This window comes from Poecilia mexicana, unplaced genomic scaffold (assembly GCF_051168715.1).
Source record: "Poecilia mexicana isolate PSO_F unplaced genomic scaffold, ASM5116871v1 scaffold_7, whole genome shotgun sequence".
Lineage (NCBI taxonomy): Eukaryota > Metazoa > Chordata > Actinopteri > Cyprinodontiformes > Poeciliidae > Poecilia > Poecilia mexicana.
Window position 1 is genome coordinate 9551513 of NW_028263376.1, and position 144179 is coordinate 9695691.

Consider the following 144179-nt stretch of genomic DNA (forward strand, 5'->3'; position numbering starts at 1 on the left):
ACTACAGTATATTTATCTTGTTCTGGATTCAGAAAAATTGCAGTGAAAGTTTTTCTTTTATGCATTTGATTCTAATCACTATCCACGATTTTAGACTTTAGTCAAACTCTGAGATTCAAGTTAATGTTTCAACTGAAAAATGTAAAAAAAAAAAAAAGATAAAAGCTTTAGGTACAGATCTCAGACTGTTGATAAAACAGGACATTAGACATCGCCCACAAAGTTTCTGACTAACGCATCTTTTCTAGTTTTTTTGTTTTGTTTTGTTGTTGTTTTTAAATACTAGAAATAATTTGAGCTGTGATCTCTTGTTTTGAACCCAAATGTTTTGGCAGTGGAAGCAAAAAAGAGGAATAGGAAATGTACATGTAAGTACAAAGTACTTTGATGTCCTTAGCTGGAATTATGTGTAATTTTGTGGCTTCTTCCACGTTTTCAAAGTAATTGGATGCTTTTCCTGATTATTGCTGATCTGATGTCACATGTTGCTGCTGGGTTTTCCATTTGCCACCGGAAATCTCTATTAAACTGCATAACCCGTGTGGGAAACTCTGCCCTCTTTAAGGAGGAATGAATAGTCAGTGATGATAAAAAAGGTCACAGACAATTCACACTGACCATCTCAGATGGAAAGAATACATCATATAGATTATATTTATCCAATACCCTCAGATGATCCGCTCTTATATGACGTTTCCTTGGCAACAGATTAGCAAAGAGGGAAGAGATACGGATATCAAAAAGTGATGTGTTCAGATTGAAACTGGCGTCAATGGGAGCAGATAAGAGAGAACAGGAGGTTTGAAGTAAGAAAAATGTTTGGAGATCTAAATAAAAAAAAATCTCTCATCAGGACACACTTTTTAATTTTTAATTTAATCGTCTCATCCTGATTTATTTAGTCTAATTCACACCTTTTCGTTATAAGACTTCAGCTACCCAGATCTGTCAGCAGATTCTGTTGGGCTCCAGCCAGCGAGTCCCTTTCCTGTGGCATTTGAAAGCCCCCAGAAGCCAGAGTCACGCTGAGTGAACCATCAATTCTTGGCTTTGGATTTTATGCACTGCATGTTATTGATGAAGAATTGATGCCATGAGGAGTGTAACTTTATAACAAGGAGGTGCTGCTGGGTTCGGGCTGCCAAAACCGTGTAGCGTGAGGGGATAAAACTGTTTGCACAGTGGTTTTGTACTAATCACAGAATGAGAATTAATAATCAGGCAAACACCCATTAATCTGCAACACAATAACTGGGCTGTATGTTGAAGGCATGCCATCAACCTTAGCTTGAGATTAGTTCTGTATTTTCAGGTCTTAAGCCGCTTCAGTTCTTGTTTTTATCGATTACCAAATGTCCGGTTTTCTGATTCTGTACCGAAGAAATAAGATATTAAAATAAACCGTAAAGAAAAACAAGTAACAATTTTGTCCTTGCTGTCCAGCATTGGCCCAAACCAAACCTTACATTCTGGATTATCTGCTATAATATCCCTAATCATTTCATATAAAGTGGTAAGCAAAATTTAAATCAGATCAAAAACTGAAGTCAGCCACAAATCTTTAAGTTTTAAATAGTAATTAAAACTTATTTTCACTCTAAAGAATGCCAAGGGCTTGGCTGAAGACAGACATTGCAATAACATGATGGTGCCACCACCGTGCTTTACTGTGGACTGCTGTCTATGCGACGACGGCTACTGGGGTTGTAGAACATGTAGTGTAGCATAACTTATTTTATCACTCAGTTTTGAACAGTTATAATAGTCTAGGCTAGCTATGCTGACAACATGCTAACCAACATCAAAACAACAAGTTAATGGTGGGTAACTATGGCAACCAGTGAGTGTTTAAAAGCCCGCTGACTCTTTCTGTTGTCAGGTTCCGCCGAGTTAATAAAGAATCCATCAGACAAGCCCGATCTGAATATCAAACGAAACTGTGACATCACAATGTGACATCACAATATAACTTCAAAGGCAGAATTCTGACATCACCAGCGATTATATAATCTTGTCACATCCAGCTACCTTCATCACAACCTCTTAGCAGCCGTTGTTGATTCGTTTCTCGTGAGAATTTACTTAGCAGTTCATAGTAAGATTTTCGACTTCGTTTGGTGCAAGTTTCTGTAGGAGATTTTCGTCAAACTTAAAGTAAAATCTTTCCTGAGTTTCTGGACAAGTTATTTATCTTTGAACCTGAAACAAACAAAGGTTACTATGCAGTCCAATATACCTAGCGCTGAAGAAGTCGCATTCGACAAAGTTGTCGAAAGGGAGGTACAGCCACCCAAACCACCCAAACGCAAGAAGAAGAAGATGTCGTTTTCCGTCTGGTGGGAGCTCCATGCATCTGAGGAGCTGAAGAAATCTGCTGAGAATATCGAACAGCAGCAATCTCCACTGGTGACTGATAATGAATTGATCGCCACAGCACCCGAGACGGTGGATCACAAAGGGGACAAACAGCCACCTGAAAATAAATCCAACGAGAAGAACCAGGTACCGTTTAATACCTGGTCGGAGGAACATGTCCCTGTTGACCAAGAGGTTTCTGCGGTAACTTTTGAAAAGCAGAACGAATCACTGGTCAAAGAAGAAAAGTCCATCGTTGGAGTGCAGGAGACAATTCAGAAGGAACAACCCTCTAAGTCTGAGGAGCAGCCACCAACCACCAGGCGCATCAAGAAGAAAAAAATACCGTTTCACATCTGGTTGGCGAAACACGCCCCCGCTGATGTAAGAACTTCAGCTGAAACCACTGAAACGGAAGACGTTTCACCAGTAGCCACACAGGAATCGGTCTCCTCACTGCAGGAGACAATCGATCTGGCAGAGAAGGAAGAGTCCTTTAAGTCTTGTGCTGAAAATCTTAATAAGCAGGACACTTCTCTGCCAGAAGGCGAAGTTGATCAGGCAGATTCCTTGAAAAAGGACTCTTGTATAGAAGAACCTGTGATTTTTAAGACAGCGCTGGTCACCAAAAAGAAATCACAGAAGAAAGTGAATCAGAAAGGGGAAAAACAGACATCAATGACGAAGCGTATCAAGAAGACGCCTCTGTTATGGAAGTCTTTCCCTGAACCAGACGCTCGCTTAGATCTAACATTTTTGACAGAAAATAGTGACATCAATAACAGTCCTCTGCCGGAAAAAACAAGTTATCAGTCAGCTTTGCCCACTGGAGTGAAGAAGACATTTTGGAAGGTGTTACCTGAACCAGAACCTCGCATTGACCTAAATTTCTTCGCTGAACATATCGAAGAACACAATGTTTCAGGTCTGGCAAAAGACAGTGAGAAGGTAGCATCCTTGGAAAAGCAGTGTTATTCCAAGGACACTGTGATTTCCACCACAAGTCAACCAAAGTGTACGTGTCAGGTCAAATCGAAGGAATCGCACGACACTTCTCTGCCTGAAGACGAAGGTGATCAGGCACTTTCCTTGAAAAAGGAGATTTGCGTTGAAGAAACACCACTGATCACCGAACAGGATTTCAGTGTCTCCAAAACACAGGAGACACTGGATCAGCAAGAGAAGGTGCAGCCACCAACCACCAGGCGCATCAAGAAGAAAAAAATACCGTTTCACATCTGGTTGGCGAAACACGCCCCCGCTGATTTAAGAACTTCAGCTGAAACCACTGAAACGGAAGACGTTTCACCAGTAGCCACACAGGAATCGGTCTCCTCACTGCAGGAGACAGTCGATCAGGCAGGGAAGGAAGAGTCCTTTAAGTCTTGCACTGAAAATCTTAAGCAGGACACTTCTCTGCCTGAAGACGAAGTTGATCAGGCAGATTCCTTGAAAAAGGAAATTTGCGGAAAGGAAACACCACTGGTCACCGAACAGGATTTCAGCGTCTCCAAAACACAGGAGACACTGGATCAGCGAGAGAAGGTGCAGCCACCAACCACCAGGCGCATCAAGAAGAAAAAAATACCGTTTCACATCTGGTTGGCGAAACACGCCCCCGCTGATGTAAGAACTTCAGCTGAAACCACTGAAACGGAAGATGTTTCACCAGTAGCCACACAAGAATCGGTCTCCTCACTGCAGGAGACAATTGATCTGGCAGAGAAGGAAGAGTCATTTAAGTCTTGCACTGAAAATCTTAATAAGCAGGACACTTCTCTGCCAGAAGAAAAAGCTCATCAGGGAGATTCCTTGGAAAAGGACTCTTGTACAGAAGAACCTGTGATTTTTAAGACAGAGCTGGTCACCAAAAAGAAATCACAGAAGAAAGTGAATCAGAAAGGGGAAAAACAGACATCAATGACGAAGCGTATCAAGAAGACGCCTCTGTTATGGAAGTCTTTCCCTGAACCAGACGCTCGCTTAGATCTAACATTTCTGACAGAAAATAGTGACATCAATAACAGTCCTCTGCCGGAAAAAACAAGTTATCAGTCAGCTTTGCCCACGAGAGTGAAGAAGACATTTTGGAAGGTGTTACCTGAACCAGAACCTCGCATTGACCTAAATTTTTTCGCTGAACATATCGAAGAACACAATGTTTCAGGTCTGGCAAAAGATGGTGAGAAGGTAGCATCCTTGGAAAAGCAGTGTTATTCCAAGGACACTGTGATTTCCACCACAAGTCAACCAAAGTGTACGTGTCAGGCCAAATCGAAAGAACCTGAATTGGGAAGTATCGAACTACAGAAATACCTAATGAGACAGCTTGATGAGATGTTCGACATAAATCGCAAACTCAATGCTAAACTCAAATACCAGCAAGATTTGTTGAGGAAAGTCCTCTCAGGGCAAAGACCAAACAGGAAGTCAACGGGGTGGGGCCATGAGTGGGAGGAGTGATTGGCAGGAATTAGAAAGCGAGCCACTGTAGTTGTTGATTGGACATTTTAAATTATATTAAAAAGCCAGGACATCAGAACTCATGTTCATCCATTATACAATTCGTATTTCTAATTCTAAACAGAAAAAAGGCAACCACATTTATCAAATAAAGGGAGATTTAGAAAAATAAAATTTTACCAACATGGAACAAAAAGAGCATTTTAGAAGTCTAAACCTATACAAATTGGGCAAGATATATCGATATCTATTTATATCTACATATCGATATATAAATTTATCTATATATACAATTTATATAGATATAGATACATAGATATATATATCTATCTTTACTTCTATCTATCTTTCTGTACATATATAAATCTATATGTAGATATCTATATATATATATATCTACATATTGATATCTATCTATCTATCTATCTATCTATACATATATAAATCTATATGTAGATATCTCTATATCTACATATCGATATCTATCTATCTATCTATCTATCTATCTATCTATCTATCTATCTATCTATCTATCTATCTATCTATCTATACATATATAAATCTATATGTAGATATCTATATATATATCTACATATCTATCTATCTATCTATCTATCTATCTATCTATCTATCTATCTATCTATCTATCTATCTATCTATCTATCTATCTATCTATCTATCTATCTATCTATCTATCTATCTGTCTGTCTGTCTGTCTGTCTGTCTGTCTGTCTGTCTGTCTGTCTGTCTGTCTATCCATATATAAATCTATATGCAGATATATATATACTGCTCAAAAAAATAAATGGAACATTTCACTCATTCATATATATATATATATATATATCAACCTCTATCTATACATATATAAATCTATATGTAGATATCTATATATATCTACATATCGATATCAATCTCTCTCTCTATTTAAATAAAGATAGATATTGATATATAGATATAGATATGTGGACATGTGCAGTAGAGACCAAAAGTTTGGACACACCTACTGTTATGTGTAGGCACATTATGATTTTTGTCTATTTCTTTTCTTTGTTTTCTTATAGACTTTAGTTGAATGACCTTTTGTTAATATATTTTGGAGTTTGGATAATTTCTTTTTGGTCATTTAATTACGTAAATTTGTGGCGCTGTTGGTCCGCCTATAAATAGTCTGGCTTTCGGCATGTAGAGAGCCTCCCCTCCATCCCCGCCTGGGCTCCGCCTTTCCACTCGCTTCCGCTCGCTCCACCACCACCAGGCGCGGTGTGCGCTAGTCCAGCCGCTGTGGGCCGCAGCTGAGGTTTCCAGCCTGCCATCTGTTAGCCTTTGTTTGTTTGTTTTTTTGTTGTGCTTTTGGCCTGGTGGGACCAGTTGTCCTGTTTTCAATCTTTCTTTTGCATTAGGTTCTTTTTGCTTTAGTCTAGTACTAGTAGGGGCTTCGATGGCCCTGTATAGAGTTGGCCCCCTGCTGTACCGTTTTGTTATGTTTGATCGGCTCACCAGGTCCAACTTTCCGTTATTACTTTTGGGGTTTTGTTTTTCTTTATTTTTTGGGACACGGGATCTGAGGGCCTGAACTCTATTTTCTTCACAGAAAATCAGAAGAAGCTGAACTAAGAAAATCAAAGTGAGAAGCATTTATGAATAAAATATTTTGTTGAACCCTCATCTTTTGTCTCGTGTCCTCAAATATGTTGTGCCCTTGGTGGATGTAACACCTACTCATTCAATGAGTTATTTTCTTGACTATTTGTTCAACCTCAGTGCTGGATTTCATAGCTCTGTAGCCATGTATGAAGGCCACTGTAACCCCTGAATTCAATTATTTGGATGGGAAGCTAATACTTTTGCCAAAGTTGTGTCTTTCAAAATACACCAAACAATTACAGGTTAAAATTTTCTGATGATACAGTTCAACTTTCATGAGTTTGTACTTTTGTGTTTTTATGACGTAAAGCACCATGAACTGCCTTGTTGCTGAAATGTGTTATAGAAATAAACCTGAACATGAAAGTTGAACTGTATCATCAGAAAGTTTGAACCTGTAGTTGTTTGGTGTATTACAGTGTATTAAGCTGCACTTCTACACTATTGTTAAAGTCAGATGTTTTCAGTAATGTCTTGTGCTTAAAAACAAATCATGTTTCGCATGATTCATTTTTTAGTTCATAGAAGTATTATAGTAGTAAATGCCCAGAAAGCCATGTCTGGTTTCCTTAGATACGTTCATTTTGGTTCAAATACTATAAACAGTGTTTATATTTATCTTTTAAAAAAATAATAAAAAACAATGTGTTTCTAATAGTGTTAACTCATAAAACTCATAATGGGCTTTTTATTAATAAAACTGAACATTGATTAGTCTGAAAAACATTGCTGACATACTTTGCAGCACTTTTAGCCTGTGACATATTTACAACATATTCACTGATCATGAGCAAAACTGATGGCAAAGAAAAAATAAATTACTATTGTGCTTAAGTGAAGCCAATTCACCTGTGCACTGAAGCACTGCATTGTCTTCAGTGCATAAGTGATGTTTCTTCTTAATGAGTTCACATTCTAATGTTTTTACAGCTTTGCACTTTGAGCAACCCGTAGGATTGTTTACCAGCTGAAGAATTAATTCCAGGCTACTATCTGAAGCCAGGACAGTGGTAATTTGAACTCAATCATCTTGAAATTCCTCAAACGCAAGAAGAATTACATCATCTGTAACAGAAACATTGACGTGACGAGAGCTATTTGCCCCAACTATTTCAGTATGCCTGTCCAGAGATCCTGCAGTGTCTGCTAGTTTAATGGTTATATGTCCTTAAAATGTTGCAAGAATATTTCAGTGTTGCTGAAATAAGGGTCTCTCTGATTCCGCTCATGGTTAACTAAAACCTCCTGATTGAGATTACCACTGTGTTGCATCTATTGTAGGAGTTTGCAGGGAGTCTGCAGAGCTATCAGATCCAGCTGATGCATGAGAAGCAACAAGCTGCTGATCAACTTGTGCAGCAGTAGTTTAACGTTTCACCGCTGTCCCTCATAACTGCTTAAAAATAAGCAACAACAGAGTGAAAACTATAGATCAAAGAGAATAAGTCACGCCACCATTTTGGCAATATCTCAGATATTTAAAAAAAGAGACTAAACAATAACCATCAATGTCGACTGATATGAAATCATAATGTGGTTTTCAGTCCTATTCACACCATTTATACATTAATGAAAATGGCAGAAATCTAAAACCTGGACAGTCTAATCTACAGGTGCATTCGGTGGACTTGGTTTCCACAACTAAATGTCTAATATTACAACCTATAGGTAGCAAAATTAGTCGACACTAAACCCCATGCTGAGTTGCCCAGCATAGATGCCACCAGTGTCACCTGGTTGTGTGAGTGCAGAACTCTATTGAATTTACATGCAACATGTTTGAAAATGTCTCAATTGGTTTCTCTGATCCAAAGAGGACATGTGCACACCAAAAAATGAATATTCTTACATTTGTTTGGTAGTTGCTTGGAAAACGGGAACCATCTTGAAATTCCAATTATAGAAATCTGACAGGAGTTGATTCAAAGAATTAGCTTCTCATTAATCTCATTAGTAAGAACCTGTTTTTTCTTAAAACATGTTCAACAGACAATAAAAATAATAACTAAACAATAAGTAGTCAGGCGTGGCATTCATCTTGAAAAGATGAATGCCATCTGGATTTTTGTGTGGCCAGTGGTATTTATGAAAAGAGGGGATTTTGAAAGGTACATATACCAAACGTTATGCTTACATTTGAACAATTCTTATGAAATAATATAATAGTCCGTTGCCATAGAGGACATAGTTAGTTAGTTGATGTCATCCTGTAATCTTCTGCCTTTTTATGAGGTACTTTATTGTAAACAGCTCCCTCTGCTGGTCAAAGACTGTTTTTACAAGTATGAATGCTTTCAGAAATTAAGATTGTTCTTGAACAGCAGCAGAATGACTGACAATTTATGAAGATAAGTTAATCTCAAGAAATGATTTCATGCAATGTTCATATGTTCATTCATAAAAATGAAAATTATATTCAATTAAATTATTTTCGAAATGAAAGCAGTAAATTTGTTCCTAAAACACAAAGAGCTTTATTTACAAAATGTTATTGTATCAGTCAGTGAAACTTTGTATATAAAGCAACTGTCATACACTGAAGTTTAACTCAAAATTACAGAGGTTACAAACAGAAGGACAGGCATTTAACCATTAGACACACAATGAAATGAGCTATATAATCAAATCAAGAAAAACAAATAAAACAAGTAATTATTTACATTAAAACTATAAGGATTAAGAAAAAGAGTTTTAGAAGATGAGGAAATGAAGAAGCAGGTGTTGTTTATTGAGGATACTCTGGAGAAATATTTCAGTAAATACAAAACGTAGTAAACATGCAAAAGGAAAAATAACAACAATAACATCTAGTAAAGATGAATTATCTTCAAAAACATAACAATACTTATAATTATTAACAACTTAAAGATGAATAAATTAAGAATATAGATCATTTAAAAGTTACAAAAAACTGAAATACTAGAGAAGCTAAATAAATACAAATGAATAAACTGGCATCATCCTACTGGAAATGTATGCAAACAAGAAAGTGATCAGCTCAGACACCCCAGGATGTTGACGTCCCAATCCTGAGGGTTCAGCTTGTTGGTGTTAATATGGTGCTGAGACGATCCCCTCACTCACTTAGGTGAAATGGATCTTGGAGGGGAGGAGGAGGACGCGGTGGAGGAGATGAACTGGTCATTAAGATCCAAACATAAGTCCAACTTGACCTGATGAATGGGATGATTGCTAACAGGCAAAATGGAAAACAAAAACATGGTCTGTATCAATATGGACAAACTGTGGCTAAAGTACCCCATATCTTACCACTTGGTGGAAATTACTTATAACAATTTATTTTCACCAGAATTTGTCCCAATATTTTATTAAATATTTCAAAGGAAAGTACTACAAACTGGATATATCCCGAGTGCTTTTTAGATCATTGTTATGCGGGTCAAGAGAGTGAATAGCGCACAGTCCACTAACACAGCTCAGAAAGAGACGTACACATTGTTGACAAAGTGTTCACTTGTCACACACACATACCTGAGCAACATCCTAATCTCAATCATATGATGTGAGCAAACCGGTAAAATTCTTCTACCCCAAAACTTACTCATCAGCGTCGCTCCTTCACCCTGACGTTCCTTCCTTCCCTGGGGGGGCGGGGGGGAGGGGGGGGGCGATTTATGTTTTCGCATCCACCTGAACAATGTGTAGTTGCGCCAATGAGACTACTATCATAGTTTATTTCATGATAGACTATTTCAGCTATCGTCTGAAATAGTCCAAAGCTGAAATAGATCATGTGCCAGAGGTGTTTTTGTATTTTTTTTTTCTTTTCTTTCCTGAGACAACCGGAACGTTAGAGTTGATCGAGGGTGGCGAGGGACCAGCTAATAATTTAATGGCAGTGATATTAACCGGAGGATCTTCTTCCTGGCAGCTAGCATACATAAAGACAGGGGGAAAGTCTTTGCTGCACCTTTTTTGTTACTTTTGAGGCAGGATTTGAAACTCCAAACAACACGTCCACACTGGTCTAGAGTCCAGTAGATGAAATATACTGATTGGAAGTAGTGTACAGATGGTATCCTATCATGGTACCATGCTCACATTCACAGTTTCTTCTGAGAGTGACCTATTTGTTCAGCCTCAGTGCTGGATTTCATAGCCCTGTAGCCATGTATGAACCCCTGAATTCAATGATTTGGATTGGGAAGCTAATACTTTTGCCAAAGTTGTGTCTTTCAAAATGAAAAGATGGTTTTATAATTTAACGTACCCCATGCCATCGGCCAGGTTTTTCAGCTCATTCCTGCACAGATGACTGATGACACCCATACCAAAGCAGTCACCCAGTACATTCACCATGGTGGCGAAATGGTCTCTGAAGAGCACAGAAGAACATAAGAAACATGCTGTCAGATTCAACTATGTTATTCTTGAAGGTTTTATTTCCCTCACTGTACAACAGCCAGGTGTACCAGCTCTTCTCCAGCTTATCCCATCCCTGTTAACCACATCCATCTCAAAGGGTAATTTTATCAATCGTTGCTATACATGCTCTTTACACAAGTAAGGGCTCCTCAAACTCTTGTTTTGCGAGTTAAAATCTTGTCTTGGTCAAAGATATCCGTAAGCTTTCTCATAGCAAACCATCAAGAATGACTGAACAGTTTGATTAAGGTACAAGAGTAGGGGACAGTAAACATCAAGTCGAACTTACATAAACCACTCAAAGGCCATCAGAATGGAGACATCCCTTGCAGGCAGTCCCACAGCGGTCAGAATCAGGACGGTGCTTGCAGGTCCCAACATTGGGACACCTGCAGCTCCAAAGCTGGCGACAGCACTAGTCAAACTGCAAACCAAGGACAGCTTCCATGAGCATTTCTATCTCAACTACAGCACACAACTGTATCAAAGCCTTTCCTTTTAACAATCCCAAGATTCACATTTTCTCAATTCCAGACACATGTAGGAAGCACCTTACCCAATCGAGAATATATGGCCGATATCCAGGTTGATGTGAGATAGCTCGGCAATAAAGACAGCAGCGATCACTTCATAGATCGCCATCCCATTCATGTTGATGGTGGAGACGATGGGCAACGTGAGACGGCAGAATCTCACATCAACCTTCATCTTCTCTTCACAGCACTGAAGAGTGATAGGCAGAGTGGCAGAGCTTTGGCAAAAAGCACATCCTTTATTGGTTCATATGTACATGAGAAAAGTGTCAATCTTTGACAACAAACAACCTAAACATCTCACCTGGATGCCATGATAACTGCATTTAGCAAAGCCCTGTAACTATGCCTGAAGACCATAAAAGGGTTCTGTTTGGTGAACACAACGTAAACCAAGGGAAGAACAATGAGGGAGTGAATTCCAAACCTGAAAGAGACAACAAAGTCATGCTCAGTGTTAAAGACATCCAAAGCAAAACTATTCACTAACCTTCATCTTTGACATTTCTATATATTTTGTCATGGTAAAACCGGACAGTTCAGTGTGTTTGGAGCAAAGCTAGTGTGTTTCCACTAGCTTTGCTAGTGGAAACACACTAGCTCATAGAACCAGTATTTGTGACATTCTTCTTTGCAAAATAGCATAAGCTTCACAGTTTGCCACAAATTATCAAATGAATATAGGTCTGTTCTTTGATTAGGCAATTCTAGCACATGAATAAGCTGCAATGTAAAGCTTTCAATCCTTTCACTGCAGGTTTAGAGTCGTTCTACTGATAGAATATGGATCTTGACACAGTCTAAAGTCTTTGCTGCCTCTAACGTATTTTCTTTCAGGATTGAGCTGATTGCCCTCTTTCCATGAACTCTGTCTAGCGTTCCTGTCCCTGATGCAAAGAAACATGTCATAGCATAATGCTGCCACAGCTGTCTGACCAAGGGTAATGGTGATATTACGGGAATTTGAAGTTTTAGTTTTCAATCACATTTTCTGTCGCAACAACATCTACTTTAGTCTGATCTGAAAGCTTGGGATATTGTTTTAAAAAATAACCCTGCTTTGTAAAAACTTTTTTGGTCTTCGTGATGCTTTTTGTTCAATAATGTTCTCTGACAAACCTAACATTGTAATGTTAGTTAAGCCCCTTTTCCACTAAACCGGGTCTAACCGGTATGGTCCCGGTCTGTCCTGCCCAGATTAATTTTCATTAGCAAATTTGGTGCAGGTCTGCCTGGCCGCTCTCAGATTATTGTACCTACTTTAGGGTAGTACCATCCATAACTTGCCAGGTACGGCACTAAAGTGATTTGATTGACAGCTGACTACACTACATTCTTTAATTGGTTCATGATTACCTCATGGCAAACTCCAAATAACTATTACAGTTTATATGGACCACTAACATACTGTCTGCTATCAGACAGCTAAGTACAGAGGAACAATTATAAGTTTAATCACAAGCAGGGCCAGGAACACATGTATTAAGCTTTGAAGCACACTACCTAAGGTAAAACTGAACCGCTCATGAACTGATTGGTGCACGACTTGCCAGCGGAAAAGTGCTTTTAGAGCACTAACCTAACTATGACGGGGAACATAACTTTGTATCAGTCACGTCTCGGTGCCATTCTACGCCTAGAAAGAAAAAAGGCCGACTAACAGAGTTTGGTTTGTTAGGCCTAACAGAACATCTGAAGGGAACTGCTTTAACTGGACTTGTTGGTTGGGGGCATCTGAGTAAAGAGATTGTCAATGTTTGTATTCATAAGCACTGATCTTCTCCCTGAAATTAATGATGCTGTTCTGCAAATACATTCAATGCAGCAAAGCTGAAACAGACACAGTGGACATACCCTAGAAAAAGCACCAGTAGGAGCTTTCCAAGTTTAATGACAGCGTTCCAGTCTTCAATCTCCAACACGTGGCATGTCATCAGGAAAAAAATTCCAACTGGCATGTACCTGAAGCAAAAAATAAACAAGATTAAATAAAACAGATGTTTCAAATATATTTTAACTAACTGTTCGTTAAGAAAGGAAACTGCTGTCCTATGTACAAAAACTGAAACCACATCTCAATCATACAGTACTGGTGATTTACTCTCGTGCTTGGCCTGAACTAATTAAGGAAATGTCTTTACATTAAAAAAAAAAAATCTAATTGTATAAAAGAGTGAACTTATGTACTGTTTGATCTTACCACAGGATATACTTGAATATGATTTTTATTGCATCGTTCATTTCTCTAGCGGCCTTCACAGTGATTTTTGCCCGGACTCCCACCCTGTTTAACAGGATGCCAATGACGAAAGACCAGGTGATCAGTCCTAGCATGTTGGCTCCAGCAACATAACGGCCCATCAGTTGCTTCGCCGTGTCATTGAACCCCTAGAAACACAAATAGGCTGGCTTTAATGCTAGGAGCAGTTTTATAGGAGTACTGCACCTTGTTGGACAATCCATATCACTTTTCTGCAATAAGTCACACTAAAGGCTTAAACTTTGATGTATTTTACTTGGATTTGTTTTGTGAATGACCAATCCAAAATATTGCATAGTTGTGAAGTGAACAGAAAGAAATTCGAAGGTTAAAAAAAACTTTACATATAAGAAGAATAAAATGAGACATCAATGAGTACTCAGTCCACACTTAGGACTGTGACTCCCCAGTGCTTCAACACAAATATATTGGACAAAGTCTATCAGACCTGTACGTCCTCATAAATAAATATGTCTAAAATAAAAAATTTAACAAAAATGGTGCTACTTTGATCATTCTTGAAATCCACGAGCAGAATAGTCCATGGGCCAGACCATTTTTTTTTTGTGAATTTCAAGGTGGCAAAGTCTGTCAATATTTTTGAAATGATACATGTTTTTTCCATTACCCACTCTGTTCCTCACTATGTGGGAGGGCCTTTAGCGCAGCAACTGGTCAATTCTCCGCTGAGGTTTGCAGTGACACTGAATGGAGAACCTCAAGGTTATGGTTCAGATGGACTCAAAGATATTTCATTTTATTTTATAGAAATTCATTGCTGGCCCAAACATAATGATAGAGGCTCCGATCAACTGATTAATTTGCTCTATATGAAATCGCTTTGGTGCCTACCCTGATCGGTCCGGCTAGCACTACCCTTGAAGTAGGTATGGAAATCTGAGAACAGCCAGCCAGAGCCGCGCTGGATCTGCTAAAGGAAAATGAATCTGGCTGAGACAGACTGAGGCCAAAGCAGTTAGAGGCAGGCTGGTGGAAAAGCACCTTTAGGAACATGACAGACAATGAGCCCACAGAAAGTGTGAGACAGAAGCCTGTCTCACACTTTCTGATAAATAGGCCAATACAGCATCCTAAAGTCTATGTAAGTGTACATTTCTACTATTACTGATTAACTATTTTATAACTAACAAACTAGACACGAGTGACACGCTAAACTAAACCCCCACTAACCCTTTTAACACACACACCAAAGAACCAGTTAAGGTTATAGCCCAAGTCTGTAACTTCGAATTACAGCTCATAATCGCCTCCCATAGACAGACAGTGTAGGCATATCATACATTTTCTGACTCCTTAGAGTCTGTTGAGTATTTTAGTTGTTAACTCTTGTGTCCCCGATGTCCCTGGATACCATTGGGATAAAAGAAATGTATCTAGTTTGGTCAAAAGGTGTGGAAAAATGTGTATTATTTTTGGTTTAATGACCTCTAGTGATCTCTGTGTTGTTCAGATAGACTCAAAACCTGATTTAAATGAAAGCCAAGAGTGTCTCCTTTAAGATGATACCAAACATTATATTATAGACCCTTGACAAATGCTCATACCATGAGCCTAAACCACACATACACCAGTCTCAAAAAACAGAATTTTTTCCAAAGGGATTATTAACTTCATGAGCTGATAACTATGACACAGCTACCATTTAGGAAGGGCTATCATACCAAAATACTAACTAGAGATATGTATATTTTCAAAAAATATTGATAGACTTTGCCACCCTGAAATGGACAAAAAATGTCAAATTTTGGCCTCTGGCCCATGGACTAGAATACTTTATTCAACAGATTTATTGTTTTTTCCAATCCGTACATTCAACAGTCAAAGTGTATTTACAAGAAATAAAAATGAAAAATTTTATTGAAGCAAAATTGTAAAAAATGTTTGTGTTACAAACGTAATAGCTACAAACTACTTACAGTTAGAGTATTTTTGACTGCAAAAATGGAAAATTTAGCTTCTTCACAAAGAGACCAAGCTTTTGCATGTTCTCAAAATTGTTCAAGAACAGCAGTCGATTTAATTGGTGATTTTGGTACCGCCAGCTAAGGGGTTAAAGTGAAAGAAAATATGTTCAAGTTTGTGGTTGTAATGTGACGTGTGAAAAATCTCAGGGGTTATGAAGACCTTCGGGAAGTGCTCCAGCATAAAAACAAAGATCAGAAGAAAATACTCACTTTTAATGGGTTAATGATGATGGTATTGTCTTTTGGATTGATCTCAGTAACCACTGTCTGGTACTGGGAGAAAATAGAAACTGTTTGGAAACTTTCCAAACTCAACATGGAACGTTACACAGTGAGTTGTGGTGCGGAATAAAAACATACATGCTCGAAGAAAGCCTGAATGAAGCTCTCTGGAATCATGTTCCTATGGGAGTCAAAGGAGAGTCAGAAAAAAAAGAACTTGTAAACGTTAAAGACAAAAAAAAAAAAAAAAAAAACATGAGCATATTATTTTCACCACTATGAGTTTCACCTTAGGAGTTTGAAATTATGAATTTTCTATAATTTCACATAAACCAAGCTAGTTTTGTTAGTTGTTAGAGACAATAAAAATCTCAATTCTTACTTATCTATGTTGAAAACTATATAAGCAGGACTTTTGTCTAAACACTTATTCTCTCACCTGAAAATATCCATGAAAACCAGATGCATAGAGTATTCTGGGACATGTGATTCAGCGTATCGAGCTGCTGATTCCGCACCAGGCTCAAACGTGAGCACTAGAAACAGTCCTGCAACAAAAGCAATTACTCAATACACGCTGGCGGTCTTAATGTACCTATTTTAAAAACTGATACTTTACCAAGAACTACAGCCAGAGTGGTAGTGCCACAAACGTATAATAATATGTAGACGGCTGTTTTCCCAGACAATCTGGTGTTTAATGCAGTTACGCCTGAGAAAAGAGATGAGAATCACAAGTTCACTTGGTGCCTGAGCAAAGAGCAAGACAACACACCAGTTTATGACTGTCCAAGTGAAAGTCCAAATGTCCTAAGTGATCTTCATCTTTGAACACGTTTTAGTCACAAGAAATAAGCAGTGAGAGTTTGAGCAACATTTACACAGAGTATCCAGGAGAGGTGAGTATCTAGATTCATATTTAACTTGCCTGCAATCACGCTCGTCACAATGAGGGGCACAGCGAACATCTGAAGCAGGTTTAGAAGCACATCTCCTGCCATTTCAATCAACAGTTTTGTTTCTTTAGATATATGAAAACGAAATCTCAGCAAAGACCCAGTGCCTAACCCTGTGGGGGAAAAACATGACAAATATAATTGATATGTAAAAAACACCCATCAACCTTATCAATGGTATACTTTATAACAGCCATAAGAAACAATTGGGAGTGTTTTAATGTAAATGATAAATTATATATTTTGTAGACATGTTTTTAAAAGTTTTTTTATTTTTTTTTTCAGTTTGTTGTACTGATCAATATTAGCCGATACTTTGGGGTTGAAAACGTGTGAAAATGCCTTCACAAAACAAACTTAATATGACATTTTAAAAAAACAAGCACTTGAGTTTTTGAGGCTCTCTCCATATAAAACAAGACATGTGGTCCAACAGCGTTATGTCTGGATGCTTTGGGTCCAAAGCCCAACAAGGTGCCACAGATTATTTTGACTGCAGCATGTTCCACAAATTGTGAGTGCAAAAGATGCCTGAGTGCTTAGCGTAGCCGGACTGCTGAAAAAATTTATTTGATAAAAACAAAAACAAAAATCACCACGTTTAAACTTTAATACTGTACCATGTTAATGAAGAAACAAAAGTGAAATTCAACATCCACCAGAGACCAGAAAACCGGCATGTTGCCAAATATGTTGAATATTGATATTGAATATAAAACAAATACAAACTCACATTTCCTTTGTGGGTTCATATAAAACTTATTAATTTTTTACAATAACAATTCAGCACTCATCATATTCTTGGGCTCAGAGCCAGTCCTAGCCTGGTAGGCACCCTAATCAGTCTTGTTAATGAATGTGTTTATGTATTTGGAATGTAGTTTGTTTGTTTATTCACTGATAACTTAAAGGTAAATTAATATTGTTTGGAAATTTATTTTGCCCACTATAATCTGCAAGTAATTTTGGTTCATTTGTTTGTAGGTTTTCAACCTGCTTGGTGCGTCTACTCTGACCACTCAAACAAATCATGGTGGTCTTGTATTGAAAAGTGAAGTGATTTAAAGACAAAAGAAAAGAGAAATAAAAAGATGACACTGAGATGAGTTGTTCCTGCGTCTCTTTGATGGGAGCACGCCTCTTTCAAGTTTGGGCAGAAGCCGAGGTGTTTGAAGAGGCCAGAAACTTGACAATGCATAATGCATTTCTGCCAGGAAACGCTCTCCAGCTCTCAGATAAGACATTACAGCTAAGTAAAACTATTATGTTTAGTCCCTACAATGGACTGGTGACCGCCTCTTGCCTGTTCACTGCCAGAGATAGGCACCTGCACCCTTGGCGACCCTATAAGGGATAACCGTGTTGAATAATGGATGGTTGGAACTTTAATCAATTATAAATTAAACAGTAATATGCTGCTAGATATTAACTGACTAAAAAACATCTGTGTTTAACTTCCCCTTGTTGGAGACAGCTAGCAGGAGGTTGAAAACAATGTAGAGGAGTCTTTAAATTCATAGAGGTCTTGTTGCTGTGCCATAAAGTAATCGGCCTACAAATCTGGCCTTCGAAGGACGCAGCCCATCAATTCGGACACAGCTTCAGAACCTCTGGTTGAGAAAGGGAGAAACAATTAAAGGCTCGGGGAGGAGGGTAAGTAAATACAAGAACATTTGTGGACAATAAGTCCATAAAAAAAATTAAAAATAAAATATTCATTGTATCCCTGTGTCCTGGAATGCAACAAAGAGAAGTTTTGGGAAAATCCTGTGCCACGTAATTAATTTTAAATTATATTATTTTACATTATTTTTCAAACTTTAGTTTTTAAAATACCAGAATTTTCATGACGGTCTACTTTTAGTCTGATGACATAATTCCCGAATGATAAATCGTACTTAAGCCGTCTCTTTCTAATGTTTACTTTTTAATCTTGAGTATCTTGGATGGATACGTTTTACTTTTACTTTAGTAAAAACATGTTGAAGTAGCGTTACTTTTACTAGTGTACAATTTCTGGGTACCTTATGTGTCCAACTGACCTGGCAGATTCACTGATGTCTTTCCAATTGCTATATCCATGTTATAACATCAATAAGCTAGTTTTGATAAAGCAAAAAAAAAAAAAAAAGCAATATGCTGCATATCTATGGACAGAGAAACGTGCTCAATATAAACTGAGTATTTCCACACTGCCATTCCCCTGTCCTTTCATGACCAACAAATCAGTTCATATTCAAACTTCAGCTACAGTTCAGTAGTGTCAGAAGAAAATACAAGAACATTGTAAACATTTCGTTAGCTGTAACGATTTCACATTTAAAATATGCTTTAACTGAGTTAAACATGCCATGGTAACCTGACTTGTTTATATGTAAGTTTAACATCTAACCTCCAGCTCATGCAGCAGCAAACCTGCCCGAAAAATAAAACGATAAGAAATCACAGGATAATCAGCAGTAGAAAAAACATGTTTGTACTTACCCAAGGCAATCATAGACAGAATGGACCCCTGAAATATGCCGTCTGTTCTTTTCATTGTTTCACAGAGGTCCAGAGAGCCGAGACAGATGGGCCAGTCTCTCACACCTGTTAAAGACGATCAGTTACCGTTTTGTGTCCAATGCTGACATTTGTTCCCCTTTATAAAAAATGCCCTGAAAAACATGTTTGGTCTCCATGGATACCTTGGTGAAATGTATGACATAACTTAAATACTTTAGAATTATTTAAAAATATATAATTTTCAGTGATTTGATGTGCTTTAAAAATCAATCATGTTTCGACTGAGTCAATTTGATTAATTTGTTAAATATGATTAACTTATTTAAGAAGTTTCTGGCTTAAGATGATCTTATTGTTCTTATTGTTCATTTTGGTCCTAGATTCAATTTCTTGGAAAATGCAAAGAAAAGGAGACCATGCCTGGTCTCCTTGGATACCTTGATTTTTGTTCAAATACAATAAAAAATACTATTTTAAGAACAATAATAAAAAGGCAGTGTGTTTCTAATAATATGTCTAAGTCACTGAATTGTTTAGTTTATGGGGTGTTTTATTAAATTTGACCAGTCTGAACAGCATTGCTTACTGTGTATTTAGGCTCTAACATACTTAAAATTGGACTGAATTTTGCAGAAGTGTCATTAATATTAATTGTAAAATGCAATCAGTTTCGTTTTGAGATGCTATGATCTTTTTGTTAGTCTATGGCAGTGGTTCCCAAACTTTTTCTTCTGCGCCCGCCCCCAGTGGTTTCCAAACATTTTCTGCGCCCCCCCCCCCCCCCACCCCTCCCTATGGATTACAAATGGCTGTCTGATTGAAAAGACGCATGGGGGGGGGGGCATCGACTTTTTTGGGGGCAAAATGAATGTACGTAGCTGAAAATAGACACCAACATCGGTGGCCTACAAGGTGCTTGTTAAGCTTAAGGTTCTGTATTGATATTAGCTAGTCATCTTTTAGCTAACATTACCTGCATCCAGCAGCTTTACTCAACTCAGTCTGTTAGTTTGGAGGGAAAAACTGTGAAAAGTTCTTTGTGTTTTGCTGGTTTGCTGCCGTGATTCTAACACAAACCTACGTAGCTCCCCCCAGCAGCAGCAGGTCTCCTTCACAGGTGTAAACCCAGCGCGAGCGTCGTAGCGCTCATGTTGCGTTTAAAGGCGGCTCGGAAAAATAGGTTACAACATGTTAACAACGGATTAAACAGTTTTAACTGCTGATAAAAGTGACAGAGGACACAAATATGGGAAGTGTGGAAGCCTCTACTGTATCAAATTGACATAGGAATAACAGAGAGTTGGCCATTCTAAGGTAAAAACCCAGAGCATACAGTGTTCATGGTTTGTTTGTTTTTTTCATCCAGACGGCTTCCCGCGCCCCCCCCTGCAATGACACGGCGCCCCCCTAGGAGGCGCGCCCCACAGTTTGGGAACCTCTGGTCTATGGAAACATCTGGTGGACTGGTGCGATTCAAGCAATCTAATCCTGAATGTCAACAAAACAAAATAAATTGTTGCTGATTTCAGGAAAAATCTGCCAAGTCACACACCCCTCCTCATCAAGGGTGCCACAGTGGAACAGGTCAGCAGCATTAAACTCCTGGAGATACAGATCACCAATAGTTTGACCTGGTCCCTCCAAACCTCTGGTCTGGTGAGGAGAGACCTGCAATGTCTGCACTTTTTATGTCGGATGAGAAACCAAAATATTAATCTTTTATTGTATATATTTATATTGATACTTTTCTATTATTACGTATTTATTTTATTATTGGAACCTCGCAATGGATTTTTGCTTAATATGTATATTTTAAATGTGCCAATGAATGAAAATAAAGTCTGTCTATATCGATGTCTAAATTCCTGGAGAAATGTCAGGATTGTTAACTGTGGTGCAGGAACCAGGATAGCATTTCTTTTGTTTTGAGAGAATCTATTTCATTCAAAATTCAAATTCAATTAAAAAATACTTTGTTGACCCAAAAGGGAAATTAAATATTGTTGTAAGTCATTAATTCAAAGTCTTCAAGAGTTATAGCCGATGGTGACGGCTGTTGGCAGGAAATATCTCTTGTAGCCGTCTGTATTACAGCGAATCTGAAGAAGCCTCTGACTGAAGACCCTCTGCCATTCCAAGACAGCCTGATGAAGAGGATGGTCAGGGTTTGTCCACAATTTTGTTGATCCTATGAAGAGTCCTTCTTTGCGTCATCATCTCCAGAGGTTCCACAGTCATCGTCAGAACAGAACCAGCCTTTTTTATCAGGCTGTTGAGCCTTTGCAGTTCTCTGGCTCTGATGCTGCTGCCCCAACAGATGATGGCAGAAGAGACGACGCTCTCAACAACAGACTTATAGAAGATCTGCAGCATCTTGCTGCAAACCTTGAAGGATCTTAGCTTCCTCAAGAAGTCCAGTCTGCTCTGTCCCTTTTTACAAATGGCTTGACTGTTTCATCTCCAGTCTTTTTCATTACACTTTCATATTCAATTAATTAGAATAGAATAAGGAATAAGAGATAGTTTCTGTCCTCGTAGTCTTTTGCTCATTTATAAAACTCAAAGTCTGCTTCTCAGCCAACTCTAGACGCTTTTATAAATTAGTAATACAAAAAAAGACTGTCCTACAACAACAGCAGAATGACTCGCAATTTATTAAAATCAATTCTTCTCAAGAAATGATTTTATGCAATGTTCATGCATTCATACATAAAAATTAGATGCATATTCAATTCAATTGTTTTCAGTCTGAAAGCAGTGAACATGTCCATGCAACATAAAGGATTATATTCACAAAGTATTGTTATCAGTATATTGTATATTGAGCACTGGTCATACACTCAAGTGAAATGCAAAGTTACAGAGGTTCCAAACAGAAAGATGAGCATTTAACTACAACAGACACACAATGAAATTATCTGTACAACCAAATAAAGTAAAAGGTCAAAACCAGTTATTGGTAATAAAACGGTGAGGATTCAGAAGTGGGAGAAAACCAATTACAGAAGATGAGGAACTGCGGCAGCTAATACGGTGCTGAGACAATCCCCTCACTTAGGTGACATGGGTCCTGAGGAGGCGGCAGAGCGAGAGGAGCCCAGCTGTTGTTCAGGCTCCAAACAGGTTAAGTCCAACTCGAGCTCACTGGTGGGACGAACCCTATCAATGCTAACATGTAAAATGGAAAACATGGTCAATGACACTGGTCAACAGCCAAAACAATTTGTCTGGGGTTTTTCAATCGTTTTAGGGTCATTTTGATGTGTTGAATCCAAAAATCACATTGTTTGTTCTCAATCAGGTCGACCTTCTGAACTATGGATGCACAATGAGTATCAAAATGCATGACTTGTTCTCACATATTTATTGGTTTCCTGAGAATCTGATCAATGATTGATGAGCAGGAGGAGAGAGACTCCATCAGGACAGAAAAAAGATGGAGAATTTTGCACAATGAAGACATAATGTTCAATTCACACGTACTTACCTTTATCAGTGTTTATTATTCAATTTACAGAAATTCAAGTTTGTAACATTTGATTTATACACTCTGTTAGAAAACAATTGTTCTGTCTCCTACAGTTTTTTTTTTTTGGATGAGAAATATTAACGGAAATGAACTGACAATGTCACAAGAATGTAATCAAATTAGTCAGAGGATCAGATTTCTCTAAATCAAATTAGAATAAAAACCTAATTATTCTCATTGTGAAAAATGGATGTAATTTTTGGGTCCAGCGGTGCAAAATACTCTTAATTCAGTTGAAAAAAAAAAACACAGACAACTTCCCTAACCCTAACCCTAATGATTTGTAAAAACTGTGACTAAAGTACCCTATGTCAGTGAAAACGACTTATGACAATCATTGTTCAAGATTTATTTTCACTAAAATTTGGTCCAATATTTTATTAAACCTTTCAAAGAAAGATACGACAAACAGGAGACACCCTGAGGCATTCAGATTATTGTGATGTGGGTCTATGAGTGAATAGTACCACTGACACAGCTCAGAAAGAGATGTACACAATGTTGACAAAGGTATTCACTCGTCTACCTTCCCACACACATTTGTCTTTTTCTCAGTGCAAAGGGTTAAATTCTTCTACACCTCATACTCATCCATGTTACGGACACTGCTTTGCTTTATTCACTGGTGCAGAATTCAACCTGCTCCTACAGGGGTGGGAGCTTGAAATAATAAAGAAATGCATCGGTGTGCTGAAGCATAAGGAGCTGGAACACCTGAAGTCAGTCATTTGGATCGGGAGGTGAATGCTTTTGGCAACGTTATGTCTTTGCAGATAAGCACATCATTTTATTGATTTCATTTACCTTTGTGGTTTGTCCAGATCTTCCAGCTCATCGTGGCACAGGAAATTGATGAGAACAACACCATAACAGTCTCCCAGCACATTGACCCCGGTCCTGAAATGGTCTCTGAAGGGCACAGAAGAAGAAAACAAATATGCTGTTAGATTCAACTATGTTTTTCTCAAATATTTTCTTTATCTCACTCTACCAAAGCCAAAAAAATAAAAAAAAAATATCTACAGGCAACACAGGTAGCCAGGGGAGAACAAAAACTCAAATCCAGGTATTAATGAGGTATTAAGAGGAGAAGAGGTATATAAATACTTGGAGAGGAACAATTGAATGAGGCTGATGGCTAACGGGTTGCAGGCTGAGGAGAGAGAGAATCGTAGCAAGGGGTGAGGGAGAGTAAATATGATAACTAGGAGAATGAATCTAAGAGCAACAAAGAATTACTAGACTCAAGGAATGAATAAACATAAACTGGAATTACTAAGAAGAAAGTAAAACAAAAACAAGGCTGATCTAATCAAGAATGAGACAAAACTAGAGTAAAATCACCAAAACCCTAAAACAACTGAAAACAATCTGCGTACCTGACGACATGCAAGTTAAAAATCATGTCCCGGTCAAAATCACTTGCAAGTTTTATGATTACAGATCAGTGTAACTCAATCTAGATTGACTACATGGTTTCATGATGAAAGTACTCTTTAAGCAGGAGTGGCTGACTCTGAGTTTCAAGTTGAACTTACAGAAGCCATTCCACCACGACCAGCATGGCAGCATCCTTTGCAGGCAGTCCCACAGCTGTCAGAATCAGGATGGTGGTCACAGCTCCTGTTGCTGGGATCCCTGCAGCTCCAAATGTGACAATGGAACTAGTCAAGCTGCAAACCAAGCACAGCCTCTATCAGCATTTCTGTCTAAAGCGCAACACAACCATAATAAAGCCTTTCCGTGGAATTCAAATTCGTGGAAATTGAATTCCACAAAGTGCTGCTTCCTCGGCACTTCAAGAAAGCGGCTTACCCAACAGCAATTATCTGGCCAGCATCCAGCGTGATGTCATTCATCTGGGCAATAAAGACAGAAGCAATCACTTCGTAGACCGCAGTCCCATTCATATTAATACTGGTGAGAATGGGCAACATGAGGCGGCAGAGTTTCCCGTTGACCATCAGGTTCTCTTCACAGCATTGAAGGATGACAGGAAGACTGGCAGTGCTTTGGTAGAAAACACATCCTTTATTGGTGCACCGTTCATACGAGGACACTGGAAAAGTGTCACACTTTTGACAACAAACAGAACATCTCACCTGGACGCAATGATAATTGCAGTCATCCAAGCCTTAGAGGTACCCTTTAGGATGACATAGGGATTCTTTCTGACAAGCGTGAAGTAAACCATGGGAAGAACAAAAAAGGTCTGGATTATAAGCCTGAAAGAGACAATAGTCACACTCAGTGTTAAAGAGTATTCACTGGCATTCAACTGTGACACTTTTATGTATCTTGTAATAATAATGATAAATAATAATTCATTTTACTTGGAATACATTTTATATCTTGAGATCTCAAAGGGCACACAGCAAAACCACATAGTTCAATGTATTTGGGGAGATCATACATGATATTGAGAAGAGAAAATGTTCTCTTTTTCTCTCTCTCCTTTTATTCATATCAACACATTAGCACTCTTTTATTTAGAAAAACAATATTTTGAAAAGAAGAAGTGTGATGCCTGATCCAGTCATCTTAACAGTGACTTGGAATTAATTATCCATTACACTTTGGGAAAGTAAGGCTGTGGAAAAAATAATGCTGAAATTGGTTACTCTTTTTTCTTTTTTTTTTTTTTTAAATAAAAGAGCGCAAGTGTGTTGATGTGAGTAAAAGGAGAGAGAGAAAAAGAACGCTTTCTCTTCTGGTTTACAATATGCTAACACAATAGTGCATTGTTGCAGAGTGGAAAGAAAAGAATGCCTGGTCGCACAACAACATCTATCAAGACGTTTGTGCATTTGTTTAGTTGTAGGCTTAGAGTCGTCATGCTGAAAGAAGACGGACCTCGCCGGAGTCTAAAGTGGTTTGCAGCCTCTAGCAAATATTCTCCGAGGATTGATCTGCATGAAGCTCAAACTCTGAGATGAGTTGAGTTTAGGTTTTTCCTTATTGAATGTAGTGTAATAAAAGAATAAATAAAGTTGTATTTAAACAAAAATAAATTTAAAAGAAAAGCAAACAGAACAAAAGACGAACAGCAGTACAGCATCATCCAATAAGTTACTATTCCTGTTAACTTGGTTTTAACAGTCTTTCTTAGTATTTTCTAGTATTTTCTATATCCATATCTATAACTCTAACCCTCTTTCTCATCTGAAAGCTTGGGTACATTTTAGTAACTAACCCTTCTTTAACCAAACTTTATCCCTGATCTGTCTGTTGAGTTTCTTGGTGTTCATGATGCTGTTTGTTCACTAATGTTCTCTAAAAAAAAATACTCTGAGGCCAAACAGAACTTCTGAAGGGAACTGCTTGACCTGAATTGGGTGTTTGAAGATATCAGAATAAAGAGGCTGGAAATGACTGTTATCATAAGAACCGATCTTTGCAGTGTCTTCATCCTCTAACTACCTTAGCAGCGGCGGTATCAGTTTGGTAACAAAGTTGGTAACACTTTATTTGAAGGGTTGTGCATAAGACTGACATAACACTGTCATAAACATGACATGACAACGGTCATGAACATGGGCAGTGTCATGTCAGTCTTATGCACAACCCTTCAAATGAAATGTTACCAAAAAGTTTAAACAGAAAAGGTGGACATACCCCAGAGAAATTACAGCTGAAAGTTTTGCGAGTTTAATGACAGCGCCCCAGTCCTCAACATCCAACACGTTTTCTACGATCAGGAACAAAACTCCAATTGGCAAGTACCTGAAACAAACAAACAAACAAAAATTACTGAACTAAATTAAGGAATGTTTTGTACATTATTAATTAATCTAATTTTGTAAAAGAGTGGAATGATATACTGTCTTATTTTACCACAGAATCCAGTTAAATATGATTTTTATTGCATCATTGAGGCTTTGAATGGCCTTCACAGTGCTTGTTGCCTCCTGTCCCACCCTGTTTATCAAGATGCCGAAGGTGAAAGACCAGATGATCAATCCTATCATGTTGGGTCCGTCAACATAACTGCCCACCAGTTTTGTCTCAGTGGCATTCTGCACCTGGAAACACAGAAATGCTGGCTCTAACTCTCTAAGAGCAATATTGTAGGAATACATCACCTTGTTGAACTTTTTCACAATAAGTCACATTAAAACCATAAACTTTGACGTACTTAATTTGCTTTTTTGTTGTTGTTGTGGAAAGGATCAATCCTCAGCATTGCATAATTGTGAAATATAAAAAAAACAAATTAAACTGTTAAAAAAAACATTTACAGTACATAGAATCCAAATAATTCTTTGTGTATTTAGCTAAACTTTATGCTGTACATCCATTATCCACCTCTATGTTAATTTGCTTTTCTTCTGCAGCCCCGGCTCCAATGGACCTTAGCTGGAGGGCATTCGTTTACTTTGGGAGGGCAGAGTAAGCGAGCCTGTACTTTAATGTAAATACATAAATAAACATTTATGTTACCTTTCCAATAAAATAACCATGTTTATTAATAGAAAATTTAACAATAAGGACGTAAAAGCATAATCGGTCAGGGATGCAGAAGACTTGAGACTAGGAAAAATCTTCCCCTTGCAGCAGAACAGCCACTCCTAGGTGAAAGCATAACCATCTGCTGGATCCCTCCAGTAAAATCCAGGCCTAAATACAATTGAAAATCAGCGGAAAAGATGTGAGCAATGGCATCCCACCCACTGCCCAAAAACATTACTGCAGGGTTAACTGTTCTTGTTGACATCCATAGGTACAACGAGTGTTTTGCATGGTTGCTTATGCTGTGTCTCAGTGTTCTCCTGTGATGTATTCCACCTCCCACCCAAAGACTACTACAGGAAGGCACAACTGCCCCTAAGGTGGACTGAAAGGAAACACAGCCTCTCCTTTCTGTCTTTAATTTAGAAGAAATGTAAAGCCCTCCATCCTTTTTCTTCCACTTCAGAATCAAGTACTCTTTTGTGTTCGCCGACTACTTTAAACCAAACAGAATACTTTGAAGTTTGTGGTTGTACATGTGACATGTGAAAAACTGAAAGGCTATGAAGACTTTTGGAAAGAGCTCCAGAGTAAGAACAAGAAGTAAGAATAGTAAGAAGAAAATACTCACTATTCCTGGCTGAAGGGGAAGGCCAGAATCTACTCTTCCAATCTCAATAATTTCAGTCTTATACTGGGAGAAAAACAGAAACTGTTTGGAAACGGTCCAAACCTGGAAAGTTACACACTGAGCTGTGGTTCTGAATAAAAACATACCTGCTCATAGAAAGCCTGAATGAAGCTCTCTGGAACCATGTTCCTATGGGAGTGAAAGGAGAGTTACAAAAAAAACACATACACAAAAAAAAACTGAGCCAAATGTTAAAGACAAAACACATGTGAATATTATTTTCTTATCATCATTTCACACAAGTCAAGATAATTTTAATTATCTCACATAATAAAAGTCAATAATCCTGTATGTTAGAAACTATAAGATGAACATACTCACCTTCCTAAAAATAATGGCCTATCATATTTTGCCCAACGTAATTTTTCTCTTTGCCTAAACCATCTGTTGGCAATAGAGAGGTTGTGTTTTTTGTTTGTTTGTTTTGCCAGAATAACTTTTGGCAAAAATAAATAAATAAATATATATATATATATATATATATATATATATATATATATATATATATATATATATATATATATATATATATATATATATATATATATATATTTAGACCTCATGTTGCAGGTTATTTTAGGAAGCTGACAATATGCACAATATGCACAACTTGCAGAAAAGCAGGAATTGTGTCTAAATATCTGTCCTCTTGCCTTAAAAGATCCATGAGGATCACATGAACGGAGAAGGGTGGCATTTCCTTAACCCTGTCCTGTGATAGGTGTTCTCCCACACCAGGCTTGATTGTGAGCACCAGAAGCAGTCCTGCAACACAAAATCTCAGGCAGGATATCAAAAGCAATAACACAATGCAAACTATGACAGTCTTCATATATCTTCATTAATAACTGCTAACCATAATAATGTTACCAAGAATTATGGCCAAAAGAGTAGTGCCACAGATGTAGGTTCCTGTGAAAAAGGCTGTTTTTCTGGACATTTTGGTGTTTAATCCAGTTACTCCTGAGAAAAGAGAGCAGAACTAGAAGTTCATGTGGTGCCTGAGGAATGAGCAAAACAACATACCAGCGCATATGTGCCCTGACAATAGTCTAAATGTCTGGACTAATCTTCATCTTTTAAAATGTTTTAAAAGCACAATAACTAAATGGTGTAAATATGAAATTAGCTTATTGTCTAGATATAATATAATCAAGGGTTTTGAGCAATTTTTATACAGAATATCCACAAAAAGATGAGTGAGCATCCTTTCAGTCTATCTCTGTAACAACAATACGTTAATACTTTAAGTATATAGATTCATATTTAGCTTGCCTGCAAGCACACTTGTGACAATGAGGGGTACAGCAAACATCTGAAGTACGTTGAGAAGCATATCCCCTGGTATTCGGATCCATTTTACTTGATCGTCCCTTAAAAAAATCATAAACCTCAGCAGAAACCCAGTGCCTAACCCTGTGGGGGGTGGGGTGAAATCACAAACATAATAGATATGAAAAAAAAACTAAAAAGAAACAAACAAAAACAAAACAAAACAGAAAAACATCAAGATGAACAAAAAACCTTAACTATGGTATACTTTATAACAGTCATGAGAAATAAATGGGAGTGCTTTAACATAAATAGAAAATATTGTAGATATTGTTTTTTATTTATTATTTTTTTCAGTTTATTGTCAATAGGTAACATTGTACCCTGATTTTAGGAAAACCCTATTCCGGTACCCTTGTTCACCATGTCTGTCTTTATTTAGAGGGACTCGGCATATCTCATTCAGAGCTGGTGATCTTACCGTGAACAAAATCGCTAGAAATTAATATTCGACATTTTTCTTTCGTCATTTATCGACTCACCTGCATTTAATGCTTATGGGTCGTTAATGTGCGTCTCACCTCACTGTCAATTTAGTAGCATAATTTATTTTATCACGCGATAAACAGATGAAATCCACAGACTGACAACATGCTAGCTAATGTTAAAACAGCAAGATTAATACGGGTAACCATGACAACTAGTGAGGGTTTAAAGGTCGGCCCGACTCTTTCTGCAGTCAAGCTGCGCGCGCATCTGCTGTGTTTGCAAACAAATAATCCCTCTATTTAGAATATGTTATATTAAGACTTGTTTATTTTCAAAAGTACCTTTCAAAAATAACCTTTAAACAAGCTTTACACCAATTTCTATTATTATTATTATTATTATTATTATTATTATTATTATTATTATTATTATTATTATTATTATTATTATTATTATTATTATTATTATTTAAAAACTTGTTTTCATTAGTTTGATGTACAAATGTTAATCATTTTGTTTTCTTTAGTCAGAAAATTATCAAAGAAATTAACTTTTCAATAATTTCTTCGTTTATTGAACTTGACTTGAATGCATCCAACATCTTAGATAAATTTAAAAGCTGAACAATTTGGATGTGTATCAACCTAATCAGACAGTAGCAAAATGCTATGTTAGCATGGTGATAACACAGTGGTTCATGATGTACCGACTGCAGAACAACTTCCTCAATCATTATCGTTTTCAGAATTACTTTTATTGTCATTATGCAAGAAAGCACAGTGGAATTGAAAAGATAGCAACTCTCAAAAGCAGTGCAAATAAACAAATAAGTATATTTCAATAAGTATAGAGATTATAGTAGAAAACTGGCGCAGTATAAATGGTAATGATGGGATTAAAATCAACTTTCACAGTACTGAAAAATGTTCAATAGATCAAATGTTGAAAGGATTGCTGGCAAGAAAAAAAATCCTCTTATCTCCTTTATCAAGCTAAGGAGCATAAAATTAGTTTAGAAAATAACTTAATAACAATGCTAGTAATTTTAAAGAAAGATTTTTGAAAGTTATTTGGAAAAGTTAAATATGATTATTTATATTGACCAAAGACAAGTTGGTTAAGTTAGAAAATTTTGAAGTCAATAAAATCATTACTATAAAAACAGGGAACATTTATTAACTGGCAGGTAGTATCTTACAAAGTAACAGTTTTTTTTTTTTTTTTTTTTCTTTTTACAATTGTTGTCAGCTGTGACAACAACAATATTCAACCTTCAGATAAGATTATACTAACTTCAATATCCCAAAGGAAATATACCTCGGGTACAAATTCTGACTGCCGCATCATCCAAAACCATGAGTTTTATATTTACGCATAAAACCATTTCTATAATAAATCAATTAAAACAGATATAAAAACATAAAAGAAGCATGTTAAAATCTTAATCACCATAACCTACAGTCACAATTTACTGTAGCTAAATTGGGCAACTGGGCAATTAGCTTACCTACAGTAAATTGTAGGCAATTTACCTACAGTAAACATTTTGTTTGCTACATTTTGTTTACTGTAGGTAATCATTTAGTTTCATGGCCGTGATTTCAGAGTATGCCTCTGAAGTGAGGCGCACTGCTTGACCTCCATTAGCTTCAGAGCTCTTTGCATGAGACAAATGAGTTTGGCCTTCATTTGGACAGAGAAGTTACCAAATCTGAACCTAATGAAGGCCTGGTCTCTGGACAGCATGTTGAAAGAGCAGCATCACTTTCTGACTGACACAACAGGCCCTCAACCTGCACAGAAGGTGTAGTCGCTGCTGCAGACTGAGTTTATTGTCAATGTGTTTTCCAAGATATTTGTAAGAATTCACCTGGGCAATTAATTGATTATGGATGACCACTGGTGAGTGATCTCCTGTTGCCTTCAGGTCAAAAATAAGTTCCTGCGATCTTTAGTTAATAAGAATTAGAAATTGTTACCAGCACCACTGAAAACAGTTTTTAATCTGCTGTCGGTGATTAAATGTGATGTGTCGGAAGTGAGGCAGAGGATAGCTGTGTTTTCAGAAAATTCGAACATGTAGTTGTTTGGTGTATAACAAAAACAGCTTCTTCCCTTCAGTTGTCAGACTGCTGAACTCAAGCCGCACTTAATTCAACTTAATTTCACCTTTAAAGTTTTATACGCACACACTAAACATTTCATTAGCATATTAGATTTCATATTTAAATTATGTTTTGACTCATTTCAGTTAAAACCCCAGGTTCAGCACACGTGTTTAACCGCTAACCACCGTCTCATTAAGCAGTAAAAACTGGCTTAATGAAATTTGTACTCACCTAAGGCAACCGACAAGAGGCAAATGACCTGAAACATACCCTCCTGCATTGTTTTGTTTCACTGACTCACGGAGCCAGAAAAGATGGGCCAGTCTATGGCAGCCGTTTAAGATAATCAGTTGCTGTTTGGTGTCCAATGCTGGGTAACTAGATGACCTGAAAAGAATATATAGTCTCTATGGATACCTTGGCAACATAAATAACACACATAACTTATGACTGGTTTCAGGAATTTGATGTGCTTAAAGAGCCAATCATGCTACCATCGAGTCAATTTGATTAATCAGTTTTCTAGTGCACGGAAATATTTTTGTTTAAAAACAGTGTTTAAGCGATTTAAAAAGGTTTTAGGAGATCTTGTTCATTTTGTCATCCAGTCCTTGGATTCCAAGTTTTGGAAAATGCCTGGAAAAGAATTCCTGGTCTCCTTGGATACCTTGATTTTGGTTCAAATGCTAAAAAAGGTTAATATTTATTTCAAATAAAACTAAAAAGACAGCGTGTCTCTAATAATATCACCAACTCACAAAACTCTTTATTTTATGGACTTTTTATTCATGAAACTGGATACTTTGGCCTGTCTGAAAAATATTGCTTATGTACCAATAGTATTTCTTTTGCTACTCCACCATCTCAGCCTCCCCTTAGGTCAGGAGTCTGGCTAGTCATTCTTGACAGCACACTGTCCTTCAAATCTCACATTAATAACATCACCAGGTCTGCCTACGTAATATGAACACCCATCGAAGGAAACATGCCTCAAATGTTTCTAATGAAATGCCCACACCTCTTAAAGTGAATCGTTTTTTCAATATAAAACATCTGCAGGTGCAGAAATAATATCTTGTCGAAGCAGAGAAGGGAAATGACATTCATACAAGTAGAAGAAAAACAGGCTTTACCAATGTCAGTTACAGTAAACAAGGACTTATATTCTTCAACATTATTTCTAAAGGGTTCACATATTACTACAGCATTAAAAACAATATCATACTCTTTATGAGTTACAGTTAAGTTATATCTGAGGTTGAACTCATTGTACTTATGTAAAAACCTCAATTTTTATTAAACAGCTCACCCACCAGAAGGATTTATCAATAATTTGTCTTTTTTAAGTCTTAGATATAAGAGCAATAATCCCTTGATTTAGACTAATGGACACAGAGCAAAGATAGTTTGCAATAATTTTTGGATTACAGGATACTTGCCCTGTTTTACTCTTCAAGTGTGTTGTGTTTACAGTGATGCTTTTCTTATTGAAAATAGATAAATAAGAAGCTTATTTTGTAAAGTAGCTAAGCTTACTTTGACAAGCCTAAGGGACTCTGTTTTTGGAGACGATCATAAATTCACTAATGATTTTTGTTTTCTTCAGCTGTTTTGAACTTTTTTTTTTATTGTAGCCATATTGTCTCTGAGTCGTTCAATCTCAGTTGTAAACAGTTCAGTTGTTTTCTGTGATAACTTTGTCAAAAAAAGAGATTGAGAGGTTTTTTAGTTAAAGTAAACAATTGTTTAGGATCCAATCCCTTTCCTATTGTGTGATTAGCTATCAGACAAATCAAATTAATTTAAATATTGCTTTATGATGTGTTAGCGAAGTTGGAAGAATGTCGACAATAATGTTTCTGAGCCCAATGGGATGTTTTCTCTCCACGCATATTTTAAATTGTGTCTCTGCATGAATGGTTTAAGGAAAGTGTTTGAATTTTGAGGTAATATCATATTAAAATCCCCTCCTACAGTGATAATTGCATTAGGAAATTTATTTAGACCATTAGTTACATTATTTTCTGTTAGAGAAAGAAGTTGTGAGTTTTCGCGTTTTGAGTTATAATCGTAAGTGTTAATGGTAATGTCAAGAAAACTGGCATGGACTTGTGAGATCTCTCTAGGTACACGCAGAAAGCAGGGTAAAAGGCCTGAGGAGTAACGATGATCTTGTATTGATTTAAGATGATTAAAGAAATGAAATACAAAATACATAGTTGTGTAATAGTTGAAATGATTGATTTATTGTAATCACCATGTCTGTAATGTATGACTGAAATATATAATCTGTATTCATGATCTGCTGTAACAGTAACAACTTAGTTGGTATATATGATTTCAGATAATGGTAAAAAACAAATTGATTATGTTTTGAGTTAACTGTGTTTCAGGGTACATTATAAGAAGATTGCAGAGTTGAGCACAGGAAAATAAAAGAGTCACAAGCACTGAGCTGGCTGGGCGGGGGCCTCAGAACAAATTGCCAAAAAAGGTAATAACTACCAGATGGCCAACAGAAAAGAGAGAAGTGTTGCAAAGGAGTTGCAGCAGTCAAACGCAAAAGAGGGAGGTTTGTGTATTACCAAATTCAGGGTGGAACGAGGTTGGGGCAGGTCGGTAATTCCCGATGAGATATTCGGGAAGGATGAGTCATAAGACCTCTCCCATACACAACTGTGGGCCAAGAGGGTTTAAAAGCCAGTGAGCTGGGGAGAAAACTGTTCTTAGTCCGCGGCGCTGAAGGAGAATCAACCAGAGGACGCAGGCGAAAGATCAGCGGAGGACCACACCCTGGGACCAGGGGAAAAGTTTGAGACTTCTCGCCGCAAAGAAGGACAAGATCCGTCAGCCCCAGCCCTGGCCCCTGAATCCGACCGTCTCCTCTGCCTCCACCCTACGATCCCTATTCAACAGCAGCAGACTTGGGGAAAAGACAAAGGTCACCTAGTGATGAAGATTCTGTTCGTCTAAAAGAGGTTGGACAGATTGACTTTGCTGCTTTTCCGAAGGAGGACTTTGCCCGGCCAGGACAGAGACTCTAACCAAGGACGTCTAAAGATTTAGGCTGCCAAGATCGACTAACATCGGGTGTGAGTTGCCCTGCCCCTAAAGCCTCGCTCAGTGAGACTAGTGACACAGGTTAGGGATAGAAATAAGATAGGATATGGTTGATTTGGTTGATTTTATAATTTGAGATTAATACTTGTTGCAAGTTTACAATTACTTTTACTAAGTCTGCTTGTCATTTACCCCTGCTAAAGCTTGCTTAATAAAATATAATAAAAATAAGAATAGAGGTTGTGGACATTGAATTCAATTGAGTCACTGTTTGTTAAGGGTTCTTCTGGTATAAGTAAAATCTAAATGCATGATTCTAGAAATTGGTGGCTTCGTACTTTCCTTTGGCGAGCAATAAATAATGGCCCTGGGACTTATATCTAAGTCACTAAATCCAATCTAGCCGATAACAAGTGCACGTTATTTTAAGGAGGAAAGCTACCGTTAACAGGAGTGGTTGTTGGAACTACGCGGCAGCTAGCGCTACTCTGTCGACTGTTTCTCAACTGAAAAGGGCCGTAACTTCTGGATCTGAAGGTAGTTAGAGCTAGACGAGTTTTCTCCGCCGCCAGTTTAAACAGAAATTCTCTAGTAAACCTATGATAGGGTAAGACCCAGGTTTCAGGGATTCTCCGGACCTGTTAGACAGAGAACTGGTCAATAGTCAGTCAGTGGTGAGGTTAGGGTGTGGCTGGCTATTGCAGAATAACGAACAGTAATCAAGCTTTAATTTCAATATGATGGTATAACAAATACAAAGTGTTCCTGAATAGCACACTTCTTCAAAAGGATGTCGCCTTCAAATACGTTTTTCAGAGTAAACGTGCCAGCTGAATGCTGACGGCATTATACATTTTCATGGATGCATATATTATTGTCACTTCCTTCCTTCCTTCCTTCCTTCCTTCCTTCCTTCCTTCCTTCCTTCCTTCCTTCCTTCCTTCCTTCCTTCCTTCCTTCCTTCCTTCCTTCCTTCCTTCCTTCCTTCCTTCCTTCCTTCCTTCCATGGATGGATGGATGGATGGATGGATGGATGGGTCCATCCATCCATCCATCCATCCATCCATCCATCCATCCATGTTCTCCAGTTTACCCAGGTGTCGGTCTGTTTTGAAATGGTTTGTTTTTCACATATTTCAGGCATGAATGTTCATGTTCATTTCATGTTATGTCTTCCTTTGAATTTAGTTAAAAGTTTTGAAGTGTGTGAACCTACACTTCAATTTAAATGAGGCAGCAAACATGCTGGCTTGTTTAAATTATGTTTTTACTGTTTGCGTTCTTTTCTGGTCTGCATGTTAAGGATGATGCTACTGAAGTCAGAAGAGAACCATTTCTGACAGCCTCTGAATGCAGATCCAGAGGAGCTGGTGAAGGAACACCTGGTCCGTTAATCTACAAATGTGTTCACTAAAGAGATGATCAGAGTTGCTGTGGATCGGGGTTCCTGTGTATTCCTATCAGATTAAAATTTATTTTAAGAAGTCATTAAATCTCTTCCTGCGACAGACTGGCGACCTGTCCAGGGTGTACCCCGCCTCTCGCCCGGAACGTGAGCTGGAGATAGGCACCAGCACCCCTCCCGACCCCACTGAGGGACAAGGGTGAAGGAAAATGGATGGATGGATGGATTAAATCTCTTCTTCTTTCACTTGGTTACATTTCAAATTTCCAATTTATTTAAAAGGTGCATTTAAAAACAACAAATAGTTGATCATGGATTTAAAAGCATGCATCATACTGCGGCACAATCCCAAACCGACACTAGACATTTAAAATCCAAATTGAGTCACTTTCTGTTGCTGAGGGTCACATAAAGAAGGGGGTCAGGTGTAAACACTAACTTGTGGGATATTTTCAGCTGTTGCCAAAGAAAAAAGGGAATAATTAGTAGGGTGGATTTATAATTTTTTTTTTTGCCTGTGGGTTTTTTGATAACACGTGCATTGCTATGAATATGGATTAGAGCAGGGATAGATGTTTTACAGTAATACAACAAAGATTTTGTGCTGTAAATATGGATGCAAGGCACATCTTTGACTTATTTTATTTTCTTTTTTGTCAAAGGATGAGGGAGTTCAAATGATCATGGCAGACACTGTTTGGAATTATCATTCGAGCAGAAGGTGCAGAGCTTGGAGATAACCATGTGGTGATTGTCCTTGAAATGACGAACAACTTAAGCAATATAGTAAAGACGGGGCTACATTTGCCAGTATCAGAGTTCGACAGATCTGTGCACTGCTTTTCAAGGTCCACTTCATGGAAACTTAATGACAGCGGTAGGCTAAATTATGTTTATATTTCTAACTTTTAAGTTGACTGGCAATTTATTAAAATCATCTCATCTCATCTCAAGAAAAGATTGTATGCAATGTTCATGTGTTCGTTCATAAAAATGATGTTCAGATTTAATTAAATTTTGAGTTTGAAAGGAGTAAATCTGTTCATGCAACATAAAGAAATGTATTTATTTACAGCCAAATTTTGTATATAGAGCATTTGCCTTTCAGTCAAGTCTGATACAAAGCTACAGAGCTTAAAAACAGAAAGAAAGACGTTTAACCACTAGAGACACAATGAAATGATCCAAATAATACTAATAATAATATAAAAAAAACAGCTAACGCAAGTAATTACAGGTAGTAAAACCGTGAGGCTTTGGAAGTGGGAGAAAATCAAGTAAAGAAGATGAAGAACTGTGGCAGCTCTGATTGATAGTGAGGAAACACTGGAGAAATATTTCTATTGTCAAAGATTCATTTTATAAAAACAGTAACGTCCACATAGTAAACACGCCAAATGCATACAACAAAAACTCTAGAATAGTATTAATGAATTAGTGATTATAAATAAATATTTTCAAAGTTGCAAAAACAGAAATAAAATAGAAACCAAATACAGATGAACAAACTGCTATGGCACCGTCCTGCTAGCAACGACTAGAGTCAAACAAGGAAATGATCCAGCTCAGACATCCCAGGATGCTGACATTCCTGTCCTGAGGTTTAATACATTGGTGTTAATATGGTGCTGAGATGATCCCCTTATTTAGATGAAATGGATCATAAGGAAGAGGAAGGGATGGTCTCTTCATAGGGCTCCAAACAAAATAAGTCCAGCTTGAGGTCCTTGTGTGAACGTATCCTTTCCAAGCTAACAGGCGAAATGGAAAACATGGTTAGTAGTGATCTGGACAAACTGTGTCCAAAATATCTCACGTCTTTCTACTCAGTGGAAATGACTTATAATAGTTTACATTCTAGATATATACTATATTACATTACAGGAATTTGAGCCTATATTTTACTCAACATTTCATAGAAAAATACTACTAACTGAAGAGGCTCTGAACCATTTAGAGCCTTTTTATGTGGCTTTCTGGGTGAATAATACAGAGAACACTGACATAGTTCAGAATTGGATGTGCACGATGTTGACAAAAGTATACACTCATCTCCCTTCACACACACACACACACACACGCACACACACACACACACACACACACACACACGCACACACACATGCATACACACAAAGCTGAGCAACATCCTAATCCAGTGTTTCTCAACCCTGGTCCTCACTGCCCTCCTGTCCTGCATGTTTTAGGTATTTCCCTTCTGCCACACATCTGAGTTGTATCTCTGGGCGAATAACAGGCTTCTTCAGTTTTTGATGGTCATGCAATCATTTGAATCAGCTGCTGTGGAATAGAGGCACATCTAAAACATGCAGAGCAGGGGGGTGGTGAGGACTAGGGTTGAGAAACACTGATCTAATCTCAATCCAGGTGGTTACATATGATGTGAGCAAACCGGTAAAGTTCTTCTACCCCAAAACTTACTCATCTATGTTATGGAACCTGCTTTGTGCACTGGGGCACAGTCATGTGAGAACAGGAACATTTTCAAACTGTTCCCACAAGGATGGGAGCTTGAAATAGTAAAAAAAAATGCCTTGGTGTGATGAAGCATTAGGAGTTAAACAAATGGGCTGAGTCTGGCTTCTGGTGAACGCTCCCAAATAATGAATCCCACCCCGCCTTCATGTACAACTCAAACACTGCTGACAGATAAGAGCTGTTGTCCTGACTTCTAACAAACCCCGTTGTTGGGACATCAACATTTTCACATCAGTGAGAACGCGATGCAGCTTCCGCAGAGTAAAACATAAAAAGCAGGACTAAATCACAAAACAGCATTTAATACAGAAAACGAATTCAACAATCCAACAAGAAATTAAATTAAATTCTGAGTGCATAAGTAGACAATCTCCTGTTACAATTAGAGGATAGTAATTTGAAACAGTTATTCTGTTCACCAACAACCTGTTTGTTTGACCCTTTATTGTCCTCCATCTTCTTCCTAAAGACAGAAGATGAAATAGACTATATGCCAAGTGTGCTGGGTTGTTTGATTTTTACTTTTCTTTCCTCAGACAAAAGAAATATAGAGTTCATTGGAGTTGGAGAGGGAGCAGTTAATTTATTGGCAGTGGTAATAGCTCTTTGGAGGACCTGTTTCTTTGGGCGTTGGCAGCTAGAATATGTGAAGACACTCTCAAAGCAGATGCAAAGGACCAGAAGAAGCTCTTGGGAGAGATGGTTTGTCTTCCAGAGTTCAGGGAGGAAAGCTTTACTGCATTTTTTAAAAATACTTTTGAGGCAGGATTTGGAACCCTAGACAACATGTCCACACTGGTCTAGAGTCCAGCAGACAACACGTAATGTCTGGAAGTAGTGTACAGGTGGTATCCTATCATGGTACCACGTTCAAATTCACTTCATGCACAAGTTCCTTCTGAGAGCACCCTATTTGTTCAGCCTCAGTGCTGGATTTCATCAACCTGTAGCAATGAGAATCACTGGAGAGCCTGAATTGGTCGATTTGGACAAGGAAGTGAATACTTTCAGCAACATTATGTCTTTGCAAATGAACACCTCATTTTAATGATTTCATTTACCTTGACAGTTTGTCCAGGGTCAGGAGCTCATCCAGGCACAGATGATTGATGAGAGCCAAACCATAACAGTCTCCTAGCACATTGACCACGGTAGTGAAATGGTCTCTGAAGAGCACATAAGAGGAGAATAAATATGCGGCCAGACTCAACTTTGTTTTTCTCGAAGGTTTTCTGTCCCTCACTCTACAACAACCAGATGCACCAGGTCTCCAGAATCAATCATTGCTACACAGGTTCTCCCCACAAGTAGAAAACTCAAGCCTCGTTTTCCATGCAAACAAAAACGAGTCTTTTCGTTTGCAGAAAAAAACCGAATAGAGTTGTTTGTGCATCTCTATTCAGTCTCAATGAGTCCTTTTGCTGCTGTTCTAGCTGCAGCTTGTTGGGCTATGCCCTGGACGAAAATAACTGCAAGCTTTCTGATAGCAGACAAGTGTAACTCCATCCAAAATGACTACATGAGTTGATGGTTAACCACATACGCTGTGTGCACAATTACTAAGCAAGTTGTAGTTTTGAGGATTAATTTCATTATTGAACAGCTACAGAACTCTCGGTCAATCCAACCCGTTTGAGAAGGGCCCACAAGCTCTTTATGCAGTCTAGGTCTGGTGAGGAAGGGGGCCACTTCATTATTTTTTCATCTTTAAGATCTTTACCGGCTAGTCACATAGTGGAGTACTTTGATGCATGTGACGGAGCATTGTCCTGCATAAAAATCACGGTCTTCTTGAAAGATGCAGACTTTTTCCTGAATCTCTGCTTGAAGAAAGAATCTTCTAAAAACTGGCAGTAGGTTTGGGAATTGATTTTGAATCCATCTTCAACCCGAAAAGGTCCAACTGGCTCATCTTTAATAATAGCAACCCATACCAGTACCCTGCTTTTACCTTCCTGGCGTCTGATGTGAAGTCTGTTTTCAGATATGTCTTGGTCCAGTCTTGATGTTTCAACTTATGTGTCCCGTTCAGTGGTGGTCGGGTTTCAGCCGTCCTTACCTTGGCCATGTCTCTGAGCTCTGATCATCTTGTACCTCCAGGCCCTCCAGGCAGGTTGCAGTTCTGGAACATGACAGCACTGGAAGATAACGGGATCCCAGTAGCTTCACGTTTGATTCTTCTCAAATCTTTCTTAATTAATTTACTCCTTTTTTTTCTCAACATGTTTCTCGCGTCCTTTTGACTATTTGCAGCAAAATATTGGATGGCTCCGTGATCACGGCCCAATATCTTAGCAGTTTCAAGAGTGCTGCATCCTTATGAAAGACTTTTTACAATTTTGAACTTTTCAGAGTCGCTTAAATCTCTTTTTTGGCTCTTTTTGCTTGAGGAAAAGAAGCTGCCCAATAATTATACACACCTTGATAAAGGGTGTTGATCTCCTTAGGCCCACACTCGCTCATTAAACAAATGCACACCAGCTGATATGTTTATATTCCAAAAGCATTCAAGATTGTACAGCTTGGAATTGGAAAATATCCATAAAAATGATGATATGGTCAAAACTAAAACTTGCCTAATAATTGTGCACACAGCGTAGTAGGTGATGAGTATCAAGTTAAACTTACAGAAACCACTCGAAGACCAGAAGAAGGGTGGCATCATGTGCAGGCAGTCCCACAGCCGTCAAAATTAGGATAGTGGTTGCAGATCCCGTTGCTGGAACACCTACGGCTCCAAAGCTTGAAATGCAACTGGTCAAGCTGCAAACCAAGCACAATCTCCATGAGCATTTCTGTCTCAACTTCAACATACAACTGTATCCCTCTTAAGAATGCCAGCATGCAACTTTTCTCAGTTCCAGGTACTTCTAGGAAGAAGCTTACCCAATGGTGATGATCTGGCTGACGTCCAAAATGATGTCACTTGTCTGGGCAATAAAGATGACAGCGACCACTTCATACAGCGCCATGCCGTTCATGTTGATGCTGTTGACTATTGGCAACACTAGCCGGCAGAGTCTCGTATTGACCTTCACATTCTGTTCACAGCAGTCAATGGTGACAGGCATAGTGGCGGCACTTTGGCAGAAAGCACATCCTTTATTGGTAAACCGTTTGTATGGGGAAACTACAAAAGTGTCGCACTCTGACAACAAACAAACAGAACATTTCACCTGGACGCCATGATCACTGAGGTAAACAAAGCCCTGGAAACCTGGATGAAGATGAGAAAGGGGTTCCGTTTGGTGAACACGAAGTAAATCAATGGAAGAACAAGAAAGGAGTGGATTGCAAGTCTGAAAGAGACAACAAAGTCATGCTCACTGTTAAAGTCATTCAACGAAAAAAATATTCACTCGCCTTCAACTTTGACACTTTTTGGCAGTTCAATGTGTTTGGGGAGATTTTATATGATATACTAACACACAGTAGTGTGAAGTGTAAGGAAAATGATGCATGGTTGCACAGCAACATCTATGAAGATGTTTGTGCATCTCTATTCAGTCTCAATGAGTCCTTTTGCTGCAGTTCCAGCTGCAGCCTGTTGGGTTGTGTCTCCACCAGCTTTACGCTTTCATAGAAACAACACTTGCACAAACAAATAGCGCCAGCTCAGTCAGACTGGATGTTGCATGTGAACACAAAGCTTTCTACAGATTGGATATAGGTTTGAACTTTTACTATGCCATGAATACGTTTTTATCTAGATCCTTGAAAGTTGTCTTTAGAGTCGTGCTGAAGGAAGATGAGTTTCTTTGTCTCTGTGCAGGTTCCTCCAGCTTTCCCCCAGTGTTAATATTCATTCAAATGTTTTCACACAATGTATTTACAATTCCACGTCTTCTGTGGTATTGCATTAGGATGTTTTCTATTATGAGTGCACACATTTAGTCAACCCCTTACGTATATTTGTATTACTAATTATTTTTTGTTTTGCTGAGTTTTAAAGGACTCGTGGGGGAGAGGACTGGGTTGGAAAGAAGCCAGGAAGTGGATCAGTCCATCAGGCTGCTGGAAGCAGAGAGGCAGATGCTGAAGAATCTACCTCTCTCTCTACTAATAGCACAATTGCTAAAACATATTTGGTGTTAGGTTGTTTTATTTTTTTACATTTGTATTGTAGTCAAAATGTGTTGGTTTGAATTAGCTGTTTATGTTTATGCATTTTGTTTATATTTATGTCTGTGTCTCCTTCCCCAACTCCTCCTCGTTTGTGTAGGCTAGTCTTTGTGTATAAATTTCCCTGTGTGTTCATTGGTTTGTTATCCTGAGTTAGGCTTGCATTATTTGATATTTTCTTTTGGGTTCATTTTTCTAAATTTTTGAGATTTGCTTTTTAAGGGCTTTTGTTTTAGAAAACTAAATAAAGAATTGGTTGGACTGTAACGATCTTCATGATGCCGTTTGTTCACCAGCAAACATGACAAACCTCTTAGGACCAGAACTTCTGGAGCAAGCTGCTTTAAACTGGACTGAAAATGATCATAAGAACTGATCTTTGCTGTGTATTCATCCTCTGAGCATAAAGAAGGAGTAGGAGTGGTACTGCACTGTTCTGTAAATACATTCAAAGCAATTTCTCTCCTTTTTATGTAGAGTTCAGTGGTGTCACCTCAGGAGCAGTGGAAACAAAGCTGAAATAGACAAGGTGGACATACCCCAGAAAAATTACCCCTGTAAGTCTGACAAGTTTAATGATAGCTCTCCAGTCTTTAACAGCCAACACGTGCTCCACGACCAGGAACAAAAGGCCGATTGGCAAGTACCTGAAACAAAGAACAGTCAAAAAATTAAAAAAAGGTTAAAGAAAATGGGTGTTCCAAAATTATTTCAACTCCCTGTTTGTTAATAATTAAAAAAACAAAAACAAAAACAAAAAAAACAGCTTCCTTATGCAAACTGGAATCACATCTCAGAGGTATGGTCCCAGTGATTTGCCCTTGTGTCTGACCTGAACTAATTAAGATCATTTTTTTGAATATTAAAAATGAACCTAATTTGGTAAAAGAGAGAAATGATGCAGTGCTTGATCTTACCACAGGATCCAGTTGAATATGATTTTTATTGCAGTGTTGACGCTTTTAATGAACGTCACGGTGACTTTGGCCTGGCCTCCCACATTGCTTAACAAGATGCCAATGGCAAAAGACCAGATGATCAGTCCTAGCATGTTGGTACCAGCGACATAGCCGCCCTTCAGTCGCGTCTCAATGCCATTGTGCACCTAGAAACACAAATGTGCTGTACCTAACTCTCTAAGAGCAGTTTTATAGGAGTACAGCGCATTGTTGGACAGTACATATCACTTTTTCACAATACGTCACACTAAAGCCATAAACTTTGATGCATTTTATTTGCATTTACTTTGTAAAATACCAATCCAAAGCACTGCATAATTGTGAGATGTAAAATTTACATGTAAAAATCTAAAAAGCATTTGTGTATTTAGCTAAACTTTATGCTGTAACTCCTTCATTAGCCAATGCATATCCAGTTATCCTCAGGTGTGTTTATTTGCCTTTCTTCTGCGGGGACAGGGAAGCTGACGGATGGAGCTATGTCCAGGAAAATTCAGGTTTAGGTTCAGATTTATTCATGTCTTTAATGGGTAATTGATGTTACAGTAAGTATAACAACTAAAAGACAAAGTATCAAAGTTAAAAAATAAAAAACAAAAAACTTATCAAAAAAGACATCAAATATAAATCAATACGTAATAAGAAGAGTACAGCAGTGTCGACCGACAGTTCATACAAACACTAACAATCAGATGCAAGTCCCCCTACCTTGTCTTGCACTAAAAAGAGAAATTGCAGTAGGGACAAAGGAGTGCTTGTACCTGTTACTGTTCATACTAAGAAGTCTGAGCCAGAGGCCAAAAGGCAGAAACTGGAACTCCGCATGTAAAGGGAGAGATTTGTCAGCAAGAATGGCATTAGTTTTCCTTACGATCTGTTTATAGGACAAATTTAGGGTGAAAATGAGGACATTCGCCTTGCAGCAGAACAGCCACATTCAGTCCATATCTACAATGGAATGGTTTAGGTGAAAGCATGACCAGATTATGGCTCCCTGTAGTCAAATCCAGGCTTAAATACAACAGAAAATCTGTGGCAAAATGTGAAAAGTGATGTTCCTCGCTCTTCCCAAAAAAACGTATTGTTGGGTCAGCTGGTTTTGTCTTAACCCACAGGTGTTTTTTCATGGTTGTTTGTCTGTCTGTTCCCCGGTGATGTATACCTCCTCACACCCAATGACCATACAGAAAGGCACGTCTGTCCCTCAGGTGGGGTGAGAACAAGCACCACCTCTCTCTTCACGTTTTAATTTGAAAGAAATTTAAAGCCGTCCACCGTTTTTCTTCCTCTTCACAATAAGGTACCCTTTTGTGTTGGTCTACTGTTTTAAATCTAAACAAAATACAGTGACGTTTGTGGTTGTAATGTGACAACATGTGAAAAAGCTCAAGGGATATAAAGACTTCGGGAAGGTGCTCTAGAAAAAGAGCAAAGATCAGAAGAAAATACTCACTGCTGTTAGATCAAGGGAGAGGTTAGAAGTTTGGATTTTAACCTGAACAATCTGTGTCTTGTACTGCAAGAAAACAAAAAGAAACTTTTTTAAAACTTTCCAAATCAAACATAGAAAGTTGCACAGTGAGTTGTGGAGCTGAATAAAAACATACCTGTTCGTAGAAAGCCTGAACGAAGCTCTCTGGAACCATGTTCCTATGCGAGTCAATGGAGAGTCAGACAAAAAATAAAATAAACTTGCGACCTGTCCAGGGTGGACCCGCTTCTCACCCAGCACCCCTCGCAACCCCACTAGGGATGGGCGTGTTAGATAATGGATGGATGGAACATGAGGATGTTTTTTTTTTCATAATATCAGAATTTCACATAAACCAAGAAAGTTTTAATTTATGATGGTCAGAGATAACAAAAATTTCTATTTTAACTTCTTCAGATCACAGCCTGAATATGCAAACCAGCAATTGTGTATAAACACTTGTCTTCTCACCTAATAAGATCCATGAAAATCACATGCATAGAGGAGGACGGCATATCTGTGTTAATGGTTGTGCCAGTTGTGTGATCCATACCAGGCTCGGTCAGGAGCACAAGGCTCATTCCTGCAACACAAAGTCACAGGCAGTAGGTCAAAACAATTACACAATACAATTACACTATGACTGTTTTGATAAATCTGTTAAAATGTGCTGCCCATTATAAAGTCACCAAGAATTACGGCCAGAATGGTACAGCCACAGATGTACATTGTTGTGTAGACGGCTGTTCTTCCAGGTAATCTGCTGTTTATTCCAATTACTCCTGAGAAAAGAGATCAGAACCAGAAGTTCACCTGGTGCCTGAGCAATGAGCAAGATAACACACAAATGTCTGAACTGATCTTCATCTTTCAACACTTTTTAGCCACAACAAATAAATGGTAAAAATGTCAGATAAGTCTTATATATACAGTCAAGCGTTTTGAGCAACATTGATACAGAATATCCACAAAAGAAGTGAGCATCTTTTACATCTATTTCTCTAACATTTTACAAGTTAACACATAAAGTGTCTGTATTTTTAGCTTGCCTGTAATCACACTTGTCACAATGAGAGGGACAGCAAATAGCTGAAGCACGTTGAAAAGCAAATCTCCTGGGAGTCTGATCCACTCCATTTGAGCTTTCGTTACAGGAACCATAATCCTCACCAAAAACCCAATGCCTAACCCTACGAAGGAAAAATCACAAATATAATAGATATAAGATAAAACATAACATCAAGATGTAAAAACAACCTTACTTTAGATAGACTTCATAACAGTCATGAAAAATAAATGGGGGTGCTTTAACATAAATGGTAAATGATATATTTAGTAGATATGTTTTCTAACATATTAAAGCTTTAATTGGGAGCAATATTGGCCAGAGAGCGCAGAAGACACAAAAAAAACATGTGAAGCTAACCAGAACAACTTCAGTTTAGACGCAATTTTTTTTTTTACCCTTTGTGTGGTGCAACAGGGTGGCACTGATCCAATGTGAGCTTTACAAGATTCATTTACTTTTTTGGTGGTTTCGGGAACTGATGGTCTGACTGAACAACCCTCTGCTTTCCTGCAGCTTGTCTGTGTCATTTGTTCCAGTCCTCGTGAGCGGCACACTAAGACGCCAAAAGGGTTAAATGAAATGGCTTCAACATAAGCAAAACTTAGTGACGGCGTAAGGAGCCATTGGGAGGCCCCCTAAGTGGAAATGTTTTTTTTTTTTTTTTTTTTAGTATTACATTAACAAAAACACATTATATATTATTATAAAGTTGTGATTTTTTTTAATAACATTTGACCATGTAGAAATCATTTTTCATACTGGCAAAAAGAAAAAAATAAACTGCTCTTGGGAGCCCCCTTGTGGCCACCCGAGGCCTCGCTTCACTATGAGCTGCAGTGCAGCATGTTCTTTCTCTCTATGGAACCATTTCATCTTCTTTTATTCTTTTATTTTCAGCAGTTTTTCCACCTATTGCTCTTTCAGTGGCCTTCTTCCCCTGTTACCTGCCAAGTTCTCTTCTTTCTTCTCTTGCCTCATTTTTTTCTTTTTTGCCACCAAACAAGATTTTGTCTCTACTTTTACATCCTCTGTCGTATGCAATTTGCAAGCATTATGAACTTTAAAAACTGCCAATCTAAGAAGGATATAATAAATTGAAATGAGAAATAATGTAGAAAATTCACATAATCAGTGATACGAAGAAGTCTTATTCTCATTGTAACTTTTTTGTTTTGGGATGTCACAAACAGGTATAATTGGGCCAGAAAAAATGATAAGATATCAGAAGATTTGGATTTTCAGTACATTGGTAGGAATAAGTTAAGATGTAATATTGAACAGCTTAAACAGTTTTATTTTGAAGGTTATAAGCGTAAGTGGGCAGTTGATATCTTTCATAAGCCAAAATTACCTTCTTATATTTTATTAATTGATGCCTTTAGTCTTGAGCCATGTGCATCATGGAACAAAGATCTATGTGCGCCCAGTTTAGATCTGGCACTTTGCTTTGGAGACCGGACGTTTCCGTTCAGTCTCAGAGGACGACCGAAGACGTTCTCTGTGTGATTTGGGGGAAACTGAGAGTGAAGCACACCTTTTGTTTTACTGTCCTTTGTACTTGAGTTTGAGAAATGATTTATTTACTAAAACACTTGATGTTTATCCAGATTTCTTTCTTGTATTTAACTGATGGAGACAAAAATGCGTCACTTATGTAAATATTTTGTGTTTCAGTTAGCACAGTTTATTTTGAAGGCCCAGCACCTTAAAAATAGGACACTTTTTATTTCAAGACTATTTATGTGTGTCCACTCGTATATGTATTATTGTGTCCTGTAAGCCCATGTGGGCTGGGCACCTGTGAGAGGGTGCACGACACATATGAAAATAAAGTCTATGAAATAGACTTCATGAAATAAACAATAAGAAATCACAGGATGATCAGAAGTAGAAAAAAAGTTAGTACTTGCCTAAGGCAATCATCAACAGGGTAAAACCCTGAAACAGGCTCTCCTTCAGTATAATCATTTCACGGTGGTCCAGTGAGCTGAGACAGATGGGCCAGTCTATCACAGCCGGTAAAGAGAATCAGTTACCGTTTTGTGGCCAACGCTGTGTAACTGCATGACATTTGTCCCCCTTTTTAAAAAATGCTCTGAAAAAAATGTATTTGGTCTCCATGGGTACCTTGGTAGAATAAATAACATAATACTTTAGAAATATTTTTTTTTAAAAATACATTAGATTCTCAGTAATTTGCCGTGCTTGAAAACGAATCACGTTTCCATTGAATCGGTTTGATTGATTCATTTTTGCTCAAACAGTGTTCAAGTGATTTATGACGTTTCTGGTTTAGGAAGATCTTATTGTTCATGTTGGCATCTGAGTTCTGGGATTCCATTTTTTTTTGGAAAATGCAGACAAAGACTTGCATGGTCTCCTTGGATACCTTGATTTTGGTTCAAATATTCTAAGCAATGTTTATAATATATATATTTTTTTTAATGAAAAAGATAATGCATGTACAATGAGCAGATCAGACCCAGAGGATCTGAGTGGTTTGGACGGTTGATACAACAGCAACGGGTCTTTACTGTATTTTGGTGCAAAGCCCTTAAGAGATTTATAAACCAAGAAAAGTATTTTAAGGTTTAGTCTCTGAGCTGAAGATTTTCCCTGTGCTCTCATAATTCTTCTGACCCTGCCACAACAGCTCTAGCTCATGTCTCCTCCACGGCTGGCAACCACACAGCTTCAATCAAATCCTCCTCTTTCAAACACCAATTTACATCTTGGTACTTTACCCCCATCAGAGTCTTGACGTCCCGTCACGAAACAGGTCTTACCGTCCCCCTTTCAAAACCAAAGGAGACACAGCCTTTCTTTTTGTTCGTGTGGCTCCAGGACTTTGGAACTTCCTTCCTCTTAGATGGATCTCCACCTTTGCGTATTTATAACCTGTGTAAATAAACTTTTGCTGATCCATTTTCTTGAGTTTCGTGCATGTGGGTCAGAAACCTTAAAACCACGATGCCTGTCTCATCACTTCATGTGTCAAAGAACAAAGAGGAAATATTGCCAGGAGAAATATGAGGGCAAAGACCAACCAGTTCACCACTAGAATGAATCCTCTGTCACACTGAGCCAGAGGTGTCAGAGAGGACTTAAACTCCATCATGTGCATTTGTTGACTTTATCAGGGAAACAAACTGGAAAAAAACAAACCTTCCTTGACTCTGTCCAACAGCCATTTTATTTTGTCTTTCCATACATACTTTAAATAAGTAGTTTTTTTTTTTTTATCTAGATCACTAAATTTGTTAATAATTGCATGGCCAAAGTTAAACCTACAACATTTTGACGCTCCAATGCAAGAACCTCAGCCCCAGCCAGAGCTTGAATCACAGGAGGAGGTAGATTTAGAGGGAAGGCATGAAGTCAGCGGTAGAAAAACTAGAGCAAGCAGAGTCCAGTTTTCCAAAAACGACTGCACAGGCCCCAGGTATCCAATCTCGACAGCTTTCTACTACAGATGAGAGAACAAGAGTTCGAGTTTTCCTTAAGACGTTCCGTCTGCGGCCGCTCCGGTGGGTCACCCAGAAGACCAGCAGGGGCCGGCTAGATGATCCTTAAAGCAGGAGTAAGCAGACAGCCATGGTGGCTCACACGACCTTCCATTTTGACCCTGTGGCTCCCTCTACTGGTAGGAAAAAACACCTTGGTGACTCATGAGGAGTCTTTCTTTCCTCAAAAGGTTAGTTCAAAATCCTCCAATTGTTATTGAATATGACCATAATGAACTGGCAGACGGTTTACTTTCCTACTCACAAACTTAAATCCTCCACAAGAGGATTCAACCCAGATAACTAAAACACAAAAGTTGTTGATTTTTTTTTTTTTTTTTTTGCATGCTGTGTGCTCAATTTGTTGTTTCCCTTTTCTTGTGAGAAACTGAAGCTCATTTGGAAAACAAATAAGTTGGGCCCTTCAACGTACATCGGACTCTTTGTGTGTGCATCACAACCAGCTCTCACCGCATCATCGGGGGGGCTTCTTGATAATGTAGAAATTGCATTAATTATTATTCAAGAGAACCTCATTATTCTCTTGAATAATGAGGTTCTCATTATTCAAGAGAACCTCAGTCTGATCCAATGCAGAACAGAGAGGAAGCAAAAAGGCAGAGACCACATCAAAATCCATGACACGTTTATTTGTGAATTCTATGACAAACAGGAGGCAGTTTCATCTTATTTTACAAGCTACCACGGTCGGAAAAACAAAAATACCTTCAAAAATCCATTTGGACGTCTTTTTCTCACATCTTTCAATGTTTGCTATTGTTTTATTTCATTTCATTGTTCTTCCCCCCCGTCAGTCATCTTCAAAATGCAACTATATACATGAAAATGCTCAAGTGCCGTCTAAAAGGGGAGAGAGCTACATATTTCACAGCGACCTGCGTCAGATCAGCTGTTGACATTCAGCTATTCTCAAAGAAACAGAAGGGCAGGGAACAAACCGTTTCACTTTCCTGTTGCTTTACAATGTAGGTGGGAATTCTTCACCAAGTACTCGTTTACGTTTTTCTCCTTTTATTAATCAAGCACTGTTAAAAAGAGATTATAGTATGTTAATAAAGCTAATATACAGACTGTCCTTAATACCTCAGCTAAGAATAATTTACATAATCCCAGCATGTAATATTCTAATTAGTGGTATGGAAACATTACAAAAGGATGGAAATATTCATGTTGCTTTACTAGGCTTACCTAAAAATGGGTACAGGTGATGCTTGATACCCCAGAGCCTTTAAAAAAGTCATTGGCTGGTGATGTTTTTCTGCAAAATGTTTTAGTTAATGGGTGAAATACAATTTAGGGATTAGGGAGAGACGGATATCCGCCTCTACCAAGCCACATTGTATGTTGTAATGCAATTTAAAAATGATCAGAATCATTATGCGCGTATCATTCTGCCTCAAATCAAACAAGTATGTGTCCAGCATGTTTGCATACTTCTGCAGAACACAGCAAAAATGAAATAACAATAATAATGATTAAATAACGTTTCTCATCATGTGTTTGATTCTTCATATTATGATGCTATCTTAAATTTAGACCTATTCTCACGAAAAAAGAAAGAAAAACAGTGTAGGCTACAGACATTTATTGAAAAAAATGTTCTATTCTTCTTCATTTTGACACGTTTGGAAATCTGATAAATCAAAAATATTAATATCTAAGGGTTCACTTTAGCTCTCGTCTCATAAATCCCTTATCAATTGTGCAAAATACTACAGCTTTTAGATTTAATTCAACATGTATCTAAGCTGAATATCTGAACTAAGATGTGGTGCTTTTTTAAAAATAATGGAATCTATGCAGATAAAGGAAAAGGTTCTAGTAAAAACAAGACACTTTTGTAGAGGAAAGGCACTAAAGTGACCCTCTTGTTGACAGAATGACGTTGAAAATAAACCCCCAAGTATGTAGAGATTACATGAGTTTCCACTGAAAACATTTTCTGGCAGATTTACATGAATTTAGTTTTTATGTTTATTTTAGTCTATAGTCTAAGAGGTAGAACAAAATTCTGTAAACTGTCCACTTTTACGTTTGTGCAGACAATCAGAAATATAGTTTAAAATTACAATATAGGAATCATGTTATAAAGTCGCTTCTTATCTGGAACAGCACAACGGATATCCCATAAATCCCTGCCACAGTGAGCTGTTTGTTGGTTCGCAGTGTATAAAGCCAATCATGTTAATGTTCTGAGCACAACCCTGTTTTGTTGGTAGCACACAGTTTTAATAGCTTTGAGTTCCAGATATAAATGCAAAGGAAAGATTGAAAAAGACAGGTTATTATTTGAACGTGTTTGGAAATCTTCTGCACGCTAATCAGTTTGGGTTTTTGCAGTCTGGAGAATGAAACAATCTTTTTAGGATGGTACATATCCTATGAGCTGTGGCTGTCTTGTTAGCGTGCTAACTGTTTGTATGCGTTTGAAAGAAAGTTTAATATTAGTCCTCAAATTATTGGTTTATTGAAGCGTAGTGTCATTGACTTATGTAAAATTAACTTGTGCCTCCAATAGTTCAATTATGGTCTGATAAAAAGACCATAATGCCACACTGACAAGTAATTTAACTTTTTCTATGAGTATCTAGTGATAAGCTAAAGTTAACAGTTATCAAAGTCAAAAACGGTCATTTCTGGATAACTCTTCAACAGTGTGACAAACAGCTGCAATAATTTGAATCATATTGTTATGAAAAATTTCCATTCCAAGAAAAAAATTCAAATCACAGAAAGCCCTTTGAGTTTATTTTGGGTTCTAGAAAAATACTAAATATCTTAATGTAAATCAGCACTGAAGGAACAGTCTATCATTTAAATTTTTTGGTCAGATTTGTATAGTAGAATATTTTAATATATTTTAACAGGGATTTGCTTTAAATAATCAGGAAGAAATGTGGTCAGAATGACGGCTTTGCTAGATGAACATCTCAGCTAAATGTGCTAGCTTGTTGAAAGTTAAGCTTGGAGTTTTTGCAACAAAACCAAGGCGTTTTTCCTAAAACGGTTCAATAGCTCGATTGAAAATGAAAACATAAAATATCCAAGTCATATTTATTGTGTTTTCTTGTTGAGTTTAAATCGAGATTAAATTATAGCTTGTGCAGGAAAACGCAAATGCTTTTAAAAAAGTGAAATAAGAAAAAAAGGAACAGTAAATGAGATTTTTGGAAACCGTTGAAACATTGCTTAGCTGGTAAACCAGTCAGACATCAAGTACAGCCATTAAATCGAGGCCAAAACGGTCTAGGTGAACTCATGTCAGCGGCTGGAGAGGCAGCAGCTGGTTTTATGCAGTTGGTTTTGTACCCAAAATGAGGGCTAAAATCGAGACAGACAGTAGCACAGAGACTGTGGGTTTTCCTCAGCATGTTATTTAAGTATATGTACTTTCTGTAATGCCCTACTTTTAAACTGCTGAGTCATTAAACTGTGTGCATACACAAGATGGGTAGGTTCTCCGTTGAAGCCCACAGAAGGCTGCACACCAAGTAGCACCATCGTAACAAAACAGAGACTCGACAACAGATCAGCAGAACATCAATTAAAAAGTGAAATAGTAGATATTCCAGAAAAATGACTTTGTATTTTAAAAATGCCAGATGTGCAATCTATGCCACATCCAGCTACAGTTGTTAGCCTCTTGTCGCTTTAGCAGGATACAGTACATTAATGAAGAAAACAAACTTCACGAATAAAAGAAGTTTGTGTGTTTTAGAGAGTCTGGTTTTAGTGTGACAAAATATAAGACACATAATCCAACAGACCATTTGAATAGCAAATCCAATATATAAAAAAGGACATGGCAAGGTAATGGACTCAAGATTCGTGTATAAAATTATTCAGAGTATATTTTTATGTCTTGTCCAACATCATATTTCTGCTATTAGCAACCAATCTTTGTGACTTTGCAACAGTTCTGTTTGTGTTGATTTATGCTGCCCATTATGTCCAGCTGTTGCAGGAAAACGAACTCTGTGGTCCATCTTATAGTTAACTTAGTATTTCATCTTCATTTATTTATATAGAAAATCAATTTATGGATCTGTTTCAAATAAGTTAAAACTTCAGATATTTAAATATTAAAAGTCATATTTTGCAGATTAAAAAAAAAGGTTTAAATAACTTTTTAAAAATCCTGAAAGAGATTCCAAGTTTGTTGTAATGCTATGAACCAATTCAATGAGCTTTATTAGTAAGAAAGATAGGTGTTGGTGTATGTTTGTGACAATAAGGATACTCTGATATCTCGACTTTGACAGCAGCCAGTTAGTGTGTCTGTTCCAAGTATCTAAACTATGGAGTTCACTGCCTTGCAAAAGTATTCATACCAATCGCCCTTTTTTTTTCTTTTTTATACCAACCTATAACTTTTACTAAAGCTAGTAAAAGTTCATGATGGAGAAAATTTCAGGAAAATCCCGAAGGTGCAAAAGACTTGAGACTGTGGTTGAGGTTTACCCTCCAGCAGAACAACAATCATGAACATGCAACCAGAGCTACAATGGATTAGATGAATGTAAATATATGGTCAAGGAGTATGAATACTTTTGCAACGCGGTAGTTTATTTTTCCCAACCGTGTGATTATGATCCCAAAAGACGTTTTGATTTATTAGTAAAACTGGAATGCCTTTAATTTCTTGCTCCCACCATTGACTTGGGCAATCTGAAAAAAAAAAAAAACAAAACAAAAAAACCCCCAAAAAACAACAACATAATAAATAAACATTAAAAAAAATTACATTTCTATCCAATGTGCCATAAGCTTAACAAAAAGGATCCTGGTTTAACTTAACAAGGAGGAATGATTCCCAAAGTGTGTCAGAACAGAAGCCATTTCAAGATGGCGCACAGCAGATATGTACATGTGTTTACCAGGTTGTTGCTCTAATGTTAAAGGATGCCAATACAAGTCTATCTCTGGCCGTCTGCTTCAAAATAAAGACATAATTTCTATCATCAAAGGTCAAAGTCATGGCTTTCATTTCACCCACGTTGTCTGTATTTCTGCCATTGTTCATTAAGAAAGACGGCACCAGAAAACCAAGCCATAAGATACATTTGCTCTCCAGGAACACTGGTTAAACATTGGTCTCTATAATCATTTCTATGGTTTCATTTTTTTGAGCCGTTAGATACCAACATTCTTCATTTTAGTTCAAATCTGGTCTTCATGAAACGCACGGCCCAGTGGTTTTCAACGTCTTCCTGTGCTAATAAGACACGGCGTATGCCACTCTGCTATGTGTCATTAAGCTGTGGCATTTTTTTTTTATCTGTGAAGTCAATTGTGCAAAGCAATCCGACACTGCGTGGCGTGTTAAGTGTGGGTCCAACACTGTGAAATCATCGAAACATTTAATTGTGTCTCGGTTTGCAGACAATAAAAATAATAAAAAACTGCTTTTGTTTCATACCCCCCAAAGTAACACATGATATCTAAAATAACTGCTCATTAAACAGCATGATGGTGGTAACATTATAGCATATCGTTGTGAATGTGTAGTATTAGCAGACTGATTGTAGTACCTGTTACTCTGATAGTTGGAGGTTGTGTTTTGAGTCCTGACATCATCATCATCATTATTTAACCTGTTGATTGGTATCTGTAGTGTTAGATGGCAGTTCTGGTTTCAGTCCTGCTGGTAGGTTTGGGATGCTGGCGCAGTCCTTGGCATCGGTCGCACGTCTAGAAACCGGAGTGGCGTCTCCGGGGTTCTGATTGAGAGAAGGTGGCAGTAGCTTTGTGTGGGGGTCCGGGGCAGGGGGCAGTTTGCGCTGTGTGCTGAGGCGGTGTGTTAATGTTTGGCAGTGGGCCTGTGTGCGTGGCAGGTTCTAGGTGTTTGTGTGCATTTGGTGCTCTGGGAGGTGCGGGGAAGCGTTTCCAAGGCAGTCGTGTTTGTGAAGAAGTGAATTTCCTCCGTGAGCGTCTTCGCTGGGAGGCTCGTCACTCGTTGCAGGCGTCTCCTTTCTCCTCGGCTCCAGCTGGAGAGTCCTGCGGACGGTGCTTGCAGTGGCGAGCAGCTGCTCTGGACGATCGGACGAAGCAGGAGGACGGAGTAGCACAATCGCAAGGTGCCTCCTGGGAGACAGAACAAAGTCACTTCATGCCCACATCATCGTGCCATGGTGTACAGAGCCTTGGAAACGTGTTCATACCCATTTAACCTTTGCACATTTTGTCATGTTATAACCACAGACTGTCATGTACCGTCATATTCAGTAAATCAGAATATATACGTCTCAGTGAGTCTCATTTGTCAGATTAAACGTATCTTTTGAAAATAATAACCTTTAAGCAGCAAACATGCTTTTCATTAAGCACACGTTCTTTGTTTTTAAAAAAAAAAGTTTTATATTGCTCTGATGTGATGATCTGATTTTAAGTGCCATGTTTTCATTAACTATAAGTGGGAAATGACTGTAGTTAGCAGAAATAAAAGCTCCCAAACACCCGTATGTGTAATTAATCTGTATGAAATGAGATGCTCCTGAAATAAATGGGCCGTTCAGTAATACTCTAATTTTTTGAATGACTCTGCATTTTACTGGTTAGACCAACAGAACAAACTAAATAGTTGTGCTTTAGAATGAAAATGATACATGGATGTTTAAAAATTACAGCTGAAACTCTTGGGTTATGTCTGCACCTGCTTTTCATGTTGAGAAACTCAAACTTTTGCCTTAACAAATCACCCCGGGCTGATTCAGACTGGATATACATCATTTCAAGAGGAGTTTTCTAGTCTTTGCAAAGTTGACTTAATGCATTGATCTAAACTCTTTTGTTGTAGCCTTGGATGTAATCAATGCTCTCCTCCTCCTGGCAGTTCAGGCCATCATACTGCTACCATTTTCAGTAAACACATTAAGAGCACTTTTAAAGCTTTCTTTCTGATCAGTCTACTGTATTTCTTGGTCTTTGTGATGCTGTTAGTTCACTGATGTCCTCAAACACACCTCTGAAAACTTCACAGAACAGCTGAATTCATACTGAGATTACACTACACACAAGTGGACAACAAGTACTTATTCCATGACCTTCGAAGGCAATTGGTCAAAGTGGACTTTATTAAAGGAGATTTACCACATTTAGATTTTAAGTCCCTCTATAATAGGCTGAAGTTTATGGTTGTAATATGATAAAATTTAACATGTAGTAAAAAACTACAAACTGCCATTTCATTTAAAAGCACAAACCTCGGTTCCAGGTCCTGCAGCCACGCTGTTGCTCGTTGCTTCCTTCCCTCCTCCCATGATGCTGATCATCTCCTCCCCGGCCGTCTGCCTCATAAACCGCTTATTAACAATCCTGGTCACGCTGTCGTTGCCTCCGCTCAGTCCAGCCAGCGCAGCAGCCCCTCCGAGTGTGGGTTCGTCCACGCTGCTCAAGCCACCCAAGACTCCCACACCTCCGAGGACAGCGAGGGAGTCTCTCTGCACTTTCTCCACAGACAGGGGGGCTCCACCCGGGCCGCGGCTGTTGCACACATTCCTGAAGAACTCCTGCACCAGCCCTCCATACCGCTGAGGGTTGGAATCGGAGCCGCAAGCAGCAGCGCCGGAGGGTTTTCCGGCAGCGTGAGGCTGCCGAGCCGGGCTGGCCGTCTGGCTTGACCCTATAGCAGCGCAGGGATCACAGGTTTGGATTATCACCAACAGGATTAACTGAAGTTACTGTGGGTTTAAGCCAGAACAAAACGACAAGACGTTTGGGCTTTTTTCTGTTCCATCAAATTACGATGTTTCTCAGTTTGTTCTTATGTAAGTGTTACTGCAGGGATTGACCCTTTGCTCGTGATGTCAACGTCTTCACGTACCACTCCACCACTACGGACGTCAAAACATCCGATGTGCAAGTAAACTCTTGTAAAGCTTGTCAAAAAACAGACAGTCGAGAGCCTAATATCTCTTTTATTTAGATGATTTCACTTTAAAAATGGTTCTGCACAGACAGACAGACAGACAGACAGACAGACAGACAGACAGACAGACAGACAGACATGGATGCAACCAAACTTGTCATTTTATTGTAAACCTTTGACAAGATATTGCAGTGTGGCGTAGTTACCCATCTATTCATTAGTAACCATGGAGAAAATGCTTCGCCTTGTAACTTTTGCATGCTTTTAAGTCTGCTTCGGTGTTACGGGAAAACGCCTTTTATAACATAGTGGTATAAATCATGGGGCGTGAAACTGGCTGATTAAACAAACAAATATGTCAGGAGAGGGAACTTATGGGTCGCTTTATAATCTGGCTTTATCAAACATTTGTAAGTGCTGCCATGTATGAGCCCCAAATAAATCTGTGTTACTTCGGCAAGACAAATTAGCTCGACTTGAACAAGTGAAAGCCGTGGCTATACAGGCAAAAACAACTTGGAAAAACAATCCCTCACTTCCAACGTCGGTCATGGCGCCTCAATGTGATTGGGTGGCGTATTTTGCAATACTTGAAAGACGACAGATTTACAGACCTAGATTATGCATCTCACCTATTTCACTCCTCCAAAGCGACTCTGTGCTTCCGGAGTGCTCCACTACGCTGAAGAGGCTGGAGAGGCCGTCGGTGAGGCCGTTCAGGACGGGGCTGTCCCTCGTCGTAGTGGAGCGAGCCCAAGCAGAGCCGCCACTCCCACCGATGGGCCTCTGATGTAGGCTCCACATGCTGCGGTCCCTGCTGGAGGAAGCGCCGTCCAGTCTGGAAGTGGAACCTGAAAATAGCGATTTGCTCGATCATTCGTCTAAAAACGCTCCAAAGCACCAAACGAACTGGGCTCAGAGGGAAGTGAGGAGAAGTTTTACCAGAAGACACTCTCCGCTGTAGCTTAGGCGACCCATACTTGGGCGAACAGCATGGCCTCTCAATGCGGCTGTGCACTTTATCCAGAGATGTAGAAATCTGCCGAGTTCGGGCGGATACCAGCGAGGAAGTGGTTGCTGGTGTTGGCCGAGGTGACCAGGATTTGGAGTGCAACCCCGTTGCCCTGCTGGTCTCTGTCTGCAGTCCGATGCTGACACCCTGAGCTGCAGTCTGGGTGGACTTGTTGGACACTCCAACGGGCTGAAGGAAGTTTAAAATGTTTCGGATTAACCTTTTTACCTGGACTTTTTTCCAGTAGAGCTAAGTTCGCAATTAGAACACGGAGATCTTTCTGTCTAAATCAAACATTTATAACATGTTTTAATATTACATTTTATTTACAAAGCACTTTTCAATACAAAGACAGGCAAGCTCATTGAGTTTGGCTTCCCTGCTATGAAGTAATAAGGACTAAATTCAACAAAAATAGCAGGAAAATATTACACATTCAAAACATTTACTGGAACGAGAATGAAAATGAAGGAGAGACGATACCTGACTCCCAGGCTCCTTGCTGGATTTCCTCTCCAGAGAAGAAGAGCGAATAGCTTGCCGGACACAGTTAGTCATCTCCTTCATGTCGTCACTTAAGTTGGCAGAGATGTCTCCGATCTCCAGATCGTGGAAGGGAGAACTGGATGTCATCCCGTCCACCACCCTGTTAGCCGCGCCGCCGCTGACACTGCTGCTGAAAACGCTCGGCATCGACGTGGAAATGCTGCTGCCTCTGCTCTCCAGCAGCTCCCGGTGCTGCTTGGACAGCGAGCTGAGCCACTGCTCATAAGAAGAGGTGAACGATGAGGCGGGTTGTTGGCGCTGAGCATCGAGAGCGTCCAGTGAGGCCACGCCACCGTCCGTGTCATTCTGCTTCAGAGATGAACCCCCGACGCTGTATTCATCAGAATCCAGAGGCTCCTGGTATCTTCTCCGGTGCTCCATACGCCTCACAGCAGGAGGGCTGTAGTAAATACGGATGCCGGTCCGGTCCGGAGCAGTGCAGCTCCTCTGCACAAAGTCCAAGTCCATCTGAGAGGCTGCGGAGCTGCTACAAGAACCACTTGGACCATCCCAGGTTTTACAAGTGTCAGCCATCTCTGGGGTCTAGACCAGCAGACAACAGCGTAGGTTTAGTAAATGTTCTGACTCAGTGTGTTTGTGTCACTACAAAAACCTCAATAAAGTTTACAAATTTTAGACCAGCGGCCGTATAAAAACCGTAGTTTCAAACCTCGTTGGTTATGCTGGTCCAGTTCTTCACGGTTACATCCCCAAACTCGGCTCCAGTAAAAAGCGGCATTGAACCAAAATGTGCTTTGTCCTTCGCACAGGAAGATCTGCTACCCTCCGAGTCCTCCAGTGTAGATTTGATCCTAGTCAAAGATGCAGTAACAGAAAAGTTATGTTCAGATGTCACAGTGACAAATTCAGTGTGATCTGCAAAAGTATTCATTCTTCCACATTTGCGACATTCCAAACCGCCCACTTCAGTGTTTGTTAACTTGGATTTTATGTAACAGATCAGCACAAAATGTTTATAATTTGTGAACACACACTGATCGCGCCTTTTTTTTTGCAAGTGTTAGGACTGTGGAAAACACTAACGCTGACCTCTTCTGGGTTTATGTTAATGGTTTTCTTTTTGCCTATTTTCCGTGAAAGCTAAATTTGTGGACAACACACTTTTCCTTTTATTTCTTTTCAAGTTTTTTCATAGGTCCATCTGAGCTGTGGACCTATGCCGCGCCTCCATTCTTTGCCTTGGATTTTATTTCGGGGCATCAGTGTAAAGAGGTCTGACTAATAAATGCACCCAATGCTTATAAAAAAAATACAGTACAAAGAAATCTGACAAAAAGTGAAAAGGATAAAAAAATATATAAATATCTTTGTGAAGCACCTCTCTTACTTTATCCACCTGCTTATTTGCACGTGTGTAGATATTGTATATTTTTCTTTTTCATACTTTACTTATTTTTTACTTTTTAGGTTTATTTGCACCGTGAAATCATTGAAAAGTCCCAGTGAACTTGTTCAAACAGATTCTGACACTGATTTTGACTTTAACTTAAAGCACCGATGATGAAACGGCCATAAAAAGTGACGGTGATGACAACAACTAATGACTTGTTCAAGTACGTGGTAAAGTAAGCATGACTGTTTTTCACTGTCACCTCGGCGATGCTGATCCGTTAACAACACCCGCCGTGTCCACAGTGGATTCGTCACCTGGAGGCTTCGACTGTGAGGGGAAAAGAGAAGAGTCACGTTGAAAAGACTTGATCTAGTTTTTGCAGTCAACATTTAAACGACCGTCATGACACGTCTGAGCATCACGGCTCCTATAGCATTTCATTGTGAGCATGAAGTTGCCAGCCGCCTCCTTTGGAGTTTCTAGAAGTGAACTCTATAATCAGTCTGTGGCAGATCGAGGTTAAACACGGATAGCTATGCTGAGTCGGTGGTTTTTGCACTGGAGGTGAGATCTGAAGCTAAGAAGCAATTTCCCCTGTGAGCGGAGGAGGAGAAGTGGAAGAAAAGGACATCTGCAAATGCTGTGCCTATAGCTGCACTGACAACCTTTTTTTACTCTCACCGGCAGCACTGTGCAGCCCGAACTATCCGAATAAACAGAAATCTAAATGCACAGCAGGTGCCTTTAATCGGCAAAATTAGATACTTATGTGTAAAAATCAAAAACTGAAGTATAGTAACTGGCCGTCTTTGTTCTGCTTAAGTGTAATAAAGCAAGGATTACACTAAGTTGCCTGTTGGTGGCACTACAACTGCATCCCAAAAGCTTGAAAAGGTCCAAACAAATGACACATTCATAAGACTTGAGGAAGGCAGAGCGTGATAAACGCCGCTATCAGAGTGGCTGAGACAAAAAGCTAAATGACAAGCTGAACCTCCTCCCAGTTCTCCTGCACAGGCCTGGAGCGAGACAGGATGACAGCAGAGAGGGGGAAGGAAGACGACGGAGACAGACGCGGAAGTGGAAAAAGCGAATGAGTGGACAGGAAACGGGGCGGGAGAGGAGGGGAGCTCTCTGCAGGCTGAGAACTTCAAAGATGACAGAAAGACCTTAAATGCACCTCTGGGGTTTGAGTCAGGCACGGAGAAAATCCCTTTAACCTTAGAATCCCCAGAAGGTCGCAGCCTGCCTCAGCCCTCACTGACATGTTGCAGCAGATATGAGTGACCATGTCTTTCTGCTGAGCTGAACTTTTACAGAAGGATCCAGAGTTGGATGGTAGCCAGATACATTTACTCTGTCACATTTGCTTGAGGAGCATTTTGGGAAATGAATACTTTTAGGATTATTTTTACTTACTCTGGACTTTTTACTTTTACTTGAGTCGTTTTATTAAGAATTGTCACTACTCTTACTGTAGGAACATCTCTGGATACTTTATACACTGCGAGTAACTTCACTGGACGGAGAACAAGCTTGTTTAAAAAACAATCATCAGACACCAGCAGTTTCATCAGTTTTACGTTTGGAAAATTTTTTCCTTTGCCTGACTTTGTTAATTTGTAATTATACTATTTATATAAATTATTTATCTTTAAAAAAAACAAAAAAACAAAACTAAATTTAAACTTATTTTTATATTTTGGTCCATCTGATGCAGTATTTTTAAAGTATTGATTCATGTTTTGATCAGTTTACCAAAGACTTTTTCTACCTAAGTATTTTCTTGGACAGCTATATATATATATATATATTTTTTTTTTACTCTTACTTGAGTTAAAATGTTGTCAACTAGGACTACTCTTACTCAAGTACAACTTTTGGGTACTCAGCCAGCCTCTGCTCATATCATGGCATTAACATCTGTGCAGTTACTGTTTCCGTCCACAAAAAGATGAAACCCAGAGCAGCAACCTGAACCAGCAGCATCGTGGACCCAAGACGTCCAGAGTGTTTCTCACTCTCACGCTCACATGGACCAACAAAGACCCACCCTTTGCACCTTCTCCTGTTGTGTGGCAGCGTCTCTCAGCCTCTGCTCCCACTGAGTTCTCTCCTGGCTGAACCTCTCCAGCAGCTCCAGCTTCTCTCTGCTCCAGTTCCTCTCTCCGATCTGAAGCTGAGCCGATCAACGGTCGGACGAGCCAAAGGAGGGAGATTCAAAAACAGCAGGATCAGTTGAAATCAGATGGTGGTGACGTACATCCATATCCACGTCCCTCGAAAGTTTTTTTTGTCTGCAGCATCAGCGCCAAAGAAGTCGTAGGTTTTCATGCTTAGACATCAGCTCACCTGCTTGGTTAAGTCCATCACGGCGGCGTACGACTCGGCGAGGAGGTGCTGGTGCTCCTCACGCTCCTTTTTAAGAGCCACCTTCAGGTCAAGAGGGTCCAGTGTTTCAGTGGAGGAAAGTGCTGCTGTGGTTTTCCCGAGTTTGGTCTCAAACTGGAAGGTGAAAACCAGTAAATTGAGTCAGAGTTCTTTCGAAAAGGAAATGGGATTTTCTTTTTACTAAGCAAACATGAGATCTCCCATTTCAGTGTCATCCACTAAAGTTATAAGACTCTAATTCGGTTCCCTGTTTATTTAATTTGTCGGAGATATTAATGTTTGACCAAACATGGAAAAAACTTGACTGACATTCTTTTTGCTGCGACACTTCACGAGATGCTGAAATGAAAACGTGTAAATGGAAGATTATAAGATTAGAAGTCAATTTAAATTAACAAATAAAAGGCAATGTATGAATTTATTGTTAAGTATGAAAAAGTGACATTGAGAAAAAAATAATTTTGACCTAAAGAAATAATTATAAATACCCTCTAATTCTTCTGCTCATCCGCGTTAGCAGCAAAGCTGCAGGTTCGGCCCCATTAGTTCAACATAGTTATGATTTTTCTTCTAATGTGGACTATTATTTTTGCCATTATAATCATGGTAATTGGAAATGTGTCATAATTGGACTGAAATGGAATATGCTTAAAAATAACTTTAATTTGCTTAGTGATTAAAATAATTTATACTGGCTTGTGTTGCCTAATTGCACTTTAAAATCATCCGGTCGGCTTTATAGAGTGAAATATTGGAGATGGGAAAATTGAATAGAAAATGGGAGAATCAACAGTGTTATAGGTTTTGATAATTTAAATTACAAATAACTCATAAGAGGAAGTCTCAGGATAGCAACATGTCTCATCCTGTATTGGGGTATTTGTGGACTTCCCTATCATCGCCTCTCTTCCTCTTTAGCCCCGTTTCACTCTGTCCTGTCCCTGCAGACTTCTCACTCTCTATTTTGAGCCGCATCGCCCCTTTTTTCACCCTCTCTTCTGTTCCGCTGTTGCAGATTCTGTAGGTGGAATCCCCTTAAATATTTATGAGCCGTTTTACATTTTCTTCTCAGCGTCTGCGTCTCGCGTCTGTGCTTCTGACAGTGCCGGCACATCGGCCTGACAAACGTGAAAACTCAAATGCCCACACGCCCACACCCAGACCTCCCAGACCCATCAATCGTCTCGTTGTGCCTCGGCCTGGCTGCCCGACTCGGCGGCATCTATGTGTGGTACTAATGAAACTGTCAGGCAGCCAGTCACAGTGAAGCACACTCTGACCGAGCCCAACTCCCGTCTCTTACGGCCGCGCAGTATTTCTTATTAATGACGAACACAGCTTAATGAGCCCCACAACTCAACGTGGTTTACTGCAGAGGTGCTGAGAGGGAGGCTATTTCACTGGATGCCAAGTGTTTACAGACGTGTTTGGGTCAAAACCCGATACTTACTGTTTAGCAACTTTAACTGTGTTTATGGAGGTAAAATCTAAAACAGTAAAGTGCTTCTGGAAAGGAAGGAAGGCAGCGTCTGGATCTTTACCAATAAGTAGGACGTACTTGTCACGTTTATGAGTATTTCATTTTTTAATATAAGAAAACTTGCTAAATTTGGTAACATGTAGGCCTAAGAAGCTGTTAAGTATTTTTTACAACATCCCCAGACACGTCTGTGATTCATCATGGCTGCAGAAGAATGAGAGAAAGTAAGACTTTGGAAGACGACAGGAAAGCCAGACGTTTTATCCATCATAGCTCGTAACCTCTGTCTGCTACGGAGCATGCTGGATCTGGAAATATTGACTGTTGGCAGAAATAGCTCTCCGTTCTCTAGGAATATACACGGGGACAGATGTTTCTCCTTTGCTTTATAATATTAGTAGTGCTGTTTTGCTGTGACTGCTCATAATATGAATTAGTAAAACCCTTTTTTTAAAAATCTATTTAACAACTTGCAGTGATAATGTTCTCTTTGCAGAGGTACTATGTAGGGAACAACAGTATTACTGTAATTAATGGTCTAATAAAAGCACAATCCTGTGAGGCTGATAGCACGTCTGACCTTTACATTACATAATAATTAGCAAAGCTGGTTAGTTAATCAAAAAAAAAAAATCAAGTCAAGCAGAAAGGGCTGAGGATAGAGTTACTTCTGAACCATAATAAATGGAAGATTGATGCATATTGATGATTTTGATGATGTCACTCATAAAAATGTAATGTTTACTTGTTTCTAAATTGTTGGTGTTTTTTGATTACTTTGTATTTTTGTGCTTTTATGATGTGAATCACTTTGAACTACCTTGTTTCTGAAATACAATATAAAGCATATAAACTTGACCGATTGAGCTTTTCCCATGTTGATGTTAGAACAACATGGATACATACGCCAATATACATACATATATTGGCGTATGTATCCATACGCCAATATAGTATAAAAAAGATGTAAACGGTTCTCCGGTTAACCTTCACAATAATCGAATAATTAATGGTTTACTAAATAATCATAAGTCCTAATGAGACACACTAGTGATAAAGACATGGAACTAAAACAAATATGTATTTTCAGAGCCACAAGGAGACATTGGTAGGCATGTTTCTAGTTAAGCTGCCTGTGTTTTATCACACATTAAACAAACAGAGCAGAATGTTGCGACCGCATTTGATTTTCAAATTAATATAGCAGATGTCCGCCTCCCTTCATGAGTGAAGTTAATGCCACAGATGTGATGAATGAGCAACAAGAGCTTCCAGCTGCTCAGCTTGTCATCACAGAGATGTTTGTAACAATCCCACAGTCAGCAAGGATGACTGGGTAACCTGCATTAAACAATATGAGGCAGCATCAGAAGGGAGGCCTCAGGCCTTCACAGGTTGGAAGAAAGCTGCGTTTGTCCTGCAAGCGCTCAGGGATCCTGAGATCATCTGTACGCTCTCTGACCGGGTTTGTTTGTCAGGTCGAACAGTGAAGATAATTTCCTGTCAGGCTGTTTGACAGGGAGGACAGTGTTTGAAATTGAGTTGACTTGTTCAGTGAAGCAACAGCTGGAGGACCTGCTGCGAGTTGCCAGGAAGTCTTGGTACTGATGTGGTCGGCTGTTTGTCGTATGGCTACACACACACACACACACACGCACACACACACACACACAAACACGCACACACACGAAAAACAAACACATGCACACACTGCACACTTTACAGTTTGCATCGTTGGCAGAGAAAAGATTACTTCCAAATGTGGCATCTAGACGAGAGCAACACCCACTCACAGACACGTCCAAGTGAGTTCACATGGCACGGAAAAGCCAGAGGTGTTCAGGTCTGCACAGACAAAGCAATCGATCGCTTCTTTACAGATTACAACGATTTGAATTTTTAAAGAGGTCTCGATCGGTCTCCGGTTTTTCCATCAGTGTTTTTTCTGTCTCGTACATACGGTTTAAAGATACGACAGGTGGTTTAAAACCTTTACACAATAATGCAACTATTTTTGTTTCAGTCTCCAAAATTTACTGTAAAACCTCCGAACATTACAACTTACATCTAATAATTAACACTAAAGAGGTCGCCGTCAGGGAAGGGAAAAGCGTCTCGTCTCTCTGAACTCAGGCTCTCGTCTACGACTGGCGATCAGGAGACAAATGATCTGGCTTCCTAGAATGAGGCCTGAGTCGTCGAGATTGGACCAATGATTAACGACGGCTGTCGGTGTCGGCGTGCGTCTCTGTGAGCGTTATTAGATTGGTGTGCTGAGAGAACCCCAATATCGCGGAGAAAATCCTCCACTGTGGATTATGTTTAACTTACAATGTGGTGACACGTGGCTTTTTATAAAGATGTTTATTTTATTATTTTTATTTTTTTTAATCACAGAAGGCCGATGCATATGCATTTTTTACAGGTAAATGACGTCGTAGGGACTTTCGAAGCAATTTCTTCCTACAGGCAGGTTAAAAGGCAAAATAAAACTCTCGTTGGGGTTGGAATATTTCTAAGTGACCCTTTTCACTCAAAATATTATTTGCGTTTAACGTCTTCACTATCCAACAGTGAAAACTGCACAAAGAAGAGAGAGCCACACCCCCGAAAAAAACAATAACACGAAATACATGCGGGGCAGAAAATGCACATAATCAATTCCTAAAGAAAACCGTAGACATATCTGACCTGCAACTTCATATCGATTATGTCCAGGACAGAATATGCATTAACATATATACAAAAGGAAAGAAGGATGATATCATACAATTAGCTCTGTTTTAATAGACCTCCCTGTCGGCAATAATTTATCTCTCATTCCTCCCCTGCCCCATTACACACAGGCTGTGTTTTATCCTAGAGGCTGTTAATTAAAACTATTACAGCTTCAGCTGCTGCTATGAGACAGAAAGCGAGACAAAGACAATCAAGAGGGGGAGGAGCCAGTAAAATCCTTGTCCCAAAGCCTATAGAGGAGCTGGAAAAGGTTTTACAGACAAATAAACTACCTGACCCCAAGGTCCGCAAAAATGTCACTATGTTTGTGTTTTGGAGATATGGTAAAGCTGGTTTAGTACTAATCATAAAAAACATTTCTTATTTTATGCTTCTACACCCCATCTTATCACCTCGCTCAAAAATACAGTTTTACTTCCTGGAAGAAAAACAAAAGTCTGCTCTGAATGTTCAGCCCTGCAGTCAAAATTGTCGAGCTGGACTGATTCACAGGGGGCCATACACACTCGTGCAAATTCTAAAATTGTAATTTTTTATGCAACCAAATTAAAACATGACTTGTAAACCCCCCTTGAACTTCAACAATCCAAGATAGCTAGTTACCTTCCATCTTTCTTGCATTTGATTCTCTCCAGCTCTTTTCTGTTCACACAAGCTTTGCTCATCAAGATATCAGTAAAAAACTAAAAATTGTCTTTGTCAAACTTAGTGAATTTTTTTTTTTGACTTTTCTACAGCAGCTCTGTTCTGTTACCTGCATGATGAGGCTCTTTAGTTCGGTTCTCTCCACCTCCCATGATGCTTTGGCCTTTGCGAACTGCTGAGTAAGTTCCTGGGAGCCTTGTCTCTCTTGTCTCAACTCTGCACTCAGGTCCTGCAGAGCAACCTTTAGGTCTGCCAAAGTGCTGCTCACAGCACTAGACTGTAACAGCACACAGACAGATCTAGTAAGGTTTTAGTCATGCACACATGTCACTGTGAGAGCAACATGTAAGAAGCTGTTCAAAACGTAAGTCAATGCATGCCCTATGCATTTTTGTGTGTGTGCTGGTCTGCTTGCCTTTATGGTTGGGCTGAGAGGCTGTTCGTCTGCAGAGGCTCTCTTGTCCGCCTGACTCTCCTCCTCCTCCAGCAGCAGGTACAAATCCTTCAGGCTGTTCATCTAAGGAGCCAATGAAAGAGCAGCGTCATCTACACTCCTCTTTCCAATAGTTCCTCAACCAAAAAAAAAAACAAAAAAAAAAAACAAAACACATAAAAAATATTTCCTATTTCATAGCCTCACATGATGAATTAAATGATTTAGAGCTTTTTTTTAGGGATTGGTGTTTTATATCTTGTCTTAGTTTTATCTTGTGAAAAACACAGCAAACACTTTTGATCTGTCTGAAATTTGTAAAAAAAAAAAAATATGTGAAGAAACTTTTTTTTTTAAGTAAAAGTTACATACTGCAGCTTTAATGTTTCTACTCTCCATCCACTCATACCTCCAAAACATCTTTCCCCTCTGCATCCTTCTTGCAGCCCAGCCTCCACTGCTTGAGGAAGCAGCGCAGTTTCAGACTCAGCAGCAACAGAGCCTGTTTCAGGTGCTGGGACTCTTGAACGAGCAGAGTCCTCTCCTGACCCCACAGCTTCTGCTGAAGTCGAGCCTGCAGGCCCAGGCTCTGAAGCTGGAAGTCCCGTCGGAGCAGGGCCTTCTGGTGCTCCTCCTGGAGCTGAGAGGGGAAGAACGTAGACAGTCAAGTTCAAGGCTGATGCATCACTGTCGCTGTCAAGCAATCCACAAATCTGGTCATTATGGAAGATTAGCCAGAAGAAATCAACAGAAGTCCCGTTTTCAGTTTGCTACAAGCCAAAGCGGGCGACACAACAAGCTGCATCACATCAAAATTAAACTCTTTGTCCTTTGTGCAAGACCATATAATTGTGACGGCAGAATCATCCTGTGGGGACAATTTACATCAGTGGAAACAGGCAAGCTGCTTAAATTTAGAGCAAAAAGCTATAGAGACATTGATCTTAGCCACAAAATGAAATAAAATGTAAACAGTTCAACACTTTTGCAAAGAACTGTAGTTAGTGACCAAGAAATAAAAAAAAAACAAAGGAGGACACAGAAACCACCCGAGGTTCTGCTCATTCTTGAGAGGAAACCCTGAAAACGTTGAGATTCACTTTGGAAATAATAAAACAGAAAAAGAGTTCAAGCACAAACACACTGATCCAACAGAACTAGATTTTTGGGGAAAACTTACTATTATTATTGTTTGCTCCTCCTTTAAACTGACCTGTGAGAGTCTCAGGCTGATTCCTTTGTGGTTCTGCCTTTCTCGCTCCAGCTCCTCCAGAGTTCCTCTGGCTGACTCCTTTTCTGTGGACAGCTGCGCCTGCAGGTCACTGAGCTGGACAGACTGGAGAGAAAAGGAAATGAGAGTTGACAATTATAACGAAGGGGAATTAATAAGTAAACATGTGGAAAGAGCAAATAACTGATGGAGAAGAAGTGACTAAGGAGGATTTACAAGAAAATGACAAAAATGGACCCTTTGGGTAAAAGAAAAGAGATGTGCCTCTTCACCTTTAAATCAACCCTGAGCTGTACAAGTCTACTGCGAGTCTTCACAAACCTCCTACATCTGTACTCATGCACTCTCCCATGGCTCATTTAGCTGCTGAGTGAGTGCAATCCATCGACCCTCCACTGTACCATGAATGTCCTTTTTTACCCTCCCCTGGGCTTGGCTCTCTACCTCCATCAACCCCAACCAAGAGCAACTTCCCACTCGTAAGAGAAATTACTTCTTCTGTTACAAAATGACTCTGGTGCAAAGAAGTATATTGAAAAATTAGGAATTAATTGATACAATATTAATTTCATTCACATTCTAGGCATTTACGTGAAGAAATAGAGTCCAAATCCAGTAATTCCAATGAATATGACTATAAAAGAATATGAGTTTATAGACATATTTGTCCATTCAATAATAAACTGAAGCTGAAGGTTTCAGGGGGGAAATCTGAGTGGAAGAATACATCTGTGCTGTCACACTAAAACCTGTTGAACAGATGGACAGACCAGATTTACTTTTTGACCCCGAGGCTCAGCACTAAATACCGATTTCTGGGTTTTTGCCATCCTCTGTCATCGCCCTCCACTTATCTGCCTCTCTCGGTTTATTTTGGTGTTCCCTGACCTATTCACCCTCATACTCATGGATAAAGATGCAGATGCATGAAGCCCTGGTTGCCATGGAAGCACAGCATAAAAAGGTCAAGCAAACAGCGGTCTAGTCTTACTCCTGGTGCCACTGCGGGACGGTGCGGTAGCTGTTTATTTTGGTTGTGACGATGTGCCGATAAAGTTTGTCCGACACAGAGCGGCATCTCACCCAAATCTTCCAGCTGGCTCACCCATTTGCTGCCGTACCATTGAAAAGGCTTCGAATAATTAGTTTATATGGTTATCAATTATTTCTATGAAATGCTTATAGAGATCTAAATCATAGTCAAATTTGAACTCGTTAAACCAATGCGAAGATATAGAACTAAATCTGTTTGGTTCTATGACTGCAAACTATGACTTTAAAAGCATTATATTTCAGCACTGTAAAGAAAGCAAACACACCCCCTGCTTCTCTGCTTAGACATCCCACAATCCTGCTGCGCTGCACCATTGTCAGTGTCACTTGCCCAAGCAAATACTACATGGCCCACCTCCAGAATCACATGTACAAACGGCGACAACGTGTAGATAAACATGGGTAACTAATGTCGGCCCGGTTTTGCTTATGGGGCCGATAATCTTCAGCACTCTGATGACTGCTCACACAAACACAGCTGCCAATTTGTAGCTGCCTGAATATGTAGCTACTGTATTTTATGGATCCCGATGTAAAGTGGAGTCGTTGTAAAGCGACATTAAAGCACAGCCTCTTTCTCTTCTAGCTTCATAAATGATCTTGTCTTGTGAAAGTAAAAATATAAAATGTTTGGAAAATTAAGTGCACCTCAGAAATCCTAGATACGTACAAAGTACGTAAAGCATGCAAGTGCTTAGAATGTAAAGGCGTCGTACTTTCTTTTGCTTTGTTTGGCTAAAGTATTATTACGCCGGTCAAAGTTTTACGCTTAGGCTTTTGGTGTGACCTCCGCTGCTGTCTGGTTAAAAAATGGCGCTGGCTTTCAGCCAAGAGATGCACTGATGGCGGACATAGTGGGTCTCCAGTAGGAGTTGTTTGCTGTCATGTTGTTCATGATTGAGCGTACCGTGGAACGATCCGTCTCCTTCTCCTGCTCCGTTTGTCCAGCTGCCCGATTTTGCGTGTTGTTGCTGATGGATTGGCTGCTCTGGTAAGTGCCATCTTTCTCGTCTGGATCTGATTGGTCCCTATAATCAGGCTGCTGCATGCATGGGCAAGTTAATGAAGAAGAAGAAGAAAAAGAAGAAGAAGAAGAAAGAAAACACACAAACAAAAAAATCATAGAGAAAAGATGTAGAAATGAGGAAGGAAACATTTTGGGAGGGGGTAAAAAAATTGAAGGTGACAGAAAACATGACAATAATAAGAAAAAACAATACAACCAAAATGGTGTCCATCAATGAGACATCAAGAAAACTAGGGGAGAAAAAACTTATGGGCCTCACAAGACAAAGAAAAGGATGTAGAGGAAGAAGAGCTTGGTCAAAGAGGAATATGAAAGTGTGGAGAAAAGAAAGAAAAGGACAATGGAGGGTAGAATGAACGGCTGAGGGGCAAGGAGGGAACGTTTTTAATGGAAGAGGACACAGAGTAGTGCAACAGATGGCAATACAGGGTTAAAATGGGAATGAGCGATAACGAAGGGGGACGGAGGGAGAGAAGGAGAAGAAAAGAAGGAATGGGAAGGGAAAGAGAAGGAGTAAGGCAGTTAGGATGAAAGGTCAGAGCGAAGGGCGGAGGGAGCAATAAGGCGCAGAAGAAGAGAGAGAAACGAGTGACGTGAAGCAATAAAAGGGACGAGTTGCAGCAAAAGATGTGAGGGGCGTAAGGAGACGTCAGAGAGAAGCAAGGTGATGAAGGAAGGAATGGAAATGAGCATGCGTGAGCGGTGGCAACAAAGGTGGTGTGAAAGGTGGGAGAGGAGGCGGGAGGGAGCCAACAGCAGAAATCGATCGGATATGGAGCCCATGCAGACAGAAGGAGGGACAAGAGAGGGAAGACAGGGGAGGAGAGATAGAAGGGGTTGGAACTGGCCTCTAATGGAGTATCGTCACTTGAATCTACCGATCATTTAATCACACCTTCTTAAAAACCAATAAGCTGGACCAGATCAGAAGAGAAAAATGATTTTACAATGCATGACTCTTTTGCTATTGAATCAGCTCTATGAAAACTTTTGCGATTTAAATGCCATTATCTAACTTTACTTAGAAATTTCAGTAGATTATTCCATCTTATCAAACCGAATTCCCCCATTGGTGAAGTCTAAGAAAAAAATGACGTCCATCTGTAAAGTCGTGTAAAGACAAAACAATCGAAGTTAATTCAAAATCTCTGCTGAGTTTTATTGTACTTTCTTGGCTCATTTATTGAATTTTACAATAATAAGTTACATTTAAATTTTAAAACAATCCCCACCAAAACACCAATATAGATCTGAAATAACTTCAGCTTGCCTTTACGTTTTTCAAACATCTGTGCAGGTTCCAAATCCAGCCAGAAAATAATAATAAAAAAACCTATTAAATGTTCTGATGTTCCCTCTGATCCGTTCTTGATATTTCAGAATCTCTAACTATTTCTTGTAAATTGCGTTTGCAGACCCACAATCAAATCATCCAGTTGTCATGACACAAAGGAAACAAGAACCACCAACTAAGACTTCACGATGCCAAACTCCAATAAAGGTAGACCTCTCATAAACGATCAATATTTGATAACCTCTCTGACCAGGCAACTGGCTCCATTTGAGGCTCCAAGCAGCATTAAACACAGGTTAGGAGGCATTAAAACAGCATGCAGAGGACATGCAGAGTTTGGTTTTGTTTTGCTTTTACGCCAGCAGCTCATATCTGACTTAATACTCTGCAGAGACCGGAATGCGTCCCACAGTTTTCCGGCCTATGCATGATGAGCATTGGAAATTGTGAATTTGGATCAACAGCAACTCCAATTAAACAGCTGATATGGCCAGGATGTTGCCGCAGATCTGAGCATGCTGTGTAAATGAATTTTTGCTCTGTGCAAAGAAACTCAAAAAGAAAGTAAGGTGGAATGGGACTGAGAGAGAAGTCGGCCAAAACAATGCTTAGGCACTAGAACAACAACAGATCAACAACAAAGAAACTTAAAAAAAACAAAAAAAACATACTAGAGAAATATAATTACCTAAGAATTCAATGGATCAAAGCAAAACAGTGGTAAGGAGTGAAGGAGAGGACTGTGCTTCGTGTATTTTTACCTTGTGCTCGACTTTGTTGTCTTGATCCTGGCTGTCTCCGGAGCAGGGGACGGAAGCGCAGGGAGACGCTGGAGGGGAGGCCCCTTCCACCTGAGCGTCTCTGCCCCCAGATGGAGGTTTACCCAGGCCGTCCACCTGCTCTACAAAGGCCTGCAGCTGGGTGTGCAGGGCCTGAAGCCTGCTGGTCAGAGCACCAACCAGAGGACGGTCCGCCAAATCGGAAAGCTCCGAGATCTGAAGAGCGGAAAGCGCAACCTTCATCACACGGCTTGTCGAAACCGATAGAGGGGATCAGGTAGTGTAATAACGAAAATGTATTTTCTATTGTCACAAGGATTTGATAAATAGATTTAAAGATGAATAAAATTTCACGTGACGCTTTCAAAAACAGACCGAACGGAGGGCGCGTACCTGGCAGTGAGGCTGAGGTTTCTCCAGGTCGCACGGCTCTGCTGCCTCATTGCTGCAGACCTTGTGATACAGCGAAGGAGAGGAGGAGGAGGACAGGCAGTTGGACTCGGGGGAGGTCAGCAGCTGTATGGCAGTGGAAACCAAACGAGCCTGGTCCCTCATGGCCAACAAGGCATCGCGGTCCTTCTGCCCCAGGCACCCAGAGAGCGGAGTCGTTGCCTCAGCGTTGTCCTCGATCTTCTTTTTCTGTTCGTCCATCTCCTTGGCATCGTTCTCACCACCCACTGGCTCTTTGCGATGAGGCGGGCTGACAAACAAGCAAGAGGGGACCTGTTATCGCCTATGTAGTCGTTACTGAAGACGATTTGTGTATCGAAGGAAATGTAAAAAAAAAAAGAAGTGACTAAAACTAAAGAGATAATTTGTAGTTTTGTTTCAGCTGATAATGCTGTTAAATGCAACAACTGAACGAAATTACATAGATGGGATGCACACTACATCTGCAAACCGATCGTAACTGATGTGTTCTTACTGACAAATATCTGGACAAAACATTTTGGCTGCTGATTCTCAGCTGAATCTCTGATGTAAACAAAAACATATAATCCGATAATACTGTGCAGATCATAGTTACAGGTCACTGATTAAAGGTTTGAAAGTGCAACTAGAGGATACAACTTGTTACAACATACATATCAGTAACTTTGGCTTGACACGATTTTAGATAAAATCCAGTGTCAAGGGTTGAGAAGCTTATTATCACATGCCATCACAGTGATACCAGACCACATCACAGCAGCTCTACAGTCCTTCCATCCCTTAGCCAGAATTCAAACGTGGAGAAGCAGCATTCAGCTTCAACGCTCCTCTAACATGGAAGACACTTTGAGAAAACCGCTAAATCTTCACGTCTTGTTTGGGCACGGCGGATGCGAATTGGCGTTTTCAATACTCTGGTACAACCCATCAAATGGCGGCATTTATGTTTGAGTTGTAGATTGTGCCTTTTTGAATAAATGAAATCATCAATGAAATGAACCAGCTGAACCACTGAGTTCCTGCAGGTCAAGGCTAAAAACTTGTCTTTGATGAGCAGCATGTGGAACATTGGTCAACAATTTGATTTTGACGATGACATTTGATCAAATCTAATGTTTGTTGCTTGTTTTGTAATTCATTGATATTGTTTGTATGGTGCATAGCACTTTGACCTGCCTTGCCGCTGAAATGCGCCATACAAACTGACTTGACACAATAACAGCATGCTGAAAGAAGCATCGGAAAACGATATCCAGACATACCTGAGAGGGAGGCACTCAGCCGAGTCTCCGGCTTCTGCATCTGTCTCCAAAGCCAGCCTCAACGAGGAGGAGGAGGACGAGGAGGAAGGAGCGTGGTACGAGGCGAGATCGCAGCGCTGCAGGTTGGACAGCAGCACGCGGTTCTCGTACTGCAGCTTCTTCAGTTTCCCGCTCAGCTCTCCCACCTGAAGCCTCGTCAGCCTCAGTTCCTCCTCGGGGGTCGGCGTGTCGGTGCTGATGAGCACGGCCCCGTCCTGGACCGAGTGGCTGTCGTTCAGCAGCCCGTCCGTCAGGGACATCAGCGACTCGGCGGACAGCGCGGACGTCGCGGGCGGGAGTTCGGATTTGTAGCGGTTGATCTCATTCATCAGCAGCTTGTTTTGCTCCTCCATCTCGATCAGAGACCTCCTCAGCAGCTCGGCCTCCTCCTCCACAAACTGCAGGTGTCTCTGGAGCTCCATGACGTTTTCGGACGAGGCCCCTCCGCCAAGCACCACGGCCCCTCCGAGCCCGGCCCCTGGACCAACGCTGGAAAGTTCTTGGTGGCCGTCTAGGAGTAAAGACAGTCGTTTCAGAAAAAAACTTGGAAAAAAAAAAAAAAAAAACTGTCGACAAAATTCTGAAAGAGAAAGTATTTAAGATTTAAATAGATATAATAAAGATTTTCACATGAGGAAACAGCTGACAGATTTTAATTAACAGTTCTAAAATGTGTCCTGGCACCTCGGCTGAACAGCATAGGATGGCAAAACGGGCAAAACAGGGGGAAAAATTGCTACTGATGTTAACAATGTGTAAATAATTGCACAGTCAGTGATGAGAATGTGAGGTTTAAGTTTCATCTATTGGTGATGTGTGTACCGTATGCAAGATGTGCAATATTACTATGTCAATTGACATGACTAAATGTTTCCTTATTTATTGTTTACTTTTTAATCGAAGGAAATAAAATAAAATGAACAACTAATAGGAGTAGCCACCTTGTGAGCCCTTCATTTCGTCCATTTCGGCTCGGAGTCCCCTGTTCTCCACCTCCAGCTCCACGATGCGTCGACTCAGCAGGTTGGCCTCCTCCTCCACTAGCTTCAGGTGAACTCTGACCTCAGCTTCGCGAGTGTGTGGAGAGTCGGCAACCTGAGACGAGTCAAACAGGGCAAACAGTGACCTCAAGCGTCTCGACGGATGTTTGCCTGAAAATGTTTAGCTGAGAGTCTGTTTGCGTCGCTCGCACTGTTCAGTGCTTTCTTTTTTAACTCATCTGGTATTTATCCCTGCTTTGTCGTGATAAATGTTGTTAGTAAACCGTGTTGTCTGTTCAGATGCTTTTGAAGATTTTAAGGAAAATAAAAAGTTAATACATGCACATACAAGCAATTAAAATTCTATTGAGTTGTTAAGAAAAAAAAAATCAGTTTAATAAAATACAAAAAGTTTGAGTTTAGCTTTAAAGTGCTTTGGTGGTTTTTAAAGCAATGCAACTTTCCCTCTGCAGGGTTTTTCTCAGGCACACCCACCGGCATATAATGACCACATTGGCCTCTTGAGTGTTTTGTGGGAAGAAAAGAAATGCAATAGTTTACCACTATAATACACTAATGCTGTAATGAGACTGTTTACCAAACCACAACTTGTACAAAACAGCCAGCAAAGACGTAACATTGTTTATGGAGTTCCCACACATTTAAAATGCTAAACTTTTCCAGATACAATTTTTCTTTGTTGTCAGGAAGGAAGGAAGGAAGGAAGGAAGGAAGGGAGGGAGGGAGGGAGGGAGGGAGGGAGGAAGGAAGGAAGGAAGGAAGGAAGGAAGGAAGGAAGGAAGGAAGGAAGGAAGGAAGGAAGGAAGGAAGGAAGGAAGGAAGGAAGGAAGGAAGGAAGGAAGGAAGGAAGGAAGGAAGGAAGGAAGGAAGGAAGGAAGGAAGGAAGGAAGGAAGGAAGGAAGGAAGGAAGGAAGGAAGGACGGACGGACGGACGGACGGATCCAACAACAGAAAATTATCATGGGAGGCAAAACAAAAGGAAAGAAGAAAGCAGGGAAAGATGGATGGGCAAAAGGGAAGGAAGAAAGGACAGAAGACAGGAAGGTCACAGCAAAGAGAGAAAAACAGGGAAGGAATCAGAAAAGTCTAGGAGGGAAGGAAGAAAAGAGGAAATAAAAGCAATAAATAATGAAGGAAGGACAGATGAAAGGACATTCAGAGTCTGGAAAAACAAATATTTTTCAACATTCTTATTTTCTGTCTCCATACTCAGACCTGGAAAACGCGGATGTTAAATTCCATACTTCTCCAAACTGAGTTTACAACTATTTACTACTCATTAGGGTAAAAGATAATCCTCCATGCTTCCTTTTCATATCGTGCAGCTAGCAGCCTTTGAGTCCTCGTGGTCCGTCCTCCTCTCACCTCCTCCACGGTGAGCGAGCTGTTGACGTCTCCGTACAGAGACCTGTACTTGGCCAGCTCCTCCTTCATGGCCTCGCTGTCCTTCACCAACTTGGTCAGCTTCTTGCACATCAGGGCCGACTCCTCTTTGGCAAAGTGGAGCTGACACTTCAGGTCTGAATTGTCTTCCTGGAGTGACATGACAAGAGGGAAGAAAAGCACTGGGGTGACAACGACAAAGACGCTACGCTCCCTGATGGCAACTCCCAGTAATTTCTGTTTCTGATTCATGGTCGTGTAAAAATGTAAGACCACCACATCGTTTACCAAAACGTATCGCTTGAATCACTTGTGCTTGTGGTGCCGTGGAAAATACATCCATAAAAATAAATAATAATAATAAAAAAATAAATAATAATAATAATAATTACACACCTACGTGTATAATTTAATGCCCATGGAACATCACAGCCAGTTACTCATCAAACCTGAGTGTTTACCATTTTACAGAGAAAGGAGTTGCATATATAGAGAAAGGCCCTTCATGCAGTTTGTTAGACGGGGAGGAACAGACAACCTGACAGCACAGATATACACAAAGCATGGCACAACAACAAGCTGACCAGTCAGATCACTTCAACCACAAGATTGCTCCTCTTTGAGCCTGTAGCATTTAAAACTAGCAAAACGAAGTCCTGAGCTTTATGAACTTCAGCGCTTTAGATATCTTCACGTCGTCTTGGACGAGAGCGAAAGCCTCTCCGACAAACTCTTTAAACTTTAAAGGAAGACATTTCCGAAGCTCTGTCTGACCGACATGTGGACCGAAGCCACTAAATGGTGAGGTCGGAGTCCTGCTGCGTTTGTATTTTGCTTGAATTACAAGAATAAAAAGCTCTTAGGGGGAAAACATCAGCAAACACACTCATTAGTGGTTTGTCTCAGACGTCATCTATCATCTGCAGAGACTATTCGATACCTCGACGGCGAGAGGAACATAAATGTGCTGGCAAATTGTCGAGGAAACGTTTAGTTCGGCCTTCTTGTTTTAAAAAAAACTCTTAAATTTGAACCTAAATGCATCTTTCTCTCATCCCAAACCCGGCTGCTCTTGCTGCAGCTGACCTCAGGTGACCGAGTGCACACATTCCCCAGCAGCAGCTCTGTGGCTGTTTGTTTTACAGCCCGTGGAGCGCTTCCAACCACATTAAACGAAGCGAGGGCAGCTGAATCTACAGCCATTTATGGTATGTGGTTTGAGAGGGGAAGCCAAGGCACGTCTTGGCGGCGCAGCAGAGACTTTGGTGAAAAGAAATACCTGCAAACACTCAACGCGCTTCATTCTGCTGGGTGTTCACCTCGTACATGTGTGACTTTTCTGACCTGACGACAACAGCTAGTGCGTCCTGGGATGTTTCAAAGAGGGACATTCATTTGCTACAAAAAACTGATATTTATGGGGCTCCAAAAGTACAATTTTAGAGATCGAAATTAGGGGGGAAAAACCAAAGGCAATGCTTGAGAAAGCAGACAAATTAGATTTCTCAAACCTTGCATATAAAAGTGAAGGAATCATCAATAATTAACTATTTATGTTCCCCTCCTTTCTGCTTGTCTCTCTAACGATGCAAACAGAAATCGTGTGTCAATCAGAATAGGCAGATTTCCTGCATTATTAACACCAACCATTATTGGTGTTAATAATTATTAACACTTGACCAGCAAGCCAGAAGCTGAAACATCTGAACACACCATTTAGAAGTCATAAACACTCTTTGGTGTGGAGGTTCTTACTGCAGGGTGAAGCTTAAAGTTGGCCATTTGCCGCATAAGTGAGATGTTTAAATATAAAGCCAGATGACGTCCACAGAAGTAAGAAGCTATTTAAAAATACAGTTTATTGAGGGAATGAGACGGCAATACTTTCAGCAGAGGAATGCTGGGCAGAGGACAGCAAAGCTGCTCTGTTCAATCCGTATGAGCTTTCCATTTCTGGGAAAGCTCCCTCTTGATCTACATTCAGGAGGGAATACAGATAGAAGTAATGCTGGACACGGTAAACAAGATAACGACAAAATATATGATGCTAAACCCTTGTAAAACAGGGTTTATTTTACTATAAAGACACAAAAGATACTAAATTGGAAAGGTGATCACTTTAAAACAACTGCCCCCCTATAGAAGGGTCATAATCCCTTCTTTGCTACTAATATAAACAATTAATAGCTACTAAAAGGGAAGGTATTAACACATTTTCAATGTTGTTTTTCTACCTTTTTTGTAACTGTTTATGAGAAATTGGAATAAGCCCAAATTTGTACAAAAAGTTTACCAAAAAAAAAAAAAAGACTGGAAAGTAACCTCAATGCTCTGATTTGTGATGTTGCATTATATTATTTTTGACAGCTAAAAGCTTTCCCTACCTGATCTCTGATGAAGAAGTGCCACTTCAGTTTTCATTTTAATGAAAGTGCTTCTAACAGGAAGCCAAACTGGGAAACCTAAGCTGTGTTATTCTTCTCCTGGCCTTGGTTAAGACGTCATTGCTATGGCGATGCTGATCAATCCCATGGCGATCCTAATCACTGCAGGGCCGCTGATAAGAGCGCGGACTTACAGCGCTGAGGTGGAGGTAAGGCCTACAGAGATGCTGACACACACACACGCACGCACGCGCGCGCGCGCGCGCACACACACACATACACACACACTGTCTGTTCATCCAAGCATTTGTTCTGCCCAGTGAATCAGACTCTAATCAATCATCATTCCTCCTCTCAAAAGGCAAAAACAAACCTTCATCATGCAAACACACACTGCACATACTCTGCAGTGCAAGTAACCAAGCTTATCTGGCTCAGCACGTTTCCATGGAAACAGGCTACTCTCTGTCTCTCCCTCCCTCCCTGTCAGTCTCGCTCTCTGGAACTCATCAGCAACAACAAAAGGAGGAACGGAGAGACAGGTGAAGAGGGTCGAGCAAGAGGGAATGGCAAACAGCTGTTTAGATTATGATGGAAACATGAAGTTAAAATAAATCTCCTTCGTCATGATCAGAGGAACAGCAGTTAAATCAGCACAGGGGCTTTTTTTGTCTGGTTCTCCGTCTCGCCATCGGTCTCCACCTGCTCTTTCTTCTTCACCACCTCATCCTCCAACAGAAAGCCCGATTCCAAGCACTTAACTTTCCATCTCCTGCTGGGGTGTCCTCACCATCGCCCGTCCCCTCAAACCCACTCGGACACCAGTTTGTCAGGGGGCAAACGGGCTATTAGAGGCCCCGAACCCATCAATACGACCGTCCCCTGATAATGGAGCCATCGATTCTGGCAGCACTCGTGTGGGAGCTGTCGGGTCGGACTCTCGGCTCGGCTCTGAGACTCTGGCAACAAATGGAAAACTGCTGGTGGATGTGCTATTAGAGACATTAGTGTACTTGTTTAGGTACCACAGCTGGACTTAAACAGCCTTTAACAAATAAGTTGATTTTTTGTTTTAAATATTAATAATAAAAGTACAAATATATTTCACTTGAAAGCAAAATAGCTAACTTCTCTACACATTGAGCCATTGGTGATATTCATTTAAAACTTTGAATGCATGTAAATAAAAACATTTACTCCTCTTATATTTGAATCCACTTTATTTTATGCTGAGACACAAAACACAACAGGCCTGTGACGGGAACCCGACTGAGGCATCCTTCCTGCAAACTAGACTTTGTAGTTTTCTAAACCTGCACTGATTTTCTATGAGCAGCGCGCCAAGAATAAACTGACTGACCGGTGCGTGGAGCATACAGAAAACTAGACTTTACCATGACAATTAAACAGCTCAACAAGATTTGACACAAGATGCTGACTCAGCGTGCCAAATGCTTTTCCTGAAATGTGTCGCAGTTCTCTCAAATTCACAGAGTGTCTGCAAGATGCTGAAATGGCAGAAACGGTTTATTTTTCTCAGTCTGTGAAGGAACCGTTTTAAAGATTAAGACTTTAAAATACATTTTTTTATTTATTTTTTTTTCCTCTTTACTCCTCTTGTAAAGAGGAACATGACTGCAGGTCTGGAAGAGAGACACTTACACCACATTATACACCATTTCCCATAGATTCTCTATAGGATTTGGGTCTGGTCTATAGACTGAGTTATTTTAAAACATAATATGCCTTGATCTAAACAATTTCGACATCCACCTCAGAGTCATTTGCAGCCACTAGCAGTTTTTCTTTTTTCTAGAACTGCTGAGCTTTCATCGATCTCCCCATCACCTCTGACAGCTTCTCTTGCCCTCCTGAAGAAAATCATCGTCGTGACCAGAACGCCTTCCTCCACATGTTGTAGCAGTAGATACTCACACCTGTCGCACCTGTCCCAGCATACTTTGCTCCAACGTGGTGTTTTCCCTCCCACAGAGTTCCTGTTTTTAGTTTACTTAACATATGAATAACACATTATTCATATGTTAAGTGTCTAAAATCACTTAACATATGAATAATGATGTAAAATTAGGGCTGTTGTAAACGAATATTTTAGTAATCGAGTAATCTATCGATTATTCTTACGATTAATCGAGTAATTGGATAAAAAAAAATTATAAAATGAAATATTGGTAAATCTGGCATAATACCGGTGTTACTATCAGATATCAATATCAGTCCAATTTTTCATATTTGAGCATCCCTAACAGTTGCTTTTTTGTAGTTTAGAAAACTAACCTGTAACAATAATAGCTCACTTTCTAAGTTAACCAGAAGAAAAGTTATAGAAAAATCTGAAATTCTATTGAATTTAATAACAAAGAGGCAGGCTCACAAATATGCTTATAAAAAATGTCTACAATCCAGCTTTTAGTTTATGTATTCATCTTCAGTGAGTTTAATAGATTAATTAAACTCACCTTGCCACCTAACCTGTCACGCTTTGGGTTTGAAAATACGGGAAATGCCGCCTGGAGTGGGAGGAGAGGGCGAATGAATGAACGAACATGGGGTGGAGCGGAGGAAATAGACCAGCGGACTGACGAACCGTTAGACCGGGGGACGAACACGGGGGGAAGCAATACGGGATATTTACGACACCTTCACTGGTCACACTCAGAAACTCATCTACCAGCCATGTACGATGCGCTCCGCCACCCGTTTCTTCAGACCGGGATATGAAATTTATTGTGCGGTTCGTCGGTAAAGCTACATTTCCACGGTAAGCATCAGCTACTCAGCCGCCCGCCCTGTTCAGGCTATCCGCTCACCTCAGCGCTCTTCCCGCCGTTCGCTTTCAACCAGCAGCCCCGGAGGAGAAATGCTGCCGTACTCCAGGCATTCCCCCAGTCATTTTAAGGTCGGGCATTATCATCAATCAATAAAATCCCCACGGGCCAATCTTGAAAATTGGACTTTATGCCGCTGAGACTTAGCTTTTGTCAACAACTCAGAGGCGGAAGTGAGAGCTTCGCGCAACGCAAATGAAGTCCCGGCCGGAACACGGTGCGCTAACTAATAAAACATAAATTAACGAAGCTTCGAGGCAGGTAAATTTTCCTCGAGGAATTTTAGTAATCGAGGTACTCGAATCATTCGAGGAATCGTTTCAGCCCTATGTAAAATCATAATCAAATGTTTCCTCCTTCCTTGTCGACCTTACGGACAGATTCCAGCATGAATAATCCTCCTTAAAATAACCAATCTGTCCTGTGGTTCAGCTGGGCCTTTTCATAAATAATATGCCGAAGCAACACTGAAAGTGTACTGGGGGCTCTTCATAATTTATCGTGTGGAAGCCCACACACTGTGACCAGAGCCCAGCTCTCATGTTTCTGAGACTGCAGATCTCCAGTTACGCTGCGGATAAGATAGCGAGTTGACTTGCGTTGCTCTCTGATAAGATATTCAACAGCTTCTGAAGTACCCTCCCCCCTTTGGCTGTCTGTCCCTGCAGTGGAGATCGGTCTGCAAGAATTTATTTTCATATCTTTCACGACAACTAGATTCTAAACCAATACAGCAGACATGATGGTGGAAGGAGAGGTGGAGGGTTTTTGTGAAATCATTGGCAGAAAAGACTTAGTACAAGATTAAAAATAACTGAACTTGTGGAAGAAGGAAAAGAACCGGATGGTTCAGGGAAGCAAACAAATGACAGAGTCAGAAAAGAATGTGGAAATAAAAAAAAGACTTAATTTCTCTTCACAGTAGTGAGGACTCTCCTCTCCTCCCTCTCATCTGATCTGATCTGATGTGCGGTTCAACCAGCCATAACACACAGGGCAGGGCAGGACAGGGTTGAGTAAACCAAGGAGATCAGATAAGAAAACAAAACAAAAAAAAAAACTCCCTGCAATATGAAAGTAGGATGGTGAAATATGATGACATGGAATCAATAACAAACACAGCCAAAGCAAAAACTGTGAATATGCAAGTATGAAAACGAACCGTCAACATGAAGCAGCGCTAAATTAAAAAAAATAAATAAAAAATGTTCAAGCAGTCAAAACAAGAGAGAAGTTTAGAGGAAAAAAACAACAACAAACATTTATTCTGAAGATGTTCAAGTTGATCCAATCGAGTTGGGTTTTTGATGGACTGGGGCAAAAGATTTCCCAAAGAGAAAGCGGAGATACGGTTTGTCTCACTGGGAACGACAATGGATGAGAATCAGAGAGATCGAGAGGAAGCGGAGCAGAAATCAGATTTGATTCTATTATACAGACACATGAACCAACCAGGCATGAAATCCAGAGAGTCGCATGCAGGGAGAACAGAACCTCTAAGTTCGAATTAGCCTGACAGTGGATGGCTTCTTCTTGATTTACAATTACGGTGGCTTAAAAAAAGTACAGATACCCTCTGTGCTTTTACTCATTCATGTCATGTTCAGCCATAAACCTCAATCTGTGTTATGGTGCATAACTGTGAAGTGGAAAATGTGTGTGCATGTGTGCAGATAATGGAGAAATTAAAAAAGAATTTGGCTAACAAAGCTTTGCACTAACACACACTCCATCTTTGTCTCCGTCAGGCGAAGGTTTGGTCTGAGAAACAGGACACCGGCATATCAGCATTACCATTACACACAATGGGACAAAAATTCGCCACAGCGGAGCCACACAATGGTTGCATAACCAGCGTGTGTGCTGAATGTGACTGCGTGTGTAAGATTAAACCGGATGGTAGCAGATAGAAATGGATGATTGACAGATCAGAGGAAGGGCGATAATTACACCCCACTGACCATTAGGGAGCAGCAAGGAAAAATCAAACCAGCAGTCTTTTTTTTTTTTTGCCAAGAGTGTTCCACCCCCCCAAATAATCTTTTAGCAAAAAAAAAAAAAGGTGGTGATTTTTTTAAATGGCTTAGGCCATAATTTTAGGAAGGTGACAGCGTTGTAAAACGACTAAATTAGTATATTTGGAAAGGTGCTGGATTATTATGTGGTCGGGGAAAGGATTTACGTGCGACAATAAAAAAAAATACACATCCTGCCATTTGCCACATGAAGTGATTGAAAAAGCACAGACTGCTTAAGCTACACAGTGCACAAACCCTAACATGCTATTTATTCTCAGTGAGAGATGTTAAGTAGCTCCCTGCAGTTGTTTGCAGGCAAAGCGAAGCGGCTCAGCGCGCGTCAGAACGCAAAAGATAAGAGGGAAGCAACGCCAGTGTTTTCCCAAATCCCCAGGCTTCTCTGCTCATTACTAAACACACACATGCAAACACTCCACTTCCACACCGAGCGCATTGACACACAGTCTGTCATACGCCCATCCCGCTAATGCTGAGGTGGGAAAATAATCAGCCAGTTTGCTATCAGCTCCCGGAACATCAGATCACTTTGGATGATGCAGAGTGAACTGAGAACCAGAAATGAAATGTACCAAAATACCCAATGCAGAGGTTTCAAAGTGTTGTATCAGGTTAAATGTTGCATATCAGCAAGCAAGGCATCTGGTTTGAATGTTTACCCCCCTATTTATGAGCTCTGCAAGAAAGAAATTATGGTAATAAAATTAAAATGGGAGAATGCAGCAATCCTGGACTTTACGGGGGAAAAAATGTTCATGAGAAGTACAAGAAAAACTACATCTGATAAAAGCTGCACACAAATGTTTAAATAGCAGCATCTCCAGCATGATGTACCTACTTAAAGATAATTGTTTTTTTGTTTTGTAAGAGAACTTGGAAGAAAACTCAAACTTGGGCAACAAACCAGAAAGCGAGCAGTAATAAACGCAACTCCCTCCGAAGAGCAATGAGTTCATGTTTGTGTTTTATTTTTGGAGTTGAATACTTTGAAGGCAGAAATAAAACAATTCCTTCTGTGTTCTCGTCACAGGAGTGGAGGTGTGAAGAGAGAGAGGAAAAAAAGATGGAAGTAAAAGATGAAAGAGCTAAAACGCGAGGAGAGAAAAACGCGAGGAGAGAAGAGAGGGAGAAGAATGTAATCTGAGTGCTTGCATTATGCAGAGAAGGGGGAGATGCACAGAGCGAAACATATCAATCAAACCGTTTCTGGCTACTATACTGTCTGAGACGTTAACTTCGTTTAGTTTTAACATCAGCATGAAACACCAACTGAGCTTCTAACTCATCAATGTGGTAAAGGGCTATTTCACAGCTTTCTTTGGTAGATGGACTTGTATCAGCTTAAACACTGAAATGAATAATTTTGTAGATCTGAACTGGCTAATCACAGCTTGTAATCTGTGACTTCTGTATTTTCATATTTCTATTTTGTTCCTTAAACAAACTACTTGACAACCATGTAGTTAAACTATCCGCTTATTTTTTGTTGGAGTTAAGTATTTTCATTTATTTCAGGCATATAATCAACAAACCTCACATCTAATTTAATTTGATTGCAAATTTATTACCTGAAAACCTTTTTAGAGAACCGTTCCCATTGAATTAAGCTCTGATCACAGTTTGGCCAACTCGACTCTTATAACATCTGACAGATTGTGACTCCTGATCACACACATAGCAACTCAAGCCAGAAACTAAAACAACGCATGAGTTGGACAAAAACCTAAAAATTGAAATACAGATATACATTTGTTGATCCTTTTTGAGAGTTGTTTACTTTGACCAAATAAGGAAAAAGTCCATAACAAGACAAATGTTTTACCATTTGTCTTGTTCTTTCTTTACACTTCTATATTTGGATAAAATCAAATCTCACATTTTTCTAGAGTATTTAAGACAATGTAGGAACCATGTACATAAATCAGGTGGTTCCCCATCGAACATTCAGTCCTGACAGACTTGGAAAAATTCTAAAATGTATCTTTATGCCTTTCCTGAACTACAGTGACCATACAGTAACAGCTAATGTCGTTCTTCAGATTCCTGTTCTTCTCAGTCCATCATAACGCATGTTTTAAGTTTTCCCACCATGAGGAAACAAGTGATGCAACAAAAGTGATGTAATTCAGCTCTCACTGTCTCGTGTGTGTGTGTGTGTACAAGCGCAGCCAAAGCCAACAGGCTAAATGCTCAATTAGCATAACATTAGCATAGCATTAGCAGAGCAACAAAGAGCCACTGGGCCGACTGGAAACGGATGTGTTACCCTGCATGCAGTTTCCAGAAAGAAAAATATAAACTCTTGCTTCTGTTGCTTTCATTTGTCACAAGTAATCACAGGCTGTCTGAAATATATGTAACCAGAGGAATAAAAAAATTAAAGCAGGGTTAGGGCGTTACAAAGAAAGAGAGAAGAAAATTGAGGAGAAAACAAAGAAAGGGGCAGACAGGAGGTTCCCTTTGTTACCAGGAGCACCGCTGCTCACTCCCAGCCTCTTCCATCAATCGAAAAGCTTCCGTTTATCTGCCAATAAGTGTGTATATGTTTGGGCCGTACGCGTGCGTGTGTGTGTGTGTGTCAACTGTGTGCTTCTTAAGGGCAGTGTGTTAGTGGGTAACCTTGAGAAGAAGAACACATTTCAAACACAACACGACTGCTTTGACTGAGCTGAATTATCCATGTGGTGAGTATACAGCCATCATCTGGGTTTAGCTGCCACTTTTGGTTCTCTACAGCTGTGAGGTAGATTTAAAATTCAATACTTTAAAAGTTTTATGATTCTCTTAATTTTTTCAAATAGTTAAAACATTAAAGTCCTACGAGCTCAGTGAGTTGGAGGATAAAGAAGAGGTCAGACTTTGTTTTATTAATATTTAATGCCATCACCTCCTCTATTCTGAGGAGCAAGCAAAGAATGCAGCATCCATTTCAATCTCCCCCTTATCCTCCCTACAAATACATGCATCAGCAACCACAGACCATGGTACGTTGCCGTGACGACAGCTTCTGCAGGCTGTCGCCAAAGCACACTGTTGGCAGCACATTAATGAGAAGACAGAAACAGGAAGAGGAGGAAGGACAGTAAATGGAGAGGGGGTAAGTGTTGGCGGACGAACGACAAGCGATGAGAGAGGAAAGAAAGGAGGACTGAAGGAGTTGAATCAAAAACAAAGTCATGAGTCGGGATTTGAAAATGTCCAGACATTTGTTTTGTTTCTTCTTATTGTTTTCAGAAAGTGGGAGTAAAATCATCTAAGCGTATCTCCGGAAAGCAATCAGCTGATCCCGATTTACATGATTAAACATCAACAGTAACCTGAAAGCCCGCTCTGTGCATTCAGCGTTGGACTAACAACCATGCGATAACGACAGGGCGTAAATAAGGAAAAGGCTCACGGAGGGAGATGAGGCTCATCACAACAATACAGCCAGTCCTCATAAAGTGTAAAACTGTAACCTCAATATTGACACAGAATGAATTAAAGACCTAATTGAAGGGTGTGAAATGTTTACGGCCACACTTTCTGCTCTTTCATTAAGCTTCTTCCTCTACTTCCTTTTGCAGCGAGACAAGGGAAACAGTGTTCTTCTGGGCGAGCTTAAGAGTAACGATAGTTCGCCCTGCGGTTCAACTTTCACAAACATGATTTACTGTTCAACATCACTGCACATTATTGTGAACGTGCGAGCCTTTTATCCCCTTCAGCCATCACAACAAGCAAAACCGAAAAGATTAGTAATGATTGTCTGCATCTGATTTCCTCAAAACTAAACAAAGAAAAAGATCCGACAATAATGAACAAATTACCCCATTTACAGCTAAATTCACAGACGGCAAATTCTTTAAGTTGTGTTGCAAACATTTTTACCCAAATGTTTTCGTACAGTTTAATGTATCACCATTAGGGTTTCTGAGTCATTTAAATCTCAAAACTAGCGAGTTTTCAAGACATTCGCTGTGCCAGTGTCACCAGCTGAACGGTTTATTTGAAGGGCTTAAAGCAGCAAAACCTTTCTTTCGTCTAACTAAAGCTGATGCCGAAACCAGGCGTGGTAAACCAGATTTTCAGATGCCTAAAACTGACAAAACACTCACTTTTTAAAAATCCAGATCGAGGTTTGTTCCTGAGGTTTCTCGTGTCACTTGAAAGAGTAATGGTTCCTACTGGGTTGTTTGGGGGTTGACAGATTGCTGCAGCAAGGTAAAGCACTGAGCCTAATGTTAACATGCTTATGACTGATAGCTCTAATAATAGCTTAGTGGGTAAGAATTAATAACCAAGTGGCTGAGAAAATGGATTACAGGAACGTGACAGACTGAGATTATTCTGCCGGCTATGATTAGCTGGTCTTAGCATGTTTACTAACTGTAACAGTATTTTCTATTTCACTCAGTTATCACCTGTGTTCATCTGTACTTATGAAATCTAGACACCTGATGAACACACTTTACATTAAAAAGCACGTGCCTGTACAAAAAAAAAAAAAAAAAAAACATGCTGCTTTTGATATCTTGAAAACTAAAATAGTCAGGAAGTTAATTTTAAAATGTCACCCTGCAATATCAATACAGGGTTACACAAACACATCTCCCCCTCCATGCCTACTTCACACAGAGAAACCATATGTGAACGCAACACAGCAACACACAGGGTCTCCATCTGGTGAGTGTGACACTGTGGACGTCCCAGCGAAGCCCAGAGCAGCCCCCTTTTAGACGCTATAAATAGAGAGCGTCGTGTGCAGTTCACACCTCCCTGCTCCCTTTCTGTCAAACTGAGCTTTGTTGATGCTTTCTGACAAGGAAGCGGCATCTAATGAGTTGAAATCTGAAGTTAACCTCCTGTTCCTGAATTGCAAAGATTAGAATGAGTCAGAGTCTGAGATCTTAAAAGACAAAAGAGGAAGACGCCTCATGCAAGTGCCAGATGTAACTGTAACAAGATGACAAAAAATAAAATAAAAAAATCCTCAGATGCTTCAGGATTATACTTGGTCCGTCCAAATATGGCAAACCCCCCCCCAAAAAAAACTGTATATAATTTGAATGCTCTATCTCCATTCTTAGACATGGTGGTGGCAGTATCATGTGGTTCATTGGAATTGACATGGAAGATGTTAATTTTACAAATCCAGTAAAATGTATAAAAAAAACCTGGTTGTAATATGAGAGTGAAACGTCCATGAGTCTGAATTGAATTTACTACAATAATCTAATATATAAAAAAAATAAATAAATCTTGCTACAATAGTCAACATTTTGACAGTACACAGCTTTATTTATGTTTCAAACAGGCCTCTTTTCCTTATTTGTGCCAACACATGCAATACATGCAAGGGTAGCTTAGACACCCTTGCATGTATCTAAGCTACCCCTATTTAGATCCATGCATGGGCTAACATGCATGTCCACAAACTCACCCTTCTGACCTGCATGTGGCTGGTAGGAAAGCGTGATTCACAAATTTAATTAGTCAGAATATCTTGTCACGCGCCGCCTTACACCTGACAAACACACAAGGCAGCAGTGACAGCTGCTAGTTTTTCACAGGGTGCTGCATAAGAAAGAGTGAAGTGGAGCACGTATGACAGCAAGCTGACTGGGTCCTTCGGTAATTGGCAGTTTGAGCTGCATCAATGTGTGTGTGTGTGTGTGTGTGCGTGTGCGTGTGTGTGTGTGCGCGCATCACATCCAGCTGCAAATAGTCTCCTGGATAAAGAAAGCTGCAGATACATTAAACACTATCAATGACCACAGACGTAGTAATAAATACTGTGTCAAACATTTGGCTAATAATTATAACTTTGGTCAATTAATTAGAGTATATTTGATTTAAGGTACAACAGATAAAAGACAGATAAGCCCCGAGTCTGTCATAAAAGCCAACGCGCTGAACCTGGTGGTGCTTTAAATAATAACCGCCTGTTTTATCTCGGTGAAAGCAGAACAATATCCGGCGCTGGCAGACATAAAGGGCTCGGCTGACCTTTACATGTGACTGACAGTTCAAACACAAAGACCAACGCGTTCACCACACATACACGAAGCGTAATTTCAGCAGACACTCATGACACTCCTAATGTAAACGGCGTGGCCCCACAACTCATCTTGCTACTGTGGCGACGTCTATACAGCAGAGAGAGAGAAAAAAAAAAATCTTTTTGTAGAAGTTGAAGTAGTTTTTGTTTTATTTATTTGTGGTTTAGTTTTGGATTTTAAAAAAATCTTCCAGTACCAGTGTTAAGTTTTTGGGGGTTTTTTTGTTTTTTTTTTAATAAAAAATAAAGTTTAATGATGTTTAAGAGTGCTTGAAAATGGTTTCAAAACAACATTATTATTTATTGTAGTAATTGCATGGGCAATTTATCATCCAGATCCAGATGCTACAGCTGTAGAGTTGTTTTTCCTTCATAGACCTTTGAGATTTTGTTGGAGAAAACTGAAAACGACACACCAGTGGGTCTTTGTACAGAATAATGATCTACAGTAGCAGAAGTTGTAATAAATCCTCCTTTGTGACCATCTCAGTCACAATACTGTAGAAAAACTGTGGAACAGAAACTGTCAGTGATCCCTCTACCTATGTGCGTTACTGCGAATCGCAACTTTTTCAAAACGAGAAAAAATAAATACAGTATTTTTTTCAATTCTTTTGCAGTAAAATAAAACATGATCATTTTAAGTATTTTTTACACGTCTTTGTCAAGGGTGTCAAATCACGTGTCTTCCTCTCCATCTTCTGGGTTTCGTTCCCTCTCTTTCACAGCATAAAATTAGATCCTAGAGACCATAATTGTGTTGTTGTCTGTGATAACAAGCGTCTTAGGTGAGCACACGCTTATGTGTCATCCTTTCACGCCAGCTGGGACACATCTGTCTTCAGAAGTTCATCACAGGGCGCTAAACGCATCCGTCTTCTTCCTGCCACCCCGTTTGTTCCCTTCGTTCTCCTCGTGGCCCTCCTTCCATCCCACTCCAGCGATCCTGGAAATCGCATGTTGACAGGAAATCAAACAGGATATGACAGGCTGATTGGAGGCCTAACTTCTTGCTCCGAGCGAAAAGAGATGATGAGATGCTGTCTTGTCCGTAATCGTTTTCGCTGAAGGGCAGAAGCTGTGCCTTTTCCAGGAGTTTAAAATGTGTGAAAACAGTTAAGGGGAGGGTGTTTTTAATGAATTAATTGCGATATGCAAAGCAAATGCTGTGTGTTGCGACACAGTTTGACCTGATTTTATCCAGTTAGAGAGGCGGCGGCGGTCTGGTTATAAAAACGACCAAGGCAGATGCTGACCCTGGCACAGAATCAAACACAAATGAACACAGGGCTTTTAGCTGTTAGCTTTGGGTGAAGGAATGAGCTAAATGTGGTTTTAAAAGGCCGGCTTATCGACTCGCAGCATGGTGGAGGTTATTACACAGAGGGGGATGAGTGCAGGATGGACGGCGCTCCTGATAGCTGATAAGCAACCGAACAAAGAGGCAATCATACAGGGTTGTTGTGTGGCTGTTGCTGTCTGGTGACCAGATTTAGAAGCTACAATTGTAAGCAGGCTAAACATAAAGTACAAAAAAAAAAAAAAAAAAACAAGAGTCAAAAAAGACAAGAAGATAACTACACGGTTTGTGGAAAGTTATAGTCAAATGGAAAATATAAAGTAAGCAACCTGCTAAAACAAGAGACATTTTGGTTGTATCTTTTTTTTCTGAAGGGGTGAGCCAGTTTTATAAAAGAAAACACACATTCAGTGTTGCACCACTAGGGAGTTAAACCCAGAAATCTGCTCTCACTTGTTCCACATAAAGGGCGTTGGGTCATTTTCTGATTCTGTTGCAATATTTTTTTTCTGCGGCGAAGGCTCTGGCAGAGATTAAGACCCCTGAGAGGAAGACACAGAAATGCCCGTATGCGAGCGCTCCCACTCAGCCACTTGGACTCGCTCCACTGCTCCCATCAAATCAGTGCTGGGACCAACTATGTGGTGGCTATTAATTTTTGACCTCAGTGTGACAGACGAACACAAAACTGCATTACTGAACCTCCAGAAAAGTGCAGGGGAAACCCCCGGAGTGCCCAAAGAAAGCTCGGGGAGGGAAAGTACCACCAAACACTCATAAATCCTGGGAGAAGCCGACCTGTCTGCGCTTAATGATCAATTCACTCTACAGTCAGATACCTTTTCTTCTGTTTGGCAAGGTTAGAATAAGAAGCTAAAAGTTAGGAATGTTATTTAAGCCACTTGGGGATGACACGAAAAATTGAAATGTTTTTTAGCCACTTTTTAGAGATCAACCTAGCATGGCCAATTGGAGTTCGCTGGATTTCACCGTAGACATTTTTGCATGTGTGTTACACTCTGGAAACGTTAGTCAAAGGAACTCAGAGAGCGAGGAAACCCTTTCAGTAAATAGCCACTGTGGAAAAAGTACAGACTAAATTCTCATACTCATCTAAATAGAAATGATGCAGCTACATTCCTTTAGCATGCTAATTACATTTAGCTTTACAATTCTGAGAACAACTTACAATGTTGCCGAGCTAAGGCTAATAAGTGCATTTTTAGCCAACCTAGAAGCATGTATAAAGTATATACAAGGTTTTTTTTTTAGTTAATCTTTATTTATCCAGTTATGCCCTTCAAGACCAGATATCTCTTTTATAGGTGAGACCTGGCCAAGACAACATCAGCTTCCTTAAAAAGCTGCCAAGATATTCCCATATTTTTAAAATCTCTCAGCGTAACAAGGGCATGAAGTTGAAGCTCAGATTGTAAATTGTTCCAAACACGAGGTACAGGAAACCTAAAAGCTTTCTGGTCCAGGTCAGTTTGTACTTTTGGGAACAGCAAAGATTGTAAAACATCCATAGATCTAAGCTTGTAACTCCCATGTTTCCTTATTAAGTGACAAGACAGATAAGAAGCAGTAGCACCCAGAATAGTTTCATAAATAAACGCATACCAATAACTGAGCCATCGAATATATAAAGATGTCCAGTTAGCTTTAGAGTACAGCAACCATATTTGCTCCCCTGAGGTTTTTTGTTTGTTTGTTTGTTTCATGAAGTTAAGTCAACTTCACAGTTTCTTTTAACTGTAATCACACAGGGTGCACGTCCAGAGCCTGCTAGGCTGCTGGGGATGTTTGTGCTAATTATGAGAAGGTCTATTTGAAGGAGCAATGGAAGCTATTTGTAAAACAGGCCATGGGGACATTTCATATCCGCCTCATATAATTAATGGGCAGTTGACTCATCAGTTTTCTTGAAGCCCCGCTTATTACTTTTCCACCCGTGCAATTATGCACGACTATGCCTTCCCGCTGGATTTAGAAAAACTGAAATCTTTTTTCAGACAGTGAAACTTCTCATCGGCTACAGATGGACGAGTGAATGAACTGTAACAGGGCTGGCTGGTCATTTAACCACTGATGGCTCGGCTCTGTGTCACGATTCCCTTCAGTGTCCGTGTTTTCACCCTGATGACCCAAGACATTCTGTAAAAAAAAAAAAAAAAAAAAAGTTGAAGAGGACAAACCCTCAGTAAGCTGACCTTGACAATCGACCACTTTCAAAGGATTTGCTTTTCAGCATCACGCACAGGCCAGGTACGGCAAACTATACAGCTTCAAGAGGCATGAAATGTTTTTGAAGTTCAGCCCAGATGAGTTAAAAGCAAATCCACTGAGCGCTTGTTTGCCAACTCCACAGAACCAGTTACTCTTTTTTCTTCGTCTCAAAGAGGAATACACACTGAGAGTGGTGTTTTTATTTTTAGGACCATTTTACGTTTAAAGACATATATTAACATGCTGATTCTTCTTGTAACAGCTCTGTCCAGTTTATGTTTATTAAGCACTGACCTGGCATGGGGGTAAACTTTAACAATTCTGATTTAAATGATTTCAAAACATGTTTTCTTAATTGCAAAGTTATTTTTACAGAGTTCTCGCAAAATAATATATAAATCAAACAAATGCTATGTCAAATTATATGTAAAATTTGAGCATTTCTACGACTATGTTGAAAACTGATGGGTGAAATCTCCACATACTTACTAGATATTGTTCTAATGTGTATCTTGGATGCTCAACAATCAATGCTAACTTACAATAGCTGTTTTAGCTAAAGGAGCACTCACGTTTCCAAATTCGCCATTTTTACAAACTTATTCACAATATATTTCGAGTAGATGGTTTATTTTGGAAGAGAAATCTGAGAGAGAAATTGCTTCAAGTTTGAAATATGAGCTCACTTCTAGCCGCAGACTGGGCCAATAAAATGATAGTTAGGATCTGTCCACTGATGTGCTCAAGCATAGTCATTTTTATCAACACTTGTAATGCAGAAAAATTCAACATAACATAATATATACATCTCCTTCCTGCAGTGCTTTATCGGTGTGGTCATGTTTTCCTGGTGAAAATGCGATCTCTGCAATGTTCCTTGGATGTCCTCTAGAGCAAAAAGGACAATCATAAATCGTCTTTACTGTAGGATTACAGAGTCATCCAGTCCACTGAGCATGTCAGCCCTCTCACACCAACCAAACCCGTATGATATTAAGTACCTAAATTCTCATTTTACAAAATTGAAGGTTTTTTAGGTGCGCCTTATAGTGTGGAAAATACGGTAGTAGCCATAGCAAATGGAGGACAAATACATGACCTGCTTCCTTTAAAGATATTACAGGAAAATTCACAACTTTCCCCAAATCATCTGGCGTCTTTGTAGAATGATCCTCAAGACCCCAGAGCTTTTAACCTATGGATATTCAACAATGCCGAAAAATTCAAGTAATGTTAGGAAATACAAACTGAAGAAAATACGATTTAGAAGATTTCCCCTTTTCAAACTTCATTTAGTGTGGTGTGCTCCTGACTGTTGAGGTGAGAGCAAAACCTATTTTAGGATCCAAAGATCTCTGTGATTTACTCAGAAGGAAGCGTGCACTAGTATCTGCTAAGGGGTTTGAAGATGTCTGAGAAATACTGGAAACTAGCCGTTCCACTGTAATAAATTGAAAGTGGAGGCCAGTCACAACAATTGCCAACACACTTAAGTCTGTCTTAGCAAGTTCATTAGGAGGTGTCTATCAATGCTTTAGCTCACAGAGAAAACATTGATAGACAAACCTGTCGGAACTGAGTTATGTGAATATGACAAGAAGACATTTTTGGCATAAAGCAACAGAGTTTTCTGGAAACGAACCAACCAGCTAAGAAGCATGGGGCTGGATGTGTCATGGTGTGGAGACGCTTTGCTGCTGCTGGACACTTTTACAAAAATAATTACAAAAGATTAGACAAGAAAAATTTGCTTTTAACAAACTCATTTAAGGTGCTTCCTATTTTTTTATATGACTGTTCATTATGTTAGAACACATATACCTTTATACCCCAGTGTTGCCTGACCTTTGCTTCTGAACAACCTTTACTGTGCAGGAACCAGAGTTAGCTAAATCCAAGTCTTTAGACAGCTGTGTATTACAGTGTCACTTTATTTGTCCACGATGATCACCTTAAATGGGTGGTAATTAGATTTTGTCACCACAGTGCTGTTCCAATTTTCTCATTTAACATTCATCTCACTGCCTGTCCCCGTTTGACTCGATTATTATCCTCTTGTAATGCTAAGATGGGATCCTGATGGGCAGCGCCAAACAGCTGACTCTGAGCTCCTACTGTTAATCTGCACTGTCAGGTTATTTTTCAGACAGGATAATGTGCTTTATTGTTCGATTATTAGCCAAGTCAGGCTGGTGTTTGGACAAGACTGTTCTGACAATTTACAAGACAAGATTTAAAGCCGTTTCTCACTTGTTCCTGTCCACATACGTTTTTCCAAGTATATCAACTGAATACGTTTGTCTCAAGGAACAGATTTAAAGATCAGAAAATCAGCCCCAAGGTTTTGGCTCTGGATTAATGAATAAGCCGTTGCTTTCAGTGAGTCACTGTATGGATGCCATGTGTCGTGTCGTCTCTCTCCCTGCTGCCTCATCTCTGACATCTACAGATGTGCTTTCTGATCTGCTGTTCACTGTAGTTTAAAGACTAATGCTACATTTGTGACGGTAGCGATGGGACTCTCCTGACCTACATGAAATGTCTGCTGGCACTTATTCATCGGCTCCATCTTTGATCCAAAATGTTCATCTCTCGTGTCACCTCGGCTGACACAGAATGTGTCGAAGTCTGTGAAACAATTATGTCGTTCCCCTACGCTACCCACTGCACTAATAGTGTTATTTAAGGTACTTTGCAAAAGTATTAATATGCGTTCAATTAAATTTACATTACAATAAAGTTCTCAACTTTATTACAATGAGAACAAATGTCCCCGTAGAGACTTTAGTTTGTACACTCCTAACTTCATTATGATTAGATCCTTGTTTTACATACATTAACTATAAATGAAGGTGACCCGAATGTAGATATTTTCTCTACGTTAAAACAAGGTTGTTTTGTTAGTTCTTACATGTACTAATTATTAGACATGTTATGCATGTTTGATTAAACTGGTAACTTAAATGGATCACATGATTGGGAAAGTCAAGGTAAAATTGATCTAAGGAGTCCAAATTGAACATTTTAACATAAAGTCCACAACATAAATCACAACGCAGATATCAAACGGCACATCTAGGACAGTTTCCAAGAGGAACTATAGTAGCACTTTTGCAATAATAAAAAGAAAAAGGTTTAACGATAACAAGCTGCACATAAACAATAAACTCAAGGCTCCTGTTTTATTGTTATCCCAGTCTTTGGCAGATAAAATTCATCTCACGGATATTGATCGTTTCAACCCAGACAGTCGTAATGAATCGGACAACAGATTCATGAATAAAATATTATTCACTGTTAATGGTGCGGTTAAAAGTGCTGATAGACTCCAAGAAGAAGAGGCAAATTCAATCTAGCCAGCGTGTTTTTTTTCCTCCCCAACAGCTCAAAGTCACTTTGTAATCTTTAACAGGAATTACCACAGTATAACTGATCTATAATAGAGGACTGAAATGCCCTCCAGCTTGTTTTCCTCGTGACAAAGTGATACTGAAACGGAGCAGTTTCTTGGTTTCAGCGTCGCATTAGTCAAGTTTCCTCCTGAATAATGGATAACGGGTCCGGCGTTGGGTTTGTCGATGGGAGTTTGTTTCCCTCTCCGTTTTACAAATAGCATTAAAGTCACAGCAGCTGCAGTATTGAGGATTATGTTTCCAAAATATCATTTGCAACTTCGCTATAGACAGTAAATACTTCCTGCCATGTGTGTTTGTGCATTAGAAATGCTGGCCACTCTCTACAGCACTCCCAGTGGTGCATTCATCAGCTGCAGGTTGCAACTTTTATGTTTGACAGTTTTTTGGAACCATCACCCTCTATACCAACTATAACGTAAAGTATAGTTTGTGATGTTTGGAGGAGGATCATTTTATCTAATCATAACTACTCAATCTGAGACATTAGTGTAATGACTTCATATTATTAGAGTTGCAGTCTCTGTAGAGTCTTTCAGACTGAGCTTGACTGGAGATAAAATGTTTGACAGTCCCACAGAGAAGGAGAAAATGGACGCCGTGTCCCTGAAGCAGGAAACTGGGATGACGGCTCTTTATGTTGTTTACAGTGTCAGCTGGGGTTGGTTTGGGATCGGTCCCGTCCAGATCTCAGTATACGTCCCACAACCTGATACATTTCAGACAGATGAGCAGCAAACACAGATTTGACATGATTTGATTCGTCCCTCATCCTGGACTCATCCTGATTCAGAGGTTTGATGCACCACAACGCAGATGTGAAAGATTTGGATGATGCAATAGAAAGATGTTTTGCAAAAGAATGGAAATGTTTTTTTTTTATTATTATTTCTATAACAAGAAATCCTGGTATCATAATTGTTGTGGTATGTCTCCATAGTAATGATTTATTTGTAGTAAAGGTCTTTACCAGGGTGCTGGGGGGCAGTAATAGCAGGTAGAATATATAAGATAAATAAAGCTTCTCTGTAAAACTTGTCCTGTTTCACGTTCGGTTAAATAATTAACAGAGGCACGGTTCTTAACTTAAAATATGACCTATGGTCCTTTACTTTATTATCTTTAATATTTATATGCAAAATTTGTCATATTCAGCATTTGAATTATTAAATCAGGGCCACAAAAAAATTTTCTCAGATCACAGTTGATCCTTAATTTCAATTATAAAGAAATTTCCCTGAGGAATTCATGTGATATTCAAGACAGAGGAAAAGATGGATGGTGAGTCTGAAAATATATCTGAGAGCCAGGAAATCTCCTGCATTTAAAGACACTGAATAATAATAATAATAATAATAATAATAATAATAATAATAATAATAATAATAATAATAATAATAATAATAATAATAATGGGAGGGCGGATGTTTCAGCGATGGATATTTTATGTGTTTCACCTTCACCTTGAATTATTTAATTGAGCATTTGGGTTTAACAGATCATAACATGCATGAATATTCACTTATACAATAAAGTTTTGTAATAAAGCAGCCATATTATCCAGTTACAGTCAGAAGTTTATGGACTTACCTCTATGAATGTCATGTTCATTTTGAGCTGTTAATGAAGCATTTAAATCTCTCTCCTCTCTGCTCTGACTCTCCTGATAGAAATAATTACGGCATTAGTAAAGGCCTGTTAATGACCAATAAGTTATTATCAGCTGTGCTGAGGCAGGAAGCACACAATCTCTACCATTATTTGCTAACTATCTAGATCTTCACTAACCTTCAAATTTTAGACCCCCATGTACTTTTTTATAATAGTTCTTATATGTTTACTAGAATACCACTGCTTGGGGAAGTAAAATCAACCAAGATGCAGATTTTCACCTAAGCACAAGCTTAGTTACTGGTAAAGAAATTAAAATTCATGCAACATATTAATTAAATGAATTTCACTTTAAAAACACATTTTATGTCACAATGTGAGCCTTTTCTCTTTTGTTTTACAAACACAGTAAATTAGATAAAATAATAGAAAGCTCAACATTTGACTCTGCCCATGACTGAGGGATCTCTTGACTCATATGTCATGTGTCAAGGTCTTTTGAAAAATGAGAGCACCTGTGCAAATTTGTTTCCATCCAGCCTGACTGGTGTCTTTGTTCCATTTAAAGTAAAAGAACTGAACATTGTGAAGGACGTATGACGTACTGGTGCATCACCTGACAGCACATCTGTGAGGTCCCCTCTGCTTGAGGAATCTCGAGGTCTTGGAGCGTCAGAAAAATTGATGCCCTTCATTTTTTCCCCTGATTTTCTGTAAACCAAGCAGGCAGCTTTTATTGGAAAGTTGGTGGACGGGAAAGTAGAGAATGACACGCTTGAACCGGGTCCAGCTGTGATCAGGGAATTTAGCCTCTTTACACTGCATGAGCTGCACATCAACAGCTTTTAGTTATGTAAAATATTCATTTAAAAACTTTGTGTATGGCACGAACATTTATTTCATTAAGTTAATAAAATTCAACCAAACAAGTAATAAAGATGACTTTTAGTAAAGAAATGTGAAAAGTGTCTCCTTGTGTAATTATGTTTGCATTCAGTACTTGAATCTTTTGCATGAATCAGGTAGACGTGCTGCACTGCTGACGTGTTCAGGAAGCTCATGTGGTTGTGATAGCAGCCTTCAGGTCGTCTGTATTGTTGTTTCTGGTGATTCTCATCTTCCTCTTCATATTTCCTGAATCCTCAATGGGATTTAGGTCAGGCTGGTACGCCGGCCAATCAAGCACAGTAACACCACGGCCATAAAACTGAAAAGTGTACGATGTGCAGCACAGCAGTGATGTAATTTCATGTATTTCAAGACACTGTGGATGAAAGTAAAACCTATGTATTTATGTAGAGTAAAATATGAAACTCTGCATCATTTAGTCTAAGTTTCCATCCAAGCCTTGGGACAGAGCCGTGTCTATTTTTATCAAGATGAGTTGTTTATTTTTAGCTGCACCTCTCCCAAATGTTCTCAGCATAATGTGTGGGTTTGGCCTAGATTTGGCCTGCACACAATTTATAGGGATGCTTCAATATTTACAATATTTATGTCAGGCTTACGCTTTCTGTGTATGAGCACTACAAGTCTTTTCTAATGGCTGAGAAGTAATTAAGAGCATTAAATTACAGACACAGAGCAACTGCCAATCTTGTGAATTAATTTTTTATGTACATGGAGCAGTCTGTTAGAGATACGAAGTTTAACTAAAACATTTGTATAAATAATTATTAAGTCATCAGCTTGCATATAGGTAGATTTGGACAAGTAAAAACGTTTTAGGGGAAGAAACTGAAGAAAACAGTTGATTCAGTAACTTTGTTCAATTTACTTTAACTGCACCAAACTCAACGTCTAACAGCAGTTTTGATAGCAGCATTGTTCCTAGCTGTGACCCTGATTGACTGAGCACAACCACTATAGCAGTTTACTCTCAGTGCTAATAATCAGTTATTAAAGCTGATACTGTTGAATCAGTTTGTAGGATGGATTTAAAAGTCAAGCATGGCCTGGGTGGTGCAGTTAGTGCAATATATATGTATGCTATAGTTTCTTCCCTTTTCTCCTGCCTCACTGCTTGTCCAGACAAACCTCTCTGTGTTTTGCACCATGCAAACGCTGCAGCTGTCTCCATGGTGGGCAAATGATGCTGAAGCTGGTGTCTGATTTGTAGCCTGGCTCGCACTAAAAGTCATGGCTAAATGTAATCACATCTAGTTCTGAATTACTTTAGATGTTTCAGACCTAAGCATGATTGTCTTTACACTTCACAGATTCTTTAAACATTATTTCACATTCTCAAAACCTCTATTGTACTTATGTTTTTTTTTTTTTTAGTTTTTATTTCGAAGATAAAGGGTGGAATCAAATAGATCTATAATTTGTAGTTTTTAGTTCTTTAAAGTTCTCTTTAAGGACGTTTTGTTTGAACTGTTCTGATAATTCACACAATTTCTTTATTTTATCTTCTTTTTTCAGAGCGTATAGAGAATAAAGGGCTTACCAAGGCCAGTATTCATGCTACAGCCACCCAGCTCCTCTAGCTTCTCAACTGGAAAAAGGTAAATGGCTCCTTCCAGGTATGATATCATTGTTAGAATTAGCACAGAGGTTCAAATGTCCTGCTGATTTGTTCATAGTGGAGAAGGAAAGGAAGACGGACTGGAGCCTGACGGCGCTTTCCCCTGTCTTGGTGATGAGATATGGGTCAAGCTTCCTAGACACGTCCTGGGTGGAAACCCTGGGGCAGTTTCAGATTTATATTAGAGGAATTTGAAAACATGAAGCCATTACTTAATTAATGATTCGACTTTTAGTAAAGGATATTGTGCTTTAGAACTGGCAGGATCAGAAATAACTGGCCTCACACAACCGATGTTTTTTCCCTTCTTAGTTAAATGTTTGGTCCCAAGAATTTTCAATTTAATCAACACCTTTTCTCATTGTCCTCATGACATTTTTCCTTTCCCGTTTATCTATGTTCTCTGTGTAACTTAAACTGCTGATTTATGCTTCGTACTTCTCTAAACATCGTCACAATCCTGACCAAACACCAGAGCAAAATCCACTGCAAAAGTTTGGGCTGGGTAATAAATAAGTAAGTACCACCAAACAAAAAGTCTTGAGTGCTCATCTCCTGTACAGGTGCTGGTCATAAAATTAGAATATTGTGATAAAGTTCATTATTTTCCATAATGTCATGATAAAAATTAAATTGTCATATATTTTAGATTCATTGCACACCAACTGAAATATTTCAGGTCTTTTATTGTTTTAATTTTGATGATTTTGGCAAACAGCTCATGAAAACCCAAAATCCCTGTCTCAAAAAATTAGAATATTATGAAAAGGTTCTCTGAACGAGCAATAAAAATAATCATCTGAATCAACAAAGTAACTCTAAACACCTGAAAAAGATTCCTGAGGCCTTTAAAAACTCCCAGCCTGGTTCATTACTCAAAACCGCAATCATGGGTCAGACTGCTGACCTGACTGCTGTCCAGATGGCCATCACTGACATCCTCAAGCAAGAGGGTGAGAAACAGAAAGAAATTTCTGAACGAATCGGCTGTTTGCAGAGTGTTATATCAAGGCACCTCAGTGGGAAGTCAGTAAGAAGGAAAAAGTGTGGCAGAAAACGCTGCACAATGAGAAGAGGTGACCGGACCCTGAGGAAGATTGTGGAGAAGGGCCGATTCCAGACCAAATTAAATTTTCATCTCCATAAAACTTTTCAGCAGATGGAAGCATGAAGTGCTCCAAAATCTTCTGATAGCTGCTGCATTGATCCTGCCCTTGATAAAACCCAGTGGACCAACACCAGCAGCTGACATGGCACCCAGACCATCACTGACTGTGGGTACTTGACACTGGACTTCTGGCATTTTGGCATTTCCTTCTCCCCAGTCTTCCTCCAGAGTCTGGCACTTTGATTTACGAATGACATGCAAAGTTTGCTTTCATCCGAAAAAAGTACTTTGGACCACTGAACAACAGTGGTCCAAAGTGCTGCTTCTCTGTAGCCCAGGTCAGGCGCTTCTGCCGCTGTTTCTGGTTCAAAAGTGGCTTGACCTTTGACCTGGGGAATGCGGCACCTGTAGCCCATTTCCTGCACACGCCTGTGCACAGTGGCTCTGGATGTTTCTACTCCAGACTCAGTCCACTGCTTCCCCCAAGGTCTGGAATCGGCCCTTCTCCACAATCTTCCTCAGGGTCCGGTCACCTCTTCTCGTTGTGCAGCGTTTTCTGCCACACTTTTTCCTTCCTACTGACTTCCCACTGAGGTGCCTTGATATAACACTCTGCAAACAGCCGATTCGTTCAGAAATTTCTTTCTGTTTCTCACCCTCTTGCTTGAGGATGTCAGTGATGGCCTTCTGGACAGCAGTCAGGTCAGCAATCTGACCCATGATTGCGGTTTTGAGTAATGAACCAGGCTGGGAGTTTTTAAAGGCCTCAGGAATCTTTTTCAGGTGTTTAGAGTTACTTTGTTGATTCAGATGATTATTTTTATTGCTCGTTCAGAGAACCTTTTCATAATATTCTAATTTTTTGAGACAGGGATTTTGGGTTTTCATGAGCTGTTTGCCAAAATCATCAAAATTAAAACAATAAAAGACCTGAAATATTTCAGTTGGTGTGCAATGAATCTAAAATATATGACAATTTAATTTTTATCATGACATTATGGAAAATAATGAACTTTATCACAATATTCTAATTTTATGACCAGCACCTGTATATTCTCAAGTTGAACATTTATATTAAACAAATACATTTCCTGCATACATTATTCCATCAACTTGACTTTCTGCTGCTATTCAAAGAGTCCTGTGGTTGATATGCAGTCGACATAATCTCTACCTGATTCATCCATCAGCCACAACATGGCAAACACTCACTCCGCTCAAACATCCAACATCACTCCTGCTGTGCTGCCGCCCTCCGTCACCCAGCCTACTCTTTTATCAGAACTGCTTATGTATTAGTATTAATTAATTCAGAGTTGGATAAGCCATGCCAATATACTGCCGGTTGTCTTCATAATTGCTGCTTTTAGCATTTTTGGAATCAGAGCCACGCACTTCATCATGATGAGAGTGCTCTCTAACTGGAAGCTTTAAACTTGGCGTCGGTCCATTTGGTACTTTGGTTTAAGCTCAAACTGTGACTGCTTTAAAACTTCAGTCATGACGCTGAATACATGATTCACGGGTTTGGCTGTTTGAAATTCAATCGTTTGCATTAGAAAATCATGCGTCTTACTTGCACAAGCAGCAGGGATCCAAGAACGGGAGAGTCAGTAAAACGTTCTGCTCGCTAATGGCGCCGTGTCATTCTCACAGTGTTAAACAATGCAAATGTAATCGTATATATTAATGCGCAAAATAAACCTCATCTCCTTTTGTGGCTCTGAGATCATTAAAGACGAGAGGGATCATAATAGCTAATCATCCAGCAGGTGCTCCAGCAGAGACAACCCCAACGCTGTTAATGTTTCTGGACTTCCTGCAGATGTTTAATGATGGCTCTTCATTAAACTCCTCATGTTTAAGATCTTATAGGAGCCTGTAATAGCCTGTATCACCTTCATGTCTCAGAGGCAGGTGTCTGGCCATATGCTGCATCAATTACACTAAGATTTGAAATGACTTGTAATGTCGCTCATTACAGGAGTGGCTGGCAAAAGGCTCTCTGTCCTCAATTTCTGACATTATTTATACTGCATTTGCAAGGTAAAGTTTGGATTCATGAGTAAAATGTAATGTTCAGAGAAGCCCAGTGGGGATTCATTCCTTATTTACTTTTTTTTATTTTTACTTCCCCCATTTCCGTCGTTTGAAATGGCCATCATCAATAGTTCTCCAGACTTTCTGAGGTTCAAGTTTTTTTTTCTTTCCTGCTGTTATTACTTTTTTTTTCACATTTTTAAGCCCTTTCCACTTTGTTTCCAGGAAGCCCGACGAGAGAAAAACAACAAAACAAACAAAAACATCTGATCTGAAAATGTATGCACAGCAGAAAATCAGCATCTTGAAGAGGATGGAGCATTTATCCCTGTAGAATTCAGCTATGTTCCTTATATTCTAAAATATTTATTGCAATAAAAACACAAACGTCTGTACAGTATTTATAAATCACAATCTACCGTACCACTGTTTTCAAAGCTGCTGAGTAATTGTTAATCACATTTTTGTGACACAATGAGAGACTGTGACGGTGAGCCATTATGAAACAGAAAGTGCACTGCTTTATGTGGAAGATGGCGTGCCGCGTGGCAGCAGAGGGAGAAAGCCGGTCGTTTCATGGAAATAAAAGACTTTTCTAATGAGAACATGTCAAATGGATGTGTGGTGGCTTTCAAAGACAAGAAAAAGGAAACTAGTTTTCTTTTCATGAGCACTCTGGGTATACAAAGGCTCTGCTGATGTCCAATGTGAAATCACGTTATTAAATAAATCAATAACCACTCTCTTCAAATGCTCCTCTTGCTTATTTACGTATGGTATTTAGTAATAAGTTTTTTTTTTTTTTTTTCTTAATGTCTTGGACGAATGAATGACAGATGGGATATCAGTGTTTAAACTTTCTATCTAGAGGCTACATGGTAGCATTTGCTTAGAGGGAGTTTTTAGCACATCATTAAGATGTAAAGTCAATTTTAGACTCACAGACAACGAACTTAAAAACACACTTTGACAGCTACATTACAGTGGCATAGTTAAATCCTTAGGAATAAGATGTGTTAAAAAGTGAGACTTTCAACTGCTTCCATCCAATGCTGCGTTCAGCTACACAGCCAGGAAAATATTGTTTTTCACGTAGTTTTTGGAAGAAATAAAAGTGTTTGTGAATGCCGGTCCACTTCAGAGTAACAGTACTTATCAGAGCGAGAGCAAAACCTACAAAATCTGTTTCAGTTCTGACATAAATTACGTTAGAAAAGCATAATTCAGCACCGTAGTGAATCACAAATGGTGTGGGTTTGTGACTGAGCACTTTTAAATCTTTGGGTATTGTGCTAGTTCGCTAGGAATCCAAACCCTTCCTCTTAGACAACATTTCCCCGGACGGACTTCTTCCTGCTCATTGAACGAATCACCACAGACATATTTCCAATATGAACATATGAACCCAAGATGGGGAGCCATTGTGAGTTTGGCGTTTCCTACAGAAGTTATCACTCTCCGGGGACTTTCAGCTGGTTTGTTTTTCTTTTTTACACATTTCATACATATTTATGGTGAAATATGCCCTTTGACACAGAAAAGACATTTGTCAGTAAAATAGTAGGAAATATATTTACAATTGGTACAAATCAGCTATATTCACCACCAAGTAACTATGGAGGGGCAAAAAACATATTGATTAGGTCAACTTTGATATTTACAGTAAAGTCTGGTTCCTTGGAGGCAAAGGAGAACTCAATATCTTTTGCACAGTAGGTTACTGTGTGATGTGAGAGACGTCCAAAGACTTTCAAATATTTCCTATGAAGCTTCAGATCCTAAGGTCACAATAAAAAATGTTTCTATTCTTTGATTCTTCCACGATATCCTTATTATTCTAAATCAAAAGTACAAAAACTGACTAATTAACAGACTACTAATTAATCCCACATTTCCATCAGAGAGCAAAAAATGAGATTATAGAAATATTATTTTATTTTTTTCATGTTACTTCACTGCCCAGACACACTGAGGAGCAGGAGCAATATGTGCGTCTGAAGAGGTTTTACTGCTCTGTGACTTTTGGCACCACTGCAGCAGCCAAGTGGGCCCAAGAGAAACACAAGAGTCCTGAACACATCACACAATCTCCCACCTAGCAATCATAACATACTTATTTTAAAAGTCCTTGAAGTCACTTCCACTGTAGAACAAGAAGGTGACAGACAGGAAGTGTGTTTAAGCACCCACTCAGCTGATGTATATAAAAAAAAAAGTCCCTTGTGTTGTCCACAGTGGGTTTCTGTCTGCTTTAAAAGTTGGACTCCCATGTATGAAACATTGATGCTTAAGTGTGTGCACACAAAAAAGACAGAAATAAACAAAAACTTGTCTTTTTTTTTTTTTTGCTAAGAATAAAATGACAGGCAACAGAAGCAGACGTTTTCAGGCTCTTTCATTTTCTTAAAACTTCCTAAAACACGCTGCTAAGTTTGAAATGAAGATCCACTGGTCCTTCAAACAAAACGAGGACATGGCTGCTATACCGCCGCTTTGATTCTGACCATTCAGTTTTAATCTGTCTCTTGCGAGTCCTTCAGCTTTATGGAGGCGGAACATTAGACCACTGGAGAACCCTTTAGGAAGTGGGCTTTTATGTCTTTCTCTCAGATTTTCCATTAATCTGAAAAAGCCCCTGAATTAGCATTTAGACCATGTGGCATTAAAACCCTCCATTAAATCCAAGTTAGGAAATAATGAAGATGTTTATAGTGCGGAGAGGGTACATGTGAATGTGATTTTATGTCATCCTAATCTGGAAAAAATAAATAAATGAATGAATACACGAAAACATGAACTGCATTAGACCGTTGTGATAGCTGGAGATGGTCTGTGTGATTCCGCTGTGGAGAACCCTGCTGCTTTATGAACTGTGAGCTTGTCCACACACATCTGATCACTTTCCCTCTGAAGGGTGGATGAACCTCCATTGACCACAGGCACTGGAGGCTGACTGGTGGGGGGTGAATAATAATGTTTGGCTTTCTGTCTAGAAGTGGGACATACAGTCTCTGTGGAGTCAGGGCAGCAGTGCAAACAGATAAAACTCTGACTTTTGCCTTCATTAACAGAGCAAAGTGCGAGAATGGCGTGAGTGCCGTTTAAAAGGTCGCCGGACAGGACACACCCTCCCCTGTGCACTTGCCCTACTTCTTAACATGTGACTTGCTGTTCAAACGGTGTAAAAGACCTCAACAAGGGCTCCGGGTTTGAAGAATTAATATTCAGAAAGTCCTTCCTCAGCACACTAGCTGATTCCTAAGTTGTGCACAAACACAGAGGGTAAAATGGAAAGGCTGGTTTGGTTTTCCTCAGGCAGGATTCAGTTACTCAGAATAATCCCAGAAGAGAATCAGGAAGATTGACAGGGGATGCCACTGCAAAACAACTTCTGTTTCACAAGATCTAAGTGAACGTCTAACTCCCTGGACAGAACGGTGCAGAAGTACATTTCAGTTTGATAGCCATAAAAGTAACTGATTATGGCGGCGCTTTGTTTTTATGTCAGAGGCAATTGTGTTCAAAAATACTTGCAACACAAGTAAATGGCTTAATTACTTTGTTGAGGCATTTGTTGAAAAATTACATTCTCCATAGCAACCAATTTACTATACTTACTTTAACTGAGAGTAGTTAGACAGGAAAGTGAGGAACGAATCTTTATGTGGGTTGTGCGTGTAACACAGGAGTGACGATTATTAAATATATTAAATCAATGGGCCAATAGGTTTGGCTGTCGGAGCAAAGTGGGCTGTTTAAATGAGACACAAAGGCAGTAAAATGAATTTAAACAACCAAACTGGCTTTAGTTTAACATTAAATTGACAAAAAGTTGTACAAGACTTATGAAAATAAAATTACACACAATTTAAACAGTAATAATACTTGGCCAAGTGCTATTTTCCAGTTTTAAACCTTTTGGGTAACCTGACTTCTAAACTGTGACAGAAAAACAGATTAATCCAATTCAGTTCCAATTCAGGTTCGACTCAAACGCCGTTCACACGAGGAGCATGAACTACGCAGCAGTTTGCTATAAACGTCCCAAAGTAAAACTCAAGTAAAAAGTTACTTTTCATTAAATTTGTAACTTTTACGTTAATTCAACACAAAAAAGTAAGATGTCATCACTAAACCAAAAGAATTAAGTGAAATTAATGTAAATAAGTCCATAACATGAGCTACAGCCCAAATGCACTTTTTAGAGACTACCGACTGCAGCACCAATACAAAGGGTCTGGTGGCTCAAGTGTCCTTTATTCAATAGTACCTGCACAGAAAAAAAAAAAAAAAACGTAAAGAAAAGAAGAGGATCCTAGTGGGTGAACCCACTAGGATCGGGTGGATTTCTGGGATCAGGAAATCCAATGGGGAAAAGTAGGACTGCAGCTTCGTTTGGCACCCAATGTCTCTTCACACTTTCCGTTTGAGTTGTTTCAAGTACCAAAGTCGGCTAAAATGAGGGCTGTGGCTGGATTACAAATGCCCTTTGAGATGATATCCATCTGCGACCGGCAAGGAAGTGATTACTGGTGGTAACTTTGACAGAACATCACTTTTAAAAAACTTAAAAGACTAGCTTCTCTTAAGTTTAACTAATGCAGAACTCAAAAGCTGCAATTATGTCATATCTCGCCCCCTTCTATTAATGCTCCTCTGGTCTTCTTTGGAAGAGCAGGATGCAGATTGATCCCCAGAGTCGAATTATCTCTGACAAAAGCAGAAACAGCCAGTCCGTTTGGCCAACAAACACATCAACAGCAGATTGTTATTGACAGCTGAAGGTCCTGCAGGACCGCCTCAGCAAAGACACTTGAAGGATTCTAATTCTCTCTGTAATCAGACCTTACAGACAGCCAGAAATTCAGAAAGGGGCTAAAGCTTTTGATTGAGAGTTACTTTTAATAGAGAAAGAGTTTGGGCTTCTGCCTCTCTCCCCTAAGAAATTGCCTGAGCATTGACCCTTAGCTTGATAAGGTGGACACACAGGTGAAGACCCAATTTATCTCTCAGAGACCGGCTGCTAACTCATGAATATTTACAGTATTTCCAAGCAGTGCACTTAGGTCAGCAGGAGTGCCCTCTGTAGTTGACATTGCAGCTGCAGGTTAATAATAGTAATTTAGTTTGTTTTATAGGCAATTTGATTAAGGGGAAGCTTCCAGTTGTTGCTCATCATGAGAAATATGAGTGAAGAAAGACGAAATGGATCTTTTCATATCTCTGACTCAGACAACTTTGACTTTAAATACAAGAAGGTAAAGACACAGCCGGGATTTTCTGGGTATACATCCCATGTGTGGCCTATTAGGTTATTACTAATGAACATCATAATAGATGGTCTGAATGTATTTATTTTTTATTTACTAGGCAAGGTGTGACAGGTCAAAATGTCCTCAAGTTTGATGTCAATGTCTTTCTTTTGTAAGAAAATCGCTACTTTTTTCTGCAGAGTGTAGCATCTAACAGGTAAATCATTAAATATGCACTTGAAAACCCCAAATCAGGGTCTTCATTTTAGCAAACATGTTTAAGGGGAAATGGAAAACAGAGGAAGTAGAATTGTAATGTGGCAGTGATAGTTGTTCCCGCACTAGAAGAAAGTCTCAAATGTATTAAACCTCAGCCTGCTGGATTGTTTTTTGCTAGTTGTTTACAGTACTTCCCTCACTATAAACTTTTACGTTTGAGCAAACAAATTGTAGGCATCTCATTCGCCTGCACAGCTACCATCAAGCACGGTTACGTTTATAGTTTGGATTGTTTATGGGCTCTCAGAAACTGCCATCACAGTAAAAGCTGCGGAAACATTATTATGCCACCGGATGAGTTATGTGGATACTTCCCAGCAAGGAAAAGTGGAAGGTTGAAAGAACCTCGCCTTTCCTGTAAACGTCTTTCCGTGCGCTCTGGTTTCCGACAATTGAGCGGACGCATCTGTGCAACTGTTGCCTTGCAAATCCATCCATAGTGGCTGGTTGGCTTCGGCGGCACGAGGGGTGAGAAGACTTGCAGGCTGATTTCAGGATTCATCTTAAATTCAATTAACAGCTGCTGCATGCAAAACACCTGAACTCAATGGGGTGGAAAGTATTTCAAGAAAAAAAAAAAAATGCAGTGTTGCTGTTTTGTCCTCGACGCCTCCAGCCTCCATGAGACGGTCCCTTGAGTAAATACGCCCACGTTTCTCCCTGGGGGTTTTCTGTGTGCACAGTGCTGTGCAAAACTATTAGCTACCTAACAAATTTCTTCTGTTTTAGGCATTTTTCACCCCTTACCTGCTCCAGATGATCAAACAACATATTACCAGACAAAAATAAAGACATTTGGTTTTTAAATGGTTTGAAAAACACACTCCATTTTCTGAACGAATAGTGATCCGAGAGCAAGCAGCCAAATTAGTTACAAAGTGATTAATTGACAACACAGTCAATACTTTAGAGTGGCCTTTACAAAAAGACCTGATTTATAGGCAGAGCTGTTTCTGTGAGTGAGGCAGCCTGCAAACCTGACTCAATTATAGCAGGTCCTACTGGCAGAATGGGCCGAAACTGTGTGAGAGAAGCTTGTGGAAGAAGATCATTTGATCCATTTTACACAGTTGTACCAAACCCCAGCGAAATGTATTGATTGTGATGAGAGCAATATATATATATATATATATATATATATATATATATATATATTTTTTTTTTTTGTATTATTGAGGCATATAGGAAGTATAAATAATTCTGGTAAACCTTACTGACCAAATTATTCTGATTAAATATCAGACAATGAGGTCAAGTATGCCATTATCTACAGAAACAAACGCTACCTCGCAGAAACTCCAGCTGGAACAAAATATCTCTTTCTTTCAAAAAAAAAACAAACAAAAAAAAACCGGATACTTTGCTATTTGGAAATGGGCCAAGTTACATTTCTGAAAAATGGTGTGTGTCATAATGTTGGGTTTTCTGTGTTCTCCGTTTAGTTTGGGTTTATTTCTAGGTTTCAAGTGTCTTATTTTGGGTACTGCCGGTTTTCCCTTATCCACTAATTAGTTTCAAACCTATGAATAACTTTGATTTAAAAGCATAAGACGGGGACAAAAATCCTTATTCTTGATTGGCACAGTGTTAAGGGAAAAAGGTTTCAGAGAAAGAGCTGAATTCTGCTAACTTTAGCCTAGCTCATTTTAAATGCACAAAGTCAACAAACAAACATAAATACTTTAGCTTCGGGAAGACTTCATTAAGTATCAAAGCAAAACAAGCGCCTTAGCATATTTCAGAAGTTAACGAAATCCACAAAAATGAGAGACGGGAAACGTACAAAAAACAGAGGGAGCTCTCTCCGAGACTTTTTGCCAAAATGGGGTTACGAAGCCGTGACTCAGCAGGGAGGCCGCACGTTGGTACATGCAACAATTATTGTCTGACATTTAAAATGTTTAAAATTCATGAAGTAAAAAGTAGCAGTGCATTACCATTACAAGAAAGCCTTGTTTTTTTTTGTTTTTTAATGTCTGCAAGGGGTTTTATTTACTTCGTGACACTTCGCAAAAAGAGCAAACATGGGATGTGTCACGGCAGGGGTTTATTTCAGCTGCAAATTTATGCCACTATCTGAATTTCTGTGTATTTGTGCTTCAGTCAAGTCATCACTTGTGGACTTGGCTGCCTTATTAAAGCTTTACTTTCACAGCAAATCATTAAATGTACAGCGCTCGCTAAAAACATTGGCACAACTCGACTGTAAATTGATGAATGTAGCTCATCTATTTTTTTTTAAGCATACATGAGTCTTTACTCCTGTTGAATTTTCATAAATAGCTGTGTCCTTGTTAGTCTTTGCCTACTGAGCTCGAGTTCGTTCAGGGCTCAAATGTTAAGAGCTGAAACACAAACAAAGCCTAAAAGCCCTTTAAAAATCTTCTGTAAGATTTTTTTTTTCCACACAAATTTAATGGACTTTTTTTTTTTATAAATGAATCCGTTTCTGTTAAATCTTTGCATTAATTTCAAATTACATGCCAATAGTATAGTATCAAATTCTGAATGCAGAGTCTAAAACTGGAAATTGCATTGCAAAGCCATGAAATGTTACAAAGAACTATTGATCTAGTTTCTAGTGAAAATGTCTTGGTGTACTTGAAATAAGACAAAACTTACACACAAGCAACTTTTCAGCAACACGTAGGAGCTGGTTTTAAGTAAATAATTCCTTAACGTTGGTGAAAAAGTGTTTCACTAATAAGACATTTTTCCCCCATGTTAAAAGAAATGGATTGAATTTGGGAGAAGATATGCTGTCCAGTAGGAGCTCTAACAATTCAGACTCCCTGATGTTAAAACTGCAAAAACTCAGTTACTGTTGATCTCTTATGTTTCAACTCCCAAAAAGTAATATTACAAAGAGCATATTTTCATCTCAGAAGTATCTAATGAATCTAATTCTTTCTACCAGTTTCAGACTTACTGCCGCAGCAGTGCACCAAACTGTGTCTGAACTCCTGCATAGATGTACGGAGACGTGCATATTTAAACCTCTGCAGCCAAAATACGCTTCGTCTTTAAAACCTCATCATTATGCACTTTGCATAATTGTGTCAGTCATAAAATCTTTAAAGGAGTGCTGGCCCCCACAGTTATATTGGTTTATCATAACATGGGCCACATTTTATGGCCGCATGAATTATGTTTTCCAGCATCCAAAGCAATCAGCTGGTAATAGATGTTTTTACTCTCCAACAGAACTATGGCCTTAAAGGCTGAAGGGGGGGAGGGGATCAATCTTTCTGCCACAGCTTTCGGTCCTACTCACCTCCTTCAACCTTTCCTTTTTCAACTTGAGTTAATTTGCACTTTCAGATTAGTCTTAGTTTGTAACCTTGATCAAAGTTAGTCAGAGAGGAAGAAGGAAGGGTTAGAAATGTCATTGATTTTTACATTTCAGTTTCACTCTGTGGAGCGGTTAATGCGATCGGACATGGCTTTCATGTTTTGTTACAGATGTGTTCAAACCCAGGAAGAACTTTAGTGCCGTACCATCTCCTTCCTCTATTTACTGGGTAAATAATCATCAGCTCTCCAATGCAAATATAACGATGATTCATCGTTCATAAAATTACCTCTAGGACATTTTTGAGGTTGGAGTTCTTCTACAACATTCCTAAGAATATTTTCTTGATTGAAGACAATCAATCCTTTCATGTCCTTGCATTGGAATTTTACTCTGAACACAAGGATGAAATCCACTACTTTAGGTCATTCCTTCGTTGTGGAGTGAGAATAGAAATATAGAAATATAAATTATTACCACAATTTCAATAGGACATCGACGCACCCTGAGGAGCAGTTTTAATGGTTTTCACGTAATGGAGACCTCTAATGTCTGCAGAGACGGACCCCTGAACCCACTGGGCAGTGAGCAGCCTGCCCACAAATGCACTGTGTGAAGAAAATTCATTTTCCACTGCCCTCCATGAGACCCACTGCGCTGTTGCAGCAGGAGGAGCTGCAGCAGCAGCAGCAGCCCCCCAGTGCCCCCCGAAAAAAGTTCAGCCAAAAGCATCAGCTTCCATCTAATGGTGCTTAAAGTTTGCTGCTTACTGTGCCAGCGTCAATATGTATGACTGGCACTGATGTATCGGGCGTCATGATTGTACTGGAATGTAAATCCCTCCCAGTTGTTGTAGAGTACCGGTACTCGGCTGTGAACGACCGCTTTGTATTTTCAGTGTGGCGTTTGCTCCGCTGCAGCAGCAAACCCTCAACCAGCTCAATGAGCTGTCAGCTTCACTGATGCATCAGATGTAAGAGTTTCATTTGATACATCAAAGCTGAGAGCAAGCCAGATATTTTGCTTGACGTAGATGAAACATAAACGAAGGAGGTTGCTTAGAGGGACCAAACATCAGAGCAGCATGAAATAATGCAGTGGAACCACAAAAAAAGACCACAGCATGACATACCGGTTGAGTGAATTTACTGTATTAGCTCTGAAAATGTATCTGCAGCAGAGAAAAAATTGATTAAAATACCTCATCTGGGATTCCTGATTAAATTCAGTGGGTTACCTTGACGTGCCCTGTTCCTCAGCTGGACATTGTTTTGTAGGTGATAAAGGTTACAGATGTTAAAACAGCAAAACCAAACACACAAAGCATAGACAGTGAAAACAGATATGTTGTTTTTTTTATTCACTTCATTAGTATGAAAATACAAAGTAAACATGCAATATAAGTCATTACAAAGTCTGCGGTCAATAATCCAAACATCATTTTACATCAGGTGCAGTTTATGGTAGTCCCCCCACCCTCCACACACACACGCACACGCACACACACACACACACACACACACACACACACACACACACTCTTTCTGCTAGGGAAGAATATGATTTTAAAAATCTAACAATTAAATTGTTTTGTAATGTGGTAAAATCTGGACATTTAGGGTCAACTAGGTTTCATGATTTGCAAATACCTAAAGCATTTCATAAACGAGCCAAAAAGTTAAATCAAGGGGAAGAAACTGGAGCAAAAATCACTCATCTAAGCAGCATTATGCTGAATTTATTTTCATAAAAATAAAACCTGCAATTAGGGTGATAAATGTCACTGAAGTGATTTCTTGATTCTGTGGTTTTAGCAGAAATAAATATGTTGTGAATCAAAGGTAAATTAATGATTTAATAGGATTAAAACATTTTTCAACTGGAGCAAAGTCAGCTTTTTTAATCTAATAAGTAAAAAAATGAAAACTTTTGCATTTTGTATTTACTCAGATGATCTTTATTTGATATAAAAATTTGATTTGACAATCTGTGTGAAAAAAGTATGAAAAAGAAAAAATATAACATTTTGTACAAAACGAGAATCACCAGAGGCATGAAGTGCACACCTTGTCCTAGGTTAAAAAAACAAAACAAAAAAAACAACAACCTTGTATTCATGGAGGAAACAAAATGAAGGACAGAACAGAGGTAAGAAGATTATTGCTTATATTTCTCTGTTGTGATAATATCAGAATAGAAATAATTCCTCCCTTTTTAATTTTTTACTGCCTCAGAGGAAAGATGGTTAGATAAGAAATGTGAATCTTCTGTGTGTGTGTGCGTGTGTGTGTGTGTGTGTGAATCTTCTGTGTGTGTGTGTGTGTGTGTGTGTGTGTGTGTAAGGCTGCCATCTACTGAGATCAATTTTGATGCTAAATAAAGTGACAGGAACAACGGCGCTGCCTCATCCAGATCAGTCGTGGCTGATAGAGAGGATCCTGCTGAGACGGGTAACAAGGTAAATGAATTGCAGTTTATTAACAGCTCCTTCTCACACTTCATCGGAGCTGTGAATGTTCCTTCAAACTTGTCAGTGACAAAAATGTCAGAACTCCTTACGAGCTGCGATGTGTCCTTCAAGTTTCAAGTGTTCCACAGCAGCATTAATAAAGCCTCCTCTCAGCCGCGTCGACAATCCAAACCAGCGGCGTACTGTACACGAGGAGGAGGGCTGGTTGCTAGGTTGCATATTCCTTCAGTTGCGAAGCGCTGTGATACACTGAGATGCTGCTGTGTGAGATGTGTACCCACTCGCAAGGCTCCAGTAGGGCACCGCCGCATACAAAAAAGATGATCGTAAACACTGACTGCGACATGTAGTCGTGGATTTCCTCTAATCAGCCCCCGACATCGGGAAGCAAATACAAAGGCAGGCTCTCCGACGGACAGCTGGACAGGTCCCGTCTAACCGCCCTAACAAGGTGAGCAGACGATGAGAGCTGTTGTGGTGGATGTCAGCGCTTCTTCAGGAGGAACCGACAACAACTGGACTGGCACCGCTAATAAGGTGTCAGAACAACTCTGCCCTTCGCTGGGAGAACAACCGTTCGGCTCCCACTCAGGACCGCTGCAAAGTCCACATGTTCCAACCACAACAGGGAAGAGCTTCGCACAAGGCAGAGTGCAGCCTGGACATAACAACATCACATTCCCCCATCAAGAGATGCTGTGGGTTACTCAACCGAGATGGGAAGAGGGGGGAGCTGAAAATGTCCTGTACACAGAAGCAGTGGAACAAGACTTACAATATGATCATTTGACAGTCCTTTGTCAGACAGAACTTCAGTTTCAGTGATGCAGATGTTATGAACAGTATCCATCAGGCAGAAACACAAACCTCCCTCCCCCCCCGCCCATTCCTTTTCCACTTAGCGATTTCGCCATGTAGAAGACTTACACACACCTGTGTTCTGTAAGGCAGATGACGCTGTTGAGTAAAATTAAACGCAGAGGTTTGCCATTTTCACAGTAGTGAAATGTAAACACCTGTGTTCTACATGTCTGTGGTTTGGAACATTCTGGGTTAGGAGAAGATGGCAGCCTTTTGGAAATCTCAAGAGCTAAACTGTAAAAATGAGACAAACATCTGGCTCTCAGTTTATGAAATGTACAGAAAGATGGACTCAATTATTCAGACACATTTTTTTCCATTTGATGAATGTTTAATAAATGACTGCTGAATCTGTTGGAGATTTTGTGTACTTTAGGTTAAACGTATGTCGTTTCAAAACCTGCCAAAAACAGGTTTTGAAGTCATGTACTGATATTTGATGAGGCGTCAAACTCATTTTCTTGTTAAGCCATATCAAGATCATTAATGTTCTCAAAGGGCTGGTTGTGTCAGAATGTACCAACAAAACCCCAAAATACACTTAAAATATTAATAAATTGCTGTCTGCATTCGATAAATACTTCTTAAAATTAAACATTTTTTAACGTCTTTGTAATTGATGTAATTTGGTAACACACTTAATAAAAACGTTTGTCATCACTGATAGAATAATATTGAAGTACACAACTGTTATGTTGAAGGGTCCATCTATGTGAGCCTCTAGAGGTTTTGAGTTTTATTACATTTGTCCAAGAATATGACTAAGAGAAAGTGTATTTCTTTTTTTGCATGCATCTTAAAGGAAGCTGATTTAATTTACACATATTGTTGTTGAGAAGCACAACGTTTGGGGTTATGCAAGAAGCGATTGGCGTCAGGAACGTCGTGAACAGGGGCAGTAAATAACCTGCACATAAAGTGTCAAGACTTTACATGAAGATCAGCACAACTGGCCAGAACGTTGTGAACATTGCGACAGGATGTTCCAAAGTGTAGACGACAAAGTAAACAAAACTTTATCTGCCTATTTTCACGTTGACTCGAAACATCTAAAGACAATAAGGCATCCATACGATGAACCCGGCTTAGTGACCGTCTTTGTTTTATTTGTCTCTGCTGCTGTGCTGAGGCTTATTTTGCAGCCTGCATTCTAATGAGACTGAAAGCGAGCAGGGGAGGGAGAGCGTGGGGGGCGGCGGCGGTAGCGGGTGAGGAGGAGGAATTGTGTAACTCTGAGTTATATAACACAATATGCATGGCCTTCTCTTTCTCTGTCTCCCAGCTCCTCAAACAGGGAAACACAGAGCGCAGCAAGCAGCGGGAGAGCGTGGAGGGCTTAAAAGGGTGCTTGTGTTAATGAGGGCGCTGTGTAGAGATGTGCGCCTTGCTAAATAAAATCATACCTCATTACAGCGGGGTTTCTAATAACACCAGCGATGAGAATAAGTTGTTTAAAAAAGTGGGGAGACGTGAAGGTCGAAGCGCCAGCTTGTCCTAGATGAAAACCCAACCGTCAAGTGGCATTCAAGTGGGCTCACTGGGTAATTGGAGCGAATGAAATGTTACTGCTTTCGCCCTGATGTTGCATTCGGCTGGTTTGAACTGTCAAACATTTGCCGGACATGTCCGTGGATGGGAACTGGGAATCGGCCTCAACCGCTACAGGAAACTGTGAGCGTGGTGCTGTCTGGGTTTATGATAGGGTTAATCTTTTGCTGTTTTTGAAACAAACTAATTGAGTCAACGGTTTACATTTATTATTTACAAAGTACAAAACTGCAACAGATAATTAGGGCTATGCTAAGAAAATAAAAATAAAATGACAAGAATAAAGTCATGATATTACGTGAATAAAGTTGTACAAGGATAAAGCAAAAATGTTGAAATAAAGGTTAAATAAGAAATAGGTAAAATTATGAATATTCTCATATTAGTACAACTTTCTTATTGTATTAATTCTACTTTATTCTCATAATATTATGCCTTGTACGAGTTTACTCTCGTAATATTCTAATTTTATTCTTGTAATTTTATTTCATTTTTTCATTTTGTATTATTAGTACGGCCACAATTGTACAAAATCACACAAGTAATACAAAAAAAAATGCATCAACAAATGTTTTATAAAACTAGACCGAGTGATAAAATATTACTCAAATACAAGCAGCATTTTCAGACCGATGCTCAAGAATAGTTGACTTTGACGCAGAACGTTTCCTCGGTTTTCTCCTCGGAGTTGTTGACGTAAACCAGGATCTCTGCAGAGCCCGAACTCTGGCTGGGAGCGAATCGCAATCCGATCGTGTAACTCTCTCCACCGCCAATCTGAACACAGTGAACAAAACAAATGCATCCCCTTTACTGTCCGGTTCTTTTTTTTGTTTTAAACAACATAAGCTCTGTATCAGTAAGTCTGTATGCAATCACATTCCATAAAATATGATTGCAGATAAGGCAAGTTGGTCAGATTAAAAGTACCTTTCGAAGATAACAACCTTTAAGCAGATATTAAATATATTTTTCCATTTACTCACATTTCTGTAATATAAAATGCATTTTTATTGGTTTAATATTCTAATTTTACATGTCATGTTTTTTGTAAGTGGAAAATCATAATTAAACACTAATGGCTTCCAAAAACCCATCTGGGTCTGATTCGTCTATGTAATGTTTCACTTAGTGATAAAGTTCCTGAAATAAGTGGGCTTGCCAGCAATATGCTGATTTATCGAATGGGTCAGTATATGTTGATGTCCTGAATCAATTTGAATCATCAGATCAGATTCAGTGTACTTCACCCTTTATCATCGCTTAACTGGAACTGAATTCAAATGTGTTACAACTCAAACAATAAACAAGTCATATCTGTTAAGCTCTTCAGCAAAAACCGAACCGTATGTGTCGAGTCAGACAGATCCTCAGAAACAAATGAAAAAGTGATGGCCTTGTTAGGTGAAGCGCTCTCAGAAGGCTGTAGCTGCTTTCGTAACAAAGCTAATCGCATGTTGGAATGGCGTACTAAAGTTATCCTCTGCAAACACCAGCTGAGACGCCCGTCACTGACAGGTAGAGAACCTGCAGCATTTATAAACGCCGGTGAGCAAAACGCAACAGTGATAAAACGTAGTGTTATGCCACTGCACTTTAAAGCTACTGAGGCTTTGTGCGTACATGTTATATTGATTTTATTAAAGTTTAACTGTCAGATTAGGACTCCGTATCGCAAAAAGCCAAGATGACTTGGATCAGGAGAAAAGAAATAAATAAATAAAAAAAAGGTGTCCACAAAAAGCACATGGGTTATCTGCATGGGACATTTATACAGAAATTACTTGGAGGTTGTGTTTGCACAGTGTGTATAGTTTTGACACAGCATGAAGAGAAAAGCCACAATAAATTGAGACTTGTGAACCCAAAAAAAAAAAAAAACTGTTCAACTGAGTTTCTTAAATCCTAACAATATAATATTAATGCTGGATGTACAGTGTGTAAACTTCAAACCAGAATTGTGTATGTACAGTTTGCTGATTTTTTATTTTTGCCTTAGAAGAAAAGCTTGTAAATGAGCACACTGGTTTAGCTTGTGATTTCTCTTTATAATGAGGCATTCCAATTGGTTTCATACAGCTCTGTTTATATTATTACAGAGGTCTGTTCCAGTATATCTGTGTTCGATAAAGACAGAAGCTTTGAGCTCGATGCCATGAATCTGTGGCTGTGAATTTACCAACGCTGTGAAGCAAATAAGACCCAGAGAGCCCAATAAGGAAAAACTGGCCAGAATATACAGGCTGCATGTTATATACTGAGCTGAGACCATCCTCTTGAATGAAATAGTAACACACACAAAAAAAAAATCAGTTTATATAAAAGGTCGGGATAAGGTTTAAAATTTGTTAAATGGGACACGATGCTGCACAGACGCAGCTTTATGTACATTAAATTAACAGTTTCTATTACAAAAAACAGCTGAACTGCTTTTTCCAACAGCTTTCCAATTTAATTTCACGAACAACGTCTGAAAGGAGAGAAAGAAGTATCGCTCCTCTGTTGTTGTAACTCCCTGACACTGCCGTCCTCACCTCTTTTTGTATAAATTACCAGTTTTGTCCACACAGCCTGCAATTTTCATTGTTCTCACTAATTAAAGAGAGAAAGTGCTGATGTTTTTGTTGTCGGGGCTCATAGCCCACAAGGTCATAAATTAATCTTTTTGTTTATATTCTCACGGTATTTCTATCAGCCATTATCCGTTTTTCGTTTACATAACATCGGGGGGGGAAATAAAAATAATCAAAATGTGAAATTTACAGAGCAATTACTTTCCTTAAACCTTTATGTGATTTACCGTTTTTCTGAAGCTGTTATATAAAACAGAAAAGACAACCTTCTCGCTTGCTTGAGGCAACAGGGACAGCAGATCCTTCATGAGACACCTGGAGATTCACCAGGAAGGTGGGAAAAACAGAGGCTGCTTTTCACTCTGCCCACCTCATTTATAATGATGCACCGTCTTCGGGCCAAACACAGCAAGGCTCCTTCAATGTTTATGTGCAAACTGGCTCCTATTGCGTCTCACATATTGTGTTTGTCTCGCTTGTTTTGCTATTTTGTCAAACCTAAGCAAATGATAAGGAAATGACGGCAGCAACCTAAATGTGTTTTTTTTTTTTTTTTATTTCGATGAGGGAATAAATCAGCAGGAGAGGCTGCAGCCGACCACACGACAACAAAGCAACGTAAAGAACTGCTTTGTACTATTCCCCTCCATCTGATCTGAAAACAAACAAGCGCAACACTCGTCGCAGCTGAGGCCCAAAAAACAAATGTGTTGAAATCAATGCAATCTTATTCACTGCCAAAGACAAATGTACACATCGGCAAGACTCTCTGAGATTAATGGTATTCCTTTTAAAGATGTGTGACAAGTATAAGGGTGTCTACTACTAATATTCATACAATATTTTATACTTCACATTTGAAGTAGACCAGAGCATTTAAAAATATACTTTGATGTGAAATGTCACTCTACAAAATGAAAACGATATCACATCATTCAAGTCGTACAGATGTAAGATGATCTTCATATCAACATGGCTACACATATTTTAAAAGTTTGAATCAATTGAAACAGGAAGAAGACCGAAGAGTGAGGGGAAAAGATGATACAACAGTTTCACAACAAGGATAAACAACCATTAGATAAAGCATAAATGCCTATTGGTTGTTTTGGGAATGAACACAGAAAATTTGTTCCTGTCCTCCAGTACAAACGTAGACCTATGCTGGTGGCTAATTTCTACTTTAACTGGAACAAAAGATAAAAAATTCGCCATACTATTTATTAGCTATGGGGAATAATCTTGTGATACTATGAGCATTCTGCACTTTTGAAGCAACTGAGAACCTTATCAATGTTTCAAATAAAAGTATTGTTGCCTGTTGCTTTAAACCAAGAAAAAGTGTTATTATTCTGCCTATAAAACCAAAATAAGTACCCAACAAAATGAATAGAAGTGGTTTATCAAAGACAAAATGAACCTTCGTTCAAAGCCATCTCAATGATCAGATCTAAGTCCTGTTAAAAAAAAAATCTGTGGTAAGCTAAAGATAGAGATGTCGTCTTCTCGAGGACCCAGGACACTGGATTAACTTTTCTGTCCTTTTAAAAAGAATAAAACTGTTGAAATTCCAAAAAGTGCGGCACTGGAGAACTAGAGAAAACTATTAGGTTTTATAATGAATTTCCCCCTCCTACCTAAATCAATATACTCAAACCAAAGCTTGGATTCCTTATTTTACCAGCAGCGATATTACCACTTCTGCAAGAAAAGATTCATTTATTTTAAGGCTGATTACACATCTTTCCCAGGGTGTCAATAGGTGTGGGGGCTGCTGTTTTATTTATTAGCAGTGAATGTTAAAGAATTATTCGTTTATGAATAATCAATATGTTGGCTAGACCTTTCTCCAGGTTTTAACAAGATTAGTTTTGTGCAGATAGATAAAATACAATCAGCAGTGTTGAATGAGAGCCGGGTTGTGAGTAAAAAGGTGATTCCAGTTCGAGGCTCCAATAAACCGTCACTTTTAGCTCTTCTACGGCTCAGACTCGCCTCTGTTACAGTTTATATTAATCAAGAGTTTGTCACAAATTGTAATGACTCGACGTCTGGTGGGGAAAAAAGGATTGATGTTTCACTTTCTGCGCACGCATGTCACGGATCATCATCAACACAGAAATTATTCACACCGTGTTAACAAGATTAATCCTATAATCTAGAGAAACCATCTGTGGAGGACACCTGATGAGCTTTGGTCAAGGCGTTAATCAAAGTATTGATTTGAGTCTTAATGAAGCGGAGAGAACTGTAATGCCTCCTGCCTTATCTCACCTGGAACTTATCCTCTCTGAACTGGAGCAGGTCGGGATGGTCGGAGCGGAGCAGGAACGTCTGTGTGCTGGTGTAAGGGTTGGTGTAGGTAATTTTTCTGGAGCTGCCACGCCCATTACCAGCTGGGACGGACACTTCGAATGCCTGCACACACCCACACGCAAACGGTTTATGGCGCACTTGCTTGTCACCGACTTGTTTTGCAAAGTATGGTTAGCTATAGTGTCAAAAAATAAAAATAAAACACAAGGAACAGCAGTAACCCCTGGAAAAATGTGAACTGCACAAGAAATAGTTTGAGTTCCTAAATGTACATTTGAAATTACGAAGAAAGAGCAACGATCAAAAGTCACAACATGGTTCACGGGTTACAAATAAATCTGGAAATGACTTTTTGGCATTAATTTAATATCTGAGAAAATAGGAAAGAAAACTAACACAGCATATCTGAAGGTTGCACCAAATCAAACTTAAGATTTTAAAATAAAATGCTATCTTGAATTCTATTAAATTAAAACTGCAGCTATGAGGGATGGTTGGGGGAACTTGCTGCATTACAATCAACTGCAGGAAAAACTCTGAATCTGGCTTTCTGCTTCTCACAGCGCATATCGCTCTTCACAGCCACAGTTCCAGCGGAAAAGTTTTTCTACTCAGCCTCGCCTGTGTTGGCAGCAGAAGTTGGTCATTGACAAAAAAGAACATCATCCAGCCAGCTGCCGATAAATTTTCACATATTCATAATAGACATAAAAAAAGTAAAAAAAAAAAAAAAAAAAAAAAAAATAGCTTGCAAGCTATATTAGCTATATTAGCAGATTGGTGGCTTCCACTGCCTTGAGTCTCAGAATGCAATGAAGATGTTTGCATTATGATTATGATTAACAAGTTAAAGACCAACTAAGATTTTTTTTAATGAATTTAAGACATTTTAAGACCTTTATTTTAGACACTAATTTAAGACATTTTAAGGATGCGCAGACAACCTGTGCTGTAGGTAGTCAGTAATCAGTGGTGTCAAAGTAAATGGATGACAATGTTGAAAACATATATGGAATATAAAATTAAGATAATTAAATGCAAACAAAACTTACACTGGAATAGAAGCAAAGAGGGGTGAGAGAGAAGCCCATCCCCCCGCTGCATAGCAGCCAGGCTTTTAAAAAATTTACACAGTTAGAAAATGCTATAACTGTGTAGATCCATTACACATAGAGTGAAGCACATTATTTCAAGCCTTTATTTCTTGTAATTTTGAATTTTTTTGTTTATCTTTAGCTGCCACATTTGACCAACAACAATTTCGGTCCTCAACATTTCTCAAAACTTTTATATAAAAGAAAAAAAGAAAATCTAGACACAGAATTTCTTTTCAGAGAAGTTCAGAGAACGATCCTCTCACCTTTGACAGGACAGGACGGTGGACACGGAGACACAGGAGCCAGGCGGCCACCAGCCTTTTCTGATCCATGTCCACAGCGTTCACATACAGGAAGCGGCTGCCAGCCTGCCATGGCTGAACCCTCAGCTGGAGCTCCTGCACAGCGGCGGGAGGCAAAACAAACACACCGGCCGGGTCCACCTGCAGAGGAGGTGAGGGCGGGAAAGGTTGATTGGACCTGGCAGCAAGGTGATGAGATGCTGGTGATTAGGTTATGAGAACGGCGACAACACAATGAAGGCAAGCAGAGCCATTGAACAAGTGGCAGAAAGAGCGTGACAGGACAAAGACGAAGGGGTGGAAAGGGACGGGGCTAATAAGACGGGGAGTTTAAAAGAGTCAGAGAGAAATAAAGAAGGTGTCCTGTTTACTGAGAGTGGGCCAGAGAAAAGTAAGATGTGGTGAAAAAGGTAAAGAGAAGGGAACAGACAATGAATCCAGAGACAGCAGAGGAGGAAAAAGTGACATACACAAGGATGCGAGATTGAGCTCTACTGTGCAGCTGTTTTTCAATCTGCTCAGAGAAAAGCAAAGCTATTCTCTGAAGCTGAGCTTTATCCTGTTTTGTAAGACTCCTTCAGTGCATTCCTCAGTCAGCCAAACCTGCTGAGAGCCAGATCAAAGCTGCCACTGATGCATACGGTGAACTCTTTGAAAAATACATCTGTCACTTTCTCAGACGGTACCCTATTTCTACAGGGTAAACATGTTTGGGTCGCACAGTGAAGCGCGCAGGAGAACCGTGACAGTCCGTCATCCCCTTCTTTGAATATGGGTGAGTATTATGAAATAACTCTGACTGAGAAGCACTGTCTGGCTGCTCCAGCTATCAGATATGAAGAAGAAAACATCTATTGAAAATAAAGGGCAATATGCTGTGCACAGAGCACATTTCCATGTGTTCAGATAACAAAGTCTTTTTTTTTTCTTTTAGATCTGACATCATTGCAAAATGCAGACAAACCTAAATTGAAATGACACGCTGTCAGTGCACACTTCAGTCTCGTTAATGACTTGAATCTGAACCGAGGGGCTATTGCAAAGGAGACCGCTGTTATTCCTACGCTCCATGCTGCTTTATGCTGCTCGAACAACAATTAGCAGAAAATAATTTTTGGATGTGCACTAGGAACAAAAAAAAAAAAAAAAAAAAAAAAAAAAAATCCCTTGCAGCTTCTCATTTGATATGTAAGGTTTCAGCTGGCTTTGCCCAATCAACACAGAGGCACAGACAGCAAACATAAAGAGGAATGATATCCAGAAATTAGAGGTCCTGTGACATTTTCAGATTTTGTTTTTTAGCAATGCATCTAAGTGTTAAGAACTCATAATAACTGAAATGTTGGTCCAGTGGTGCTTGTGTGCAAAATGTTCTTTGGATAACATGCAGTGACAGAATAGCTTATGAGAGCAGGTGGCAGGAGGGACACAACACTTTGTTCTCCAAGGTAAACTGTCGCAAATCACAGTTTATATAATTAAATGCAGTCCCATAATTTTGGGTCCACTAACCGAGTTTGCACTGGATCCAATTGAAAAAAAATGTAAAACAACTCTCCAGCAGAGGTCTTTTTCTGTGTATGTTTTAGTGACTGTGTTTTCCACTTTTCCTAATTACTGTTGAGTCAAGTACATTTAGTTTATTGCAACTTGAAATCAAGTTGAACTGAACTCAACTTTTGCTAAAAGTTGTTTTCTATCACCAAGGTCTCCCATCGACCAGTGGCTGTCGTGCTTTCTGTGGGAGTAGTAGTAAAAAGAGACTTACTTAATTATTTTTGACTTTAGATTCTGTTATAATGGTAGAAACAGTTAATATCTTGCTGGCAGTAGAATTCACAATTATCCAGATCCCAATGATTGCTACAAAATGGAGGTAGAAGGTCGTAGGCCAACAGTTTTCAACACAAAGAATGGAAGATGTACAGAAAAATATTGAAAAGTAAGTCAATGTGAAAATCAAGAAAAAAACAAACAAAACAAAACGCTGTAATGCTATTGTAATACTGTCTGAAACGATTTGCATTTTCTCCACCAGAGAAAATCACACGTTTCACAAAGGAAGACCATTGGTGGCACATAGCCTCCTACTTCTATTTTCCATGTAGATAATTACCAGCTTCTCTGTAAATGACTGCCCAATGCAAATGTAGTGACAGCTTAAAGATATGTAAAATAGTGTTTGTACAAACTACTGTGATGTTTTTAAGATTAGAGTTGTTTTAGGCCACAGCTTCCGTCTTTGCCCCTCTCAGACTTGCTAATACAGTATCTATAAAAAAGTTCTCATTCTCTTGGATGTTTTACCCTTGTGTTGCTTTTAGAAATCAGTCACAATCAACAAAATGTGGCTTTTTGGGAAAAAAATGACAGAAGAACCCTTTGCAACTGCTACATAGAAATGGTTTGAAAACAACAAGACGGAGGTTCTGGAGTGGCCCAGTCAAAGCCCCGACCTCAAAATAACAGATAATTTGTGGCAGTGCTTGATATGTTGCAGCCTGATAGCTTGAACAGTTTTGCAAAGAAAAATTGAGTAAACCAGGATCAGCATCAGTAAATCAGCATCCAGGTGAGTACTGACTTGAAGGGTGTGAATATCTGTTATTTTATGTTAAATGTCTTTTTAATTGTTACTTCTGTATAAATCAGTTTTTACTTTTATATTAAAAAAATCAAATTTTGTCACTCATGAACAGTTTGCAAATGCAACAAAAAGGGTAAAGTATCCAAGAATTACGTGTAGTTTTTATAGAAACTATAGCTTTAGCCTCCAACTATTCTCAGTTTACAAATAAAAATGCCATGAAAATTATCTGCTGCAGGTGCGACTGTAACTTTACAACTTTTTAACAGCAGTTCACTTCAGGAATGATCTACTATCCTGTTAAGATGGCGTATTGAATTGCTGCAACTGCAGACTCTAATCCTTCCTTGTCATCTTTTTCAACATGCATTGTGTGAAATAATTTTACACTGATAGTGTAGAAATTGATTCAGCTACTTATCTTGCCCAACAATTATTGAATAAAAATGCTGAAGTGAGCGCATTAACTTCAGCAAGTGAGCATATTATTTTCTAACTATTTTAGGATTCAAGTTGTGTTGTGAGGTACAAAATACTGACAAATTAGTTCACTTCATTTCATTAGTCATTTAATCTAATGACTAAATGAAATGTCATTAGACAAAACATTTGCTTTATTTTCTTTAAAGAAATATCATTGAACAGAGCAAAATCATTCTCCAAAATGGAAAATTCTATTTCTAGTGGTTTTAAATGAATGCGCTTTGGATAGTTTGTCCAAAAAGTCACATCCTAAGCTAATTAGATGACTCCTAAATTAGACCCGAGGGAACAAAAAACCTATTCGACAAGTAATTGGCACATGGCAAAGCCAGAGCAACAAACCTTCTCCAGACAGGATGATGCAGCCAATAATGGCAGGAGCAACATGAGTACCCAATAATTGAGCTGTTGCCATCCATTGGAGCAGAGAGGGAGATATTATGTATCCACCAGATCGCCAATTGGCAACAAAACATGACGGAGACACACATCAAGGTTAGAAAGCTCACGGAAAATTTGGATACTGAATAGAGCCCTGATGATACACAAGACAAGAGATGGGGACAATCCGCTCAAATATCTGTATGAGATAAGATGCAGACATCGTCATTCTTGGACCAGATATCAGGCTGAAGTCGCTGATCCAGACATGGCTGGCTTTTACCCAATATGTTTTAAAATATCTCCTTATTTGGAGTTATTTTAAAGTCAAAGGCAGATTTTTGTTATTTAGTCCTTGTAAAAAAATGTATAGTAGCAAATGTGTAAGTGTGACAGTAAGAATCTCAGTTAAACAGCAACAGCAAACCCCAAAACATTTTATTGTTTTGAATGTTTAACTTCTGTCTGCCACGTAAGGCTTGGACATGTCAGGGGAATGTTGACACAAGGTAGAAACATTTACAGTTCAAAACAATATGTAGATGCTGGAGATGCTAATGGTGCTAATGTCTAATCAGAGCTGTTAAAAACAGCCTAAAACATTTCACCATCAAATTTCAGGGCTTTCTTGGACTAAAATAAGAAACTACTGCTTTATTGAAATCATCATGCGTGACTTTTCTCAATCTTTCATGTACAAACACGAATACGCCTTTGCTCATGAATAATTAATGTTTGTTCATGGTAGAAAGGCTTGCTGTGGAGGGAGTTTATTGCTAGCTTTTACAGCTCTTCAGACCACTTTACAAACATTTACACACCAATAAAGTTAAAGATTTCAGAGTGCCAGTCTTTTTCACGCTGCAGTCATGCTCTGACTGCAGTCATTTGCGGTTTTACCAGCCTCCCCAGTTTCAGCCGTCTTTATACAGATTTAGCAGCTCTTTCATATGATGTTAGTATAAGCACAAAATGACCACTTTGGGGCCTATTATGTAAATATTAAAATGGGAAATAATAATACAACTGAATGCTGACAGTGATCATGTATTGTTTTTGTAATTAGTTGCAACACTAAGATAAGAACTACACTAAATATTGAATTAAAAACTCCTTTAGTCTGTTTAATATGCATTGAATGCGTCAAATCATAACAAAACACAAAACTGAGTATCAGAATCTCTATTTACGACTTTCCTAAACCTAATTTATTAATTTACTGTCACTTTAATTTAGTTTGGGTTAATAGAAGCCAAGTCACCCACAACATGCATTGTTATATCAGCTAAAATCAAGACACAAAATAAATTCACTTTACTCCTTTACAAATTAAAACAGTCTACCTCAATTTCTTTGGGGTGTGACAGGAAACATTTGATCTTGCGAACGGCCTGTTTGCCCCTCAGAACCAGTGACTGACAGGTTCTCTGGCCAGTCACGCAGCTGACGTCCACCCGCTCCAGAAAATGCACGTACACCTGCCAGATCTGAGAGGGCGCCGCCTTCCACTTGTCACTGTCAACAAAGACAAAAACAAGAAACACACACGGCCGAGAAAAATTAAGGCCCCCACGGAGATGCGGCAGGTGCAGCTTGAGGTTGGAAATCATAAGAGCTGATCAACAGCTCTGCGAGCATTTTAATAAGCACAAACATCATCGCCAATCAGAGCTGAGATAAAGGGAACAACGTCTCAGGAGCCGTAGCTGGATGTGAGAGTGGGAGGCAATGTAGTCACCTACTCGGTTCTGCTCAGCACTCGAGGAGCCTTTGGGGATATTTGCAATAGAAATAAGGCAGAGTGAGTTTTCAAGGGCTGGTGGAACATCAGTAACATTTGGAGCTGCTGATGAAATGAAGTGATATCTTCAGATGGCGAACAGATGCACACACAGAAGAGCATTTGGGGTTTTCCAGTCACACTTTCTTTTAATTGTTCCAAAGTCACACCACAGTGTTAACTACTGAAAGCAGTGGATAATAACTTTAATATTTGACGTCTTAGACGTGACATATATCGCGAATACTGTCGTTCTCCATTCAGCTATATGTACAGCTTTGATGGAAAATGAAAAGCACTTAGTTTAAGTAGTGGTTTAAAGTGTTTCAAGGGATTTATACTTATTGGCACTCTTTTCCCTCTTTTTCTCACAAAGTCACAGAGGCAGATGAGAAAGCTGGCATGAGAAGTGTGCACCTGCCATTAGGACCAACTCGGGGTTCAGTGTCTTACCCAAGGACACTTCTGCGCATGGAAAGGAAATGCTGGGGACTTTGCCACTAGCTTGCTTTACCAGCTGAGCCACTCTTATAGAGTGAAATAAAAACTGTCTGCAAGTTTGTGAACAACTGCTGGTAGCTCCTGTACAAAATGATGCCTCTACATTTAAAATGGCATCTACAGTCTGTATCATTGGTTACATCATTTTGGAAAAAATAGGATCTAATCTCTGAATGCCTTGCAATTGCATCCAGATGCCTTCAATTTGTAACAATGTATATTTCTTTAAATGTTTCTGTTGCATACAACATAAAATAGCACATAATTCTGAAGTGGTGAAAATGGAACACATAATATATTTCTTTAAATTAAGCTTTGAAAAAAAGGCCATGCAAGGACTAATTAGTTACTCCAAAATCGATTGCTTTCAGAAGACACTGAATGTGTGAACAGCAGAGAACGTCAGCTGTTCTCTGAAATCCTCAGAAGTTTATAAGGAAACATTAATAAATAAACAGCAAAGTGAGCAAAAAGGAACAGGTCAAGGAGAAATATATATTTAAAACCATTTCTTCCTTCTCAAACATCACAAGAAAAAAAATCTAATAAAATACATCAAGGTGGCTTTCATGTGAGAAAATGCAAAAAAAAAAAAGATGTTCAATACTTTTGCAAGACATTATATGTCTTATTGAGGTTCAGTGTAGAACATATTATGGATTCTGTAATATCCATAATTCAGGTCCACTCTCTCAAAAAGAGGTGCCACTCGCTTAGAGAAAAAACTTGTTCAAGCCTATATCAACATTTCAATTAGTTAAAAATGGACAAGCCTTCAGGCTAAACTGTGTGTGTATTCACCGTATACAACCTCCCTGGGCAAACAATACATACGTGAAAACCATGACAAAGAACATCTTTATGTGTGGACTGGGACTCCCTGGTACTTTTAAGTACACATCCTGAGGCTCTCCAGGAACCTAAACAAGAACAGCAATTAAGAAAAATATGTTAAACAGGAGGCGTAAAATGACTAAGAAAGCAATGAAATGTATGTCTCCAGTATGGCGGTAGATAAAAACTCATGCCTGGGGAATTCCAAGAAAAGGCTTTCTACCTCTTTAATCACTAGTGTAGCAATCTGCAAAGGCTACTGTGGGTTACTTGTGGTCAGAACAGAAACATGCAGGAAAGTAATGATGTCTCACCAGCATCCTCGTCTGGCAGACGATATTAGGGTCACTGCAGTGCACAGAAATATCAGAGCAGGAATTTGGGTCTTCGGCTGGTTGACACACAAACAAGGAAAACAAAGAAAATGTTAATGCTTACGAGAAAAGGCCACAGTTAGATGGCGCATCTAATCATCATTTATAAGAACACGTCCCAAAAATTAGATTATCATCATGGACTTTTCAATCTTCTCATTTCCATCTCCTGCCTTGGTTCCCCAGGTACCGCTAAAATGCAAATTAAATTCCTCTGTGACTGAAATTAAAAAAACACATTTATCTCCTGTAGATATATATATATATATATATATATATATATATATATATAGTCAGTGCAGCACAAAGGAGCGTTGTGGCTTAGGGAAAGATCGATGACAGGAGGTTGTCTGAAAGAAGCCTAGCAACCTGTTGAGCCTTGCCACGCCGGCAGGCGGATGGCCTTTTTAAGGAAACAAAGTTCAGGGTGGTAAAGTCGGAAAGTCTGGTCCACAACGTGGGGTGTTGGCTCCACGTTGACCTGGCAGATGGCCATCGGCTTTCCATCGTCTGCTCTGAATGTAACCTGTGGAGAGAAGAGGTGGAATATCAGTGGGATGCACTGCAGGCTTGAAGTCAAATTGAATTTTCCTACATAAAACGACTAATGAAGGGCTGTTCTCTGTGGAAAAGAGGACGAGAGGTAATTCTAAATAAATCTTTCACGCAGATTGTGTGTAGACGTCTATCGCCAGTACTATCAATAAGCATGTGTAATAAACACAGCATAATGTTGAGGAAAATTTACAGCATTTCAATCACCTTGAATGTGTGCAAACCTGGCGAATCGCGTACAAAGAGTAGCGTGGATTTTCTACTAAATTCTTAAGTACGCCAAAGTCAATAACAAAAACTCTATAACTTATATTTTACTGTATGGTTGTGACTGCAAACCACAGCATTCACAGCACCACAAAACATAGTTCTTGACAAATGTTCCCATTTGAATCAGGCTTATTTTGGAAAGCACTTACTTTAAAAAGTGTGATCTATATCACTAATCTGCACACATCAACTGAATTTATTCACATTTTCGAATATATTAATAATTACTGATTTTCTCATAGAACAATGGAGAAAAAAGCAAAAATTAAATTTCCAATCATACTGTCAGGTTTTTTTAATTTACCATTAATAAACTTATTGTGACTACAATAAATTAAACCTTTCATAAGACATTGTTTCACAGTAAACAACAAACAATACAATAAATGCCCACCTCTACTGCACATGGACAAAATATATGCATACAATTGTTCGTATACATGGATTCAAGCACAATGCCTGTGAATATTTTAATCATTGTGGAATCAGCAGGTGGATGAGGGAATATCAGACTCCTCCCTCAATACAGCTCCATTTATATATACCTAAATAGATGTAAAATAATCTTTGCACGCTCAGTTCTCTCGGCTGCATGGCCAAATATCATGTGTTCTTGTGAAAACAGAGAAAACCGAGCAGGTCGTGAGTTGGACAGCATCAACCTTTCATTTTTTTTATGTGTCTTATCACACATCCGTTAAGGTTGTGCAGCACTTAAAAGGATGTTGCACACAATTCCAGAAAAACAATGCAGAAGTGGGGGATGTCTATGTTCATTCATAAAATCATTGTAAACTCGGATTTCATCAGGAAGCAGGTGGAACACCCTGAGAAGCTTATCCAGTTAAAACAGGAAATCCACTTGAAAGATTGAAAGTTCACTCACTTGAACGATATTATACAGTAAAAACAAGATAATGTCTTTCTTCACTTCTCGCCTGCTGAGTCGTCATCGGTTCCAAAACAAACTGCGGTTCACCAACCTGAAGGAATCCCCGCCTCCTTACACGTGTACATTTATTTATTGGTAGATCAATACGAGTAAAAATTCACATAGAAAAACATTTTCATCCTGCAATGACGCTTTTAGTAATGTGAGCATGGTTGATGGCTCCACATACATACATGTGTACAGTGACTCTGCCATGCAACGCTGCAGGAAGAGGATGTGAGAAATGGACAAGAATTAGAGACAAATAGCTTCAGGTCCACCAGCTTGTTTAATTATGAGATCCTTAACCAAACTGGGCCTCAGATGTTCAGAAAAATTAATTCTCTAATTCCTTATTTTTATGAACTGGCATAAAAACTATACATATCACAACCATTTCCTAAGGAAGTCAACAAGCTGGGAATCTTTGCCACATGTGCTACAATAACACATTAAGAACAGTGTCAACTAGAATACCAATTAGTTGTGTCTAATTATTTAAATCTCCTATGATCATTGGAGAATGCTTTGAAGACTGTTGCATAAAGTAGCCAACAGCATGTGCATTAATCAGGATGTGTTTATGCTATAGTTTAATCATTTATATCATTATAAACGGTCTGTTTTATATCACAGACTGTTTGTAACAGGGTTCTCAGACTTTCTATCCAAAGGACCAAACTGGATTCCTGAAGTGAGAGCCAAAACAACTCGGATCAGCAAATCCTCTCTTTTAAACGTGTTTTCAACTTGTGAGATAGACAAACGGCACTTTGAGTTTGGAATTGTCAACTTAAAGAAAGTTTAACTTAACTTGGTCAACTTAATTATATTTCATGCCTGAATAAATAAAGTGTTTATTTCAAACAAAGTAGTCAACAAACGTACGCCCAAAACACTTAATTGTTTCATTATAGAAAGAAAAAAAAAAAAAACAAATCTATAAGGTTGCATTATTTCTTATGAGTACTACGAATACAACATTGTTTGAAGTTAAATTTGGGTAGAGACAAGAAGAAGAAAAACTGGGATGCGCTGCGTTTTCCCCCAGCACTCTAAACAGGCAAATAAAATTCATACCAAAGCAACCCTGAACAGTGTCAGGAACGTGTCTGATTCTTATGACTCAGCCACGGAGCTCAGTACAACACCTCTCCAGAGTCTGTAAAAGCTTTCCGAGTTTTGTTTTTGCAGTCAATTTATGGTTTAAGTTAGACTTGGAGGTTTTCTTGCACATTTTTCTCGGTGTCTGAAGCCTCGACTTGACCTCTCCCTTCACTCAAGTTCCTAATTAAATTACAAACTGCGGAGACAACAATCTGAAAAGGGGGATCCTTTGATAACCTTCTCTCCCTTTCAGAACATCAATTAGGTGAATTTCCCGAAGGCTAAGGAGCTTCTTAGAGGAGCTGATGGATCCCAAATTGGGACTCCACTGAAGAGGCTTTTAGGCAGCTTAGTGAAAGTTGCATCACTGGTGAGAAAGACAGCTGTAAAAAGCTAATTACAATGCGAGATCTTGGCACAGGTCAACAAGAGCTTTGCTAAACTTTACCTTAGCTCCTCTTCTTATGTTTATGCTTTTTTCTGTACAGTACTCAGAAAGATGTAAAAAAAAAAAAAACTTTTAAATTATTCAGTATTCTAATTCAATGTTCACAATATTGAGATGTTGAAAAGTGATTTAAAAAAAAAAAAAAAAAAACTTAAAGCAGCGCTTTCAATCTGTACTTTGCTACAATACAGAGGTATCCCCAGCAGTCTGAAAGGCAAACATTTCCAGTCCTGGAAGCTAACCTCAAACAATTTGCTTGCTGAACGCAGAGCAGCTGTCCAAACCGTGGGAGTATCGGCTTCGCGGCGACATGCTGACCTGCAGTTGTGGCCTATATCTGCCGATGTATGCTGACTGACAGCGGGGCCAGAGCTGGCATACTGACAGCTCTGCTGTTGGGACTTGTCAGTTTTAGCGGGATACAGATTTGATCCAGACCTGACCTCTTTGACCTGTTGACATGATTTTTATTTTTTTTTTCTTCTTTGTTTGTTTGCCTGCTCCGACTTGCAGTGCTGACCGACTCAGAAAATACACAAACTGGAGGAAAGGGCTGGGGGCGGGAGTGGTGCACAAAATACTTGGCAGACTGGCACATATTTATCAACCCTGTGTAATGCGATCAAATCAAAATACTGCAAATGAACACCAGGAGGATCATGGTGTAACGCAGGTTGATGAGGACATTTGAAGACGCTGTTTGTAAAGGATTAAAGCTCCATTCTGCAGATACATGGCTCAGTTCTCTGTTTGTATCGGATCATCAGAAACATTGCAACATCTTGTTAGCAGCTGTGACTCTTTTAATATGAGACCAAAGATAAACATGCAAAGACTCCATGTGGATGAAAACAAACACCCTTAACACTCTTTTCCACCATGAAACATGGCAGTGGTAGTGTCATGCTTCTCTTCAGCAGGGACTCGAACGCAGGTGTTAACACCAGATGGAGTGATACGGAGCCTGATCCTGGATCAGGACAAAGACACAGAGCGGAGGCGAAGCTATGGAATAGTTTACAGGATTTCTGCAGGTTTCACCAAATCAAATTTGACGCCTTTTAAGACCCTTTTAATTTCATTCTCACATTTTGTGTATATTATTCACGATAACACAAAAACATTTTCAACAAAACTAATTCCCGTTGCCCACATTTGTGGACATCAACAACAAAACTAATGGCACGAAGTCCTTCTGTCCACATATGTGTATGTCATGTTTAGCAGCATGGTAAATCTCTACAGATACTAAATGTTGTAAAATTGTACAACAACAACAAACACTGAACACTTTTATAAATATCTGAACAAAAATCAGCCATACATTTTGATAAAAGTTTTTACCAGAGAAAAGTTTGGATCAAAAGCTGCCATGTGAATTTTGAGGTGTGTTATCAGCCATCTTGACTCTAACCTGTAATGTGTTCTACTCTACCACTACCACTATGTGGCAGTATAACAACCTCACATGTAGACATCAGGCCCCATATAGGGCAAAACTTTGCATTGTGGACTAGACAACCCAAAATGTGTTGTCCACATATGTGGATGTCAGGTCCTAGGATCTTGAGACTAATAGATACATCAATTAGAGGCTAATAAAGAGAAGTTAATTTAACCACAGATTTTTACTCTTTTGTCTGGCTAGTTAATAGTTTTCACTATTAACTAGTGAAAACTAGTTAATAGTTTTCACTTCCTTTTTTAATGACATGAGTGTAAAACGTGAGAAGGTAAGAAATGCTGTCCTGGCATGCCTCAGGGAGTTGTCTGTGGGTTTGTGTGCATACAAGACTGTGAACTTTATGATGGAGCTTAAAGTTAACTGATAAAAGCTTCAGATCCAAAAATCTATTCAGTAGTTTGAGATTAGGCATCTTTATCCTCTTTTGCCATGTCTAACCCATTAAGACATTATGTAACAGATGGGCATGTGACTTCATTTTGAAGCCTAAGATGTATCTTTACATTAAAGGTTTCAGATAAAAGGTTTTTCAAAGGAGAAAACACAAGCACATCCAAGATAACTAGAAATCTGCAGCTGGAGATAAAACTAGTTCAAGATCCATAGAATATTGTACAAGGCGTAATGGGACACTGTGTACCTTGATAATTTTGGCATTAATAATGTTGGACAGCGTCTTCTTGGCCATCTGGGAACCTTTGCCTGTAGGCAGGAAGCTTGGTCCCTGTAAGGATTCGATAAAAACACACAATGTTATCAAAACTGAGCCTCTACATATAAACACCAATTTATTCTCAGGAAATACATTTACAAACCCCGCCAAGAAAACTGTAAATGGTAACAACAGACAACAAACGAAGGGCTTCAAGCCACCAGCAATCCTCTGAGGATTAAACAACATCTGACGTAAGTGACACTTGTTTTGAACCAAACTTGTGACAAGAAATAAAATGAGAAAGCCGGAGCATCCTTTAACTAGATCAGCTGTGATTACTAAACACTGAGGTGCGGAGACATTTTCCTCAAGTCTTAGCCTCGCTCCACATTTTTTTGCAAGGCTTCTTCGCAGCTGAGACACATATTTGATGAGCTCACGACCAATATATTTCAAAAGATGTTAATGTACTTGAATCAGCATTAACAAAACAAACAAAAAACACTAGTGTTCAGAAGTCCCTTTGAGTTTTCTCACATGGTAGCATGAAGTCTGCTTCCTACGGTTAAAAAAAAAAAATAGAAATAAAATCTTTTTAAACGTTATATTGTAAAACAATAAACACGGGGAGAGGAAAAAAAAAGAGAAATCTCAACAACAGTTCATTCAAAGTCACCCTCTGATCTGAACTTCACCTGGACAGATATGGTGTGGTTGCACAGGAAGCTCTGGTACTTCAGGGGAATGTGGACACTTTCTTTAGGCCGGAGATAAACCCTGGGACCAGGAGCTGCTTCTTCCACGTGAAACATGTTCTCCTCCAGCGGGGTAGAGGTTTTCGTTATTGCTTTGAAGTAACGCCACTCCTCGGTGTCAGTGATGACGCTGGATGAAAAGATTAAAGGACAGAAATGTGATCAAAGCAAGTTTTATATTTTTTTTTAGATCACAATGCGACTTGTTATGCGATCAAAATGGAAACCGTGTGGTAGAGCTGAAGAGACAAAAAAAAATCTGATTTCTGTTTCTGTTTCTGTAGAACGACCAAATGCTGGTACGGAAGAAAGCAACTTTGGAACATGTCTGCGATTCGAGAGAAACTCCAAAAAGTACCAAAATGGGTACATCACACATTTAAAAGAACATATCTGAAGACTTGTCATAAATTCAATATAAATTTGTAAGAAAATCCATGATCATGTATTAAAGAACCATCTTGCTTTCATGCAAGCCCAACAGCGCTTTAGGATCATGACTCACTTTGTTTTTCACTTTTTCTTTTTAAGAAGCAAGTTGCTGTGGAAGATAAGATTAAAATAAATCACTTAGATGCACTACAAACTGCAAATCGAAGCCTCTGCAAATTTGACAAAACTTGCATCAGATCAAAGTTTCAAATCTGTTGTGAGATGACTGTCATATATTACTATGCATTTCAAAACAGTACTGTTTTTCAGATGTCTTGAAATGCATGTAGTCTTGTAAGATTGTTTTATTTTAAATTTAATATGCACAATGTTTGGTTCAAACTGGTTTTGTTCAGAAATGATCGTAAAATGTTTTCTTCATGACAAACTGATCTGATGGAATGGACACAAATCAGAAACCAAATTAAACATTTTAAAAAATAATAGTTAGATGTCATTGACATGAAACTAAATAAGTACTTAAACATTCAGTGCTCAAATAAAAATTATAACAGGAACTGGAAGAGTCATTGAACATATTTTTTTATGTTTCCACAAAAAGGTTAAAGCTGATTGTAAAGATACATACAATCAAAACATAATTCAAAAAGAAAACCAGAACACCAATAAATGCCTTTATTCATGCATATAGTCTAGTCTGTAAAATGTCAACAAATTAGAACCTTCTTAAAATCAGTAATAAACACTATTAGTTTAATAGTAAATAAACCAGCAACAAAATCCAGCAACAAGTAAACCTAAGTACCTAAATGGAATGGAAAATAAAAATGATACGTGAAACCAAACTTTAAGTTTTAGATATTTTTGCAAAACCATGTGTAAGAAAACACACTTTGCATGACCCCTAAACAGCACTGTGAAACATGGGGATGTTGTTTGAAACATGATGGCCTCATCATGTCTCGCTTCTTCAACAGAAGCTGGCAGAGAAATACCCAAGTAGGCCTGCAGCTATTATTGCGGCAAAAATGTTTTTCTACAGTGTGTGGTTGCAGGAGGGCTGAATATAAATAAACTACAAATTTTTCAAAATTTGATTTGCAAAAAAACTATCTCTGAAAAAAACATCTAGTGCTCCTCCTACTTCACAATTACACACCACTGTGTGTCTCTTTGTCACATACAATCCAAACAAAATAAACTGAAGTTTGTGTTTGTAATGGGTCTTTGTGTAAGAAAGGCACATTTAATAAAATTAGTCATTATTTTTTAGTACATAATCTCCTGAAATGAAGGTAACCAGCCATTTCATACATAGTTATGAGTTGGGAGGCTTGTTGATAATGCACAACTCAGTATTTTTAAAAGCCATGAAGAAAACCTTAAACGTAGGCTGTCGTGTGCCTCGCTGGTAGAGCAAGTGCACCTCTAATGTCCTCTACGATTCGATTCTCGACCTCAGCATGCTGCATGTCGTCCCTTTCTCTCTCTGCCAATCTTGTCACGCTACTGATGAATAAAGACTTCTGGTGACACAAGATCTTAAAAAATAAAGGGAAATCTTAAGTCTGAAGTCTAACTGGCACACACTCTACTGAACAGCCAGGAGTAAACTTTCACTAAACTCCTGAACCAAGCAGCTACACTTCCACCACACTTATTTGCCTTAAATTATTGACAGCGTGTATAGAAAAGGTGTAAAGAGGGCAGAAATTGCCCCAGTTGGGTCCCCTAATAAATGGATTTCCAGGGAATAACGACCAGAACGCGATAACCCATTCCAAGAGACGAAATGTCTTATCTCTCCTCCTCTTTTTCTCTTTGTATGCAAAAATTTTCACACACAAATGCATTCAGGGAATGGTTGCTTTAGACTTCAAAGCTTTGAAGCCATGGGAGTGGAGGGGGAAATTTCTTATCAATAGGAGACTGGGAGTTTTTAAATTTTTTAGAGCTCCATCGTTGCCAACTTTAGGCAAAAGATGCTACAGTCAATTCTGTGAAATGTATCTGGATATTCCCACAGTGCGGTCTGAATAAAACATTTTGCCCTTGGCATAGACAACAAAGAGGTTTTTATGGGTGTTTGTTTCACCTGCGAGTTTTTATTGCAAACTGTTGGCCGATTAATTATTAAATAAAAGTAAAAACAGCAAAGTAAGAGAAACCAAAAACTGAAGAATAAGACGACCGAAATGCAGAGCTGAATACAGCATAGGGAAAAAAGAAAGAAAAGAATTATGGGAGCAAAGCAGTACAGCCGGGAGGAAACACACAATCTGCTGGCCATCAGTCTTCCAGCACACAGGGCTCGGTCAAGCAAAGTGCAAAATTCCCAACAAAATAGATGGCAACAGGTAGCAAACGTGTCCATCAAGAGGAGCCTCTGGGCCTGAAAACAAGTGCTGACATCAAAGCTACAGCTAGCTTAGCCTTTCACTAAGTACTCTGTCTTCAAAGACTGATGCTGGAATTGAGAGGTAGGGTCAGCCTCGTTTCTGGTTTGTTTTTGTAGAACAAAGACCCGACCCAAAGCTCGCCCCAGGTTCTCAAGAAACCTACGTGTCAAACATCGGCTGAAATATTGATGAGGAAGCGACAGCAGAGCAACTTTGGTGTTTTGACCAAGCTGCTGCTCATGTAGTCCAACACAGATATTATAGACAGTTTTACTTCCCCGCTGAGATGGAGAAGAAAACAGATGAAATATGTTTTCATATTCATGAAAACATATTTCATGAATATGAAATATGTTTTCATATTTAACAATGGATCCTTGGATCCATTGTTATCCAAGGATAACAATGGATTTCACAATGATGTTCTTTTTGCCTCAAATTGTGTAAGATCGGTAAGAGTTGGCCATCATTGACTTGGTTTATTATTCAAACTTTATGGGCTTTGTTAGACCATTTTTCTTGTTTTTGGAGTAACCTCGTCCAACAGTATATGTATGTATTTTTGACAGGACACAATATTCATTTTAAATATATCAAGAGGTTGGAAATGCTGCTGCATGCATTTGGTGTGTTGATCTTGAATTTGGACTACACAATAAACCTGTAAATATCACACGTGTCACCCCATTTTCTCCTTGATAAGCAATTTTACACTGAGTGGGAAAAAAATGAATAATTTGATTATGATGTAAAAAGCTTTAGATACAGGCCAGGAATGGGCATGAAAATACATCTGTTTGCAAGGATTTGGCACATGTAACCTTCATCCATCTTTATGGACAATTTTGCTCCACTTAAAAAAAATAAATAAATAATAATAATAATTTTGTACGTGGGTGCAATAGGCGCAATTATTTATTCATTTTTTAACAAAATGTGACACATTTTGGAATTCAACTTTTAATTACTGGAAAAAATCAACAGAAATCTAAAATTAGGTATTACTTTCATAAGGTATTAAGGGAAAATTAAATCTGCTAAAAAAACAAAAACTGTCCTTTCACCATATCTTAAACAAGTCCAGTGCTGCTCAAAGCTTTTAACCCTCCAGCGGTCTTCAGAGATGAGATCATTTAGACCCCACAAGCCTTTAACACTGTGCGCAGTCCGACGGGGTCGCACCGACCCTTTGTGCAATTTTACAAGTTTTTTTTTTTTTTTTTTGTGTGTGGTTTTTGAAATTGATGGTCTGACCGGACAACCTGCTGCTTCACCCTGTCTGTGACATTTGCTCCTGAGCGTTAAATATTCAGAATTATTCTGAATCTTAACATTGTATATGCTGTTTAATTAATTTGTGTAGTACTTATAAAAAAAAGCTAAGTGAGTTGCTTTTCTATAATAAATGTTTGGGGACTGGAATTATTTAGTTTTTTTTTCTAAATTAGTCTTGGATGTTGCAAAGACTATCCAAAATATTTTCAAATTTGATGCAGATTTTAAAATGATCAGCAAAAAAAATTACAGCATTTTATGGGCAATGAGTTGCACATTTTTTTCCATCGTTTGGCTCATCCTGCAACTTGAAGTCGGATGCATTTATACATGTTTTTTTTTTCTCCCCATTTTCTGACTGATGACTTGAGTGATGTGAATTCATGCAGATGGACAAGAAACAAGGATTTAAAGTACTGTCATGATCTTGATTATGATGACCACAGTTTCAGGTTGTTGCAGTCAGGTAACACAATGAGAGGGTCACTTTTTACACAGTTTTATTAACATTATCATAACCTCTGTAACGGTGACTGGTCCATAACTATCTGTAATCTATGGTTACGTGTCCTAATCTGCTCGCAATCTCAAGGTACTTGAGATTTTTGTCAGTGATTGTGTCTGAATTATTCAACATATCTACATAAAGTTTTAACAAGTAGAAAATAAACTTTTTAGTTAGTTTAAAGTATGTGAATAACTTCTTCAACTTAGGGTTTATTGCACAACTCAAAGTCAAGTGAGTCACTGAAACTAAAATCTTTCCAACATTTTTTTATTTGAAAGGGTAAAAAAAAAAAAATCAATAAATTCATAACTAAAACATTCCCGGTTTTATCAAGTCTCAAAAAACTGAATTAAATGAAATCATAATTTGAATTCCTGTCTTTAATCTCTTCCATGTAGGGAAGGATAATCCACGACACATTGAAGATCAACATGCAGGAGAGTTGCTTAAATATCATTAGGCCATAAAACATACAGTGCACTTAGGGAACTACGAGTTTCACTAATGAAACCCAGATGCTGCAAAAGACACATGTCCAATAATGCAAAAGTTTCGTTCTTCATTCACGCATTCCAGCACTTGGTAAAGGTGAAAGTGTTTGGCACAAATTGTCACACTGCCTTGTCAAGAAATAAATAAACAAAGAGGGTGCTAAGCCAGTAAGAGGACAGATAGTGGGATTGATGACTCTCAATTAGAGGAGGCCCAGTGGCCGGGCTAATGCCATAATGATTTATCCATGGTGTGCCGCTGCCTTTGTTGATCAACCTGATATATGTTAATCCAAAGCTCAGGCATGATTGGAATCCAAAACAAAAGACTCTGTGAAGGCGGGGATTAACAATGATGCTAAATGAAAAGAAACGGGCACGGCATGGAGACGGGGAAAGAAAAAAGTGTAAACATCAGGAATAATGGCTGCCGTGTTTGGATTAAAGGGGTTATTTGGCATCTTGCCAGGATTACAGATGCATCTGTGTCAAGGACATGTTTGTGTTTCTGAAGGCGAAAGAATCTTCATTGTGTG

At 39.2% G+C, this 144179-nt stretch overlaps 4 protein-coding genes and 1 pseudogene across 5 annotated transcripts; all 5 read right to left on the minus strand.

Annotated features, from left to right (window-relative positions):
• Window positions 1-9080: 9080 nt before the first annotated feature.
• LOC148158299 (excitatory amino acid transporter 3-like) lies at window positions 9081-19346 on the minus strand. Its single transcript, XM_088007501.1, has 13 exons — window positions 19292-19346; window positions 16780-16920; window positions 16471-16563; window positions 16291-16399; window positions 15990-16032; window positions 15840-15902; window positions 13585-13772; window positions 13239-13346; window positions 11689-11811; window positions 11408-11602; window positions 11141-11275; window positions 10697-10801; window positions 9081-9657 (listed from the first exon to the last, which is right to left on the minus strand). The coding sequence occupies exons 1-13, from the start codon at window positions 19344-19346 to the stop codon at window positions 9546-9548; spliced, it is 1470 nt and encodes a 489-aa protein (XP_087863627.1). The 3' UTR covers window positions 9081-9545.
• Window positions 19347-22099: 2753 nt separating this feature from the next.
• LOC106908699 (excitatory amino acid transporter 3-like) lies at window positions 22100-32130 on the minus strand. Of its 2 annotated transcripts, none has more exons than XM_088007018.1 (13): window positions 32082-32130; window positions 29257-29397; window positions 28852-28944; window positions 28635-28746; window positions 28068-28110; window positions 27922-27984; window positions 26676-26863; window positions 26457-26564; window positions 24944-25066; window positions 24665-24851; window positions 24380-24534; window positions 23646-23750; window positions 22100-22471 (listed from the first exon to the last, which is right to left on the minus strand). In XM_088007018.1, the coding sequence occupies exons 1-13, from the start codon at window positions 32128-32130 to the stop codon at window positions 22363-22365; spliced, it is 1476 nt and encodes a 491-aa protein (XP_087863144.1). In that variant the 3' UTR covers window positions 22100-22362. The 2 variants fall into 2 exon arrangements, with proteins under 2 accessions (XP_087863144.1, XP_014830342.2); XM_014974856.2 differs by having other exon boundaries at window positions 22100-22480; window positions 24380-24514; window positions 24657-24851.
• A 5809-nt stretch (window positions 32131-37939) lies between these two features.
• Window positions 37940-48474, minus strand: LOC106908701 (excitatory amino acid transporter 3-like). Its single transcript, XM_014974860.2, has 13 exons — window positions 48346-48474; window positions 46416-46556; window positions 46056-46148; window positions 45838-45949; window positions 45503-45545; window positions 45349-45411; window positions 43854-44041; window positions 43476-43583; window positions 41991-42113; window positions 41701-41895; window positions 41443-41577; window positions 39876-39980; window positions 37940-38066 (listed from the first exon to the last, which is right to left on the minus strand). The coding sequence occupies exons 1-13, from the start codon at window positions 48401-48403 to the stop codon at window positions 37976-37978; spliced, it is 1455 nt and encodes a 484-aa protein (XP_014830346.2). The 5' UTR covers window positions 48404-48474; the 3' UTR covers window positions 37940-37975.
• A 2093-nt stretch (window positions 48475-50567) lies between these two features.
• On the minus strand, window positions 50568-79248 carry LOC106909744 (microtubule cross-linking factor 2-like). Its single transcript, XM_088007020.1, has 19 exons — window positions 77910-79248; window positions 76485-76638; window positions 75505-76054; window positions 74204-74510; window positions 73793-74026; window positions 71618-71752; window positions 69640-69762; window positions 68836-69066; window positions 68409-68510; window positions 68103-68270; window positions 63091-63243; window positions 62801-62917; window positions 60998-61065; window positions 60055-60196; window positions 59322-59927; window positions 58769-59027; window positions 58459-58677; window positions 57162-57580; window positions 50568-56043 (listed from the first exon to the last, which is right to left on the minus strand). Exons 1-19 carry the CDS (start codon window positions 78177-78179, stop codon window positions 55909-55911), a joined length of 4392 nt encoding a protein of 1463 aa, XP_087863146.1. The 5' UTR covers window positions 78180-79248; the 3' UTR covers window positions 50568-55908.
• Window positions 79249-117924: 38676 nt separating this feature from the next.
• Window positions 117925-144179, minus strand: part of LOC148158300 (nephrocystin-4-like) — a 174159-nt pseudogene continuing 147904 nt past the window's right edge.

Coding starts and splice junctions, on each gene's coding strand:
- LOC148158299 (XM_088007501.1), bottom strand. CDS start 19,346: ATGAAAAGAACAGACGGCATATTTCAGGGGTCCATTCTGTCTATGATT. Junction 11,812..13,238: donor CTACTGGTGCTTTTTCTAGG/GTATGTCCACTG, acceptor TGTCTCTTTCAG/GTTTGGAATTCACTCCCTCA. Junction 9,658..10,696: donor AACCTGGCCGATGGCATGGG/GTACGTTAAATT, acceptor TTTGCCTGTTAG/CAATCATCCCATTCATCAGG.
- LOC106908699 (XM_088007018.1), bottom strand. CDS start 32,130: ATGCAGGAGGGTATGTTTCAGGTCATTTGCCTCTTGTCGGTTGCCTTA. Junction 26,864..27,921: donor TTCCCCTTCAGCCAGGAATA/GTGAGTATTTTC, acceptor CTGTGTTTCCAG/GTGCAGAATGCCACTGAGAC. Junction 24,535..24,664: donor TGGATGCTGGCCAGATAATT/GCTGTTGGGTAA, acceptor AAATGCTGATAG/AGGCTGTGCTTGGTTTGCAG.
- LOC106908701 (XM_014974860.2), bottom strand. CDS start 48,403: ATGATTATACTGAAGGAGAGCCTGTTTCAGGGTTTTACCCTGTTGATG. Junction 45,546..45,837: donor ATTTTCATGGATCTTATTAG/GTGAGAAGACAA, acceptor TGACTCGCATAG/GAACATGGTTCCAGAGAGCT. Junction 42,114..43,475: donor ACAGGGGTAATTTTTCTGGG/GTATGTCCACCT, acceptor TGTCTCTTTCAG/ACTTGCAATCCACTCCTTTC.
- LOC106909744 (XM_088007020.1), bottom strand. CDS start 78,179: ATGAATCAGAAACAGAAATTACTGGGAGTTGCCATCAGGGAGCGTAGC. Junction 69,067..69,639: donor TCAGCCTGAGACTCTCACAG/GTCAGTTTAAAG, acceptor TTCCCCTCTCAG/CTCCAGGAGGAGCACCAGAA. Junction 68,271..68,408: donor CTCTCAGCCCAACCATAAAG/GCAAGCAGACCA, acceptor GTGCTGTTACAG/TCTAGTGCTGTGAGCAGCAC.